The 114,634-nt window shown below is 38.3% G+C and overlaps 4 protein-coding genes across 6 annotated transcripts; 3 read left to right on the top strand and 1 right to left on the bottom strand.

Moving 5' to 3' along the window:
* Positions 1–8,924: 8,924 nt before the first annotated feature.
* Positions 8,925–24,310, bottom strand: ptpn18 (protein tyrosine phosphatase non-receptor type 18). Of its 2 annotated transcripts, XM_057357566.1 has the most exons (17): positions 24,037–24,310; positions 21,258–21,366; positions 20,693–20,769; positions 19,956–20,051; positions 19,086–19,124; positions 18,907–18,975; positions 17,512–17,574; positions 17,202–17,344; positions 16,749–16,815; positions 16,204–16,281; positions 15,924–16,001; positions 13,719–13,807; positions 11,541–11,836; positions 11,122–11,153; positions 10,212–10,245; positions 9,547–9,636; positions 8,925–9,297 (listed from the first exon to the last, which is right to left on the bottom strand). In XM_057357566.1, exons 1-17 carry the CDS (start codon positions 24,112–24,114, stop codon positions 9,224–9,226), a joined length of 1,512 nt encoding a protein of 503 aa, XP_057213549.1. In that variant the 5' UTR covers positions 24,115–24,310; the 3' UTR covers positions 8,925–9,223. The 2 variants fall into 2 exon arrangements, with proteins under 2 accessions (XP_057213549.1, XP_057213550.1); XM_057357567.1 differs by lacking the exon at positions 19,086–19,124.
* Positions 24,311–26,481: 2,171 nt separating this feature from the next.
* Positions 26,482–31,729, top strand: mon1ba (MON1 secretory trafficking family member Ba). The gene is given in 5 exon segments (XM_057357234.1): positions 26,482–26,808; positions 26,990–27,788; positions 30,191–30,252; positions 30,255–30,334; positions 31,008–31,729. Coding segments are annotated over 5 exon segments (1,299 nt in total). The 5' UTR covers positions 26,482–26,633; the 3' UTR covers positions 31,191–31,729.
* Positions 31,730–32,282: 553 nt separating this feature from the next.
* On the top strand, positions 32,283–74,606 carry gripap1 (GRIP1 associated protein 1). Of its 2 annotated transcripts, XM_057356402.1 has the most exons (28): positions 32,283–32,513; positions 33,286–33,352; positions 33,928–33,989; positions 34,476–34,502; positions 34,605–34,712; positions 35,076–35,232; positions 35,361–35,479; positions 36,438–36,486; positions 36,649–36,719; positions 37,518–37,565; positions 37,706–37,737; positions 38,468–38,515; positions 39,453–39,552; positions 39,831–39,908; positions 41,779–41,871; positions 43,047–43,181; positions 43,670–43,765; positions 44,698–44,910; positions 45,146–45,259; positions 45,490–45,567; positions 46,234–46,329; positions 47,281–47,337; positions 48,231–48,330; positions 51,313–51,446; positions 56,331–56,447; positions 57,003–57,096; positions 68,099–68,268; positions 72,523–74,606. In XM_057356402.1, exons 1-28 carry the CDS (start codon positions 32,472–32,474, stop codon positions 72,601–72,603), a joined length of 2,586 nt encoding a protein of 861 aa, XP_057212385.1. In that variant the 5' UTR covers positions 32,283–32,471; the 3' UTR covers positions 72,604–74,606. The 2 variants fall into 2 exon arrangements, with proteins under 2 accessions (XP_057212385.1, XP_057212386.1); XM_057356403.1 differs by lacking the exon at positions 41,779–41,871.
* Positions 74,607–103,426: 28,820 nt separating this feature from the next.
* LOC130567624 (potassium voltage-gated channel subfamily D member 1-like) lies at positions 103,427–106,580 on the top strand. Its single transcript, XM_057355863.1, has 2 exons — positions 103,427–103,856; positions 104,742–106,580. The coding sequence occupies exon 2, from the start codon at positions 105,462–105,464 to the stop codon at positions 106,578–106,580; it is 1,119 nt and encodes a 372-aa protein (XP_057211846.1). The 5' UTR covers positions 103,427–103,856; positions 104,742–105,461.
* Positions 106,581–114,634: the final 8,054 nt, after the last annotated feature.

Here is a 114,634-nt window from a genome sequence, read left to right as displayed (position 1 = left end):
TAGATAGTAGTAAGCCGAGCAGACGAGCAGGACGATATTAGTGAAGCAAGATCTATGACAGAACAGACAATCAGATGGAGAAGAGAAGGAGAGAGAGCTGATATTGCGTAAGATAGACGAATTGATAGAGAGAGTAGCGCATGATAGCGAAATACTCGAGATATGACAGACAGACAGGAACAGACGACATGAAGAGGAGAATAGACAGAATAGAATCGATTAGAAGACAGTTACTGTAGTAAAGTAGATGATGAGGACATTGAAGACAGAGCAGACAGAAGACAGACAGTGTCGATGAGAAGAGATAGCAGAAGATCAGATAGACGGACTAGAAGAAGATATACGATTAGCTATGGATAGATGAAGTAGTATAGATAGTAGATAGATAGATAGACTAAGATAGATGTAGATAGATAGATGATGAAGATAGAATTGATAGATAGATAGATGTAGACGACAGATAGGTAGAGTTAGATCAGAAGACCGTAATGTATGCCTGATAGTAGACGATTTAGACAGAGACGGCCAGATACTGGGGTGATAGATGATGATAGAAGACAGACTGACCAGTGAGCAGATGACGCGTTTACTGTAGACAGAATGGCGGATATGTAGACAGCCGGACAGATAGACAGACAGATAACTGTATGACAGACATGACGTATGGTAGAACAGGACAGACAGATAGCGACAATACTGTGAACAGAGACAGACAGACAGATAGACAGACAGATACTGTAGACAGACAGACAGACAGACAGACAGACAGACAGATACTGTAGACAGACAGACAGACAGATAGATACCTTTTTTTTGTTTTTAGGAACGCTTAGAAGTGTTCAATATAAACAAATCCCAAAGTTATTTTTATATTATACTCATAACAGATTATATCTGCTTTACCTCAGCCGTTTAAATTACATCTGCGATTCATTCCTGAAAAGTTTATTCAGGCTTTGAGCGTTACAAACGGATATGAACACAGAACACTAATGAATATATCCACTACAACACGTCCCGACCTGTGGTACATGAAGCAATTCCGGCCCGAGTTAGCGGAAATTTCAGTGAGTCAGACACAAAAGCAAATGATGTCAGAGAAATCTGACAAGACAGTTAAGACAAAGAGGCACATAATTAAACAGCACTGCGCATTCAGATGAGGATTCACTCGAAACACTAAACCAGAAGATCTGTTTCATTTAGGTATTATCACAGTCTCAGAAGTTTCTACTAACATTGCTTTGGAGAAACAAAAATAGAAACAAATGAGACATTTTGTTCAAACACATGAAGTGCATGGAGGGAAATGAATGTAGATTGTAGAGGTCAAATAATCTGGATTTGGGTCAATTTGATGAGATGATTGAGTTCATATCGAGATCTTCAATAATATTGACTTTTGATTGCAGACATGACAAATCTGAGCAGTTTGAGACCTTGTTGAGATCTCTTCTGAAACTCTAATGGAGGCATTTGTTACTCTTTTTCTCAAGAGAAATAACTGAGACACAGGAGACATTTCCTGTGCATTTGATCTCATTCATGTTTTGGAGAAATGTGACCCTGGACAGCAAAACCAGTCTAATGGGTCAATTTTTCGAAATTGAAATTTTCCTTTATCTAAAAGCTGAATAAATAAGCTTTCCATTGATGATAGGATAGGACAATATTAGGCTCAGATACAACTATTTAAAAAAATAAATATTACAATGTCCTTAAAATGACATTTCATGCAGTGTGTAATGTTGCTGTGTGTGAATGTAAGCAGTCTGCCAAGTTGTAAAGCTGAAAGTGAACGAATAACAACGTTATTGGCTTGGGAAAAAAGGAGTCGACTCTGAATCACGCGAACGAGTTTTCTGTCGTTCTAATTTCAGTTCCGGGTCAGATTTGCGTCACTCCGTGTAATGCCCACCTTCGTTCCATTTGCGACACTGCACGCGGTAGACCAATCACAGCAGACTAGACCATCTGACCAATCAGATCAGAGTAGGCTGACAGAAAGGAGGGGATTAGACAGATGAATCGCCGAACGAATCATTTGAGAGTCAGTCAAGAAGTAAGGTAAGAATAACTGCCTGTTATTAGAAAATGAAAGTGTTTTTACACCGTGTATGTACGTAAACTTGTTGTTGGACACTCCATAAACCAAAGTAGGACCTTAAAAATCACAAATTATTTACTCTTTAAAACTCTGAGGGTGCAAAAAATCAAAATATTGAGAAAATCGCCTTTAAATTTGTCTATCAGAGGCATTGTAGCAGGCCGTTGCTAAGAAGAATCAGGTTTGTTTTAACGCGTACCGCTGAAATGACGTTGTGGAGAGCAGATGAACCCGAAAGCGGAAATTCTACGCTTTGCATTGATACCAAACTTGAGTGGGTCATTCTCAAAGAACGGACAGCAGAGCGAATTTTGTAAGCGCGTTTCTGGTCATTTTTGTTGGCAATTTTGCGGCATCCACTCAAAAAAAGGAAAATTTTGATATATTTACAGTTAGAAATTTACAAAATATCTCCATGGAACACGACCTTAACTTAATATCCTAATGACTTCTGGCATAAAAGAAAAATCAATAATTTTGACCCATTCAATGTTTTGTTGGCTATTGCCACAAATATTCCTGTGCTACTTAAGACTGGTTTTGTGGTCCAGGGTCACAAATAATTAAGATATACTGAATTGTGATCCATTTAATATGTTCTTGCATATTCATAACACTTATTTCTGCCATGGTATTTGTTGAACTTAATTGAAGAATTCATCAGGAATCTTGAAGAACACATGTATGCGATGAGATGTCAGATGTAGCTCTGCAGTGTTGGAGTTTTATGTCAAACGTCTGTGAATCTATTCATTCATTATCTGGCTTTTATTACGGTTACTGAACTTTCACTGCTGTGCGTCAGATTCAAACTACTGGGCCGTAAATACATCCTAATCAAAACCAGACTGAACCTCTGCCCTGCCTGTTTTACAGCAAACATGTCATCTCTTTAGACCTGCGAGCCCTCTCTCTCTCTCTCCCTCTCCCTCTCTCAGTCTTGGCCCTTAAACTTTTGGAAAAATGCACCCTCCTAAAGCAGCTCTCTCTAATCTGAGTCCAAAAGAACTCATCAAAGCGTGTGGATGACCCGCTTCCCTCTCTCTTCTAAAGAGCCGGCATTACCTTACACATTCACCAGGAATGAACCGCGTACACAATGAAGAATATATCGTATATTCTGTTACATTTTATATAATAGTAATGGAACTTCATTCGACTCTGTTACCTAAAAGGGAAAAGAAATACAATTTGCTTTGCTTTTTTGTAAAGCCCATTAAGTCTCAAGTCTTAAAGGTACAGTATCAACAAACAGCCAGAACAATTCACACAAATATGAAATTTCTCTCATAGTTTACTCACAGCAGTAAATTAGGCAGTAAATTCAATAAATTCAAATACGGAAGTACGGCGATACTGTCAAATCTTATTGGTTCTTGTCTCATGATGAAACGCACATATGACTGCACAAGCACGAGACATGTGAGAGCCAATGAGATTCATCAACATTGAATCCATAGTAAACCCCATCTGTGAGTTACCATGGAAATGTGACATCCCGATCAGGCCAAAATATGAATAATTTTCTCTCGCAAATGTATTTTTTTTCACTTTAGAAGACATAAATGTGGGAGTTTATGATACCCTCATAAGAAGTGCATTTATATCATATCATATACAGCTGGATGAGAAAATGATGAGAGAATTTTTATATTCGGGTGAACTATTCCTTCATTTTAAAGGCTAAGAGAGAGGCTGAACAAATTTGGGGACGTTTGGCTCATATTGTTGTCTCTTAAATTCACTTCAATTAAATCGTCTGTTAAATAAATAAATGTAAACATAATGTAAACAAATAAAATGCACTGACCATTCCATTGTCAATAGATAGGATAGCCAAATAAATGCTTAGGAATCGTGAAAAGGGTGAAAACCAACACCATGTTGTTTGTCGTTGATGTCAAAGGTCGCGCATCCAATGAAACTCAATGATATTTTGGCGCAACACATCTGTCGGTTGGTACGCGGCAAAACACAGACAGACTGGTGCCCATTTATTCAAAAAACACACACCGTGCTCGTTGAAAGAAAACAGGTACATCAAACAGGTTCACATGCAGTGTGTAAACATAATAAATAGTTTGTATTGGTTTATGTTTATATAATAATTAATTGTACAAGTGTTGGCTTGCCATGTGCTCTCCAATTAAGCGTGGTAAGAACCACTGCACTAATCAATAAGATAAAACCGTATTCATATTCATCACAGTGGATTTGTTTTTCTTAAAACAAAAGTTGCCCGATACTGTAATTCACTGGGATAAATGGATTGGTCTCCATGGAGACGTCTGGCGGGAGTCGTAGCATAGAGGTATCGCAGCCTTCACCCAAACAGATGGGCGGTGAGACGGCGGGGAACAGATCAATATCCATGTGCTCTACTGAACACAGGCTTCTCTTGTCTGTGGGATCCAAAGCAGCCTGAGGGCCACAGACGCTCTCTCCGTGTTTCTCACACACACAACTAAAAGCCTTTGTCTTCATCAGAGATGACCATTTACTCACTGTGGACACGCTGATGAAAGGGACGCTTATGACGGGGGGTTATGAAGAGACCGGCGGTCCTCTTTAGCGGCCACTAAAGGCTTTTTAAAGTCGTGCCCTGATTAATAATCTAACTGATCACTGTGAAGTCATCTTGAAACAACAATGAAGAACCACGAACAGTGTTAAGTGACTCCCCCCTTTGTGAGAGCTGGTAAATGTACCAACTGTTCTGCTTGTGCTGTGAAGTCCTACAGTCAACGCTGAATGTGACTGCAGTGTAAAAGCTACGACAAAAATCAGATCGTGATTATAAATCTGACAACACAAGAAAAATGTGTTTTTACAGTCTGGCTTTTCTCCAGTTTTGACATGAGCACAATGACCACCAGTAGGCCACCAGTATAGATAGCAACACACCACAATAATAAAACTGCATCAAAATACCAGAAAACCCATTGTTATGTAACGCATTTGCATTTAAATGTTGCCATCTAGCTTCAAGATCTTCGAATTTACAATTACTTCATGCATTGACATTTTTACCGGTCATACCTTTACAAAGGCTCAATTCACATTTGTTTGTATAGCGCTTTTCCCAATGCACATCATTTCAAAGTAGCGTAACGTTATAATTAAAATTAAAAATTTTTTGAAATGAAGCGATCACAAACGTTCCCGTAGCGCAAGGGCTTGTGGGTAATAATAGCCTCAAAATCCGTGCACCATAGACATATCTACGTAGATGCCTCATAAGCTGCAGTTTCAATGACCCACTACATGCAAGTCATCCATCATATGGAAACAGTCAAAAGCGGTCTGAAAACACTCAAGAGTGTGTCTGCAACCGTAGTTTTAAGCATGTACGAATATAAAATGCGCTTAATAAGGCATGTTAACATGTTTTCATAAAAAAAATAATCAGCTTCATATACAAAATGCAACTAGAAGTCAGTTTGATATTATTTGAAGTCAAGTGACTGATGAAGCCAATTTGACATAACTCAAAAATTGTTTTTATACATTTTAAAACGTTTTCAAGTTTATTTTCTTACAGCGTAGGCTAGTGTAGCCTCAAACATATTGCTAAACTAATACAACACAAAGAGACAATGATGTAAGCTAACATGACATTCAAAGTTACTCACGTTGTGTTAAAGTGATCAATATAAACAAAAATAAAAATTCTGTCATTATTTACTCAACCTTTTGTCATTTCAAACCTGTGTGATTTTTTCTTCCACAGAACACAAAAGAAGATATTTTGAAATATGTTGTTAACTGGCACCCATTCCCTTTCATTGGTTTTGTGTCCACACGACAGAAGTGAATGGGGTCCAGTGCGGTTGGGTAACCAACTTTCTTCAAAATATCTTCTTTTGTGTTCTGCGGAAGAAAGAAAGTCATAAAGGTTTAAAAAGACAAAAGGGTGAGTATATGATGACAGAATTTTCATTTTTGGATGAACTATCACTCTAATGCATATAAAACGCTTGTGATTGTGAAAGTTCATCCTATAAGAATCTAAATCTAAGTGATTTTTACTAGCAAAGCCTGCGCCATGTTGTGGTATCTCGGAAAACTCATTGATTTTTACTGTGAGTGACGACAGCAACTAAAATATAAACCATTCCAAGATGGCGGACAGAGTGGTCAAATATGGCATCTATGTATACATATCAAGGGCTGAAAATGGGGCGAAACGTGGCGAGTCCAGGGAGTGGGGGATGGACATTTATCCATGACATAGCCTCTAAACGCTGTGCATATTTCGTCCATACATTTATTGTCATTTTATGCAAAAACAAAACATCCCCCAGTGAATCTTGGCCATTTCTACCACTGTACATATCTAAGCCATGCGTACGCCGGACATATTTCAAAAAATGCCCCAGCAAAACGTTCACCACAACTTTGGCACACCATTTCCAACCTATGGTCTGGTATGCACTGATCCTAACTCATCCTCAGATACTGTATAGGAGTGTGCAAATTGAGAAGCAGTCAGAAACTGTGTCTGTACTGTAGAATTACAATATTAATTCACTTAAAGCGCACCGTCACACCCATTCTGCAGCGATGATGTGGATAAGAGAGATTTTATGGAGGAGTTTGTTCACTAGTTTGCTTGTGTGGGGGCGTTCTTGGAGAGAGCGTCTATGGGTGAGATGTTGCTGTGAGATAGCTCCAGGCCTGGGTTGAAAAGCCATGGCAGAAGGTCATTAGATTCTGGTTTCACATTAGCATGTGCTGAATGGGATTACCCAGCTAGAGAAACTCAGAGGAGACCAGCACACACACACACACACAAACACACATTTACCCTACAGGCTTCAGTGCTAACAGAGCAGCCATTAGCCGAACACTAGCAAACAGTCTATCTCTCCTCTCAGACTCTTATTTATTGGTATTTTTATTTTCGATTTCTCTGGCTCTTTGTGTCTGTGTGTCCTCAAACTCAGTGTCTCACAATCACTTTCTCTTCCCTTTCTGTCACGCACGCACACACGCGCACACACACACACACACACACGCGAACACATGTTGGGTTTCCATGTTTTATGGGGACATTCCATAGACGCTATGGTTTTTCTACTGTACAAACTGTATATCATATTCCCCCTAACCCTACCCCTAACAATCACACACAACGGTCTGCTCTTTTAGATTTTCAAAAAAGTTCATTCTGTATGATTTATAAGCTCGTTTCCTCATGGGGACCAAAAAATGTCCCCACAAGGACAAGGATATTGCCATCTTTGTGGGGACATTTTGTACCCATACCGTAGGGTTTACTCTTCCCACACCCACACACACAATACACTCGAACACACACACACACACGTGGAGTTGACGCAGGGCTTGAATGTTTTGGATAATATTCACCGCATGACTAAAAATGCGGTCTCCGCTGACTGCAACACGTTCAGAGATAATCTCCCTAAGGCTTAAAAACACATTTTGATGTAATAATCATGTTAGTTCTGTTTTGGCTTCTATTATCACTTCGATGATCAAAAGCGTACTCAAAAAGTACACCGTGATTTATTTGTTAGTGCAATCCATACTTGCCCATTAACTGATATTTGCTGTTTTTAAACAAAGAGTTACAGATATAGAATATATATAGAATAAAAATGGCATAATGACGCTGTCCGAAACCTCAGATGTCCAAATTCGCTGTTTTTCAAGCAATGAAAACACTACTTTCAAATGAATAAATAAATACTGTGATGTCAAAGTTAACAAGCACTTTTGAATACTTTTTTAATAGTTAGATATTCGCAAAACCCACTGTCAAACTGACTAATAATAGATTTATGGCAAAAAATAAAAGTCACAAAATATGGAGATACGAGGTTATAAGGACAGCGGCGATATGAAAGAATAATCACAACGGCCATTCCTATAATGCATTGGTATGCATATAAAATAAATATATATTTTGCTGTTACTCCTTGGGTGTCCAAACATTTTAAAATCTTAGGTAACATAAAATATTACAATTATATATTCACATCGCTAACCGTCTTGTAACTGTCTGTGCCCCCTTCAAGCAGCGGCCAACAGGTCATCATAATTAGATCTGTCTAATGCATACAGCATTGACCAATCAGCATTCAGAAAGAGAAAATCACTTTATGTCTTCCTGCTGCCGCCACTATAAAGCAATTTTACCCAAGCATGTGATATCTGTATGATACGACGTAAACAACAGTAGAGAGCATCTCACAGCAGATCTGCATTATATTCCCGTTACCACACAGAAAGATTGATTCATCATCAAACACACATCCAGGAACACTGCCAACACACGGTGCATTTGGGAAAACACGGTTACTGCTTTGAGCACAACTTAAGATTCCATTGATTTTCATGACGGAAATAAAATCGCACACGAGTTTAGAGGGCAAGCTTTATAGTTTCATCTCTGAGATGAGAACAGATTGTCTGCGCTGAATATAAATCGCTATATAAGAACACAAGTGTTAAACACATTCTTACGGTCATTTATTCTTTATGTTGCGCTGCCTGATTTTGTTTTTCCCCTATTCTGTACTATTCATTTGTGTGAAATCTTTCTAATGAGGAAAAAATACCGAGTGCATCGTCAAAAATCAACAAGGTCAATTCATGAAGAAGCTTCATGTGATGCGGCATCAACATTTTAGCGTCTATTAATAACTTTGTTTTCATGACCTGAGTGACCAGGCCTTTTTTTAAAACGAGCCGAGATGAGAAACTCTACCTCAACACTGCCCTCTACTGACATCAAAAGCACATCACAACAATACCACACGCACTTTTGACCTAAACGGGTCATGGTGAGAAATAAGTTTCCCTTTTAAAATAAAGTTCATGTACAATAAAAACATTTATTAAAACTATGTGCTCAATCTACAACATTTACACAATGACATCTACTGAAGATGCAGGATTAAATAAGAAAAAAATACAATGGCAAAGAAATATGACGACTCTTTGAAATCGCACACTTTTTCAGCTTTAAAATATCTCGGGTACAATATTTATAAAAATATATATTAAATCAAAACTGCCCTGAAATCACTGAGGGTTACAGTCTTAAAACAACTGCATCTAATGTTGGTTTTGAACAACCCTAAACCTGTTTCATCTTTCTACGCGGCTCCATTCGGCCGGAGGGTCTCGAGGGCCTTTGGGTTTCGTGACTCGGCTGTTGAAACCTGAAACACAAGACAATGTTATAAATCACCTAACGATCACTCGCATTGGATGGATCTTGCATCAAGGTGAAAGGTTTTTGTTCCAACAGTGTCACTTTGCTGTGATGTGTCACTCGTGAGGTTTAATTGTGTTGAAATTCAACAGACACTGGACTGGCCACAATTCATCCAGAAATGCTGATTAAATGAACGCTTGGAATACTCTCTTATTTTTTCCATGGCTCTGTATCTGTATATTGTGTTACCCACCCAGACTGCCGGGTGAAAACACGTTGCTGGTCTCCTTCACGTTGGCCGTCAAATATTCATAACCGTCGTCTGTAGAGGAATGACTCTCAGCTGAGAAAAGCACAAAGTTAGAGGATAAACAACAACAAAGCTTTGTGCATGTTTGTGTGAGAGTAAAACTTCCTGTTTAATGTGTGATATCACTTCACACTCAATGGCTGGTAAGAAAAAAGCCACCGACAACTTTTGTCGGAGAAATGACATGTACACAAACATGTTACGCTGCTACCAAGGACGGATTATGATGTGGGAATAGGTTTATTCCTTGCATAATTTACATTACTGCTCGCTGTCACACCTTGGTCGTGACAGCCTCTTGACAATATTACTCAGTGTTTTTCCTCGCCTCTAGATGTCCCTCTCAACACCGCGGCAATGCATTAGGATTACTTATTTGATTGATTTGCTACAGTTAATAAATATAACAATCCCTTTATTCCACAGTATTCAGCGCTATTTTATTGAGAAAATAAAATACATAAAAAACGTACACGCATTAAATTTGCCAGAGCCCCCTGCTGGTCTAGTGGCCTGGATACGTGCCCAGTAGGCCCGTGCGTTAATCCGTCCCTGACTGCTACGTGTTTTCAGAAATGCAGTTTCTACAATAAATGAAAAAAACTTACTTGCACTTGAAGATCTTGACAGATGATTGGGTAGCTGAGGAAAATAAACAATATTTTATTCACTGTATTTACATTCTTTAATGTAATTATCGGGGTTAGACCAAGGCCATGTGCATCAGTCAATAATAATAGGATCGTGTTATTTTGTGTGTTTGTGTCTGCTAAATCTTGTTAACGTAAGTGTGATCTCAGCTACAAGCCTCATATCACAGGAAGAGGCAATGTTGTTGAGAAACGCAAACAAGACATGAACCTGACACAGTGTAGATAAAGTGCATCATATCGACCAATAAAAGCATCTATAAATGCCTATAGATCTTCAACTGCTTTCTTGTGAGCGGTGGTTATCAGATAATACCATTTTCATTTGAGATCTGTCATGATCACATAAAACAAAACCAGTGTTGGGTTACTCAGTTACTCAGAAAAAGTAATTTATTTACTACTTAATTATTAGCCTACATATTCAACCGTGTAATCAGATTACTATACAAATTACTCTCTCAAAAATGTATTTAATTACTTATTACTAATTACTTTCTACGTACAGTATATCCTATATCAACCTTGATTCGTTAAGTGAATCAAGGAAAGATTTTCATTCAAATAAACAATATAAAACTACATAAAGTATTCTTATTAACTGACCAAAGTATTACAAATGTAATATACATACATAGGATACTTTAAAGCATGCATTTTAAAGTTAGATTTTGATGTCAATTCCACTCTTGTATATATCAAACAGTATTTAGTTCAATTAAATAAGAAATAACGAATTCATTTGCAGGAAAAATAAAAGTAGTCCCTTACTTTACTTTTTTAATGGAAAAGTAATTAAATGACAGTAACTAAGTATTTAGTAACTAGTTACACCCAACACTGAACAAAACATTATAATGAGAATTACCTGTGCGTCTCTGTTCATCGACCTTAACTCCCCTAAAAAATAAATAAAAAAAGGTTTATATAGAAATGATTGAAGTTTTGAAATATAACTTGAAAAAGTACAGAAAATGACTATGAATAATTATTTTATGAAAAAAATATCTTTTATATCTACAGTTTTTACATGTACAAGGTATTTCACTTCCCTAAGAGATATGCTACTGTAATATGATCGGTAAATAACAGAAATGTTTCAAGTTACACAACCCAGAGAGCATGTGAATATAAAATCACAAAGCAGAACAAACAAACAAACGTGGGTTTTGTTTGTCCAGAATGATAACATTACAAACTTGTTTCTTCTTTTTGCATGCTTTTCGTAAAAAGTCCTTTACACCAAATACTGTATTATAAATCTAGTTGAATTAAAATAGGCTTTACCTGGCAATACCTCATAACCATCACTGTCTATCACTTTGGGTGCCGTCCCTCCTCTCTGATTGGCTGTTGCTCTGTCGTTGGCAGGTGTGGTTGGTAAAGCAGGGGATAAAGTTGCTACAGGTCTGTTTTTAGGTTTGACTGTACTATAGAGAGCGTTGTTATTGCTCTTATCTGCATTAGCATTGTCATAGTGATGAACGGTGGGCGGAAGCAGTTTGGGCTTGTTGACCACAGCGTAAGTGTTGTTCATACTGGTCTGCGGAGGATAAGACAGTCGGGGCTTGAGAGCTGGATTTCTGAAAAGATACACAGACGAATGATGTAAATACTTTTTTTGAATAAATCTCTCACTTCAGCACCGTTTGTGTTGAGAAGAGACATGACATTTCTTTTTTTCAGTGACCTAACTTACGATTTTCAAATACAGATGTTAGCCATATATAGAACCAAAACAAAGCCCTGACCATGTTTTCAACACCCCCGGCCAGCTATTTTAGTATAGCAAGTCCTATTTACTTAAATGGCAAAAGATATCTTTAAAATCGCTCATAATAAAACCCCATTGTTAATAGTTCATGCTTAGTGAAGTATATAAACAAACTAGCGGCTCACTCCACCGCTCAACCTCCCTTTTGAAGCACTACGGTGGCTGACACAGAACTAATATGTTGTCGCGTTTTTGCTTCTTTGACGGAGATAATGTATTTACGAAACGCGCTCTGCGCAAGTGTTTTTGCTAGTTTCCGCCCGACGCAGTTCTCATTTTCCCGTCCTGCGCCGCGTTGTTTAAATAGCAAATGCATTTGTACAACTGGCTCTTAAAGGGAATGAGAGATGAGACTCTGATTGGTTTACTGCACGTTACGCCCCAAAAAAACACCCATTACTCATTAAGAGAATCGGGACAACCCGTTTAGACCTTGCGCCCGGGCGCGCCGACCGTTTTCCCGTCGATAAATTAGCAAAAGATTCGGACACGCCCTGAGCGCACCTGCGCCTTGCGCTTTAAACCATGTGCTTAGATCATGAAAATAGGGCCCTCTATCTTCTGCAGAACACAAAAGAAGATATTTTGTAGAATGTTGGTAACCAAACAACAGTGGACCCCATTGACTTCCATTTTGTGGACACAAAACCACTCAGACATTTCTCAAAAAATCTTCTTTGTGTTCCACTAAAGAAAGAGCCACATACAGATTTTATGAAAGTGAACACATGAAGATAATGTTTCTTTTAGGGTGCTTTTGAAACAGTCTGCTAGCAGTTCTCAATGGTCTAGCAAATGCATACAATAGCAACATGCTAAATAGCACTCAGAACAACAAGGAAACTGCGTAGCAATGTCCTGGCAACCATCTGCAGCTCCACAGCGATGAATTTTGCATCTAATCAGATGCGGAAACCATAATATTTTCCTTGTGCGCTCATTACCGAATTAACAGTACAGAAATGACTATCTCATAACCAGATGGTCAAGAGATATCACCCTCCATGGTGTTTTATAAATCATTACGCCTCAGCGACATTCTGCAGTTTATCTAGTGGAATAAAGTGAGTTTTCTGACACCAAGAAAATGGTTTATCTTGAACATTTTGCCGGGGGTGGGTTGAATACATTAGTGAAGTGTGGGACCATATCTACAGCAATGTCTAATGACCAACTGTCACCATTTGCATTCAATGTTTCTCATGAAATATGTTATTGACCCACAGGGAACTACAATGGCATAACACGGTGATTTAAGAATGATTAAATGCTTTGTTTGCTCGGCATAATCTCGGCATTAACATTCAAATATTTTGCTCAATCATCACTACAAAAGTCACATTCATGTGTACGCAACGCATAAACAAGCAAAGGGCTGAATGCATTATCCCACAGCCAGAAATACAAATGAAGGCATTACAAACATTATGAACCACACAAACCTTTTCAAAATGACACCAATTACAAAAAGCGCAAGAATACCTCGCATTACCAATCGGATCAGATGGGGAAAGTTGAGATTGCTCCCCAAGACTACATTATGACTACGTACACCCTACACGACCATGCTCTGAGCAGAATTTTGCTTGGTTTCAATGTTAACCGAGTACGTCTGTGTTGCCAGCGTTGGTCTTAATCACAAACGGCTTCAAAAGGTCAAACGTGGTCGGAAAACACGCAAAAGGTCTCACCTTGGTTTTGGAGATACGCCGATGCTTAGCGATCCTGATTTCACAGGAGTCTTCGGGGAAAGCGCATTGATGTAGAAAGAGTCTGAAGTCTTTTGTTGAAATGATATACAATGGGAAGCAAAAAGAAAAAAGTTTAACACGTGCACAGTGTGTGAAGAAGGCAGTTAGACAGAGCGTCTGTGTTAAACTGTTAAACTGAGCGTTTTGCATAGAGGAAGCACACAGTAAGAGTGTTTCCTGCTGAAGTTCTTTTTTTCAAGCTCGGTGCTGAATGTCTTGAGGAAGTAAAACATGATGTGATGTATAAATAGTCAAAGGCAGAGTTGTTTTAATCACAGATGCCTGCAGTCAAAGCAGTGTCGCCACTCTTTAGACATCAGTCAATTTAACCACAATGACTGGAAAATCACTACCCCAGAAAATAAAACAACAACATTATGTGACATTTTGTTCCAGCAAACGTTAACTATTAAAGACCATGAATCTTTGAAAGTAACAGTTTGTGTAGTTGTTTACATATGACTTTTATAACTTCAGCGGAACACAAAAGGCAGTTCTCTTTTTATACAATTAAAGCAAATGGGGTACTTCATATGCAGAACAACAAATGGACTTTAGCATCAATCAAGCTCATTTCGATCTCAGCAGTTCATTTTTACTGTATGGAAAACACCAGCATAAACACTTTAATTACATTTCATTTGTATAAAGCTTTTCTCAATGTTTTCTCAATCGGTGTTGGGTGTAACTAGTTACTAAGTAATTAGTTACTGTAATTTAATTACTTTCCCCTTGAAAAAGTAAAGTAAGGGATTACCTTTATTTTTTCAGTAATTAAAGTTACTTCTGATGTAATTAAACTAAGTACTCTGTGTAATATATGTGTGTGCAATAGTGGAATTGACCTCAAAATTCAAAGTCTAACTTTAAAATCTGTGCTTTAATGTATGATTCTCACATTTTGTTATACATTTGCCAGTTAATAATACTACTTTGTGTAGTTTTATATTATTTATTTGAATGAATTAGTAATAAGTAATTAAATACTTTTTGGAGTGAGTAATATGTACCGTAATCTAATTACACTATTGAATATGTAATTAGTAACTAGTAATTAATTACCTTTTCAGAGTAACTTGCCCAACACTGTTCTCAATACAGGTTCTGCACAAATAGTCAAATTGACTGAATTTTTCAGTTTGATGTACAGTCGTGACATAAATTTTGTGTTTTGCAAAGTTTGCCGACTTCTTTATTCATAGATTCTTTCCCCATGTGTTTCTATGGTATACCGGATATCTTAAGTAAGGGATAATGTACAGGCAGCCGGTTGTTATCTTGTATCACACTGGAGGGGCTTATTTCGCAATAACAGCCGGCTGCTTGTACATTATCCCGCTTATTACACGGTTACTTGGCACGTGAGAAAAAACTGGACATGAAATGTGAATTTGAAATATTTGATGAGCTCATTATTATCGAATGCAGACCTTCCACGAGGAAAAGCCGTTTACTTTCGGTTTTAAGGTAAGAAACAATGTTCAAATGTCATGAACAGGCAATTTGGTTTAATCATTTGTAAATATAATGTCATCTATGTTATTAAAAGACGTTTTTGTATTTAATTTGTCAAAAAAAACCAGTCAAAATGATTTGCTGCATCCGGGTTACAGTGTGTTATTAGTTTTGAGAGGTTGTTATCTGGGAATAACGAACCTGCAAATGTCTTGACTGACCAATCAGAACCAAGCATTCCAACGAGCTGGGTAATAAGTTAGCATATCTTTAAAGGCGTTTATAGGCAAAAACATAATATATGCATGCAAAGACTCTGTATTTACAGTGTTGGGCCTTGTTTTTCATAACCTCTGTAATTCGCTCAGGCACGCTGCATATTAGCTTCTGGCCCAAATCCTGACTCATGGCGAACCTTTCTGCCTTATTAGTGCTCTGAGATGATCACAATTTGTGGGCTTCTGCTTACCCACTCACTTTTTGAGGATTGACCACAGGTTCTCTATACGGGATTGACATCTGGGGAGTTGCTTTTTTTGCCATTGTTTAAAATGCATCGGATCACTCGGCATAATAATCTATAAACAATGTGAATTGAATGTGAACACCAAAACAGCTTCAGCAGACACTTTGCAAAACACAGCATTTATATCACCAATATGTTTGGCCACGACTGTAATTACGTCTTACCTTGGTGTCTTTGTTTTGCTTGTGCATGAACTTTTGAAACATCTGAGCCACTGTATGATAGACAAATTCATATTGTTCCTGTGGAAATTCACAAAGACCAGATGTATAAACATTGAAAGAAAAATAAATGTGTGCATGCATGAGTTTTAATGAGAACACAAAAACATGGCTCGCACATGCAGACTTTTCATTATTCAAAAAATAGCTTCAATTGAACTTCAAGACCCACGACGTCGTTTAAGATCATTATTTTGGCAGTAAAAACATTTTTAGACATTACCTTGGTCTGCACGGCTGAAGGTCGTTGTCTTCTGAGCTCTAACACAAGGTCCAAGATATTAAAATGCTCCTTGATTTGCTGAGAAAAAAGACAAAAATGATCATTACTATTTCTTGTATTTTCTATTTCTCTCGACAGTAAATTTGAATATTAAACTGAGAAAATTAAGCATTTAACACCAAAATATTTCACACGACGTCTTTAAATATACATAGATAAATATGAGGTGTGTCACAATATAACAGTATTGACAAAAAATGTGACAATAACAAATATGATAATAATTCAGCACCAATATCCGGTTGACACTAATATTGCACCTATTTAACTTTAAGAACCACAATGTTACAAACACAAAATAAACAAAATAAAAGTTTAATTGAGTAGATAGCATATTCCTAAAGATATTGTGATAATATTATTGTAAATTCTGTTAGCCAAAATAATCATGTAGTGAAAATCTCACATTGTGACAGTAAATAAACATTATAATAAATATTTTAGACCAAATCCGGCCAGTCTGGGTTTGTATGTGTGTTTAATACCTCTGTAAGCAGTAGATCTTTGACATAGTCAATAGCGCAAATGACCCCCGTTCTACCACAGCCGGCGCTGCAAAAGCAAAAGAAGAGATTTCCATATCATGATATGATCAGTTCTCTCCTGAAATCTCAGTTCAAAGGGTCAACGGGGGATTATGGGCCATTTGTCGAGCAGAGCCTCTCTATAAAGAAAGGGTAATGAGTGAATTTGTGCCGAAGTCTGGAAGTTAACCGCTTCTCCAGCTCCACATCAGGTGCTGAATATTTAACATGTCTCGCTTCATCTAAATGGTGACATTAAAATGCATGGAACCGGAGCAACACAGGCCGGCACTGCTGCGCCCTACCAACGACCTGATGAATTTTCATGGACAGATGGGTCATTTGTCAGAGGCGTGGAAAAACACAGAGGCAATCGCGGAATGAGGCGCGGGTGTGTGTGTGTGTGACACAGACCTGCAGTGGACGACTACAGGGTCCGTCTGGTCGCCCTGCTTCTGGCGAGCCAGCTCCATCATTCCCAGAATGCCATCCGGCACGTCTGGAATTCCATGATCCGGCCAGGCGGTGTACTGGAAGTGAGAAACTTTGCGAGTTTCCTGTGTAGAAAAATGAATGATTTTGACCTCAGAACAATTTCTTCATCAAACTGAAACCCCTGACGCAAATTAAAAAGGGAAATGTACCACAGTGAAATAAATACAGAAGTTCCTTATTTGGAAAATTATCATATTCACTTTGAAAGCCACACACAGGAGACACTTACATCAGAATGTTGAACAACCAACGTCCGAACAATGATTTCGTCATTTGAACGGGACTCCTCGAGCTGCAGTAGAAAAATGCCAGTAATCAGTAGATGAATCAGTAGATTTCCTCTTGTGAGATATTGCAACCTGTACAAACTACACGTGCACCAAACGGCGGACGTGAAACTGACAAAAACATCCATCTTTCACAAAGCGCACAGATAACATCAAATAGAACTGTTGTGCAATGTGAACATCCTGTATGTGTCATGCACAGTGTTGTGTAAGTTACTCTGAAAAAGTAATTAATTACTAGTTACTAATTACATATTCAATAGTGTAATTAGATTACTGTACAAATTACTCTCTCCAAAAAGTGTTTAATTACTTATTACTAATTACTTTCTATATCCTATATCAACCTTGATTAGTTAAGTGATTCAAGGATAGACATGAAACGGCTCTTTTAATTCATTCAAATAAATAATATTAAACTACATAAAGTTCTCTTATTAACTGACCAAAGTATTACAATGTGAGAATTATACATTAAAGCACAGATTTTAAAGTTAGACTTTGAATTTTGATGTCAATTCCACTATTGCACACACATATATTACACACAGTATTTAGTTGAACTACATCAGAAGTAACTGTAATTAAATTACAGAAAAAATAAAAGTAATCCCTTACTTAATTTTTCATGGGTAAAATAATTTAATTACAGCAAATAATAACTTAGGAACTAGTTACACCCAACTAGGGTTGGGAATCGAAAATCAATTCCAATTTGGAATCGGAATCGAAAGGCTAGGAATCGGATCGGAATCTAAAGGAATAGGAATCGGATACTTGAGATTAAAATTTGAATTCCTCTCATCAATTCCTGTGCGCATATTTTCAGAAAAGTACATGCGTTGCATGATCTGCTGATATCTCAATAAAAGCCCTTATAAAAATTATCGATATTTTTTACTATAGTAAGCATAGTTTAGCTATAGAATTTGCATTAAAGCACAGGAATCACAAATTAACCATAGTTGCATTATAGTAACTGCAGTTTAACCATGATGTAGTTCAACTATGATAATACAAATTGTATTATTGTTTCTATGTGTAAATATACACAAAACGGTGCTCATAAATATATAAATATATTTTGCAAACAAGTCAATAAGCAGGCTAAATGACCATACAGGTTGATATCTAAATGTTTTACTTCAACTCTGGAATCGAAACTGGGAATTGATAAGAATCGAAATCGATAAGCAGAATCAGAATTGGAATCGATAAAATTGAAACGATTCCCAACCCTACACCCAACACTGGTCATGCAGCAGCGCTCTAAATGATGAATCACAAACACTGTTCATACGTAGATGTTCATAGATAGGAACACTGTAAACACTTACAGCCGAGACAGTAAAGGGGCCGAAGACGGATGTCTCTGTGGTTGATGCCCAGTAGGCCTCACATTTTTTCTAAAAAAAAAAAGCAGTGTTAAAGAACACTGAAGGTATGCATTGTGTGTTATATTTAGTGTATATAAAAACTGTTATCATCTCAGCTGTAGAAAGTTAAAGATGATTACCCTTCCCATCTCAAACTCTCTACAAGCCATGATTATGACCTGTCAGAACAACACAAACCAAAACGCAAAAAAAGGCCTTTTTTAATCCAACCATTCAACTTTATAATGTGATCTAGGTAAGGCTGGGCAAGTTAACGCGTTATTATCGTGTTAACGCATTAATTAATTAACGCTGACAGCTATTTGATCGTGCATTAATGCTATTGATGATAAAACGGAAGGAAATCAATAGCCTGCACTGCAGAATACAAAAATTTACCCGGCTAAGGTACAAAACAGCAACGATAGCGAATTGTGTTGCGTGTGCAGTGTGCGACTAATGCAGTAAACATGTTTAAACATGCGCGCCTAGAGAGTCAGAGCGCAAACTACTAAACCGAGTTCTCTTTCACGACTTCTTACTCTGAAATGGACAAATAAACACAAAATTACGTCAAAATTATAATATTAGCAAGGGTCCACGTAAAAGTAGTCTGTTTTATGAACGTAAACAGCTTGGAAACAAAACGGACACGTCACAGTACAGTATATTAGATCCGTATATCTGCATAGAGCGCTCTTAAAGGGGCAGCAGCATTATAAAGTTTTACGTTAAAATTGTTAATGCTACCTTGTAAAGGAAATACTGCACATTATTTGTTTAAAGTGTTTGCAAACCAAATCTTATTGCACTTTTGTTCATATAGCAGTACTTGTGCACTATACACTACTTTTGAATTCATTATTGAATTTTACGCTAAACAATGTGATTAATCGCGATTAATCGATGAAAAGTCATGCGATTAAAATATGTTATTGTTGCCCAGCACTAGATTTAAGCAATTCTGTGCAATTATCAAAACAATTAAATAGGCTTGTAACAACACTAACCTTAACATTGTGTTGCCAAATCATGCGCCAGAAGTCCACCACAGTGCTGCTCAGAGGACCTTGAGTAGCGATACATGTCCTGTCTCCAGACGCTCCCTAGAAAAGCACTTCATGCAATTAATATATACATACTGTATATTTTATTAGATATGGAACACATGAAAACACAGTTTTCTTTCTTCTGACTTTCTATATGTCATTAGATATGACAAATATCTAAACATTGTTTTTTACTGGTTGTCCAACATCAGCATATTTATTCATAATTTAGAACTGACTTCATACATCTGCTCAAACCACTATAACATCAGTCAGTTAAACAACATAGATAAAATGTGATAGAAAATGTATGCAGAGAATAGTTTAAGCATCACTATTAAATTTGCTTATGTGCATGCACAGATAAGCACAGTATTATACACAGGATACAACTTGCAGTGACATCACTATGAAGAGATTTTCTTTTTTTAATCTTTTTTGGGGGGGTACTTTTATGTATAGGACAGTTGAGGCAGACAGGAGTATGAGGGTCAGAGTTGGGGTGTGGGATCGGGGACATGACCCGGGTCGGACTCGAACCCTTGAGCCAACAGCTCATATGTGTCTGGCATGCTAACCACTGGACCACGGCTCAGACATTTTCTAACGTTTCAAAATGACTCATAAGAGGTATTATTATTATTAACATTTATCACTTTCCCAAATACACAGTTTAAAGTGGAAAAGCGTTGCAGTACCTTGATGAAGCTGGCGTTAATGTAATCAGACTCATATTCAGATGTGGTTGGAGTCAAACACACTCGGGTCTGATCATCTGGTGTACAAGAAAAGTGAAGACAAGTATTAAGGAATGGCACGTTTATAATTATGATTCTCTCTTCAGGGTGATTGATCGTGGTCTTTCAGTATATACACCATACACATTTCGGAGGCTCAATTATTATTAGCTAAACTATTATTTTAATGCCACTGTTAGAAAAACAAAACATGAAATATGGCAAAAACCAGTATAGTAACCATCGGTGGCATGCTCTGACAGATTTGGTTTATTATGTCAATGAATATTTCCAATGTGACAGAGAATCATGTAAAATAATTTTGATGAATTGAACCATACAGAGATCTCTGCCTACGGGTGATGCTAAAACACCAATACACTTAGTACCATAAAACACCATTAATATGTATGTATATAACTGCACTGAATTCAAATAGAAAAAATTATATTCATTGAACGTCCATTATACATTGATTCTATTTGGATAAAGGGAAACGCTAGCAACATCTTTGTGTATTACGTACAGGGCAAAATATCCCTATAGCGGTTCTTCTTCACATTTCCATTGATTCCTCCTGCCACGGTGGTCAGGCCATAGTCTTCTTTGATTGACGTGCTCTTCTTTCGCACTAACTGCAGAAGTAGAGAGAAAGCACACGTGTAACATTAAACACAAGGGTATGGTTTGTAAATACAACATCATCGCTCTCATTTTAGTGAAACATGGGTGGGTGACAGCATCTGACCACAAGGTGGTGTCCTACTGCTTGCCTCTGCATACCACCATGGCTTCCTTAGCAGAGCAGAGCAGAGCATGAAAGCAAAAATGAGGGCGGGCTCAATGCCTATAACACAAGTCTGTTGTTATGTGATGTGGTTTGTGAAACATTCAAGAACCGACCCTAATAAATGCAATGTTACGTTGCTATGACGAACACACCGAAACCACACATACAACAATGTGAAAGAAGTGTCATTGTAGGTCAAGCAACATCTTGGTCTTCAATTCTTGCATCTTCTTATAAAAAAGGCATACAGGGAGTATTAAACTGTTAAAATAGCTGAATTGGTAGAGCATTGGGTTAGCACTGCAAAGCCCATAGAGAAAACATACTGATAAAACGTACACCTTGTAATGCCGTTTGAATGAATGCATCCGGGAAATGAGTATGTGTACAGTAAATGTAAAAATGGTTGTAAACAGACTCAGTACAGAGAAGCAGGTAAAGTTTTATGACTACAGCTACTTTTACTTCCATTCTCAAAAAGCAGAACTGCTGACATGGTCTGAAGTTAATTCAGTACGATACTTGTTGGTTCTCAGTCTAACCTGCCACAGAACATCTCCAGTCACTTCTGTCTCAGTCTCTGCTGTTCTGAATACTGAGGTGAATACACAACTGACACAACCCAATGAGGAACTCACATCTGTGCGTGTCACAATTGCTTTCTCACTTACACTAATAAATGCAAAAAACACTTCTATAAGACTGAGGCCTGGCCTTAGTGTAAACCACAGCAAAAGAGCGTGCTGCTAGGTCTGAGAAGATGATTTTTATATCATTACATGTAACATAGACAGTAAGAGGTTATTTAATATATCAGCCTGTTTAGTAATAGCTTATCATCCCCAATGAGGTGTTGACCATGAAAAATACCGTGTGATCATCCCTGTGCCCAGTTTCAACGTCCCTTAAGGTCAGAATGAAACGGACGCAGCGATCGTCTTTTTTTCCGTATCGTGGTTTATACCCAAGTGAAACGACTTTTGAAATGAGAAAAAAATGTAGGGCGGGACTTGATTTCATCCACCGACAACTGATTGAATCGTTAAAAGGTGAAAGATTTGAACGCCAGTTTGCAGTCATTGCAGCCCCCCCTCCCTCGCGCTATTCCTCATTACCAGAAGTGAAGAGAGGTCGTTTCGAGAGGGGAACGAGGCTAACGTTTTTGATTAAAGATTGCAAATGCAAATAAATAAAATAATAATAATGATAAATACTTCACCACTGTGTAAAACAATTAGAATGATCATTTTTTATTTCATGCCGACTTTAAAGGGTAAGGAACCCTTAGTTGTAATCTAAATCTAATCCAGGTTGCACGCTCAATTGCATTGATACACGTCATGTAAATTAGACAACAAAACTAAAACAACAAGCCTGTGAAAACCTAGTTAAAGTCATTTTTCATGATTTACAGTTTTCTACACGTTCTGTGAAAATATAATCTTGATATCTTTAATATTGACAAAGTAAGGTCATGTCAAAGAAAAATTGCTTTTATTTTGAACATACTTGAATGTTGAGCAGAATGTTAGTAACCGACCGCCTCAGTCACTCTTCATTTTTGTTCCATGTAAGCAAAAGCGCCAACAAGATTCTTTGACATTTTTTATGTGTTAACTATTTCATACATCCATTTGAGACCAAATGATTAAAAGTTGTGCAAAAAACAGCTCACACAAGTTCGTGAAAACATTTTGCATCATGTGTTGGCACACAACACTTTGTTTGACAGTTTGTCATTTACAGTTTACACATTCAGACGTTTTAAAGTGTGGTTTAGGAGTCCAAATATAATCTAAAGTCAACTTATACTCATATCACAGCAAACTAGCAGTACTATGGAGGGACGCTATCAGATGACAACACTATGGAACTTGCATAATATATAAACAGAGCATTCACAATTACACCATAATGGTATTTCTGTCAAGATAGTGTTCAAAATCATGGTAGTACAAGTGTACTTCTTATGTAGTCACAATTACAATGATATGATGATGTTAATCATTACATCGTAAACATATATAAAAGTAGCCCACATAAAGCTTGTTATTACCCGGCTCGTTGGAATGCTTGATTCCGATTGGCCAGTCGCGACATTTGCCGGTTCGGTTACAGCTCAAAACTAATAACACACGGCAAGCCGGATGCAGCAAAAAAATTCTAATAAATATAAATATGTCTTTTAATAACAAAAATGACATTATATTTACAAATGATTAAACCAAATTGCCTGTTCGTGACATGAACGTCGTTTTTCCTTGCGGAAGGTCTGCATTCGGTAAGAAATAGCTAAGAAAATATTTCAAATTCACATTTCATGCCCAGTTTTTTTTTCATGTGGCAATAGCCGTGTAATAAGCGCTTCGCGTCGGGTCCGGATCACAATGTCTGCGATAACAACCGGCTGTCTGCCTGTACATTATCCCTTACTTAATGATCATTGTACGTTATTATAAAGCACTGCCAACACAAGCGTAATTACGGAATAAACGTCTATGGATGGATAACTCACGGCGAACTCATTGGAGATGAGCTGATCTCCTGACAGACAGCGTACCCGCTCCACAAATCTCAACAGGTGCGTCTCCATCACCAACTCTTCGCTCTCATCATCGGCATCAAGTTACAAACATAACTTACTGAACCAGTGTGAGCGTCTAAACAGGCTTTACTATAAATATACGGTGCGTCTAACTACAAAAGCAAATCTGTTTCCGTCTTTGCAAAGTTGTCCGGGCAGCACAACAGACACAGGGAAGTTTGTCCCACTGATCTCTGATCATGTTCGTCAGTCGCTCACCTCGCATCTCTACAGCATGCGTGAAGTCAATCATCATTTTAGTCACGCCCACTTGCGCATACCGCCCAATCCGATGTCGGAATGTGGCGCTGCGCTGACCGATTGTCGTCTGACATTGAAGTACCGCGAGAGAACTGCCGCTGACTCGTTCTCGCGGTACTTCGTTGTCAGACGCCAATTGGTCTGTGCAAAGTGTGCATATGCGCAGGACTACGAATGCACTTTACATTTGGCGGTTCGTGAATAGCTGCGAATTTGCCATTTACTGAGACAAACGCTCTCACCACTGTTTAGCAGCTCTACGTGGAAGAGGAAATTTGACATTGTAACTAACCACAGTTTCAGCCATATAAGAAGAGTATATTAACCACCTTAAATAGACTGCAAGCCATAATCATTATTTGATCATCTTCTTTAATAAACCTTTTTAGATAATAAAAAGAATATTTGTTAAAATAATGAAAGAAACCTTTAACTTTTGTTTAGCATTTAAATGAGCCAAATTATGTATTTCGCAAGTGATGATATAAAACGGTCACAGTCCAAAACAGTACGTGGTCAAACACGATAAATTAGGATTTCTTTTATCGGAGCAAAACCGAAAAAAGAACAGCAATGCATTAAAATGAAGACAGCAATGTGCGTTCTTTTGGATAAACAGACAGTTAAACCTGACCTGTAGTTAAGCTTGTTCTCGAATATTCACGGATTGCATTTGACCGTTCCAATATGGCGGACATTAACGTGTCCTCGGATACACAGGTGTGATATTATACAAGATACAGCAGTCTTTATTATATTTACGAATGCGTTTTTTAAAGCATTTTCAGTTTGTCATCTTCGGACGAAGGTTTAAATCATGCTTTCATTGAGAATAGCTATGGGACCAATCCTGTAGGCTCGGCTGATTCGGTGTTCAGTCGCATCAGAAAAAATAACCTCTGTGTACTCACATATAATCTATTTATCATTTTATGGTTTCGAGCATATGTTTGCATGTTACACTAGGCCCAGCGAAACAGCTTCGGTTAGTTTCGACGCCTAACACCGCAATGCTAAGAAGTTCTGTAAAGCAACGTGACAGAGTGTGAGTTCAAACGTCATTACGTCACAGCTTTGAATCGTAAAATGAAAACTGTTAAAAATGATAACATAAATAAAAGGTTTAATTTAGTTTACCATATCCACGAGTGAGCCTTCAGTTTAATGGTTGCAGAAGTCAGTAACTAAAGTTTACTAAACCATTAAATCATTTTGCACAGTGAATGCGTTTAGAAGGAAGTTATTTGTGCACATTTTTACTTCACCCTTACATTTACATTTAACGTTACATTCAGTCATTTAGTAGACGCTAAGTTCAGGGAGCAATAAAGCGATATGTCATGCAGGGGCAATAAACAAAATAAGTGCTAATACCAAGTTACTAGTTTCCACAAAAGCCAGAACAATACTTTTTTTTTCATTTGCCTGTAAAGTATTCACAGAAGAGATGGGTTTTAAGTAGTTTTTTGAATGTTGTTGGAGAAGTGATTGACCGGACTGAGTAAGGAAGAATGTTCCACCAGGAAGGAGTTTTGAAGGAGAATGAGCGGGAAAGCGATTTACTGCCCTTTTGATAAGGCAATACAAGACGCCCCTCATTTGCTGAACGCAGGGTTCTTGATGGGGTGTAGGAGGGTGTGAAGGTAAGCTGGTGCGGGTCCAGTGATGGTCCTGTAGGCAAGCATTAGTCACTTGAATCCGATACAGGCTGTTTTCAAATTACCCTTGTTTTCAAATGGGGCTATCTAATACACAAATCTAGTTATTATTGGCTTTTTTTCTGATAATCTTTCTATTTAATCATGTAAAGTCAACATGCACCCAACGTTGACAGAGTAATTTTCAAACAGTTATATTCATGTCTGCCTCATTGTAACCTCTCTGCAGTGAGCACAGCCACTGAGAAATAATGCTTTCAGTATGAAATTAACTATCATGTTTATCCTATTACACAGTTTCAACCGCTCTGTGATACCAGAGAATCATGTGATACCTCGGGATTCCAGAACGAGATGTAATGGAGAGCCACAGTGATCCTTTGTGTAACATCAATAGGATAAATGTTTGCACCCTTAAAAGAGCACCAACTCAAGTTTGGAGACATTGACAGACGGATATGAGACACTGGCAACATGCTCCTGAGTGAGAAAAGAGGAAGTTGGGAGTTTCAATCTGAACCTTCAGCCGACTTGACTTAGACAAACCCCCATGGGCAGAAAGAGGACTGTACGGAGGACCCGAGTCTGTCCGGTCGGGATGAGGATGTGATGTCAGACAGCTGGAGACAACACAGGAAGCATGTGTTTGTGCTGAGTGAGGCAGGGAAGCCCATCTACTCACGCTTTGGGAGCGAAGAGGCCCTCTCCTCCACCATTGGGGTTATGATGGCGTTGGTCTCCTTCATCCAAGCTGGAGGCAACACGATCAAGTCCATTTTTTCAGGTGAGAACCACAAACTTGATTTAGAAGTTGATAGTGTCTTGACCAAAAAGGTTCCTGCAGCACCTTGGACATAGCCATGTAGACAGAAGAAAATGGTCTAACAGAACCTGATTTAGCTCAAAAGATGTAAAGCAATGAGACATAATAGCAAGTAATCCTGAGTTGTGTCCTTCTCTTTCAGATGAGCGAACGATTGTCTTCCTCCAGAAGGGACCGTTGGTGTTTGTATCCGTATCCACCACCCGGCAATCCAAACAGCAGCTCCGGAGCGAGCTGCTCCATGTTTACCATCAAATCGTAAGCCTGCTAACCCAGGCCTGCATAAACCGCATCTTTGAACACAGCAAGAACTATGACCTTCGTCGTCTGCTCTTCGGCTCAGAGAAAGTTCTGGACAGTCTTCTCGATGTCATGGATTCTGAGCCCAGCTTCATGCTATCTGCCGTCCAGTGTCTTCCTCTAGCATCCTCCTCAAGAGATGTTCTGAGTCGCATCCTGCAAAAAGCCATCACCCCGAATTTTGTTTTCTCCATTCTTATCGCCCATAACCTGCTCGTCTCCATCGTTCAGGAGAAGATGGTCGTGGAGGATGCTAGGTTGAAACCCACAGACCTTCACCTCCTCTTCAACCTCATCAGGGCGTCTTCAACCTCTGCTTTCCAGGCTGGAGAGAAATGGACACCCGTCTGCCTGCCTCTGTTCAATCATGACTGTTACTTTTATGCCTACGTGTCGTACCTAGACCCACCGGAATTTCGCTTCTGCCTCATACTTTTGTCTACAGATAGGGAAGAATTTTATGCATTGGCAGAATGCAAGAAGAAAATTGAGGAGGCTGTCACGTCCCAGAATGCTTTGCAGTGTGTAGCAAACACTCAGTCGTACGGTGTTGACAATATCGGCGTGGCTAATCTGAGGCACTTCCTGTACAAGCCTTCTGATGTGTCAGACCACCATCGACAGCTTCCACAGTTCACATGGTAAGTGACTTAAAGGGATAGTTCACCCAAAAATGAAAATTCTGTCATCATTTACTCACCCTTGTGTAAGATAAGATAAGATAAGATAAACCTTTATTTGTCCCACTGTGGGGAAATTTCAGTGCTACAGCAGCAAAAAACAGACAAAGTGCAAATATAGAAACAATAATGATAATAGTAATAACTCTATCAAACAAATATCACACTAGCGCTAGGATTTACTGAGGGCAGCTCTGATTGTCTAACTGCAGTTGGGAGAAAAGACCTTCGGTAACGCTCCTTCAGACATTTGGGATGTAACAATCTGTTACTGAAGGAGCTTCTCAGGGATAAGACTGTTTCATAAAGTGGATGGGAGTCGTTCTTCATCAAGGATGATAGCTTAACAACCATTCTCCTTGCTCCCACCTCCTGTACTGTGTCCAGAGACATCCCCAGGACCGAGCTGGCCTTTCTGATCAATTTGTCCAATCTCTTCCTATCTGCAGTAGAAATGCTGCCACACCAGGAAACCACTCCATAAAATATAACCGAGGCCACCACAGAGTCAAAAAAGGTCTTCAATAGTACTCCCTGTACTCCAAAAGACCTCAATATCCTCAACAGGAAGAGTCTGCTCTGCCCCTTCTTATAAATTGCATCCGTATTATCTGTCCAAACTAGATATCTGTCCAGATATTTATAAGACTGCACTCTCTCAATGTCATTTCCCTGGATATAAGGTCTAAAATAAAATCTACCACCATCCAATGTCATACCTGTATAAATTACTTTGTTCTGTTTTATTCTGTATTTATTCTTTTATTTTATTCTGTAATTTTCAGTCCGGGACATCATTGACTACCATAGAAGGAAAAATTAAATGGTAGTCAAATGAGCCCCAGAACTGTTTGTTTTCCTAAATTCTTCAAAGTATCTTGATTTTTATCTTATTTTGTGTTCAACAGAACAAAAAAATACAATATTTTTTATGGAAGAAGATTCTCATTCTTCCAAATATCTTTCTCTATGTTCATTGGAACAAAGACATTTATACAGGTCACTACTAATGATGTATGTGTATTTTAATGTGTCATTTATTTATTGTATGTTGTGTTGTGGGGATGTAAGCTGTGCATTGGCGGTGTCATGATGTCCAAGACAAATTTCCCAGGAAAGGAACAATAAAGTATATTCAAATTCAAGCTGAGGGTAAGTAAATGATGACAGAATTTTCATTTTTTGGGGAACTGTCCCTTTAATGGGTCAACATTTAAGTTAACAAGAAATCAAAATGTACTCCGTTTCACATTCTTAAAATGATAGTTCACGGAAAAATTAAAATTCTGTCATCACCTACCCTCAAGTTGTTCCAAACCTGTAGACATTTCTTTGCTTGGTTGAACACAAAGAAAGATATTTGGAAGAATGTTAGCAACTGAGATTTCTGGGGCACCATTGACTACCATAGAAAGAAATTAATGTATATTTTTTGTTCTGTTGAGCACAAAAGAAGATTTTTTTGAAGAATTAAGGAAAACAAACAGTTCTGGGGCACCTTAGACAACCATTTAATTTTTTCTACTATGGCATTCAATGATGCCCCAGAAATCTCAGTTGCTCACATTTTTCTAAATATCTTTCTTTTTGTTCAACAGAACAAAAAATGTATACAGGTTTGAAACAACTTGAGGTTGAGTGAATGATGACAGAATTAAAATTTTTCCGTGAACTATCCCTTCAATACACGATTTATCAGTTTTAAACTTCATCCTTTTCTGAAATGAGTTGCAAATGACGTTGAATGCTTTCTTTGATGTCTTGGAATTAACCGAGTCGGTATATATAATCATAAACAACATTACACTAAAATGAGACAATTGAATCTTCAGTCATTTGGCTCATTCAAAGACCCTTTAGTTCTTGTTTATCTGAATCAATGATTCCTTTGCCATCAAAGACACCAGATGGGACTCTAATTCCTGACAAATGATGGCCTATTAGCCAGGATTTCCACATTCTGCGAAAGATTAAACCACACTGCCATGAATTCTGCAACAGTAAGCACTTGATTCGGCTAATCACATGCCTGGAATATTTGAAAGATGTGAGGTCACTTATATGGAAAAATACGAGCAAATCAACCCAACTAACTGATCAGATCAAAGCGATTTGATGAAGCATCGAGCCATGTGATGTATGAAAGAAGCCTGTGGTGAGCTGCAGGTCCTTTATAAGGCGACTGAAACAGCGCGGCGTTTTTATGGTTGGTTTGGTTTGCACTTATATGCTTACACGTGTGTTAGTTTCCATAAGATGTGTACCGCTGTGATATGCAAGGTGTGCATCGAGGTTGCAAGCTGCTGTTATATTCAATGATGCGAATGCAAGTAGATGATGCTTTCCTCTGACACTTTGTTCAGTCCAGAGATGGAGATGCCATACAGAAGCCATGAGGAGAGGATACATCTACTGGATCTGTATCGCAGCACAGGCGGATTCACAGTGTGTCACGGCCCATGAAACTAATTTACCATACAACAGACAGAGAAACTGTGCTGACGTGGGTGTGTGCAATACGGACTATTTTCAGTAGTTCATGATAAATAAAAATAAATTTTCTTGCAACATTTTTCTCACCATCATGTCATTTCCTCATGAAATTATTTTTTCTGCAGAATACAAAAGACATCTTGAGAGTATATCAGTGATTTTGTGTCCGTACAGTGGAAGGCAATGGGGGCCAATGTTGTTTGGTTACCAACGTTCTACACAATATCTTCTTTTGTGTTCTGCAGAAGAATGACATGAGAATGAATAAGTGATGAAAGAAATTTGGGTGAACTGTCCCTTTAAAGCATTGTGATAGGTTCAAAATGAGTACAGCTGAGAATGGCAGTCTGTCCATAACCAAGTAAATACCAAGTATGTTTGGACAAGTAAAAAAGCAATGTTCAAATGTTTAACATAAAGAATTCGATTTTGTTTCATTCTTGAAGATTTAGTCTTTGACTAACGCTGAAACAGTTAAAGATTCAGAGAATATTTGTAAACTACTTCCTGTGCTCAGATTATACACCAATATCTTTGATGTATCCTTAACTTTTCTTGAACCTGGAACACTGCTTTATACTTTCTAAAGCTATTTACACATTTCCTAATTGTATTTTTTGTATTATGTGTTACTGTTGCATTTAATTACAATAAGCGTGTTCATTCTCCTGCACATGTGTACTGTAGGTCACTAGCAGGTTCGAGCTGTATGCTTGCTTTACTCCATTGGTCACGAAGAAATCAGCTATCAGTGAAGTCACCAGACTGCTGCGATGGCTCAAGAAGGAAGAGGACCGTCTCTTTATCTGTTACCTGCCAAAATACTCCACCACCCCTCAAACAGACAGTAGCTCTCTGTCTTTATTATAGCCTCCTGAAATCATAATAAACACACAGTACATGGTCACAAACCCAGTGACAGTTTCAGTTCCATGTTGGATGGGTTTGTTTCATTATTTAAATCCTCTTTGCTTGTGTAAGAGGAATTATGAGCTGACATGCAAATTCAGTGGGTCTGTGGGAAAGTATTTGCTAATGATTAACTTGTGTCCACAATGTTGTCTAGTTTATTTTGTAAAGGGGAACCTGGTGCTACTTTTTACCCTTTGGACAAAAAAGCAATAACACGTAAAGATGTATTCATACTAAAATTTTAGTTTGGAGCATAGAACTCACAAATGATAATATATTATTGCAAAAAATGTAATCGAAATTCTTGCCACAGTAGGCTAAACCATACTGCGTGAAATGTGTTTATGGTAAAGTGAATTAGTAACTACTCATGTGACACCTAAAGTTGATGTTTAATCTAACCATACAGTAAAATGACTGCCTTGTACTGAAAAATGAAATTCAGTATAAGATGTGTTTGCTTCTTCAAGTTCCTACTAAACGCAAGAAATTATGCATGGCAGACACTTTCATCCAAAGGTCTAGTACACTAGATTGGTGATTTACAAGACCACAGTGGTGATTTGTAGCATATAGCAGGATTTAAACATACAGTTTTCAACCCATTGCCTAGTTGATACAAATCCATAAATTCTGATAACATCAGAATAATTTCTTGTAAACTGCTGCATTTTTAACTGTTTAACCACAACAATACATTACACGTATTGCCATACATCAGGTATGCTTAATATTCATAAATATTAACTAAATATATCATTTTTGAAATCCATGTCACTTTACACATGTCACCACCCTAAGTTGTTGATTTCTCAAAATAAAGCAATGAATGTATTATATCCCAATTACAAATGATACATAACTTAGCATGTAATGATTAAAACGATAATGAAATTTAAGGAGGGCATCAAAAACTATTAAGTTGCCTACTTTTACAGCCTACATATGCTTTCTAGCTAGCCAGCTTACTACAATTTATACCTCACAGCCTATATCACACGACCAAGCAATAGAAGCAGCACTGCACAGTGTCAGCGCGCCACCTGCAGGACAGGTGTACACATGAACGCGCTCCTGTCAACAAGCCGAGTCGTTGAGATGGGAAGTCAGGCAGCTGTAGCTTCAGTCATCATTTTATCATAATGACACTTCTTTTTGACACGCAGAGCTGTCCGAAAATACAGTAATACTACACGGAGAGTGTTTATTTCGTCAGTCAGTGTTTTGCCGTGGGTGAAGATGGCGCAAGCGTTATCTGAGGAGGAGTTTCATCGTATGCAGGTGCAAACAGCGTCATATACGGTTTTTATGTTACTTATCATACAGATATGAGATCGTCAATGTGTTTAAGAATGGTTCTGCTTGTAAAGGTGTGTTCGCTTAGGGGCTGTAAGATGTGGATGGTCATCTTAGTGGATAGATGCCCTGTTAGCTTTAGCCGCTAGCACGCCCAGCTAACTGTTTTCTTGACAGGAAAATGTATTTTATGGTCGTTTTGGAAGTCATTAATGAATGAATGGAATAGTTTGGTTTGCGAGACGACCGTCTTGAGAAATGACATTGAGGGGTTTTTGATGTGTAATGTAGAGACGTGTGTTAGCCTGCTAGCATGCTAATGTGTCATTAGTGACCATTAGCAGCGCTAGCTAAACGCTGTTATATTTCTTTTTTTTGGGCAACTAGGTGACCTTTTTAATCACATGTGATGAATTTTAACTAATTTTCTGTCAGTTAAATTAACATTTTTGTTTTCAGTCTTTTAAATGGGATTGTCTTGTTTTTGTACTAGCATCATCTTGTTGTTACATCCAGTTTCATCTAATGTTCAGTTCCATAGCAACCAGAAATGTTACCATTACGTAAATGAATAATTTCTAGGTTGAAAATCACTATATTAAATGAATGTATAACACGAACAGATACAGGGATTGACTTTTTTGTGATGATGTGTCATTGTCTTTTCAATTAATTTCCATTGCTTTATACATTATAATCAATATGTACAGTATAGAAGAGTGATTAGTTAAATCTTGCTTTTGACATGTTTTCTCAGGCTCAGCTCTTGGAGTTGAGAACGCAAAACTACCAGTTATCTGATGAGCTGCGGAAAAATACAGCGGGTGAGTAAAGACTGTAAACCCAAACCTTTATTTACTTATTCAAGACACTAAGATACAGACTTTATTGCTCAACAGACTGTAATTTACTTCTTTATACCCACATGTTAGATCACTTCTGTCACTTGTTTTGCCAAAGCAATTGTGCGGGGTGAAGGCTGTTGTTTACAAAACATGCCATCTGTTTATTAGCTGCTTATGTTTATTTGTCAGGTCTGCAGACGTGGTACATTAATGTAAAACATTGTGTATAGTCTGTTAGTAATGGCAGAATATTGTAATCAGGATCCTGTATCGCCTGATAAGTTTTTGTATACTTATTGGTTATATCAATTATCTCGCTTGCTACTCAGTCGCTTGCCAAAATAGGTGCATCTTAAATATTGATTTTAGTTAAAGTAATTGTATCATGAGGGAAGAAAGAACGGGTGAGTGTTGGTTTTCTGGCACAACAGTCAAGCTTGTGGTTATAATATAAAATATTTGACAACCGAATGCAATTATTGAACAAAGTACATATTTCTAATATGAAAGTTATACTGTATTTTTGTAGTTAAATGTCATATTCTGTGTTATAGAGCTCAACAGTGTTCGTCAGAAGATCTTGACCTTGGAGAAAGACTATGTCAAAGCACAGAAGGTAAAGTATGCTCAGTTTTTCCAGCTGTCCGATTTCACGAGATCAAGGCCTGGCTTTGCTGCTGGCCTCTGTTTCATTGTATGGCCTTGGGAATGTGCCGTGTGTGCGCTTTTCTCACTTTTTATTTTAATGGGCTCTGAGTAATTGACTGTGCAGTTTATTTCAGTTTGCTCTAGTTTTTCTATTTCACACTTTTACATTGATTGCTGTTACACTCGAAGCACAGAGAGTTCTGCTTTCAAGAGTTTCTGTAGCACTGCGTTAGCAACGCCAAGGTCACAGATTTGAAACCTCAATACAGACATACTTTCCATTTTGTGAAGTTCCACACTTTAACATCGCCACTGTATCTCCTCTAAAGTACAAAAACAGAGAAGTTGCATCTGTCATTGGATTTTCTGTGTCTTCTGCCTCCTAGCAGTTATTGCATGTAAATTGTGATTGATTTGATTTCTGTTGTAAATGTATTTATTTTTTTACCCCCAGGCATTGAATAAAAGCAAGAAAGCACAGGTGAGTTTTTCTGCTAAAAAAAATTTTGATTTGGGATTTCAGTGGCAAGAAGTATGGAAGGATGTATATGCCTGTTGTATATTGATATTTCTGTCTATTAAGGAGGTGGATGCCTTACTCAGTGAGAACAAGATGCTTCAGGGCAAGTTACACAGTCAGGAAGATGATTTTAGACTGCAAAACAGCACCCTTATGCAAGAGCTGTCCAAGGTGCTGAACACACACGCACACACACACACACACACACACACACGCACACACGTCTAGTTTATTATCTGCGTGGGGACAGTCCATAGGCGTAATGTTTTTTATACTGTACAAACTGTATATTTTATCCCCTAACCCAACCCCTAAACCTAAAGATCATAGAAAACTTTTTGCATTTTTAGATTTTTAAAAAATATTGTTCTGTACAATTTATAAGCTTTTTTTGCCCATGGGGACCTCAATTTTTTTTTCAAACCACAAAGGGACTTTATTTATATTAATAATATTCATCCTCTTGAATAACACCTGCAAGCGTAACCAGAAGTTAATCAGCCTTTTCTAATCGGTTACCATGTTTTGTTGTAGTTATGTTCCCAGATCGAGCAGTTAGAGTTCGAAAATCGAGGATTTAGGGAGTGTCAAGGTCTGGAAAGACCCGTCTCTAGCCCCACCTCTGCTCCAGTGGATGCTGAGCTCCTGCGGCTCCAGGCTGAAAACTCTGCCCTGCAGAAGAAATTAACAGGTACGGCAAGCTCATCCCAGTCAGGCATACAAACATACATTCAACCTGTTGTGTAATTCATTTGCAATAACGTTTGCATGAGAAGCCTGAAGAGGCATTGATATTGTATTCTGTATGTATGTATGAAGCTCTTCAAGAACGCTCGGATGTCGTCATCGAGGGAGCGGCCAACACTAACGGTGTCCAATCAGATGCCAGCGGTCACGGTGAGGACTCCGCTGTCCCAGGAAGTGATGAACCAGACCAGGTAACAGATCATGGGTTTGAGTTGTGGAACACATTCACCACATGCACATTCAAGATCTTTAGACTTAATATTTTCCGATATGATCATTTACCTGGGACATTATCCAAATGACAGCTTTGTGAAGGCTATGATAATTCTTTGCAGTAAAGTTCAAAGCAGTCTAGTCTTTGGCCATTGTGTCTTATCGTACGGTTCTGTTAGGACTGCACGTTGCATGTTTGCAATGTAAATATTTGTTTTTCAGCTTGCTGTAAAGCTGTTTCTAAACTGGCTTGTAGTTTCCTAAAGTTAAACGCTTTGATGGTAGTTGATTCAGCTCTCTTCCGTTGGAGTTCTCAGAGGTCATGTTTAATGCAGAGGCCACAGATGTTGTGTAAACTATGGGCAGACACAGCAGAAACGCCTTTTCATCCTTTTCTGTGGCAACACTCCAGGAAATATAAAGACAACGTTAGCTAACCAGTGAGCAGGTTCTTTGTTAGCATTAGCAAATGAAGAGCAACGACACGTCTGCTTTTCTGTTACAGACAACATAAAACAGTGTTAACAGGGCATTTTAATTGGAATAATGTTATGCATTTCCAAGTGAAACTGACTATCCAGATGTAAAATAGGTATATGAGACGGGTCACGATTTTATCAGGATTTGATTGGATTGTGAGAATGTAGGCTGTAACTGCCTTATAATTTTGCTCCTGTTTCATTTAAATTAATTTGAAATCTTCAGCAATAAGCCAAAGTACATTTACGAAGAGCGTAAATATTGTAAGTTGTCTTTATTGGTAATACCATGTTGAATCAAACCTTTGTAAAAAGGCAAAGTGAAGTATGCAAATGAATATAGAAGGATTATAGAAAAATCCTCTGCCCGTTTTACATTTTTGGCTGTTTTTAGGAACATTGGTTTTTAACTCACTCTAAGTCTGTTGAGGGTTTTACGTCCTCCTGTCCTCTGCAGGCTGAAGTGCAGAACGTGAAAGCAGAACAGCGAGATAATGATCGGAGCGGTGAGTACTTTCTTTGTGACAGCTTCGTTTTAAAGTTGTGACATCATCAAACTCACAGAAAAGTCATTCGAGAAGAACCACAGAAGGTTGTCCTGTGGTTCTCTGAATAGCAGCACTTGGTTGCGAGTGAAATGTGTGTAATATGTATTTGTTGACTTTCAGAGGTGGAGTTGAAGCTCCAAACAGAGATGGAGGAGAAATGCTTACTGAGAGAGCAGCTCCAAACACTGGAGGTAAAACATCAGCGTCACCCTCTAAATACCCCGTCCTGCAGGAAACACACAAAAGGACGTTTTAGAAACACCAGTGTTCAGATTGCTGATGAAAGTTTGTGTTTTTACGCTTGCTGAGGCTGTTTTGGATGTCCATTTTCACCTTGCACCAGAAAAAACCTTCACATCTATAATATATACAGCTGTGGAAAAAATTCAGAGACCATTCCAATTTTTTATTTAATCAGCATTTCTAGATGTGTCCATTTCAGTCCGGTGTCTGATGAATTTCAAGAAAATCAAACCTCAGGAGCCGATAGCCTAGTGGGCAGTGCTCTGACATATGGCGCGGTTGCGCATCGGGCGACCCGGGTTCGATCCCCGTCTCGTGGTCCTTTCCCAAACCCCACCCACTTCTCTCTCCCGCTTCGCTTCCTGTCCTCTCTAACAATAGCTGTACAATTAAAGGCGAAAATGCCAAAACAAGTTATCACAAACATTTGTAATTGTAACTTTTTCAATACATGTAGAAATATTACTCTTGTATTGCTTTAAAGTGAATATGAACTTTTTTTCAGTATTTGAGGTGGAGCATCTTTTCTGTTATTTTCACCTGTTTCTCCAGATTTACCTAGTCATAATAATAGTAAAACAAGTTTTAATATTTTACCATTTAAATATTGTTAATTCAGAATTGAATTGAATATTAGACATTTGATTATTTGGTTATGCAGTTTTTTAAGGGGCCTCAACCCAAATCTTGACATTTAAAATGTTTGTCCTGGCATTTAAAAGAAAAAATTGTATCTTCCTTTTTAGACAACTAAGCAGACAGAAATGGCAAAACTACAAGAAGAAAATGCTAAAGTAAGTCTGACGTGGCATTTTCACAAAGCATGCAAGCTTATTGTCTTGTTGTGCATGACTTAACAGTTCATAATGTTTCAATAAAAATGGCTTGATATTTATGATTGTTAATGATTCATATGTTTCTGTTTTTTTAATAGTTGACTGACAAATTGAAGAAAAAACAAGAGAGGTAAGTGCTAGTTGCCTATTAAAAATTTGGCTTTTCTTATTGTTTCAAAATCTTTGTTCAGAGAAGTTTGCAACGTGAAAAAATGACATTCTTAGTCTCATTTTTCTTTATTTCATCTTGCATTTTGTTTTGCTGAAACCTACGTAATCCTGCAGTGATGTGTTCAGAGAGACAGTGATAAAATGATTTACACACCAGCTCAGATATGGATCAAAGAATCAAATGTACAGGTAGTGCTAATGGATGATATTATATTTCAAACACATTACCTCCACAAGATAAATCACTGTCATTTCTTCCACCAACTCCATCTGATTAGAGTTAATACATTATTGGAGACGTTTTCTTTGGCTAAACCTCTCTCAGACAATCTAAACTCAACATAAAGGAACAGTTCAACCAAAAATGAAAATTCTGTCTTCATTTATTCACCCTCAAGTTGTTCTAAATAAATGTATTATTTTTTTGTTCTGATGAACACAGAGAAAGATATTTGGAAGAATTTATACAGATTTGGAATAACTCGAGGGTAATTAAATGAAGACTGAATTTTTATTTTTGTTTCAATGTCCCATATTGGGTGCCGTGGTAACTCAGGCCTGGCGACAGTCCTCGTGACACAATAAAGATTCTCAACGTCAACTCATGTTAGCTCCAGACTGCTGCATCGGGCTTCTGGTCAACACATAGCTTATTTATCACTGTCTTGTCTCTTTATGCTCTCTTTCAGTTTTCAGCGGCTACAGGTTGAAAAGGAAGCACTTTACAATGACAGCAGGTGAGAGAGAAACCAGAAGGGTTCAGCAGTGACTACCTTTATCTTTTATTTTCTCCATAGGCTTTTCAGAAATATAGTTCTAGGTCTTGAACCAAACCAGCTAGCATTTGATTTGAAGCAATAACTTGTATGAGAATGGAAAAGAACCCACGTGTAGAAGGTGTTTTCTCATAAAAAATAGTACTTTAGTAGTATTTTTTTACGGTTTCATGCTACAACATCCCATAGCTAACTACAGTTGGGTAGCTAGCTAATGTTACATAACTAGAATACTGTTACAAAAACACTACCACTGTGGAGCTTATCAAACTGTAAGTGCCCTTTCATGCTACTCTTAACAAAATCAAAGTTTTCAAAAACTCAAAAAAAAAAACTAATTTGCTATAAAAAATCTTAAAGGTCCAGTGTATGAAATTTAGCGGCATCTAGCGGCTCACTCCACCCCGTCCTTTTCAAAGCACTATGGCAACTGACACGGGACCAAGATGTCGTCACATTTATTGCTTCTTTGCCGCAGGAGATAACGCGCTCTGTAGACCAGTTCGTCCATTTAGGGCTACTTTAGAAACAACATGGAGAATTCCATGCAAGGGGGCCCTCGGTGTATATACTGTAGAAATTCTGAGGTAATAAAAACATAACGCTTCATTATGTAAGGTCTTTATACACCTCTGAAGACATATTAATGTATACTACTGTATATTGCATTTCTCCCAAAAATTACACACCAGACCTTTAAATGCTCGTCTTTTTTCTTTGGAACCCTGTTTTTTTACATTAAATCTTCACATTACAGGATTTGCACGTCACCATACCGTTTATTTCCGTTGATTTTGCACTTTTATTTTGCCAATCATTTACCTATGCCTGGAAACAGAGCTTCCAAACATTATTCATATCAAGACCTTGATGGCATGTGATGTATTTGTTTCCACAGGACTAAAATTGATGAGATCCAGCAGAGGAAAGAGGAGGAGCTGAAATCCATAAACCTTCGCGTGCAGAAACTGCAGGCAGATTTAATTGCCGCCAACCAGGTGAGATCCACCGGAGATCACCCTGCCAAATTCCATTCTATTACAGGCCATTTGTTGCAGGTATCGTTGGCCGATCGATGGACGGCCACTGAGGGAATATGATGATAAACATTTGCAAACCCCTGAGAGTGCAGTCAGTGCTCGAGGAAGGAACTCTGACTCTGGGATGTATCTGCAGAGATTAATGGGCCATAGACACTGTACTGCATCCATCACTGTCGTACTAAAAATGCATTGAATCTTCCCGGCTGACGGGCGGCTCGTGTGTGTGATTTCAGAATGTCGCTGAGCTGAAGGAACAGTTGCAGAGTAAACAGAAAGAGCATGAGATGGCCATCCACTCGCTCAAAGATCAGGTAGTCATCTTCCCCCTCCATCTCCGCTTCCTTCACTGCGTTATGTATAATCTGCAGATATTCTGTATAGAAATAAAGAATACTTTACAAATCCTTAAGCCCACCAGTGTGCTTGAACTTGTTCATAAAGTTTATCATTGCGTACTGCATATGCTATTTTAAAGAAGTAGTTTCTAGCGTTTCTAGTATTGTGTTGAGACCTATGGGGAAAATACAGAAGAGTAAAAGTTCATTTCAACTTTAGTTTGATTGTTAAATGTTTATTTCATCACAGATGGTTGTTAGCACATCTCCAGAGAATTCATCTGCAATTTCACGTCTGTCGGTTCGCTGTGTACTGACAGGCTTATGAATGAAAGCAGACGATTAATCTGCATAGCGTTAGTGCTGTAATGATAATAGGTGTAATGGATGAAATTATAATCTTTGTTTTATCGGTGTACAAATAAAGCACATAAGGCTCATGTGGGTGCTGTTAGCAGTGTAGAACATAATTACATTTTTATAGTGCTGCATGCTTATAAGATAAATAGTGAAAATTGGAACGTTCATTTAAATGTTGGATGCTTTTTTTAACTGTTGTTTTCGTTCTCTGCTAAGTGTTCTTCAGTTTTAAAGGAATAGTTTACCGGAAATAAAAAATGGTTATACATGTTAATAAAAAATGACAATATTCATTTATATATTATTAGTCCACAATTCACGTTTGTATTTTACAAGTTTATATAATATAAATATGGGTAATCCACTATAAGTCTATGAGTCTGTCCTCAATGTGAAAAGATCCTGAAATATTCTGACATTCTGCTTGTAATGATGGGGAATAAACTATGAAAGGGTAAAATATTTCTTTAATATTCAGGATGCATGCCATTTAGTTCATCAGTTTTTCTCCATATAGCAGACTCTCTCTCTCTGTCTGGCTTAAAGAGAAGTTTCTGAAGTTTATTAATACCCGGAGAGCAGCTTGTTTAATGGAGCGTTTAAAAAAAGATGGTGCTTAAGATCATGTGAATAATGAAGGATTAGTGAGGCTCAGTGCAGGTGGTTTGTGGGGCACACACGGGCCCCTGAGGGCTGGTCCTCCTTCATGAGGTCACACATGTTAATTAGGAAGCGACAGATAAGCTGTTTTGTTGACGTGGAAAAGTGCTTGACTGCATCTATAAAAACTTCTTCACTGTTTGACTTGAGTTTCTAATTCAGCCTGTTTTCTTCTGTCTTCTTTTGACTTTTTTGGGTTTGTTCTTTTGTTCCCACTAATGTACTCTTCCTGTTTTCATCATCGCTCACTTCACATTCCCACGCTGCACACCAACACGTCTGTCTTCATTCATCCCACACATGCCTGCTGCATTTCCTTCTCTTTCCACTTTCTTCAATTCTTTTTCTTTATTTACTTCATCCTTTCTTTTGTCTGTTCTTTCTTTCTTCCTTTCCGTCTTTCATTTGTTTGCTCTTTTTTCTTTTCTGTCTGTTATTTCTTTGTTTTTTTGTCGTTTCTTTCTGTCTGTTTTCGTTTTTGTCTTTTTTATTTTTTCTCTCCCTCTTTAATGTTCTTTCTCTCTCTTATTATCCTTTTGTCTGTTGTTTTGTTTGTCCTTTATTTTGTTTGATTTTTTGTTTGTTTCCTTTGTTTTTCTTTATTTCGTTCGTTTGTTCTTTCTCTTTTTTATTTTTGTTGCGTCCGTTCTTCCTTCCATTTGTCTGTTGTTTTTTCTTTTTGTTTATCTTTTCATCTTTCTTTTCTTTCTTTTTGTCATTCTTCCTGTCTGTTTCCTTATTTCTGGTCTTCTTTTCATTCTCCATCTCTCTATCCATACTCTCTCTCTTTCTCTGTCTGTTGGGCGGTGTTATGGCGGAGCTGCAGGTAGCATGTCAGAGCGCGGTCAGTCAGGAGCAGGTGGAGGGTATGCTGAGTGAGAATGATGCTCTCAGGACAAATCTGGCGGCTCTAGAACAGGTACCTTCCCCTGATATGACATCACAACCTTCATCAGCCCCTGCATCGTCATCATTCTGCGTTTACTTCTTTTTAAAGGGATACTTCACCCAAAAATGAAAATTCTGTCGTCATTTACTCACCTTCAAGTTGCTCCAAATCTGTATAAATGTCTTTGTTCTGATGAACGCAGAGAAAGATATTTGGAAGAATGCTTATAACCAAACAGATCTTGCCCCCAATTGACTCCCATAGTTGGAAAAATCACTTTATCATTTTTTTTGTTCTGATGAACACAAAAGAAGACGTGTTGAAGAATGTAGGACATCAGTTCTGGGGCACTTTTGACTACAGTTGTATTTTTTCCCACTATGGTAGTCCTGGGGGGCAAAATCTGTCTGGTTATAAGCGTTCTTCCAAATATCACCTCTGTGTTCATCAAAACAAAGAAATGTATACAGATTTGGAACAACTCGAAGGTGAGTAAATGATGACAGAATTTTCATTTTTGGGTGAAGTATCCCTTCAACATTATATTTCCACTACCCAGATACAGCTCTGGCATTTTAATGCTTCGTCCGTCTCTCATTAGCAGTCCCAACTGTAATCCCTTAATATAACAATTTTAATGTATTCAAATAGTTATAATAAACATTTAAATTTGTGCTCTGCATTCAATACAAAATAGAAGCTCATTGTGGAAACACTCCATGGCCATATAGTGTTTATTTCGCAAGAGAAGACGAACTTCTGCAGTGTGTCGACTACAAAATCAGCTGTAAGCAGCACTTTAAAACTTACGTAGTTTTGTTAAAACATGTTCACTTTTAATATATTCCTCCCTACATGTGTTCTTTAGCAAGCCTGGAAATTGTGTATAGGCAAACATACATGCATGCATACACTTTATATTAATGTTGGATGAAAGGTTATATTTAGCTTGAAAGCACTCATGGGTGCATTTATTTTGATATTTAATTCTGCTTTGTGCTGAATTGCACAGCCATGCTTAACCTATACACTGGGGATTTTGGCATACTCAGTTTGTGTACTGATTTCCACATACTGCAAAGTAGAGAAGTAGGCATATTAGGACAGATGGGTTATTTGTCATCGGTTCACATTTTCTCACTCATCCAGTAAGACTGAGTTCAGTGTTGTGAGTGTTTAACTTTTATACCTGTCTTGTTTCTCAGATCCAAACTGCGAAGACTCAGGAACTGAATTTGCTGAGAGAGCAAAACATGGCACTTAACAGCGAGCTTCAGCAGAGACGCACTGAGCAGGAGAGCTTCCTGGCACAAAGAGATGATCTGAACTCGCAGCTACAGGTCAACATTCAGTTTTACTTACAAACAGTTCTGACACTGTTCTTTATATCCACACAGCCTTGTTTATGTCCACAAATCTCATTTTATTAAGTTAGTGTGCATTAAGTTTTAAATCATATTATATGATACTATACATACGGTTAACCCTCTTTTTTCAACATAGAAAAGCTGAATTACTTTAGCCGTTCCTCCAAATGTTTATTTCAGACAAGTTTTCTAAGTTATCTGTAGTAGCTTTCCATTTAAAAGGTCTGGCTCAGACTTCCGATACCCTTGATTCGACTGTCTCCTCTCATTTATCAGAAAGAAACATTAAGTAAAGTAGCGTAAAACAGACGTGATGTTGGCTGGATAAGCGCGAGTCACTTTAATGTGTTGCTGTGTATGTTGCAGTATAAGTAACTTCTTTTAACGGCTGTGTGTTATAACCGTATAATGTTGATTTATTTGTTTATGGATTTATGGATGTTTTTCTCTCCACTGATTAGGAGTCAAACCGAGCAAACAGTCGACTCCTAGAGCAACTCACTGAAGTGGGACTAGATAAAGACAAATTACAGCAGGAGTTAGAAGAAGCCAGAAAGGTGATGATCTCACACACACAAGTTTGTTTTGGTATTTTTGTGGGGACTTGCCATAGACCTCTATTGTTTTTAGATGGACCTAATGGGGTTTTCTAAATTTTCTAAACTAAATCTAACCCTTTTTTGGGGTGGGGTTAGTAAATGTACATCATTTACTATGTTTATTAATCAGTTTTCCTTATGGGAACCACTGACTTCAAAATAGTATTTTGCTGATATATGTATAGCCAACACACACCCTTCTGATCCTTTCTAAATTCAAACAGCAGAAGGTCAAATTATTTTAACATTGACGTTTTTAGCTCTCACCATCTTTGTCTTTATTTAAGCTCCTGCTGTGAGTCGATCAGTTCATATTCTGATCTTTTGACCATCATAATGTCTCTATTAATACAAAAGACACAATCCGATTTACACTTAAATGAGTTCTGGAAGATCCACCTGTTTTTTTTTATATCAAAGGACTCATATCTTATACTTTTACATCATTTTATTTCTTTTCCTGAAGTCAGTTAAGGTCATTCGCACAAAAAGTAGTCCATTTAGTTTGACACCTTTTCTCTGATCCTTAGAATTAAACTTGACATTTTCGTTTTTTTAATGTACATAAAAGACCTCTGTTATGATTGACAGGTTTAATGTATTTTGAGTCTTTTTTTAAACAATTTCTGGGTTACTTTTTGTTCTGCCAAAAAGAAAGCATTTTTCATAAAGAACACGCAAAATGCCTTTTGAGGCATTGTGACATCATTTTCTTGACAGTTTAACACATCACCCCTAAATTCACAATATCGTAATGCAAAAACACGAAAATGATCCTGTACCGTCATGTCAGAATGGCTGAAGCTTTGAAATCGCCAATTTTCATTTGAAATGAATCCGAACCACACTGATGATTAGTCAGAGACACGTGTATTTCCTTGTTTTTCCAGACTGCAGATAAGCGTAAGGTCATGTTGGATGAACTGGCCATCGAGACGGCTCAGGAGAAGTCTCGACACAAAGAGGAGCTCAGCGATGTGCGTCTCCAGCACGAGAAGGAGGTGCTGAGCATCAGGGGGCGCTACGAGAAGGAGCTCCGCGGCCTCCACGAGGACAAGAACCGGACGGAAGAAGAGCTCCGCTCACAGCTGCGAGATGAGAGGGTGAGGAATGCAACCGCATTTTTGCTAACTGAGAGATTCATTGAAATCATTTTCTTTTAAACTCAACCTATTCTTCAGAAGCAGCAATTGAAATGTTGTTGGTTCGAACCCCTCAGGATTGATCTTTAAACTACGGCATCACAAGGCACTCAACCTCAACTTACTCCAGAGTTATTGACACTGTAATGGGCACTTCAGAAAATAAAAAGCTTCTAAACGTCTTGCTTCTTCTCAGGCACGTAACAAAGAGCTGGAGGGCCTTCAGCCGTACGTGGAGGAGCTAAAAGCTCAGGTTCAGTCGATGGAGGGAACGAAGGGCTGGTTTGAACGCAGACTGAAGGAAACGGAGGTACAGTGTGTGTGTTATACTGCAGAGGTGTGAGGATTGAAACTGTTGTTTACATCAAAGTTTCAATCTGACCACTTGATGTCAGTGTTGTTTTTTGGGTCTCACTGAACTTCAAAAGTTTGAATGATTAAACTAAACTAAACTAAACTTATGTTTGCGTTTATAAGAAATGTCTAGCATATCATTCGTATTCCAAAAGTGACAGTTTATGTGGTTGTGTGTCCGAGCAGGAGACCATGGAGAAGAAAGTTCTGGAGCACGCAGAGGAGATTCAGAGACTGCAGAGAGAACACACAGTTCAGCTGGAGGTACACAAAACCGCACAACAGGTGTATGAGTGTATGACAGCACGCTATTTGTATTTCAGCAGATATTTATCTTCAACAGATCTTAAGGGCCGGAGTTTATGATGCATGTGTTGTTGCCACACATATTTATAGTCTTGCACTCTCACACCAGAGGGCTGTAATGGATCCGTGCTCGACATAAAACTAATGCGCATTCAAGACAGCATTAAAGTACATAAAGTATGTCCACGTGAATCTGGGGTCAGAGACGTGGCTCTGCGGGTAGCGCATGTACTCCAGGATGTTGCTCGCGGTTATGTGTGGGCGACACAAATTCGATTTCTGCTCGGGTCAGGTCCTGATCTCACCCCATGCTTTCTTCTCCATATTCTGTGCTGTCAAATACAGGCAAAAATCCATAAAAATAATAAACAGTGTTCAGTGGGCGATCACGAAAGGCAGGATTTTAACACAGACTTGGTTACGAAGGAAAAGTTATTTTGGGATCAGTTATTACATTTTGAAGTCATCAAAAGCTAGTTTATAGCGAGTAAATATGGTTCCTTTTTGATTTTATGTCGTCTTCAACCCTCCAGGGTTTTAGTATTGTAGTATACACATCAGTTATGTCGCATTTATGTGCCGAAAGCAAACAGTGAAGAACGTGATTTCACCTCCTCCATTCAGGCTAAAGCTGCAGAGGTGGATGCAGTCAAACAGCAAGTGACGGAGATGGAGAAGGAAAGAGAAGATCTCAAGAACACAATCAGCAAATTGAAACAGGTGTGTGAGTAGAAAAGTATCCTCTCTCTGCCGGTTTCCTCGTAGCTCTGCTGGAGCGTCTGCTGCTCAGTGTGATGAGAAAGCATGTGTTTTAAGATGCTAAATAAAGCAGCGCTCAAATGGAGGATGTTATGGGGGTGTGATTGTTGGAGCTCACTAGTAATTTCAGATGTGACTCATGAACAATGCATGACTCAACAGTGGGATGGATTGTTCTGTTTGCGTGTGTCTGAACTCATTGCTCATTGGGCAAGTAATATTTTTTAGAGCAACAAAGAATTTCATTTCAAGCACCCATAAGGGTTTTAGTATATCTGACCTTTTGTGTGATGTTACTGGTCTGATTCATGTATGAATTCCGTATTCATGTATGAAACCTAGCATGAACAGCTGTTGATTTAACGGTTTTCTAAAGAAAGTAAATGAAACTTAATTTTTCTTAAAAAGTAACTTCTTTTTATTAAAATACTTTCTCATATACCACATTTAAGATGCATTGTTCTGGTAACAGGTACTTAAAAGATCTTATGTATTTTGGACTTAAATAATATGACAATGTTCTGTTGCTACGATTACCAATCTGAAACAAAAAATATAGACCACTTTGCAGTTTGCAAGATGTAAACATTGGTCCAGTAGCACTTCCCGTTTAGTTTTATTTATTTTTTATTAGTTTTTTTTATCTTATATATATAATAAAATCTTACATTTTAAATCAGTAATGTATGTTCTGTTGATTGTATTTTGTTCAAACGTTTGTGTAGTGTTAAAGAACTGAAACAGGAAGTTCTTCTGGACCAGCGTTGAACCAGCATTGTTTACAGTACGTCATCCAAAGAGGTCTATACAGAATAAAACAGAAATTTGTCCATAAAATACAAACTTTGAACTGAACAAAACCTTGAGACATTTAAAAGCGTAAAGTTGCAGTAACATCTGTGTGTTTTCCAGGAAATGAAAGACGTAGTGGATGGACAGAGAATCCTGGAGAAAAAAGGCAGTTCGGCGGTAAGGCCCCGCAAACTCTTAACAGCTAGGAAAAATAGATGAGTCAGGACTTTCCCTCTCTCCATTTCCCAGAAAGTGAATTAAAATAGTCCAAGGCGATAGGCAGCATACTGTACCTCTTTGGCCTACAGACCTGAAACGAGACCTCCCATCCGCTTTCATCAACGCTCTGTCCTGTACCATCATCACTGTCAATCTGCTTTGACACTTAATCGATAGTGTGTGTGCGGCTGTTTCCAGCTACAGAAGCTCGATAAATAACGATTTATTGATGGCAAGTTTATTTTTTGTTTGTTTTGGCAACATTTATTAGTCGGGGTTATAAATGCTGTCTTCAAGTCCTCTTGGGAAGTTCATAATTCGGACTTAATCCTTATGTAAAGTGATTTTTGTGGAAAGCTGTTTTCACGGGTGAATAAGTAAAATAACCCTTTACAACCTACGCGTTCAGACAACCCACCACCTAGTCGGTTTTAAAAGTGTGTAGTCTGCACATCAAAGAAGCACATTGCTTGGGAACTTATGTAATGCGTACCTTAAATGCACTGTGAGATGCTAAAAGCACCTGCCAATTGCTTCAAAGGGACATTTCCCACACAAAAACCAGAGGGAAGAGGAAATGTATTTTTGCCACACAAGTCTTATCATCTGGTTAAATGAGTCATATTTACTGGAAGGCTTTTGGGGCTGTTTTTCATCTGCTGTACACAAAATGCCTGCAAAACAAATTGTACAGTCAACTTTCAACTACGCAAGTACGTCTTGAATTGAGCGTGATCTAAATTTCCTTATGATCACACGTGAATATGATCATTCCAACGTGACATTGGCTAACAAGGGATGTTTTTTTCCATAAAATCAATATATCTAGGAATCCCTCTTGTGTTTCGCAGCTTAAGGACTTGAAAAGGCAACTTCATTTGGAGAGAAAGCGAGCAGATAAACTTCAGGAGCGCCTGCAGGAGATTCTAACCAACACTAAGACCCGCACAGGTAAACTTCTCTTCTGCCCTGTTTGCTTATCACACTTGAGAATTAGTATTAGAAGAAACGTGTCTGTTTTAAAGCGGTAGATCCCCGCTTTTAGTTACTGTTACATCACACGTGGACAACGTGAAACATTTAAAGCAGACATGTAAAAACGCAGAGCTACGCATAGACATGGAAGCAGATAAATTCGGTAACGTTCTTTGACGTGAGACAAAATCTGATAAGTTGAAGCTTTTTATAAAACTCCAGGTCAGAAATGCTAAGTTGTGAATGCTTTGTCGAATACCTCAAACCTGATGTGAACTCAACGTAAGACTTCACTTTCTAGTGTCCAGGTATTTATGTTCAACATTGACTCAAAAACAGACACGTAATGTCCTCTCTTAAAAAGAAGTTCTGTGGTACATTTGGTCATTTGCCCCTTCAAATCGGTAACTCCTGTGGGGGCGAACCCAACACACAAGAGCCAAAGGCAGGGGCCTTAAATATTTCATGGAGCCCCCCTCTATAAAAAGTGCTACGGATCCGTGTATACGTGCATTTGCTCTCTGTAGATTGTTGGCCGTGCCAGGGCACTCCCCTTCTGAGCCATTTATAATTCAAACGACTCTAAATGTTTAATGGTTGCTTTACAGAAAGTTTAGAATCAGACATTTTAAAGTAGGAGCTTTATCTTTGTCAAGGGGCCAGAAGGATTTGAAGTCCAAACGTACACAAACACACACATACCGTCTGTCTGAACAAGACCAGCACCATGTGTTTGAGATGAGAGTAGTCCATTGGTTCAAACACGAAGATGAGACGAAAGACGATTTAGCAGAACGCATTTAGATTTTATTCATGGCTTCTATTTATTTCCCTTTCTTTTCAAAAGATCTGTTCCAAAATCTGCTGTCTACTCTCTATTCAGCATCCTGCTTGGACTTTAGTCTCTTATTGGGATAGATCACCCAAAAATGCCAATTATCTCATCATTTACTTTCTCTCTTGTCATTTCAAACCTGTATGACTTTCTTACTTCTGCAAAACACAAAAGAAGATATTTTGAGGAATGTTGGTAACCAAACTACATCAGAATCAGAATCAGAAGAGCTTTATTGCCAAGTGTGCTTGCACACACAAGGAATTTTCTTTGTACATAGGCCCCCATTGACTTTCATTGTGTGAACACAAAACCAGAGACATTTCTCAAAATATCTTCCAAAATGTTCAAATACAGGTTTTTGAATGACATGAAGATGAACTTCTGCCTATATGTTTACATGTATTTTGTTTTTAAACATAAAAATGGGTGTGATCTAACTTTGTTTCAGTCATTTCCCTTTTAGATTGTCTGTCCATCAATGCACTGTTTTAATAGTGATGTTATTCTAAGTAGTCTGTGTTAGAATGCTTTGCTGTAGTGCAGGGGTCTTCAACTACTTTTCCAAAAGTATAAACCTTATCCTCATTTCTTCTGTTATTTATTGCATTTTGTTCATTTTATACGTTACTTATAGGTCATATATTAAAACATGCACACAAATATTGCATCCGGTATTTGTGCTTTTTCATGATATTTAATTAAGAGGGATATTGTCTTTTTAATTTGATTTTATATTCCTTGTAGCCTTAAAATAAACGTAAAAAAGCGTAAAAATAAAATTGCTGTTGATTTATTCACCACCATTCCATCCAAGATGTGGGTGGCATTGTTTTTTGTTAAGAAGATAGCCTATTTATGACGATATTTGGTTGAATAAATGAAAATCATCAATGAAAGTCAAAAACGCTACTACGATCAGCACAACAGTTATCACTGCCCCTTGACGTTAAACTGGCGTATTATAAAGCTGATCAATTGATCTGTGCAAAAATTCGCATTTTCGGGTGAATTCCAATCGCATTCATGTAGTCCACGCAATTAGAAGGGCAGATCCTTTAGTGCGAGTTCTGGAGGGAGATGAACAGCTGGTTTTCATAAATTTGGCCGTTTAAATCATACAAAATGAATGCAGTAATAAAAACAACACAGTTTTTCCCTTATCTGAGGTTACTTTTAAGGGCAAAAGACGCGTTTTGGAACACGACCTATCGCGACTGCCTGACTTGCCGATTATAACGTTGTAAATAATTACGTTTCTTGGACTGACCGATCAAATCGCTTTATAAGACGTCAATCGTTATTAGCCGCGGGAAATACTTTCGTAATGAATGTAGCAGCGTTTGGGACTTTCTTAAAGTCTCTACTTATTTGAAATGTTAAGGCGGGCCAGGTAAAGATGATTGGCGGGCCGCCAGTTGACTAGCCCTGCTGTAGTGTGTAGTGTAGACTTGTTATGTATTTGTTGTAGACTGCAAATGTAGTTGCACTGTTATCTGGTTTTAATGGATTGTGTGCATTAGAAATATCCAAGGTGTAAATTGTATTATTAGGCTGTTTTCGCTTTAGACTCGAGTCTGTTTCAGTTCAGTTCAAGCGATTAGCAAATGGAATGAAAGCTATGCAGCCACATTCACAAAAGCAAACCTATTGACCAATAATTTCCCTACGAGTAAAAAACATGAAGCAAACTACACTTTCTATTTTAGGGACCTTCTCTCTGTTATCTAGATACAGTTGGAGTTTAGAGCAGTTTGGACCAGCTTTAAAAGTAAAAACAGCTTTTTAAACTTTTACTTCACTTACTTAAATTTAACTTTACGCTTTACGTCTCTAAAGAACTTGATTTAAGCAACAGAACATACAGAGTGATAACCAACACCACATGGAATCAACAAGCTCAGCAGAACCTGCGTGTGTTCGTATTTGTTATGAAGATGATTCATTTTGAAAATGCTTTCAGTTACCAATAAGAGTGCAGTACTTTTTGTCACGTTTCTCTCCAACCCGCAGAGTTGCACCATGTTTCCAACAAAAATCATCATAGGAGAGGCAGAGAGTGTCTGAAGAAAACCCACTGGCACATCTCATCTGTTAAAATCTTCCTGTCTGTTTGTACACAGGTCTGGAGGAGCTGGTGTTGTCAGAAATCAGTTCCCCGAGCCGTACGCAGCAGACCGGTGACAGCAGCAGTATTTCCTCCTTCAGCTACAGGGAGATCATGAAAGAAGGAGCGTCGGCACCCAGCACCAATAAGGTAGAGCCGCCGCTGGGATCTCGTGACCCGTACGCTTTTCCTTATCTCCCAGGGCTCCCACTGCTTTTCTGTTAGTAAACTTTCAAACAGTGTAAATTCCAGAAATACAGTGTGCCTGTGAATAAACAGGGGAGCGAAAAATGTTTGTCGTGACATGCTGGGAGTAACTTGAGGCACATGAGTGTGGTCTAGGGCATTTTTATTGTAAAACAAAACTAATGATTTGTCCTTTGAGATGAGAACATTTTGCTCATTTCTGGTGCGTGCCATAATGCCTCACTTTTGCATTTGGCCATACTTAAGCCTGGCTCAGACTACAGGAGTTTTAAAATCCTGACAGATTTTAAATTCTGGTTGCAGCACACACATAAGGAGAATCTTGACAGATTCTCTTATTTAAAATCTTAAACCTGGCTCAGACTACAGGAGTTTTAAAATCCTGACAGATTTCAAATTCTGGTTGCAGCACACACATAAGGAGAATCTTGACAGATTCTCTTATTTAAAATCTTAAACCTGGCTCAGACTACAGGAGTTTTAAAATCTGGAAAGATTAAAAATCTGGTTGCAGCACACACATAAAAACAATTTTGACAGATTATTTTATTTAAATTCTTAAACAAGCTCAGACTCATCAGTGTACAACTAAATATATACTACACATATTTTACATATCCATAGGATATGCAGTTTTGTAAAAGGAGCTAATAGTAACCGTTTTAATGGGTTTACTATTTTTAGATGTTGACATCACATCTACATTTGAATCTCTTTTTCAAGCACTACAAAAATAGGTTTGCCCTTTGTAAACTTGCATTTATGAATGTGAAATGTCCAGATAAGAAAACGTTGGGGGGTAAAGTTGTGTTTATAAATAAGACTAAAGGTAGCAAGTGCAAAAATAAACATTTAGAAAGTTTGATTGGAAGTTTTTTTATTTCATAATTGCACATCAAAAGACATTCTAAGACATCCAAACTACAGGATAATATTAAGATTATCATACCAGAGGACGCCTCTTACGTCATCTCACCGGGAAACAGAAGTAAACAAAGGGACATCGCAAAGTTAATTTCACGTGATCTCACCTGGCAACGGTTGTGTAACGTCTTTGTCGCTCTCTGAATGATTCTCTGTCTGTCTGTCCAAAGCCGCGGGAATGTATTTTGAGCAGGGGGTGCTATAATGCTTTTTGCTAGGGCTGAAGTTATGACTGTGGTTTGGGCTAGCCGCTTAAGTTTAATGTTAATAAATAACGGAAGAAAAAAAATAGTCGCTGCCGAGAATAAAGAGGAATGCCAATGTGATTATAAGATACAGCATAAAAACAAACGGTCGACATTTTTAAAGGTCTGTCAGTCACCTCCGTCACCTTGCAGATGTACCTCTCATTGGCTGTTGCGAAAGTACCAACGTCATCACCCCGATTTAAAATCCTAAATATCAAACATGTTTGATATGATCGGGGCGGCCCCGATTTCTCTCGGAGCAGATCGGGAGGTGTAAGATTCGATCTGTGAACGCCTCACATTACGTGATAATCTGGGCCGAATCTCGGACCCGATCGAGGTTCTGGACCCGATTTTTTCAAAGATTCTCGGGAGGGGAAATCGGGGTAAATTCTGGCCGAGAATCCTGTAATCTGAGCCAGGCTTTAGACGTCCTGAATGTTATATTATGCTAACCATATAAATCATCCTGCGTTGTTTGTGCGAGATGCTTCACTGCCTCTTGACTCTTCAGCAAAATGAAACGTTTAACAAGTTAATTTTGTGCAATTTGTTATTTAAAATGAAGAAAAACAAACTAAAAAAAGGGCTTTTAATGATGATCCCAGACCCTCAAGGTAGAGCGAGTAGTCAATAATACAGCCACAGAAAAAATCAAGGGGCTATTCCAAATTTTAATTTCATCAGCATTTCTAGATGCATTGCGGCCATTCCAGTCCAGTGTCTGTTGAATTTTAACACAATCAAACCTTTTGGAGTGACATGATGGGCCCTATCATAAACTTGGCGCAATGCAGCACCACACAAGTGACGCAAGTGCAGACGCAAGTGTTTTTTGCTTGTTTCAGCCCGACGCAATTTTCATTTTCACGTCCTGCGCCACTTTGTTTAAATAGCAAATGCATTTGCGCCCAATTGTGCGGCCTCATTAAGAGAACCGGGATAACCCTTTTAGACCAAGCGCCTGTCGCAATGTCCATTTTTCCCGTCCTTAAACTAGCAAAAGTGGATTCGGACGCGCCCTAAGTGCACTTGCGCCCAGTGGCGGAGCTAGAGTTTTATATATGGGGAGGCCAGGGGGTGGCCAAGGCTACTTCAGGGGGTCCACATACCATGACAGAAAATGTGTGTGTAACCCTGACCTGGCATCAAATTATTAAAAAAATCCCAGGATTGCTGATAAGTGATAATTTACTTCTAAATGTATGTAGATGAAATGAATAATAAAATATAAATAATGAAAATGTTGAAAACATAGCTTAACTTGATAACTTCAATTTAAACAGAAACAAAGCAGCACCAGAGGTGTCTTTAAACTGATGTGGATCAGAGCAGCATATATCTGATAAAACATAAACTCATTCCATAGGACTGCAAGATTAAAACAAAATCATTGATGCTGATTATTGCCCTTGATGTTGTCATCTTGATTATTACTTTCAGATATTAGGATACATGAACACTTGTCACACGCTACAAAACAAGCCGAGAAGCGTTTATGAATTATTGTATTGCTGTTTTATTGCTTTTTTGATTCTTTAAGGAACATAAAAAGCAGTTATTCAAATGGGAAATATGTAGAAAACAAACAAAGAACATCCAACATCACTAAAACACTCAATGGCTTCAGGTAATACAGTAAAGAGTCTGACTAATGAATCTCTTTCTTACATCGTATCTGTACGCGGTTAATGATAAACTTTTTGAGTGTGATGCTCTTCAGCACAGCTCTTCTTCAACGATGAATCATTTAAACGCTTCTGATTGGTCAGAATATTCATACCCTGAACTTGATTGGCTGTAATGCTCAAAGCTGTAGCAGAGCAAAGAAGCTGTCATCCACATTCGTTCATTTTCACCTAAAGCTTATTTAGATTGCGACTGTCATAGCTAGTTTTTTATTATGCATGGACTATTTTTCCTCTTTTGTCTTGAACTTGGAGAGCAGATTTGTTCACCTTGTTGTCAAGCCTCTGTTAATTTCCGACCCTGATGTAAACAATGTATGTTATGTTGGGAACCGATTTACTATCTGTTAATGGAGCCTAACATAAACTTACACAATGAAAAGTTGTTTAGGAATCCTAAAGCCAAGGCTAAAGAGGGAAACTTATTTCTTCCTTCTAAAGTTTGTATGAAGTACACCTGCTTAGAATGTTAAAAGAAGTAGAGGATCTCTCCCAACACTGTTTATATTTATCTAAGGTTAGAAAACGCTGGGAAAACTTTACATTTACGCAAGATTTAAAAGTGTAACGTTAGAAAGTAGGTAGATAACACTATAATGGTATGGTTCAACAAAAAAACGTACCTGGATGGGTCGGACTTGAAATGGTTAGCAAGCAAGCGGGTACTTTTGAATATTCCATTTGTTTAGCAAATTGCAGCGGTCCATTTGCTTCTTTTCTCTCTTTCGTCAGTCTTTAAAAAGAAATCTCAGATTTCGCGCTGTACAACCCATCGCACAACTTTTTTCCGTTCTCAACTAGACTCGAATTTCTTGAATTTCTTGAATTTTGCTTGAATTTCGTGTGCGGTGACGTCACTTGCAAGCATGGGTCCTGAACGTCAAAATAAAAGCGTTGTTCAATGAGAGGTGAAATCAGATCAATCAACATAAGTAGCGAATCAAATTCTGGGGTGGCACCCAGGGTGGCCAATTGGATGTCAGGGGTGTTCAGTGCCACCTTGGTCCCCCCTCTGGCTCCGCCACTGCTTGCGCCCTGCATTTTAGACCATGCGCTTGGATCGTTAAAATAGGGCCCAATGTCATCCAACAGCAATGTTTTTAACTTTGATAAGAATCAAGGTTATCACATAAGTTTTTCTAAATACATTTACAAATACTGTATTACTGCTGTATTGCTTAAAAGTCAATATGAACTTTAGTAGAAATATTGTTAGTTCACAGAATGAAACAAAAATGATTTTATGTTAACACATACCTGTAAATAGTACAGATTTTGAAATGTTTTTTTTTTTCTTTTTCGCGGCTGTATATTCAAAATATTCAGTTTATTTATGATTTGTTTGCTTCAATAATGTGATTCCTTGGAATTATCTGCATTTGGATGATTTTCTCTGCAAATATTACTATATGCTGCTAATTGTGATTCATAATCAGCGTATCATGTGCATAATTAGATGACTTTTTATAAGCAGTTGACAACCATAGTAAAAATCGAATAGACTTTAAGATGCATTTATCAAAAGCACAGCATTGTCAAAGCTCCTGATTTCAGCCATCAATTTAAAACCTAATGGAGCCAGACAGAGTGACTTGAAAGATGTATTTAACTGTCATCATCCTTCAGTAGGAGAAGCTCATTTATAAATGGACAGCGAGTCTCAAGGGACCGAGAGCAAGCACACACAGGACGTTTGAGAGGTGACCTTCTGCTTGGATGTTTTCCAGATCCTTGAAATGGTCTGAAACGAACAAACCTAGGAATAGAAATGGTTCCTGTGACTTTTAAGGGACGTCGGTATTAAGTGGCACCCCGAGACAGTGTTTCAGAGATCAACCTCTGGTTTGGTAGTTTAATGTGAACTTAGGGGCTTCTAATAAACATTTCAAACATTTGGGCTTTTTCTCCAAGCTTAAACATCAGAGAACATCACTAAACATCAACATTTGCTTTCCCTCTTTCCGCAGTCTAATACCAGCAGTCCTCAATCTCAACGACCTGCTGATCTTTCAGACGACGAGGTCAGCGAGCTCTTCCAGAGACTCGCGGAGGTCCAGCAGGAGAAATGGATGCTGGAGGAGAAGGTATGACTTTTAGGTTAACCAATGTCTTGTGTTGCTAAGAAAAAAGTCGACTGTCGTAGAGCAGAGAAGGTTTCAGTCTGTATACTGCAGCAGTGTTCGGGCAGATCTGCCGTGTGCTCCGTGGGGGGCTGTAAGTGCAGAATTGTGTCTTTGAATCATGAAATATGCATGCCGATATTGACGTTTTCACATTTTAATCGATCTGCCTCGTTCAGTAACTATTGGGATGGAATTGTGTTGTTAGAGCTTCGACAAGTTATATCACTTCTGCTTTGAAGGAGATGTCCAAACATGTCAATGTCAGTCTGCGTGTTACGTCATAAATGATCTGTTATGTCATAAGTCAGTATGCAAAATAGCTTTATTTTATATCTATAGTATCGCACACACGTTTCATTGCTATGGTTATAATTATGAGAGATTAATAATTCATGTAATGAATAAAATAACCAGATTTGAACCGGCGATCAATGTTGAGATTGCTGGAAGTGATCATTTCACAGGTTTGTGTCGCTGTGACGTGCAGCAGATCTTATCTGTGTTTTCTGCGTTCAGGTGAAGCACTTGGAGGTCAGCTGTGCCTCAATGGCCGATGACATCTGCAAAAAGAGCGCCATCATCGAGACGTACGTCATGGACAGCCGGAGAGGTAAGCGTCTCTCTCTCTTCATCTCCGCTGTTGTTTTTGTCTTTGAGTATGCTTGTTTTCTGAACGCAAACAACGTAATGGTTTAGCGATGATATCTGCATCTATTCCTGCTTTTACTCAAAAGAAAGCTGACAGCCGCATAATCGCTTTGGTCCTTATGTCCCCTTTGAAGAGCCCTACATTTTAATTTCGTGTTGGAAAACTCTTAATGTTAGATTTTAAATATATCAAATAAACAAATGTTGCTTTTTGGTATATTAACGAGATTTGCTCTGCTTGCTGAATATTTTATGTGAACTGTAATGTAAAATTGCAACTAATGTAACTTAATTTCTGCAGCTGAAATTTTAAATACGTTTGTGTTTGTGATTATGCAGAGAACTTGCATAAATACTAATTTTAATCGGGTTTTTTTTGTGTGTTTCTATTTTAGCATGTGAACTCGTGTCTTTGCACAATCTCATATAATGTCCCTATAAATGTTTAATTGCTCCTATTTATAATGCTGCTATTTTGGTGCCACTGTTCTCAGGTGCACTTGAAAAGCACTTTGCTGTAGAAAAAAACAAGAGCTAATAAACTTGTGAATGTTACATGATCTTCTCCAGTTGTAACAAGGTTTGTTGATGGGGGATTTATAGTCTCAACCTCAGACGGCACATGCATGGACCACCCACAGTCCGTTCACTATTCTCCTGATGCATATTGCATGTGAAACTGGAAAAACATTTTCCATACAGTAAGCTCTTATCTGATTGGCTGATTTAAGGCACAAGGGTTTGTGTTGCGTTTACGGTCTCTACATATTCTCTGCTGTTTTACGGTGTTTTGAAGTGCCGTGGCATCAAGTAATTTCAGTTGCTGGGCAGAGGTTTTGCAGATGAAGGTCTGACTTTGTGAGGTTAGGGGTTGGGACTGCAGTGAGTTATGTTTTATATGAAGCTCTGTGTTTCCTCTATATCTCAGTCACATTTGCTCTTCTCTCTGTTACAGTGGGTGTTATTACTGTAATAAAAATGAGTGACGGATCAATCTATCTGCCAAGGGCGATTAATGGGCTGATATTTGGCCATTTTGAAACGATTAGATTTGACTCTCATCCACTTGACTTATTAACAGAGTGACCTCTGTTTTCTGTTCGTTTTTGTTAACAGAATTCATTTTACCACACCTTTGTTGATGCATAATGGTTAAATCTTGATGTATAACAGTGCATATAGTTATACTTGTGTGTGTCTTTCCTCATACATGACCATTGTAAGTTCATTGTAAACGCAAAGTCATTTTATATATGGTGCTTTTTGCAATACAGAGTGCGTCCTAAAAGCCTTATGGTAAGATATATACTGTGTGTAATTTTCAAAGGACAGCGCAGATTGAAATAACTTTTGTGATAGTAAATGCTAAATTAAATTGAGCGGATTCCCAGCTAACAGACATATGTTTTAAGTACGTTTTGCTAACATGCTTATGAAGTTTTGAAAATTGTATTTCTTAATGCTTTTGAATGTTTTGCTAACAATATAAGAATGAATGATAATAAGAATATTATAGATTCGTGACAACTAGACCTGACAATGAGTGTGTTTGCATGCACAAAATAAATGGATATTTATCAAAAATCAGCTTAAAAAGAAACCTGTTTTCACCTGTTTACATGCATAGTAATAAACCGGCTATGCATAAAACCACGTTTACATGGAAGTTTGAGACTTGCCGGGTTTCTTGCGTGCAGTGACATCACCGTCGATAGTCTGTTTTGTAATTAAAAATGCAGCGTGAAAACGGTCAGAAGCTGTATTTTTATATCTCTTCTCAAGTCCGTAGTACCTGCATATGCAACAATAGTTCTTCATTTTGACGTTTCAACATCAACTGCAGGATTCGAGAGCGAACTTTTATGCGTTATTTTACTATAACTTCCGTTTGGGACTTTTACTATAGCGTTGTCAGACATGCGCACATAAACAAAACTGAGAGAAAACCGGAGTAATGGGCAAAAAACTACCTCTGCCGAGCAGGTTTTGCTTACGCCGTTTATGAGCTTTCCCAGATAAAAGAAAACCGTTTTATGCATTTACATGATTTACACGTTATCAGCTTATTAAGCATAATCGGAGTAAGACTGTGCATGTAAACGCACTCACTGAGAAAGAACAAACACAGGGTATATATGAGTCCAAGGGAATGAGAATCAGGTGCGGGTGTAATCAAAGATGATGTGAACTGGTGCAAGGGATCATGGGGAGTGTAGTTCGTGGAATCAAAAGTCCGGTGAGAGGGAACGGGAATAGCCGGGAGAAGGCGCTGATGCGGGCGGCGTGGCTGGCAGTGGTGGAGTTGTTACAAGACCATTCCAAATTTTCATTTTAAATCCGCATTTAGATGTATTGTGGTCATTCCAATGCCGAGTCTGTTGAATTTCAACAAAATAAATTTTCAAATAGAAACAATGTTTATTTTACATTTTGAAGAAATATTGTTCGTAGTTCACAGAATAAAACAAAAGTGATCATTTTACCTAAACACATACCTATAGACGCCTTTACTGTTAGTAAACATTGTGACGCGTATTTGTGGGCGGAGCTTAGCTGGAGGCATTTCTAATGCTAGGTAGCACATTTTGTTTGCTTGCTTTTTGACAATGACTAGAAAAATCAGATTAAGTTTTAACATTCAAGGTCACTCACTGTCTAGGACCGCGATTGTTTTTGAAACATTTAACTTAAACGCCATGAACCTGACCGACCTTGCTCACTCAATGGATCCAGGGACGAACTGAAAGGATTACCTCCAGTTAAATGGCCTGACATCTACACCTATTACACCTACCAGACAGAGAAACCAAGCGTGTAGTAAAGATAACCTGAGAGCGTATAAATCTAAAGATGCCTGCGTGTAGTACTAATGGTGGCAAACGTTAGCAAATGCATTTACTTGAACACAAACCTGATACATAACATGAGCATTCTCACTGTTCCCTCTCCCTTTATACTAATGCACTTGTGACAACTAAAGAAAAAGAGATGACAAACAGTTTCCTTTGTTTAGTTTCTGGCCGATAGTTACTAGTTGTATAACTAACAAAGTTAGCAAGCATGAGTTCAAAAGCTAACCCTAACTTGCGTGAAAAATAACATTGTTCCCCAGTTTCTGATTTGGGCATACGTGAGATATTTTTAGACACATACCCAAATCATAATCCACACCAACAAAAGACAGTAGCTTTTTAATCTTAAGTGTTATGAAGTGAAACGCGAGCATTTTTGATGATCGTTTCGGTTCAGTCCGCTAGTTTTATTGTGTTTAATTACAGCTGTCGTCCGTGTTTTTGTTTGGCAGTGGCAGCAGGTACAGTATGTGTTAAAATATCAAATTGGAGACTGTATTCTGTCGATTGTAAGCGTGACGTCGGCGAGAAAGGGGTCTATAATTAGTACATTTTAAAATCATAAAAACGGTCTCTGAAATGGTCTCTTAAATTTTTCCGCAGTTGTATATTGCTCAGAACTACAGAGAAACTTGAACTCATTTTTCAGTTTCAGTAAAATTTGCATTTCGGGTGGACAAGCATACTGACACATCATGACCTGTTTTTAGAGTTCGAAACAGTTTTTGACAGCTTGGTTTGCTTGTGTGCATGAAAACATTCAGCCTAATAATACTGGTGTGGTGGTGCTTGTCTCGCAGACATTGGTTCGGTCTGAGGCATGAGATCTCTGCACCCAAATTTACAGTTTTTTAAAAACATTTCACCCTAGTAGGAAAATAGCCGTAGTGCTCTCATGTGTCACAAACAGAAATCCCCACCTTAACTCACCTACAGAAACTCTAGTTCTATGTGAAAGTTTGTTTCAAAACTTGTGCAAAGTTGTTTAGATCTTTTAAAGTTGTATATATGGCATTTTTTGTCAATTTTAAATTGGTGCCTGGCAATGGTAGTGTTGAACAAGAGGTATACCCATTTGGTACATAACCCAACATTTATTGTTTTTACCTTGAAGTCCACTTACATTAAATGATTCTATAGTTCTTTATTTGTTCAATTTTCCAGTCTCTCTGACTCGGGCAATTTTTGCTAGCAATGATTAACACTGTCATTTGCATTTAAATGACATCTTTTCTGTTTATTTATTTCCTAACATCTGAGTACTGGCACAGTTCATAGTGTTGTTCGACAGGGCCACTCGAGATTCAGAATACAAATAGGCGTTAATATGTCAATGTGGGCAATCATAGTAAATGTTTCTGTTGGTAATAATTACGAAGATTTCTGAATGAGAGGTTTTTGCTGCTTCGTTTCTGTAAATTTTGTAAACTAGTCTGCCTTGATAAGGATCCTCGAGTCCATCTTTTTAGGACAAGGAATGGGCAAGTTGTGTTGGTGAGAAAAATATGTCTTATAGATCCAGTGTATTCAATTTAGCGGCATCTAGCGGTGAGGTTGTGAATTGCAACCAACGGCTCACTCCAACCCTCCCTTTCGAAGCACTACTGTGGCTGACACAGAACGAAGATGTCGTCATGTTTTCGCTTCTAGGTTGATGGAGATAACGTATTTATGAAACATTTGTCCATTTAGGACTACTGTAGAAACAACATGGTGTATGTAGATAGAAATAGCTCATTCTAAGATAATAACAACATAAGGCTGCTTGTGCATCGTCACAGTCATCAGCATACATGCAGATTAGAGCGACAAAACATTAAAGGTGTCCAGCTTCGGTCATAGAAACAAAACAAGAAAAAATGAAGACCTGAAGCCGGCGGAGCAGTTCTCTCATCTCATGTAAGTTCTCCTCCTCCGTCTTGACATGCCGCCTCACGCATGAGCAAATCTTTATTACTGTAAATACACAAAGTGACCGTACACTGTTTACACCGCACGCGAGCGGCACGGCGCAGTGTACTTGGGTTAAGTGTATGATCCAAACATCAACAACACTATGTTCGTTCAGATATAAAGTCACACCCTGGCATAATTTCCAACATTACTGGTTGTATTGCAGCTATTTGTAAGGAAACTTCTGTGTGAGGTACAGCAGATGCTTTTTCTTAAAAGTTTACGTTGATAGCAGACATTCTGAAACATAATTTGGGACGGTAGTTTGTCTCGATTGTCGTTGCTATAAAGGAAACTTTAGTAAAAAGCAGGCACTCATGGTTATCATTTCAAACGCTACTCTTGTGTTTCCCTGAGAACAGTGACGACAGCGGTAATGTTGCATCATCTTGTCCGTCCCCCACCTCCCATGTGGTCTCCTGTTTTAATTTCATGACTGACTGATTTAACATTTACTTGCAGACTAGTTTCCATTAAGGCTGGTGTCGTTGTAAATATTGTGCTATAAAAGTTTAAGATCTCTGTTCCTTTGGGGTGTTAAGAGAGCTCATAAAACTGTTTTGTTTTTTCTCTATGTTCACCCCGGAAATTATTTACCCTTATGCTTCGTCTAACCTGTATGCTGCTGTTTTTCCTTGCAAGGACATTTTATGACAGTCAGAAACGAACCAGTGAAATAATGCCTCTGTTTCTTATAACATCTAATGCATAATATTAATATTAATGATAAAGTATTTAAAATATAAACATGAAAATATGTGTGTTCCATGGTAAAAATGACAGCATACAGAATGAAAGTAAATAATGACATTTATTTATTCAAACATTTGTTTTATTTTTAGTTTATTTACTGTATTTACTGTTACCTTTTCCTGTCGGTCTTACATGTCATTTAATAAAGAAGGTGAGTGAAAGCGGGATGTTTGCACAGGGAAGCTTTCCCAACAACCCCAGAAAAATCTTTTCAGCAGATCATCCCTGACTGTGAAAGAATTTGTACGAGCACATAACCCAATTTTATTGTTTATCCGAAGCTATCTGAAACGTTGCGATCTTTAATGTAGCCCATCAGTCTCATGTTTAACGGCCGGAAGACTTTTCCAATAGCGATAGACACCGTCCTGCAGTACACCAGTTGGAGATAGACCTGGGGAGATGTAAAAATGTGGAGGAAGAGGTGAAAACTCAGTAGAAAAGTGAAGAAAGCATTGCAGAAGGTAGCAATGCTAGATGAGAGCTGACATTAGCAGGATGTAAATGATTCAGAATGCCGACATGCCTCAGTGAGCCCAACGCTCATCCTCAATAATGCAGCAGAAAGACTGAGCACCTCTTGTCTCCTCCGTCCTCTCCCCTCCCCTCTGCTTTATCCTCACCCCGCCTCGCTTCCCCCGTAAATTCATGCCAGTGATATAACAGATGAAACAGTGCAACGTTTTATCGAAGATGAAGCCTTTTGTGTCGGGAACGGTTTCCGTTGTCACCGGGAACGGTGAGGAAATGAAAGTCAGGAAAGGTTTCACCGGCCGTAAGAGAAAAGCCATATGTACATGCCTCCAGATGGAGAATTGTTGAATTCAGATGCAGTTTTGCTCTTTCATAGCTCAGGAGATTCGATGGAGTTCCCAGTTAATAACTTAAGAAGAAATAAAAACGGAAACCGAGACATTAGAAATGTAGATTGTAGAGGGAAAGTAATCTGAATTTGATGAGAAATGTTTGAGTTCAGATTGAGATCTTCAATAATATCGACTTTTGATTGCAGACTTGACAAATCTAAGCTCAGCTTGTGACATTGTTGAGATCTCTTCTGAAACTTCTGAAATGTCTCTTCTGAGACATTTGTGAGTTTCTGACTGTTTTTCTCAAGAGAAATATCAGGACACCAAACCAAAAGTTTCCATTGGCTCTCTATTTAATCTCATTGATGTCTAAGAGAGATAACTGCGACATTAAAGTCCCCGTGAACCGGAAGTTGCGATCGTTTTTACTTCCGTATTCTGGCACATTTCCGAGTGAAAAGGAATTTCAAAGGAGAAAATTAGTGGCCGTGGCTTGCGTTTTTCACTGCGAATTGATTGGATGTGTAAAAACAGCCGCTGCATTTTGAAATGAAACTGGCAGCAGACTCACAGTTGAAGGGGAGGAGTTAACGGATGCTCCGCCCAAGCCGTCTAATTGACGTCATTTGAGATGGATAGTCATTTCAGGGCGGAAGTGCATTTTCAGATTTTAACTGAAGATTGTGAGGGTAACCCGCATTGATAAGCTCTATTTACTATAAACGCTGCAATATTTCATGGAAAAATAAGAATTGTCATTTTTTATCACTGGGACTTTAAAGAGATCTGTGCTCTTTGATAGAAACGCTTTTGCAATATTTCATAAACAATACATGTAACCGATTGATATTTTTCTATCTCTAGTGGTGTTTGGTACATGTAAGACAAATCCAGAAAAAGTGAGCCGCTATGCAGCGGTACGTGATTACGTATGAACGGGCATCTGAAGAGCCTCACCCGTGATGCATGACAGCTGCGGGACCAACCGTCTCTCAGCGTGACCGAGCGTTGAGAGTAGTACGACGTGGAATCATGTGTGGACAGTCTTCACTCCGGCTGAGTGTTCCTCACTGCTGAAAAAGTCAGCCGGGGAGAGACGCTCGGGCACTGCCGCAGTCTGGAAACCCTCGTACCCTGTTAGGCCTCTACTGATGCGTGAAGTGAGCTAACCTTTCAGTGTACTCCAACCCGTCCTGCATCATTTAACGGAGAAACTATCCTTATCCTCTGCCCTATAGCTCCAGAACCCACTGAGATGATGGGAAAGCATGCCAGGCGAGAATTATTATTATTTCCTCTGTAAGCAGGTTCGCCCCTGTTTAGAGAGAATTACACCGCTGGGAGTGTGTGCTAATGGGCGTAAGCTAACAACAGGCCTTTCATCCGTTGAGATCCCTAGAAAGATGTGCAAAAAAGAACAGTCATTTGGGAAATAGAAGTGTAGGGTAAATGTCAGTCCTGTAAATGGGAAAGGCAACAGAAATGAATCTTGTTGTGGAGATGAAATCCAATACGCTTGTTTGCCCCCGGCAATGGGTTTGGTTGTTGTCATCTTTCCTGTGTAAAGGCTTAGGGTCTGATTCGAGACTGCCAAGAAGATTCACAATGAGGCTTTCGAAGTTGTCCGTTGGTCTTGTTCTCTGGGTCTCTGCAGACTTCTAGTTTAGTCACATGGTGCATGCAAGGAAAGTCTTTTTTTGCCGTTATCTTTAACCTTGCGTTGGTCTGAAGGGGACACCCGTCAAGGACAAACGCTGCTTGACATCTCTGTCTTTATCGTTGTCCTCTCATTCACTATCTGCCTCTTTCCTCTGTTAAGCTCCAGGTCGTTTTTCGTGGATGTGACCTCAACGCCGGTCTGTCGTAACCCAGCCGAGCGTGTGATCAGGGCTCCCTCGAGTCGTGAGTTAGGAACATCTGCTGCATGTCTTCAGCGCCTCCCTCCCCATCTCCATTGACTTTCTCTCGGTGGCTTCTCTCCCGCTGGTCCTACGGCGGATCTCCGATGCATGAGCGCCTGGCACCGTTCCACAACTTTGAAAGACATTTTCCAGCCATTAGAGCCCTCTTCTGCTTTGTGGATTTATCCGCGCGTCTCTGTCCAGGGCTAACACGCACTCCCTGCAAATTAGAAATAATGCTGTTGAAATAGCGGTTGCAGACACGTGCGCTGTTTTCCATTCGCAATGTCATTAGCATGAACGGTGATGTAGCCGGCGAAGGATTCGTTCGCCAGAGAGCTAGATGCATTAACAGTTCTTCCTGATGGGAGGTGGTGAAATGCGGAGATGCATTCTGAGATTTCTGATGTTAATAGAATTCTAATGAAACAATGCATTGGGCTATTTAACTGTTAGGTTTAAGCAGGTTGCTTTGAATTTTAAGGCTGATATTTTTTCACATTACCTATTTGCACGTTATAAATTGATTTGTGTAAATTGAAAAACAGCAACAAAAAGTTGGTAAGGGAAACACTACTAAATGTTTAGGGTCACTTACTCCTTAAACTTAAAGCTACAATACATCACTTTTATGCTTAAAAACAGTTATTATAGGCAAGTACATCAAAATATGTATTGTTGGGTACGATTTCATGGGAAATTTCAGTTTGACATCATTTGACTTCACTCCACTTTAAGATATGTTACTTGCAGTTTTATGTCGTAAACAGAGATGGCGATAGAGAGGCAAAAGTTGGAAATTATGTTGAAAACACAATTATGAAAACAGTATTAGAGTTCCCATTCAAGCTAGTCTCATTTTTCTTCATTATTTGGTTCAGTTCTTTCGTTTCAAAAATGATGAAATAATGAAAGAAGTTATAATGTGTTGGTCTCATTTTCGTCAAAACCTTTCGTTTATTCTGGAACACAAAATAATATTTTGAGAAATGTTTCGGTGGTTTTGTGGTCATACAATGGAAGTCAATGAGATCCAGTGTTGTTTGGTTAATACCAACATTCTTCAAAATATCTTCTTTTGTGCTCTGCAGAAGAGGTTTAGGATGACACAAGGGTGAGCGAACTATCACTTTAAATCCAAAGGTTTTTAAGATTTTTACCTAAACTGATGTTGCAAAGCAGGGAATTTTCATCAGGCATTGTCTTCATTTTATAGTTCTGTGGTAAAATGACAAGATTATTTATCTCATAGTCCAGATAAAGAGCAAAGAGTGCATTTGGTACCTCGTGCTGTTTACTGTCAGGCTTTAGGGCCGAGGCAAATGTCATTCATGGCCTTTAACGCTTGAAGCCATGCATTCAAAGGTTAAACAGACCTCAGGGGGGTGAGGTTAACATCTCCATTAGCATCCATGCGTCACGTTGTACTTCATTCTTTGCCTTCGAGCAACGGGACCGGCTCGCAGTGACCGTCAATTCTCTAGTCTTTGATACGAGTGATGCTCTTCTGTTAGCCAGACGTGAGTCCACTCTTACGCCAATCTAATAAGGTTAAAGAGGCGTGAGATTGCTAGCACTTAGCTTGATATACTGTGATGTAATAATGCTTTAAGCTCTTCTGCTAACCGTGACATGGTGTGTCATGAGAACAGCATTTGATGTTTTAAAAATACGACTAAATTTATTTATGTTTACAAGAATATTCAACAGGTGAAATAATCTTAGACTTGGATTGAGGAGGGATTTGAGTCATATTTGGCAACCGAATAGCACAGCAACTTGTTTTATGTCCAGTAAACAAGCGTAATAGCAAACACCATTAATGCAACAAAAAAAAAGTAAAGCTATATAGTTACATCTTAAATAAAACAAATCTAATAAGATTTTATTTGATGCGTCCTAGAGACCGCCACAGGAAGTAGTACATTTCCCCGTAATCGGATTTCAGGTGTAAGAAGTTACTTGACAGCACCATTTAGGAAGGCAGCGCTCGGCCGACCTTGACTGTCTCCGCTCACCCAGATGAAGTGAAAACCGAGAAAGAAGCAGTCCGATCGAACTTATTGCTTTTGCCCTTGACACGCAGAGACCGGCCGGCTCGATTCTCTGCTCTCCCTCAGAGGAAAAACTCCACTAAAGTATCTGACAGTTCAACAGGAAGCTGACCAACACTTGGGTAACCGACCTGTAAGAAAAAGCATTAGGTTGCTGATGTCCTTCCATTCACTCTTTCCTCTCTGCCCTCTTTTATTTATCTATTAAACAACATGTTTCATTTTTTAACAAGCCACCTCGTTCAGTTTCAACCTCTTCATACGGGGTTGTGTGTTGCTGTGAACCCTGTCAGCAGACCTCGCCATCACCGTCACGCCTCGATGGGGTTTGTGTTACGGTTCAGGGTTTGAATTCGTTCACGGCAGATGCCATTCTTCTTATTAACGCAGTAAAGTCAAGTGACGTTTATTAACCAATTCTGAGATGTGAACGCCTTGCCGTCAAACCCGAGGGTGATCGCACTCCAGTCGCCCGTAAGGGTTGCTGTGTGTACTGTATGAGGCGAGAGTCTTCAGACGCTAATGGCCTCCTGATAGGGATCATCTTTATTCATGAACGCTGAGGCATTACCGGAGAAAACACGGTTAAAAAGCACAAGCTGCCGTAAAAGAATGTTTACTGTCTTTCTCACTCTCTCGCAGATGTGTCAGGTGGAGTTGGAGTGGCTCATGGTGCTCAGGGAGAGCGTGGAGGTTTGAGCTCCGTGTTGAGGGACCTGGTGAAACCCGGAGACGAGAACCTGCGTGAGATGAACAAAAAACTGCAGAACATGCTGGAAGAGCAACTGACCAAGAACATGCATCTCCAGAAGGTAAAAGCAATTGATGTGGGGTCAACAAACCTACCTGATTGAAAACCATCGGTCAGTTCAGGTCGGCATAGCTTGCGCTTTTAAAAATTCAACAGGGCTGTGCAGAATCCTGCATAACTTTTGCAGCACTGCATTACTTTTGTTCTTCTTTGTATTCATTTTTCATTGTCCCTAATTTTCGGCAGTTCATGCGGCGTGAAGCTTTTAATGTACAAAATCTATTCAACCTTTGTCCTGTAGGTCATTTCATCCATTTTCAGGTCTGAAATCTTTGTCTTTTGTGTTTTATAGGCATCATATTTCAAATGTAGGATTCAAGTTTGATAAACTGTTTTAATGAAATGATTGTATAATCAGCACTCAACTAACCAGAGTTGTTAAAGGTGCAGTAGGCGGTTTCTGAGAAACTTTGATGTTGGTTGAAATCGAACACAAAATGAAACCTCACCCTCAAAATAACTAACGCTTGCTCATTCTCTCTCTCCTGTTTTGATCGTATACGCCCCCTATTTATGATTGGCTTACGAGAATGTTTTTGATGTTTGAATCAGTCCAGTCCACTTTATTTTTATAACACACACAGAGAACAGAACTGTAATGCTAAAGCTTCAAAATACAGGCGATAATACTACATTTACATTTACGCATTTGGCAGACGCTTTTATCCAAAGCGACTTACGTTGTATTATACTATACATTTGTTTTATGTATTATGTAAGTATGTGCAATCCCTGGGATTGGACCCATGACCTTGGATGACCGAGTGAATGTAGACAGTCACTAGCTTTGCGTTTGAATGAATCGGCCATTTTAGTTTCACATTTAATTAAGCCTAACATTTAATTTTTCCAAACATGACTGTATAGATGAAATCTATTGCACATTGAATTAGCTTCACCATAAAATAAAAAAATGTGTTTACTTCAGTATTTATTATAGTAAACTGTTGTAGGATTCCCAGACACTACTGGGTTTTTGAGTAAACATTAAAGTATATTACAGTTACTTAGTATCCAGTTACTATAGTTAATACTACTAAAATTTTATATAATATTTTTTCATGTGGTTTGCTTCATGCCATTTGTATGATTGGTCTTTAGTTTTTGTATATAGACCACTTCACAAGAAATAAAGAATGGTCCAGAAGCTTTAACGGTTTCATTGTATTTTTTTATGTTACATATAGAAATACATCTTTAAGATATTTCTGTATTTTGTTCAAATGTTTGTGTAGTGTTAAAAACTGAAACAGGAAGTTCTTTTGGACCAGCGTTAAACCAGCGTTGTTTACGTTTTTTCGAAGTGGTCTATAGCTAGTTATTAATTCTCATTAAAAATGAATTCTCTGTTTTTATTTGGATCTATGACATTTTGGTTCTTTTATATGTTTAAAATATATATTACCACAACATTGCAAAGTTTCGTGATACTGCTTGAAATCTGGATACTTCAGCTGATGTCGTGTCGTCAGATATGTTTGCATTGCAGCTTCACAGAAAGTACATTTTACACCAGAGCAAACAGAATAGACATAAGGAGAAATGCCAAACTGGGTTTCATGATTGCCTGCATCCTTGACCAGAAACTCATTTCAAAAAGTAAAGTTTGCACAGAGAAGAAATAGCAGGTTGGTGTAGAGCGATGACTCATTCAGGTGAGCAGAAGTGAGCTGACCATAAAAGCTGCTTTCATCCACCTGCTGGAAGAAGAATCTCACCGGCCGTGTGATGGGCAGAGCGTGCCATCGCATGTGTGTGTGTGTAGGTGGCTCGCTGTCATGCGGTCCTGAGAGCTCTTATTCATCGGTAGCCAGGGGGTGGGCGTGTTTTAACGGTAAAGCGTTCCCGCGAGCAGGAATAGAAAGCGCGCGTCAGGCGGTCTGCGGGGGGGGGGGATGGGTGGGGTTGCAGGTTTGATGGGATTACACCATCAGACAGATTGACTAATGACAATTAACCTCTCACACCCCTCTTGATATTTTCAGTACAGCGGTAATGGCAGGCTTGTTGCCGCGGTGATGATTCTCTCTCACCTCACAGTCTGTCGTTTGTTTATCGAATTGAAAGAAATAAATGGTTGATTTGCACTCGGATGTGGGAAGTTATGTTTGTATGGAATGAAGCACATGTTTTTGCACGCTAGTGTGATCATGTTGTGTGTACATGAATAAAATGTTTAGTGAGGGGGCGTCGGAGCTGATGAAGACTGTCTGGATTTTGGCGGAGTGTTGGTTGTTGCCCAGGCGGAGTTGTAGGTTACAAAAGCACCCTGCCGTAACCTTGGCAAAGGCCAACCATGCAAACGAAGACCAATATGAAATGACCAAGTTTGCGATGAAAAAGTTGCGTTGCAGCGAACTTTCCAGATTCCTATCTAGAAACATCACACACACTTCTCAAGGGTCAAGCCTGGTCATTCAAAAGGAGTGGATTGTAAAAATCATGAATGTCTGCAGTTTGTATGTTTATAAAACTGCGAAACGCACACACATCTCACATCAGAGTTTTATTCTAATGCGCCAGGTTGCTTGGCAACTGTGCAGTTTAGAGTTAAACGAATCTACTATATTAAGAAGAATTATTTGTGATTATTATTAAAGGTAATTATTATGGAACACTGGTATCTTGTCATATTGCGTTCTCCTTCCTTTTTATATAAGCAAACGCATTGTTTGCGTTTTAGCCTGTCATGTTGAAAGCTTTGGATCTTCTTCGTGCTTTAAATGACATGCAAATGAAACGGAATATAACGGTTTGCACATCGGTGTGTGGATGACGTTTGATGTACAGCAATAATCCCGCGGGCAGCAGTGACGATGTCTTTATCTTGTTAACGGCAGATTAAACCTTCATTTTTCCTGTAGACAAGATGAGATGAATGTGCCGCTGCCTAAACGCTGATGAATTCAAGCTGCGGTAACTGAAGATTGCAGTGTTGACAAACCTCATTTCTGTTGCGTCTGTAGGAGTGGAGGTTGCGGGTGACCCGAGGTTGCGGGTGACCCGAGGGCCCGGGCCGGTGTCAAACATATGTGAAGGAGAATATAAAGGCATCTCTCTCTCTTTTAGATGAATCCCTTCATTTCATCAAAGCCCAAATCCAAGCGTATTTCAAGTTTCTTGAGTAGTGAAATAAGAAATCAAGGTGTAATTAAATCTTTACCGTGAGAGGTAAAGATTCTGCCAGAGAAGCTATACGTAAAACCAGAGGAAAATGGCCGCCGTGTGCTGTGGTGGGCTTTAGACGCCTCTCTCTAATCCCGCTTTACCAGCAAGAAACCATCTCATGAATATTTACTGCCTGTTGGGGCAGTCAGCCCTGAAACAAACAGCCCGGTTAATATTTGATGGCTTTTTTTGCTTCAGAGCGAGCACATGCTGTCTCTGCGTGTGTGCGTGGACATGTGCGTGAAATCGCAGTTAAACTCGAGCCTTGACCGCCTTCATGAGACCGTTTATGTTGAATATACGAGAACATATTTTGATTAGCATTTTGACTCGTCTCTTGGTTTGTCAAAACTCATTTCATTTTACTCTACTTTTGTTTGTTGGTCATTCCTGTTTTACATTTTTATTTCCTTTCTATTACAGATTGAACGGGCATAAAGTCAATAAACGTAAACGCAGTAATTTATAGTAAGCAGTAAAAACATTTACAACGCAAGCAACATTGCACATAAACATTTCAAATATGCAACAATGTGTTTGTTTGGACAGCACAACCGGATCTCTTAAGCATTACACGTGTTAGATCGAGGTGTGATCGAATCACTTACAGGACCCTCCGAGGCTCTGCAAAATATATCAGCTGATGTTATTTATGGTACTTTTGTTTTGCATGTGATAAAATTTCAAATAGAAGACAAAATACGGATGAGGGTATAAAATGGAACACACAGGTCATCTCACGTCTCTAAAACTTTACCCATTAGGATCAGTAATGGACATCCACCTAGATGATAATCCCACTTTTTAAAAAAGCTCAAATATCAAACTTGCTTCACTTAAGAATTCATGTAAGTGATTTGCAGATGTATGCTCATATTTCTGCTTTTAGCCCCGGCTGCTTGCCTTCTAGCTTGTGCGTTTAATGTATTTACTGTAAACGCCTGCTCTTGTGTACACACTGAGAACTATGTGGAAATAGTTTTCTGTAATGAACAGCATGAAACATTAGCATTGCACCTGTTTGTTCCTTTCAGAGTTAAAAACAGAACTCGTTTTTTCCCTGAACTCTCGGTTTGTCGTCTTGCAGGATCTGGAGGTTTTGTCTCAGGAGATCTTTCATCTGAGTAAAGACGGCACCCCTGGGGAAAGCTCCAAAGCCACGGGTTAAACCGGACGCCGTCCGTCCGTCCCATGATTCAGTAGCCTCCTGTCTCTCACTCTTTCTCATCTCTTCACGGTTACCCGGAGGAAGAACGCCCATCTTTCACAAGACTTGACCTCCAGAATCTCAGATGCCAGGAGCACCGAGGCTCCGAACAGATCGTGTTCATCTGAGATTTACATACTACTGAATGTAATGTAACACTTTATATGTTTGTTTGTGACTGGAAAGAACTGGTGACACGGGGGGGTGCGGTGCCGTCCCCGGCTGCTTGATACGTGTGATTGGACAGGGGCGTGGCCTCGTGGTCCGGACGGACCTCTCCACTAATATCCCCATTGCGGAGATTGTCTAATGTGTAACGGTTCAGCGTGCGCTTTCTGCCGTCACTGTAATGCCTGTTTTGTCTATTTGTTTTTGCTGAAGAAGCTTATTTTGTGATGTTGAATGTGTGTGTGTGTGGGGCAAAGAACAGATCCGATCATCCAAATTGTATTTATTCATGCCAGAAAATCCAGCATAGCGTGTGTATCTTTGCCGCGGCGCGTGACGTTTCTTTGACATGTTTTGTGGGCTTCGTTATATCAATACAGTACATTCAGAAAGTTTTCTGAATGAATTAGTTTTGTGGTGGCTCTCGAAAAGTTCCCGTGAAGCAAAACGGCTCCCTGAACTTCCCTCATCGAGCAGCTATATCTGCTCATTCAATCTGACATCTCCGCGTCCATCTTACAACCGTCATCGCTGCTGAGGAAGTCAGCCCGCTCGACCCAAGTGAGAAAACAGTACGCCTGTATGCATGGCGCCCCTGTCGTTTTGGGAATGTCATCATTCCGTTTTTACGTTTTCAGCTATGTAAGCATTTTAAATTCTGACACAGAATGATACCGGTGTTTTATTTTGAGATCGTCGCATCATTTAATGAAAGGGACGCTACAGTCCAAATGCAACCGTGCACGGAGATTATTAAAAACATTTGAAGAACGTCTCGCGTGACTGCTTGCACTGAAGTCAAGCACTTTTGTGGCTCGACTTTTCGAATCGTCAACCAGCGCACAATGGACCTCGGTCAGCGTAGCCACTACAGTACATTCAATTTGATGTAAATGAAGCTAAAGTTGAATAAGGATGGACGTCTTGTTACCTTGGTGTTGATCTTAAGCATCACAAGATATTAAATAAATATGAATAAAATGAACATTAAAAACAACGGATGGAGTTGAGCAAAGATCTGAAATGAACCATTGAACGGGCTAAATCTGTCTTTCACACACTTGTTTTATTTATATCAAATGAAATAAGCTGTCTACCCTCAGTTAGGTTTTCTGATATTTTAGATGCGATGAATAATGACCAAACAGCTATGAGAAGTGATTGTTAGTTTAGTCGGTTAGTATAGTTGCTGATATTTCTTACATGCAGTAGATGCCACGTCCACCTCATCAACGCTTCTGTATTCATTTAGAGAAATCCATGTAATCGTTTTGAGGTTTTATGATTCGTGAGATGCAAGCAGATCTCATTGTGTTTATTTCAGACCCGTGTTAAGTTAATGCAATGCTTTAAACTTTAAGGCAACGGTTAATGGGATTGTGAACCTATGTGTGTAATATGCTTCCAAAGGAAATCCTGACTGAATGTTTTTCTTTAGTTTTCCCGTCGATCGCACACCTCACATGATTTCTGTCATTCACAGGTGGGAAAACTGTGTTGTTTTATTATCGCTGTTGAGGAAACTGACATTCCATTATCCCGCTCACACGGGATGAAGGATGTTTGCCTTAGCTCAGATTATTTCTTTTTTGCCTTCCTAGTCTTTAATAATAATATCTGCCAAATTGAGCTTTTCTTTAATCAGGATCATCACTAATAAAAATAAACGATAATATTAATCCCAGATCAACCACTACCTGCTCTAGAATTCATATTTATTTCTGTGCATTTGTCATGTTGGGTAATGAGACTTTCCTAACTTGCAGTGATAATAAAGAATGGCTGGAAAACCTTCATTTGTGTGCCTGTTTTTTTCGTTCAGATATTTTTATTTGTATTCTTTAAGCATTGTGGATTTGATTTATTTAATGAAGAACTTTAGGTGAGTAGTGCTGAATTAAAAATGCAGTTACTTCCGATTATTACTTCAACATTCTTTCTAATTCAAGAATCCTCATTTTTTTAGAGTTGTTTTGAGTTATTTAATAGGAGTGGATTGCGACCCCCTTCTCAAGCTTCAAAGGATGCAAAAGCATTCATTCCACACGACCCGTGCCGTATATTTCAAGTATCCTGAAGGCATACAAATGGGAAAAAAGAGAGTCTTGAAATTGACATTTTGATTTCCTAGATCAAAAAAGAAAGCCATCAGGGGTTTAGTAAATAATGACGACTTTCATTGGATGAACTGACCCTTTTATACACGTTACGGTGGTCAGTGCACATAACCAAAAAAATATTGTCTTCCCCTTGCAGTGAAGTGTAAAGGCCATTGCACATCGAGTCCAAAAATTGGAAACGTTACTAAGCTTCAGAGGTTGTCTGCACATGTGTGCGCTTTTGATGAGCGTCAAGTGGGTGTGGAAGCACATATTATGTATAATATATTATCATATTACAGTATTACTATGATTACATTTCCAGTCACACCCATTGCGGTTGAGCATTCACAACTGATTTTATGCTAATTTTATGATTTGCAACCATTTAAAATAAAATAATCTTTAAATATAACAATGTGAGCTGTTAGATTGAAGGCTTTATTTGTTTACACTGAAAGTGAATAATGTACATACTTTTAAGGGTAGGGTTGGGAATCGAAATTCGATTCCAATTCTGGAATCGGATCCATAAGAAAGGAATCGGTCACATAATTTTCACGTCATCTGTCAAGACCTGAGTCACCTGACCTGACATAGCCATATGCGAGGACCTTCCGCTCGAATACTAAAAGTCAGTTCACACGATGGACCGTGGAAGGCGCACTAAAGTGTGGCCGCATTTTGCGAATTAACAAAAAGACAAAGCTAAGTGTAATTATTGTGACAAACTATTATGTTGCAAGACGGTTGTCACCAGCAATATGGCAAAGCATCTGCGGTTGATTCATCGTATCGAATTACAAGAATGAACCGTGTTTGATGCGTTGTGCATCCCGAGCAGTGGCGGAGCCAGAGGGGTGCCAGGGTGGCACTGAACACCCCTGACATCCAATTGGCCACCCTGGGTGCCACCCCAAAATTTGATTCGCTACTTATGTTGATTGACATCTGATTTCACCTTTCGTTGAACAACGCTTTTATTTTGACGTTCGGGGCCCATGCTTGCACGTGATGTCACCGCATACGAAATTCAAGTGTGTCTAGTTGAGAATGAGAATGGAAAAAAGTTGTGCGATGGGTTTTACAGCGCGAAATCTGAGATTTCTTTTTAAAGACTGACGAAAGAGATAAAAGAAGCAAATGGACCGCTGCAATTTGCTAAACAAATGGAATATTCAAAAGTACCCACTTGCTTGCTAGCCATTTCAAGTCCGACCCATCCAGGTACTTTTTTTTGTTGAATCATACCATTATAGTGTTATCTACCTACTTTCTAATGTTACACTTTTAAATCTTGCGTAAATGTAAAGTTTTCCCAGCGTTTTCTAACCTTAGATAAATATAAACAGTGTTGGGAGAGATCCTCTATTTCTTTTAACATTCTAAGCAAGTGTACTTCATACAAACTTTAGAAGGAAGAAATAAGTTTCCCTCTTTAGCCTTGGCTTTAGGATTCCTAAACAACTTTTCATTGTGTAAGTTTATGTTAGGCTCCATTAACAGATAGTATATCGGTTCCCAACATAACATACATTGTTTACATCAGGGTCGGAAATTAACAGAGGCTTGACAACAAGGTGAACAAATCTGCTCTCCAAGTTCAAGACAAAAGAGGAAAAATAGTCCATGCATAATAAAAAACTAGCTATGACAGTCGCAATCTAAATAAGTTTTAGGTGAAAATGAACGAATGTGGATGACAGCTTCTTTGCTCTGCTACAGCTTTGAGCATTACAGCCAATCAAGTTCAGGGTATGAATATTCTGACCAATCAGAAGCGTTTAAATGATTCATCGTTGAAGAAGAGCTGTGCTGAAGTGCGTCACACTCAAAAAGTTTATCATTAACCGCGTACAGATACGATGTAAGAAAGAGATTCATTAGTCAGACTCTTTACTGTATTACCTGAAGCCATTGAGTGTTTTAGTGATGTTGGATGTTCTTTGTTTGTTTTCTACATATTTCCCGTTTGAATAACTGCTTTTTATGTTCCTTAGAGAATCAAAAAAGCAATAAAACAGCAATACAATAATTCATAAACGCTTCTCGGCTTGTTTTGTAGCATGTAAAGCGTGTGACAAGTGTTCATGTATCCTAATATCTGAAAGTAATAATGAAGATGACAACATCAAGGGCAATAATCAGCATCAATGATTTTGTTTTAATCTTGCAGTCCTATGGAATGAGTTTATGTTTTATCAGATATACTGCATGCTGCTCTGATCCACATCAGTTTAAAGACATCTCTGGTGCTGCTTTGTTTCTGTTTAAATTAAACAAGTTATCAGGTTTAAGCAGGTTTTCATTATTTATATTTTATTGTTTATTTCAAATACATACATTTAGAAGTAAATTATCACTTATCAGCAATCCTAGTATTTATTTTTTTATAATTTGATGCCAGGTCAGGGTTAAACACACATTTTCTGTCATGGTCTGTGGATCCCCTGAAGTAGCCTTGGCCACCCCCTGGCCACCCCATATATAAAACTCTAGCTCCGCCACTGATCCCGAGTGCCCACACTTCATTAGCCGCCGATGACACTAGTGCGTGGACAACGCCAGAGCCATGTGCACATCAATGTTATGTCATTTTTTTGCGCTATAAAATCATCCTACCTGTTCATTTTATAGTGCTACAGGAATCTAATAGTGTATTTCCGTTGTTAAGTCATTCTGCATATTTATTTCATACTGGTAGTACAATATGATAGGGTATTGCGCAGTAAATGAATCCTATGCTGATAGGGAAATCTGACTGGGTATTTACGCTGTACACTTATTTTATGTGTTTATTTTAAGATGGTAGGACTATCTGACAGGGTATTTTGCATTGTAAAACAGGTGTCCTACCTGTTTATTTTGTCGATGTGTTTTAGATTATATTAAGTTTTGCCCTGCGGTAGGAAAATCTGACAGGGTAGGACAATTCGACAGAACACCGGCACATGATGCTACTCGTGAGACCCCCTTCTCCCGCGCTTCGAAAGGAAGGCTCACACAGGACACTTTTTTGTGTGTTCAGCTGTAACTAATGGCACAAAATAAATATTTTTGACTTTTATTTCTTTTTCACCGCTTTGGAATCGAAACTAAGAATCGTTAGGAATCGGAATCGATAAGCAGAATCGAATTTGGAATCGGAATCGATAAATTTGAAACGATGCCCAACCCTAGTCATTGGTCTTTCAAGATAGGCCTTTTACCTCATTTAACATTTGTAAAGCCATGACTTTTTAGCAAACAAAGTCAAAAGAAAAAAAGAAAAGAAAATGTATGTGTATTTGAAAGCTACATGACATACTGGACGTGTGTCTGGGCCTAACATTTTAATCCTCTACCTCTGTCACAGCAGACCTTCAGCCTCTACTGCAAATGAATTATCATACATAGTGTACAGTAGTGTACTGAAAAGCATTACACAAGTTTTTTTCCAAAATTAAGACAACTGTAGCAGTTTCTACAATTAAAAGTCTCCATTAATATGACTACATCAGCAACTGCTGCAAATAAAGCTGAATGCAAAGTCAGTTTTTTTTTTAAAGTATTTTTTTTTAAGGAACATACAGAGAAGGAACAAAAAAGAGGTTTAATACTACCTACAAAATTGTATTTATTTACCTGACAGGATTGCAAGAGTTGTTTCCGGTGGCAGGTGTTGGTGTAACTTTGGTCAGCACGTGACATCCGCAAATTTTACGACAGTTATATGTGGGCTGCTGTAGCATTTACAAAAAATAGCGACTTTCAAGTAGTCCAGAAGTTTTAGGAGCTCATTGGTTAGCGTTATGAGTCCCGTGATGCCACGAGAGTCTCGAGAGAGACGAGAGTAGGCGGCTGCAGTAAGTGGAGGAGTGAAAACAGCGCAGGCAAGACGGTCACTTCCCAAATCGCGCTGTCGAGTCGACCGGAAATATCAGCAATGGAATAGTTCGCGTTCACGTTTTTTATCGCATTTTTCTTGGGCCAACTGAGTTTAAAATGAGTTTAAAAGTGAGAAATGTTCTAAATCGTATATTAGACAAACTCTCAACCATGTCAAGGCTGTACGAAAGAATTTAGATATGTTCTTTGACAAACGAATGCTTAAATTTAGAACCTCCTATTTCAAGTTTCCACTTTATCCCCCCCCTAAAAAATACATTTCAAAATTGTATGTGATATTTATCCTTCTGGGGAGTTCCTATATTGTGTACATTTTGTAACTCATTTCCAGAAAACACAGACCCTATTTTTCAGAGCATATTTAAAGGAGGTCAAACTTTTTTTAATATTAATAACTTACTTTTGTTAGCTAAGAATTTAATTCCCAAATGTATTTTTTTAATTGTTTGTAGTATTTAAGAATTATTTGGGACAATATTTAAAAATGGTGTCAAAAGCAAATAATAAAAAGCTGGAATTTTGTTAGACTTATTCGATAATATAAATTATATTTCTTGTTTTGAATTTATTAATATGGATGGATTGAAATTGTCAATTTTTTCTTCCTTTTTTGTCTTTATTGTTGTTTGGTTTGTTGTATGATCTTTTATTATTATTTCCTGTCTTAGCCCCTCTTAAAATGGATGTTTTTGAATGTAAACTGTATACCATCTTGTTTTGTAATGTTTTTGTTATACTTTAATAAAAAAGCGCTTTTTATCGCAGATGAAATCTATGCAATTGAATTGCCACTGCTTTTACATCAAGGTGGTTATGAGGACTATATATTTCACATATTGTGTTTTTTCCACATATAAATCTCAAAACCTACTTCAGTTAATGGACTTATTAATGGAACACTTAAGAAAAAAGATATCAGCTGACATTCTCGCCCAATGAGCATTTAAGCTGTGTCGTCAGCAAGTTGTTTCCCATCGTGCTTTTCATCAGCGCAGTCGGTGGAGAGCAACTGCGCCCGACTGAAGAATCCGATACAGCCGCTGGCTATCGCGAGAGTTTTTTGACACACGTCAGCATGACATCAGAGCAAGGCGGATTTAACTTGGACACATTTCTATGGAGCGATTTTAGTCTCATTAATTATTCCGCGTTTATGATTGGTTGAATGGTAAGGTTGAATCTGATTGGCTAAAGAGTACGGCAACCCACGTGGGAGGGGTTGCGCTGCCAGGAGAGTCTCAAAAAACACACACACACACACACACACACACACACACACACACACACACACACACACACACACACATCCAAGGCGATTCACGAGTGACAATTTGCACATTCACACACGATAAACGTGTACATTTTAAACTTTCGAAATATTTGTGCACAGTTGTATGTTTGCGAAACGTACTTTATGAGAAAACTGTTTTGTTTTACGCACGTGAATTGCTTTTTGTAAATGTATATTTATACTTTGTGCACGTAAATTAGGTTTTATTCATGTGAAACTGTTTACGCATGTGTGTATCTTGTTTTACGCGTGAATAATTAATGAGACTAAAATCGCTCCATACATTTCTTACTGGCATGCATCTCGCGCTGATCACCGGTGATCGGTTCTGCGCAGAATTTGGCCATCTCAAACGAGCCTAATGTCCGCTGCTCTCACGACGCACGAATCGTTTTATTGATTCACTTTATTTAAGCGATTCACTGAATCGTCTCTACTCGGACGCATTTACGGCTTTTTGTGTGGTGATCTACAAAAGAATTAGGCTTTGTATATCTAAAATATGAATGCAATAATAATGATAATAATAATAATTTGTATTTTATTGGTATTTATTTACAGTAAACGTCATTATATTCAGTAGAGTAGGTTTCTCTTTGTCACGACTACTATTACTGTATGTATCTTCCTCAACACTGGTATGCAAACATGTTTTTCTGAACAGTGTCACCACTGTTTCTACATCCCGTGAGTCTCATGGGACGCCTCAGAAATGGTCCAAAATTGCATTAACTAAAGCGAATGATTCGCTTAATAGGACTATATGTTATAATCCCACTATTTCAGCACAGTTGAATTGCCCAATAGGACATTTCTCACGCCTCATGCATGACAGGGGGAGCAGTCAAGAATATGAATAGAGGAAAGGAGGTCTGAGGTTTCACTGGGTTCGTCGGGTATGGCATCCTCTGTGTTTGGGGGATGAATGATTATAGAAATACATAGCATACTTACCTTTCCTTGCTATTATCAGAGAGACATCTCATGAGTTGTGTGTCCCACTTTCATCACATCCATAGGTGAAAGATGCCTTTTGGTGAGGTGCTGCTGATAATGCCCTTTGTATGGTTCCCATCAATATTACACATCGTCAGTTGTGCACCTCAGCGTCATTGAGTGTTTCGTCCCTTTATCACAAGATTCTTTCAAATGCTTCATTAATGGCCTATTCCCAAGGTATAGTCAACTCAACAATGAGGACTGTCCTACTGGAGCTGGACCACAGAACCATGTCTGGCCGCAGGTTGATCGCTCCGATTTTCAAGGGGAAAGTAAGTCTGTGGTTTAAATCATCTCGCATTTCCCAATCCCTGGCTATACTCAGCAGACCTGAATCCCTCCCAAATAAAGGGTTGCCTTTTTAGCGAGTTAGCTTGGGCGTTTTGGGGGATGGCATTTGCTGCCACTCTCTTGGACTCTGCAGCCAAGCACTTTAGTACTTGATTGTGGCGCCATGTGTATCTCCCCTGCGTCAAGCTGGATTCAATGGATTCAATGCATGTTAACTGCACTGTTTTACTGTGCCTTCAACTCACACACTGGGTCATATTAATAAATGATTATTTGATAGTTCATTTTTACAGAAGTTATTCCGTTAAAATATTAATGAGATCCGCAACAAACCTTTTACGGTATGATAATAAACAAAACATGACAGAAACAAGCACATATATCACATAATATGAATGATTAAAGAAGAGAAAAACATTTTTTTTATTGCGATACTGCACTTTGCGTATAGCAATAGCCAACCATTGTGGTAATGTCTTTCCCTATACAAACCACAAGATTATGGGGCGGGGTTAAAAATGAAAACTTTTCAGTATTGACAGGTACAAAACATTATATAGATTTGCATTTATATATGTGGATTAACTTTTTTATATAGATTTAGCTGTTTATGAGATCTACACCAATCAATATCAACATGTTAGTAAAGTGAAGGGATTGAGCTAAACTCTTTGGGAAGCAAATACTATGGTCCATTTCCGTCTGCCCGGTTTCCATATTCAGTTGACTATTTATAATATATTTGTGTGACAGTGAGAGCACTGGTGCAGTTTATTAGAGTCACTATTGATAAATAAAAAGTGAAAGCTCACAACCTATAGAAAGGTTGCCAAACTCAAAGTTAAAAGCCGTGGATATGGGATCAGGAGTGGATTCACGATGGCATTTGACAGCATGCTTAAAATTCAGGGCACAGTCTTCCAAATGTCTGGAAAGACAACCAGCACAACACTAGTTCCATTTATTCCACATCTGCAGCGCTGTTCGACCCTCAACCGATAAAAGACTCAATGCCTCCAAGCTAAAGATGAGTAAAACCAAAGCAGGAAAGACAGTAAGCTTGGTACAGCATAGCAAATAAAAGGCACGTTTGTTGGTCTGAAGTGAAACAGGAATCATTTTATTATTCTAGTTTATTATTCTGTAGGTTTCTCGGTCTGAGGTGGTGCTACACACTAAATAGATCAGCCTATAATCCACAGTAAAAGATTGTTTACAGGTGAAAAGGCTCTGATGCCTTCATCTGGTTGTCTGTCTGCGTGCGTGTGCAGCAGATGGTGGAAAGAATAAAAATGGCATTCGTTTGAGGGGAGAAAGAATTAATTTAGGATTTTGGTTTAGACTGAAAAAACCCATCTCAGAAACACTGGAAAAACAGCATTTGTTTCTGTAATGAAATCTTCTATACTTACTAAATGTCATTATCCACTTTCATCAGCTGGTATATTAAAAAACTCAACGCCACACACAACTAGGATTTATTATACCACATGCAGAAATGTCTCTAATATATACTGTACAACAAGTCAGAATTGGTAATGATCCCCGTGCTAATGCAAATCTCTAAGGACCCCGAAAGAAGTCAGAGTTTGGCCAGCCTGTTGTTTTATTGCATCTGCTATAAATGTTGCCACAAGAACAATAAGGATAAGTCGTGAATAAAAGTTTAATCTGAGCTGCAATGCTGCCGTAGACTTTCTCCCCCCTCCAAAACAATCTAATTGATGGATGTGTGTAGTCCACACTTTTATGCAGATAAAAGCACCACCCCTGCTGCTGATGTTATTACAGGCAGTGTTATCGTGTGCCGGGAATGAGCGATGAGAAGTGCTGAAGACTCTCAGAGCATGGAGAAGACATAAACTTTCCCCTGGATGTCACATTTTCACCTCCCCGGAGAGACACTTCATTTGAGGACCGGCTCTCTAGCCGAAGAAGATTGGCACAATGGTGTGGGGAGAGTTAGCAAACCGAGATAACATCATTACATCATTTACGATAGCAGCCGCTGTTCCACCAAAACACCACAGTTAAAGGTGTTGATGTTTGACATGTTGCTTATTTTATAGTTCTGCATTAATGTGCAACAGTAAATAAACCATTTTTGCATGGTTAAAAGTTTTAAAAAAGTGTCAATACTGTCTACTTGAGCATCTAGATTGGCTTTGCTTTGGTGTGATCCACCAATTCAAATCTGTCTGAAAGTTTTGTGGTTCTTTCAGCTTTATTTTCTGTGAAATGCTGAATCTTACTTCGCCAGCTAGAGATATTCTCAGGTATTATTCTTAGGAGATATTCTTATTCATAGTTTATTGACCCTGGAACAATATTTCTCTAGAAAAAAATCCTATCCTCGCCCTAAACCCTATAAAATCAGAGGGAAACGAACAGGTGTGTAGAAGCGCTTTGCTAAATTTAAGATTAACTGTAAACATATGCCTCAAATCTGATTGGTTGATGGGAATGTTGTCCCAAGACCCTCCCTCCCTTGGCAAAATCAAGAAAGCCGCAATAATACACAGCAGAAAAAAATCATAAAGATGCGAAAGCATCTTACACTAAAAGAAAATCCTAAATATAAATAAAGTAACAAAAACTGTGCTATTTAGAAGAAATTGGTTGCCGTGGAATCTCATGACGATGATCTCATTGATGATAATTACATTTATGCATTTGGCACACTTTTATCCAAAGCGAATTACATTGCATTGTATTATACATTAGTTTCTGACTATATGAAACCCCCTGGGATCAAACCATGACCTTGGCGTTGCTAGCGCCATGCTTTAACCACTGAGCCACAGGAAAGCTAATGTTCAAATTAATGTAAATAAATATAATTTACAGAAGTAACGTATAGACGGTATACATTCACAAACAATATGAGTGCCTGTAGATATTTCTGATGACAAGCTAAACAAAAACGAGATGAACCGTTTTATGGCTAAATAATCCTGCGATAAACCTGCGATACCGCTAGATGTCAATGTTCCATACGGTTTCTTTAAATACGACAAAACTACAGGACCCATTCAACAAATTGTTTGTTTAATAAAATTAACGCACTATAATTTATTTAATACAATTACTATACAATAAAATAATAATATACATTATTATTATCATAAATTAAATAACATTTATGAAAAAAAGTTATATTATTAGAAACTAGCCAAACACAGACCGGATGTTCAGACGCGTGCTGCTGATGAAGCGGTCTATAGAAAAGCACAAAAAAATTCACTTTTAAAGCCACTTTCCTCAAATTAAACACTGTCTTTGTTAGATTTATGGATTATTCAAAAGCTTGGAAGCCATACAAGTTTTATCCATTTCAACTTTCTTAGCCGTTGAATATGATGTTTGGACTTGGTTCTTAACATATTCTGGAGGAAACCAATTGGTGAAGTGGTAAACATAGTGTCTGTATCCTTCCTTTAATATAAGTCTAAACTTTTACCAACCAGAGTTGACTAAAGTGCTGTACAAAGAAAAAATAGTTACAATAGAGATAAAAGATAATACAGTAAATGACGATTGATAAAAAGATGACGTTTGAAACACAAATATAACATATGACAAGCTATAAGGTAAAAGAGTACAGGGCACAATGGTCAAGACATTATAAAAGCCAGAGAGAAAATGTACAAGAAGATCTTCCATGAGAAGAGGATAGTGATATTTTTATGGAACGTTCAGCAGATAACCTCCCAGCCTAATAACATTTGACATCAATATTTCCGTAATGGCAAAGCGACTATAAGTGCTCTGAGTGCAACTCCACGAGATAATTCCCAAGAAAAAAAGCCGGAGAGAAGTAATTAAAACAGTAGCCTACAACTTGGAAAAGTAATCCTCCATAAACTCCAGTTCAATTCCATCGCCTAAATTCGCACATTATGTTCAGAGCACAACAACAACACTGATGCTCTCCACATTTATTCTTAGTACACAGTCTACACGGCTAAAGCATGCCTACACAGTTGCCATGGTTCAGATCTTTACCAAAGAACAAGCGTAATTTCTTCTCCAGTGATTCAGACCTTTTTATAATGACGTACATTAGCAGACTTGACTCTAAATCGCTCAGTTTTCCCATCAGTTTCTCTTAGTAAAGAACGTTTCCCCAACGCAAGACCGGGATTGAAAGTTGACTCATCAACTTGATTAGATTTCAATCACGCCACCCTCTCTCCCCCATTCCAGGACACGCAGAACGAAAGGGAGGAAACCCTGCTGAGTAGAGTATCGGCGGAGAGATAGGGAGGGCGAGAGAGTTAGCTAAAGAGAAAGGAAAGAAACAGGACACATTATTTATTCATGATGTCTCTATAATGATTCCTATTACCAGATAGATTGCCTACTTTTAATGGCCACTCTCGTTTACCCCCCTCTATATTTCTGATCCATCATTTTTATGCACTACAGCAAAACGTCAATGCGGCAACAGCAGACACCAGTAGAGCTCGAGGATGTGTGTGGTGCTGTTTGGAGCTTGCTATCATATAGCCCCACTGTTTTGAATATCAGCATTAAGTCTTGTTCATATTGCAGCAAAGAGGAACGTACACGCTCTTAAACAAAAGTTGAGTTGGTTAACCCATGATTGGGTCAAATATGGTCAAATCTTGAAAATGGAGGGTTCTTTTCAACTCAGCGTTGGGTCAAACAGGGACAAACCCAGACGCTGTCTTAAATTAACCCAGAAAATGTTTATTTTTAACCCAACAACTCAGCATTGGTTACATTACATTGGATTCGTCTCTTTTTGACCCAACACTGGATTGAAAATAACCTAGTTTTTCTAGTTTTTTGTAATCGATTGGCTAAAATGAAATAGATACTTCACGCCAAAATACATGTAATGTCATTCAAGACGTGCACTTGACTCCTTCTCTTCTGTGTAACACAAAAACGATATTGTGAAAAATGTCTCATGGGTTTTGTGTTCATACAATGGAAGTCAATGGGGGCCAGTGTTGTTTGGTTGCCAACGTTCTTCGAAATATCTTCTTTTGTGTTCTGCTGAAAGAAAGTCATACAGGTTTGGAATGGCATGAGGGGGAATAAATGATTAAATCATTTTGGGGGAAACTCCTTTTAACCTATGTTGGGTTGTTTTATCCCATTGGTCAAATATAGACAAAAACAACTGTTGGGTTAACACAACCCAGCATTTTTTTTAATCATACAGATGCAAACTATTTCATTTATTTGTGCCTCAAACTAAACTCATAAATACGAGATTCAATAAACTTTTGCAAATACTAGCAAATAAAACATCTCATTCATTAAAAAATGTTCAAAGGCTTTTTCGTTTTAATATGATCTGCCAAAGTTTGCGGGGTTTAAAGATATTTAAATACTGTTTGAGCTAAAAGTTTAGAAACACCTTTTTTTTTTTTTAATAAAACTGAAAGGCTTGTTTCACAGACGAGGCTTAAGGCTAGTCCCAGACTTAAGTAAATGTTTGAGCAGTCTCAACTTAAAATAACGTGTCCTACCAGATCTTAAAATATGCCATTGTTTTGTCTAAAGGTGCACACAAGTAACGTTTCTTTCTAAAGGACTTTTATAAAAGTGACTTAAATATCCCAATCCAACTAAGGCAAAGTCCTCGTCTGCTAAACAGTTGCTTAATATTCATTTCTTTTCTAAAAGAAAAACTACATTTGAAAAAAAAATCTAAAGAATTAAAAAAGTTCCTCACAGGGCTAAAAGTAATACAGCCTAATAGAATGGTTCTGACAAGATGAACAATTTTTTTAATAAATTTGTAATTTATTATTGATAAAAGCTTCTATGAAATTACCCTTATTAAACAAAATAAAATGGAAAAACAGCTTCCAATGTGTCTCTATTAGAACTAAGCGTCTGCATTATCTGATTTATAATGTGTGTTTTAGTTTCACTAGAATGCTTGGTCTGACATCATCCAAGACAAGAACTTCCATTATTTTATTAAATCAGTCCAGTGTACTTTAAAACAAGGAGAAATCTCCAGCAAAAAAGTCACTTTGAGGAATGAGCTCTCCAGGCTATTAGTGCATGGGCAATAGATAAAACCAGGCGCTCATATCCATCAGATGAAGCACTCTGAGGTCTTCTTCTTCACTGGCCCCGGAGACGACAAAGCTAATTTAACTCCATGACACCAGACAGTAAGGAAGTCTCAGGGCCAATTACTTGATCCTTTCTGACAACTGTTTACCAAACGCCCCTGTTATTTACGGAGCCCTCTTTTTCAAAAACTACAGACGTGATGGCGATTTTTCAAACGGGTCGCAGACACTCGTAGTTTAATGTGTTTTGTAGAGCTCCTTCAATCATCACAGACAACCAGGACGGAAAACCGCCACACACATTCATACGGCGGCTGGAAAATGGGTCAAGCGTTCTAGTGGATCACGTATCAGCTACTTTGATCGTATAAACGGCTTAGTAACACGAGAGGAGTTTCTGGTAAAGCCGTGATTTGTTTTGGAATAATGTCTATTATATGAATGTCAGTGGGGCTCGAGCATCCGATTGCACATCAATAGTGTGATACTTCTTCATTTCCTGCGACTTCACCCTGATGTGTTAATAGTGCCGTGGCGTACTGCGACTTTCAAACGTTTTGCAGTGTTTGACGTTCGGCTTTCTCAGGAGAGCTCAAAAGGGCGGCCCAGGTGCAGATCTGGTCGTGAAATCAATATCGGCAGCCTTTCCATGACCCCTCCACAGCTCAGATCCCGTATCTGTTCATTATCATGTTTGACTGTGGCATTTTAACCTTTCTTAAGCCTCAAGTAGATGATAGATAATGAATGAAGCCACAGGCAGAATGTGCCGCCGCGGCCGGTGTTGTGCCGAGAAATGCACCCCTGCCAGATTAGGATTGGGGATGGGTTAGAATTTGCCAATCGGACAGCCGTGTTATTGAAGGGGGCGCATAATCTGGCAGGGGTGCATTTCTTGGCACGACACCGGAACGCAATTTAATCTGCCAGTGCCGCAGCCAGACGGGTGTAGAGTTCATGCCCAATCTGGTCGCAGGCATCTTTACTGTTGCAAGAGTCAGACGTGAAGAGAGCTGAAAGAGACAGAATGAGAGAATGGGGAAGTGTGTCCATTTCTAGTAAATTTATTTGAATAAATAGAAATGTATTTAGATACGTAACTCAAAAAGTGATACATTTATGATTTGCTTAAAGGGACAGTTCATCCAAAAAGAATCATATACAGTATAATAATAATAATATTTGTTTACCTTCGTGTCATCCAAAACCGGCATGCAAACTCTTTGTTCAGCAGAACACAACAGAAGATATTTCGAGAAATGTGGTTTTGTGTCTGTACAATGGAAGTCAATGGGGGCCAATGATGTTTGGTTGCCAACATTCTTCAAAATATCTTCTTTTGTCTTCAGCAAAAAAAGAAAGTCATACAGGTTTGAAATGCAAAAAGGACGAGTAAATGGTAAAAACAATCATTTTTAGGTGAACTTTCCCTAATTGTAATACCCTAAAACCTGTTCTGAAAATGTTAACCCATGTCTATGAAGAATTTTAAATAATATTACTTTTTAAAGTCATATTCATCACAATATTCAAACTCTGAATATAACAGAACCTGAGAATATGATGCTTGAAGTTGGTTTGGCTGGGCAGCACAGGGCCAAATGAGGAGTATAAATGAGGAGTTCTGGGCATTGCGGTGCTTCGTGGTGGAGAATTTAATGGACTGTCACCATCAATAGAATCCCTGCGCAGTGCATCATGGGACACGGCTTTACAAGCGCCCTCTGGTTAATGGTTTGGACAGGGCGAAGGGCCCATATGAAGGGGAGGAGTGAACAGGGCACTTCTGTGTTGTAAAATTGACCGTCGGGTTGAATTAGTCATCTGCTGAGAGCCGTAAAACAGTTGTCATTAGGTTCTAAACATTGTCATTCATGGTTAAGTCACGGTCTGAATTTAACCCCAGTGAAAGTCCCACCTGAGAGTGTATACGGTTCCAAGCGAAGGCTCGCGTGACGGTCGGCCTCACGTACAAACAGATCATCTATGGCTGAAATTCCATCCCGGGAAGAGAAATAAGAACAACCACATCTACAAGAAAACTTACTGCTGGCAGCTCAGATGCAGGAGAACATCATGAACATGGAGGATTAGGAGAGAACGACACCTCCAGAAGCGTGTGGGTTTGCGCTTGAGAGATTAACACAAGACGGATTCAGTTTTCATTTTGGATTATGAGTGTGAAGGGAGCGCTTTGTTTGAGAAGCTGAAAATCCAAACAACACTCAGAGAGGTTTTGATCCTTAACAAAAAAATGACTCGTATGAAAGAAATATATGAAATTACATTTAAAAATTATAATTAACTTAACAGAAATTAGAAATATATTTAACTTGACATCCAAAATAAATTATGCTTTACTATAAAAACAAGAGAAAGTAAAGAGAAACTGGTCTGCGTGAAGAAAATAGAGCTAATGTTTGGTGTATAGCAAAGACAATGAAGTAAATTGTATCCCAGACACAATTATTAGTGTAAATGAGCAAAAAGTATTTTATTTATATTTGTTTACCTATTTATTGCACTTTTAATCATTGCAATTTTGCATATTTATAATGAATTTATGTTAGAAAGTTTTGAGCATTACTGTGTGTATATATATATATATATATATATGTGATTATATATATACTGTTTATAAAACGGTCAGTTCTGGTCCTTGATTCTGATTGGCTGAGCGGAGTTCTAAGCCGTCATAAAATACCCCAGTAACCCACTGCTTCTTGGGGCTTATTGCTTTAATATACAATAATAACTTGACATTCCAGTTTATGTTATTCCCCAATTAATGAAAAATTCATATTGAGGATGAAATGACATTTCTTAACATTTTTGTGATTTAACACAATTATTCAAATTTAGTGAATTAAATAAATATATATCACATTTAAATATGTAAGATTAATGATGAACACCATAGCTTAAATGGCCAATAAAAGGATTCAATTATTGTTTTTTCATGCCAGTGAAGAGCATCATTTGATCTCATCTGGAGTGGCACGTCAGGATCAGTTGGCCATTTCAGGACAGACTTCTTGATTTCTTCCTAAATTACGCTCAGATAAACTGCTCTCTCTCTCTCCTTCACAGTCTCTTCATCCGACATCTTTCCTGCAGTCTATCACGCTACGCTGCAATGACACAGTGCATGTTCCTTCCGGAAGATTCTCTTACACATCAACGTTCCGATGAGAAGAATCAATACATCCTTTTACAGTTCTTTACACCTGCGGGAAGTACATACAAAGAGAAAGGAGAGAAGAAAAGTGACCATGACAAACAACCTTTGCTGTAATGATTTACATTCTGAGCTACATTTAAAAATATTTGATCCCATAATTAAAATTCTGTCAATATTTTCTCGGTTTTATGGCATTTAAAAATGTTTTATTTCTTTCTTCTATGGAACAGAAGAGAGAAAAATGTTTTTGGTTTTCACAACTCTCAATGACAGTGAATGGGGACTGGAGCTGTCGAGCTCCAAAAATGACATAAAAGCAACGATGTTAAAATTTCATATGACATCTCTAGCAAACATGGTTCAGCAGTGCTAGGAGAGAAAAATAATCAACAGTAGATAATGAACGGAGGACAGATTTCTGGTCGGCTGGGAGCCGAGTAACGTTGTGTTGTGTGGTTTAATACTTTACTGGCAGCGGAGAGATGAAGACGCCGACGGGCCCTCGTACAGATGTCCCATGTTGTTAGCTTTCTTTGCAACTCTGAGAGAAGATGCTTTTTATAGAGGCAGTAAAAAGGAACCGAGAAACTGGTTAATTTTTAAACCTGGTGACTCAAGTCTCCAATCTCCCAGTCCTCTTTTCTCCTCTGCCTCTATCTTCGCAGGTCCCGTCTACGGAGAGAGGCGAGACTTTGAATCAGTCCGTTTAAAATAGTATCACGTCATGTGTTCAGGGAAGTTTCATAATTTAAACATACTGTGTAACAAGCGATCTCTTTGCTACGGTTCACTCAGAATGAAAAACTCTATTGTCTTTATGAAACCTATGTGTTTCATAAAGAAATTTATGAAAATTCACATTTCCATACGCAGAGACAAAAAGACCACATCTGTCTGACTACAAAAAGCTTTTGAGTCAACTTGTGACAACTAGCCCCCGTGTCCTGTAACTATTAATTTGTGGATATTTCTGCATGTGTACAGTAATTCACTGTATAAAATTCAGCCTTTTTAATCTATTTACTAAAGCAAAATGAATAAAATTGCAACTGCAAGCCATTAGAAAAGAAACATTACACAGTTGTATGACAATATAATACAGAATGAATAATGACCATTGTGAAGAGAATGTCAGAAGGACGCACAAATGTTTTGCTGAACCAAGTGACATTCTGTCACATCCGGACGCCTGGCGTGATACATTTACCACCAACAACTCCTGACAGATTTGTCCACACATTTCGGGGTAATACTCGCTGCAGTGGATCTTGGCTGGCACAACCGGAACTCTTATATTTTTGAGCTTTGGGTATGAAAGTCAGGCTTGATTCCACTCGGATTCCTCTCACATTCAACATTTCTCATCTGTTGACAAGAAATAATTGAGCTATATTTTGATGTGACAGTCTGAGGAAGAGCAGATGATAGCTTCCGTTTTTCTCCGTCAACCTATTGATATTGTCTGTTTTGTCATTTCATGTGGAGATGAAAAAAAATATTGGTACATTTCTAAAGCTCATTTTTTCAAGTCAAGGACCCCTTGAAGGACAGAAAGGAGGCCCAATAAACCAAGTGAAAAAGTGCTCCGTTTTAATCTACTAATATTGTACTTAATATACAGAAAAAATGTTTTTAGTGCTTCTAAAGATAAATCCAAGAAGATCTAAGTGTAGTCTACTCATAGAATTAGAAAGAACTGTACTTTTAGTATATTAAAGGGACAGTTCACCCGAAAATGAAAATTCGTTCATTAATTACTTCCCACAAGTTGTTTCAAACCTGTATACGTGTATTTGTTCTGTTTAACACAAAGAAAGATTTTTGGAAGAATGTTAGCAACTGACATTTCTGGAACATCATTGACTACCATAGTAGGAAAAATGTAAAAGGTGCCCCAGAACTGTTTGCTTCACTAAATTCTTCAAAATATCTTCTTTTGTGTTCAACAGAACAAAGACATTAATACAAGTTTGGAACAACTTGAGGGTGAGTAAACGATGACAGAATTAACATTTTTAGGTGAAGTATCCCTTTAAGCACAAAATGAATGTGTGACAATAGAGCTCTGTGAGTAAAGGTGTGTTTAAATAAAGTACTTTTTACCAGTTACCAAAGTACATTATATATGAATGGGTTTACATAATTTATGATGTTTGCCTTTACAAAGACATTAAAATATTCAAGTATAAAATAATCAAAGTAATACTGTTAAAATACTGCATAACATTTTCATTTTCAGTGTGGAAACTTTGTACTCTTCAATCCAAAAAAAGTTGAATATTTATTATGAATTCCTTATTGCAGTTTTGTTATTGATCTTATTTGACATCATATGTAAATTCATACAAACTTACATTCAGGTCTGCCTCCATTCCACTTTTCATAATCTAAATCAAAGCCCTGCTCTAAATTTCATCGTTGTATATTCAATTTACCTTATAGGAAATGTGCCGCATCAGACCACAAGACCCTACAACGGACAGTGAGGACAGCTGAGAAGATCACCAGGGTCTCGCTTCCCTCTATCATGGACATATACACACAAGTACAACAACATGCTACACGGATATACAATACAGACCTGTTAACTCGTTACTTAGCACGTTTAACAGTAGCAGATTTAAAATATTATGAATTAACATCACCAACAAGCTTTTAAAGTCACCATAAAACGGAAGTTGCGATTGACTTCTTTTCCGTATGGTGACGTGTATCCGAGTGAAACGGCTTCTGGAATTAGGAAAAAAATGTAGGGCGGGGCTTTGTTTTGCCTTTCCCTTTTTGATTGGTTTGTTGTAAGTTGGGCGGAGGAGAGGGCTAAACATGCCTGGCTATTGGACGGTCAGTATAGTCCTTCCTCTTTTTTGTTGCTGACATCATGTGGTGAAGAGGGTGTTTTTGAGAGGAGGGGAAGAGCTTAACGTAAAGTAAATCATTTATAATAATCACTGCAACACTGTGTAAAACACTTTAATGACTTCAACGAGTGGACCTGCAATGAGAGAGAGGGAGACCAAAGGGAAATTAGAAGCGGTTTCTTGATGGTCTATTGAAGGCCGCTATCTAACTCGAACACAGGGACATTGTCTACAGCAGCAGTGTAATTATGAAAATTTAACACCAGGCACCTCGGCACGCTGCGTTTAATTAAAAACAGATTTCAAAGGTTGCCGAGTGTCGCTTCAATTAGCCTTCACATCTGAATTCGTCGATTTCTTTCACCGGCTCAACTCAATTGAAAGTTGGGTTCACTTTAAGACGCTTTGATTCCCAGCGGTGCAATAAAAAGAAGAAAAAATACTGTACATAATGCACACAGATAAAAAGCCTATTTTGAGACACTTATCTTTGATCAACATGACACCATTAACCTAATATTTGCTTTCTTGCGTAATTATTCTTTAAAACTAGATAAAGGCAAATGTTCATTATACATTGTAAATGATACAAAATCACTATACATTTCATTGTATAATCATATACATCAAACACAAACGTTTTTCCAAGTTGCATATGTTTGTGTGTGTGTATACTATTAGACCGAATTGCCTTGCTTGAGAGATATTCAGGTTTTTATTTGCAAGAAAGCAGAGGACCTTCATCTGACTGGACGTTCTGTTTCCTCATCGCAAGAGCTGTTGGTATTAAATGGCCAAACGCTCTCTTACACCCCAGCATCCATCTAGGCACCTGGGATCCGCAGTGGTTCGCAATATTTACGTAATCCGCTCACCTGGCCCCTGTGTTTGCTGTCCGCATTCAATATTACATAGAGCTCACCTCTGTTAATCTTTAATGGTCTGCCCTACTTCAGGCCCACTATGGGTTTTTCTATGTATCTGTCGAGGATATCAACACTGTGTCCCAAACCAGGGTCACCATCCAGGGTCGTATTATCGGAGAGTTTAAATACATCACCGAGCAATCCAACACCACAGACCTTTTCCAGAGGACGAAGGCAACTGGATCTCTTTGCTTTCTAATGATGGAAATGTGCTGGCAAAATAATTTGAGTACATAGGAGGAGAACTCTTTTTGGAACTATAAAACGCACAGATCAATATTATATGCAAATATAGGAACAAAATTCCTGAAAGGTATGAGATTGTTGAAAGTCACTTCGGTTTGATATTATTTGGGGCTTTTGTTCTAGAAAATGTTTAAGTTTTCTGCTCTAAATTTGCAGAATTTTCACACCACCCCTGAGTGAAGCCACATTTCACACTTTTGAACCTGGGAAATAGAAAATTGCATTGATAAAGAAAACCCCCCAAAACAGGGATTCAGATACAGAAAAAAAAACTAGGGCTGTCAAACGATTAATCGCATCCAGAATAAAAGTCTGTGTTTACATAATGTATGTCTGTGTATACTGTGCATATTAATTTTGTATTTATAAACACATGCACACAAACATGTATATATTAAGAAAATGTTCACCTGTATTTATTTATATTTGCCAATAATTTAAATTATATGTAAATGGTTATTAATGTTAATATTTTGTTTTTTCTTAAATAAATGCTGTTTTTATTAATACAAAATTAATATGCACAGTACACAGACATACATTATGTAAACACAGACTTTTATTCTGGATGCGATTAATCGCGATTAATCGTTTGACAGCCCTAAAACCAAAGGTTAAACCCCACGGAATAAAACATGGACATTATGTCAGGGTTTTTTTGTCAGATTTTCTGCAATGAACTTCCCATAAGCATCACAGGAGCATCAAACATTCTCATTTTCTGATTTTCATCACATCCAATCTGTACAATTTCCCTGTCAATGCGAGGGTTCACGGATAAAATACTGCGGCACAAGACAAAAGCATACAGCAGTTACAACACCCATTTCGATCAGATTGGAGGCTTCTAACGCTTTGAATTTACGGCCGTGTGGACACCTGACTCTCTATCGCTGAAAAGAATAACCAGAAGCAGAGATATTTATGTGAAAGCAACTCCAATCAATGGAGTTGGCAAATCCCTAGTAACCTGTACACCGATAAAGCACTTGAAAACACACATCTAAATGTAGATTGATATGAGCATTAAAACCTCAGCGGAGCGCTTTAACCGTGACGTAAAGTGATGAGAGGCGAGAGGCCAACAAATCCTAAAGGTGTGTTGAGTGTGGATCAATGTTTTTAATCATGTCAATGAAAGTGTTCAAGAGCACACCCTCGTCATAAAAAGCCAGCAACTTCAAGTAATGTCTGAATATCTCCTCATGGCGAAATGATTGTCACTCGCTTTTCTGTCCTGAATAACTACTTTGTTTATTATGGACACAAAGACTGCATATTTTGTCATTAAATAAAAACTACATTAGACGGTTTCATAGGGCGCATGCACCTGGCGCGAAGTTAACTTCCGGTCTTGTGTTTGCTTATCGGTCTGGCTTGTGGTTAATTGGTCAATTTATATTATATTTCATTAGTTTTCGTTTTAGAAAATAAACTTAAAATATTAGAAATCATCTTCAGGGACATAATTGCGGATTTGTAGCAAAAATAGTAGTTGTCTTTAGGCTGTTTAGGATTTTTTTTAACTAGGTAAATTATAAGAACTATAGATAAATTCTACCTAATAACAGTTTTGAAAAGTATTTGACTAAATTGCAATACAAATAATCCTAATTTATTTTAAAGTAGTAATTTTTATATTTCATCCCAATTTATTTTGAGGGTGGTATTTTTTATATTTTATCCCAATTTATTTTAAAGTAGTCATTTTATATATTAATCCAAATTTATTTTAAAGTAGTCATTTTTATATTTTAATCAAAATTTATTTTAAAGTAGTCATTTTTATATTTTAATCCCAATTTATTTTAAAGTAGTCATTTTTATATTTTAATCCCAATTTATTTTAAAGTAGTCATTTTATATTTTATCCCAATTTATTTTAAAGTAGTCATTTTTATTCCTACTATGGAAAGTCAATGGGGGCATATTTTGAAGTGAACTACTCCTTTAAATAATCCCATTGTTACAGGAAATATTTAACAATACCTAATGCACTACTTAACTATTTTACACTGTGACGATTTAGTATAAATTCATATAATGTGAAAAACAAAAACGTAAAAGAGCATGAAGATCCACCCAAACTAAATACAACCATAACTGAGGTAAAAGCTGACCGTATGAAAACGTACAAATAAAATCGTACGAATTTATACCACAAAATCAGTAAATTGTAAAATAGATACAAACTGCCATAAAGTTTGGAGTCAGTAAATCTAATTCACAATTCATTTCCCATTGTCATTTCAAAGTAGGTAGAATTGTGTATATTGACATGACCTTTCTAGTTACATGAAACTCAATGAAGAGGATTAAAGTTGCTCAATTCTGGAGTGCTGATTGAGGATTAAGGTCACGCTCACACGCAAACATGACAGTATTATTCTAACAGCCTGACTTCAACAGCTGCTCAATGATACGTGTCATTTGTTTACACGGCTCTTCCAAGCATCACTGAGAGTGCAGTGTTTGGCAAGGACCTGAAACAAAATTATACTCCAGTAATGTGAGGAATCTTCCAGTGAAACAGAATATCTAACAGGAAAAATGAAATGTAAGACAGGACTTGATTAAATCATTGGGTACTTGATCATGAACAGTGTTCGTTCAATTCCAGAAAAACTAACCCTGGAACATAACCTGCTGCGGAGCAGGTTATCTTCAGAGAGTGAGTTGCTATGGTTACTTCATACCCAGAAAGTTACCTCTGTTTTTGGAACCGAAATTTTAGGTTATCAGCTAACCTACCCTTAAACTTACCCGGGTATGTCACATAACCAGCTTTCTGGTGTTGTATAGTTCAATATATCTCTGACTGAAACACACAGTGATGATTTATTCACTATTCATCTCGTGCCTGCATTCTCAACTTAACTTTATTGATATAGCGCTTTTTACAATTTTCATTGTTACAAAGCAGCTGTACATGAGACATATTGACTATAAGCAAAACAATTAAAGTTATACCTGTAAAAACAAGAAAAAGGTGAAAACAATGAAGACAGACATACCCACATACAAAACACTCCACACACACAATATGCACATTGCATCAGTTGTTGTTGGAAGTGTTCCTGGTTCCGGTTGATCTAACTAATGCAGCCTAAACCCTCAGAGGATTTATATTATGGAAGTGTAGTGTATGCAAGATTAAAAGGTGCGTCTTTAGTCTAGATTTAAACTGACAGAGTGTGTCTGCCTCCCGGACAGTGCAGGGAAGACTATTCCANAAGTTTAGGCGCTAGATAGGAAAAGGATCTACCACCTGCACTTGATTTTGAAATTCTAGGTATTACCAACTGACAGGACGCCTGAGAGCGTAATGCACGTGAAGGACTGTAATACAAAAGGAGTTCATTCAAGTACTGAGGAGCTAAACCATGTAAGGCTTTATAGGTAATAAGCAAGATTTTAAAGTTAACGCGATGCTTTATAGGTAACCAGTGCAAGGTTGACAGAACCGGGCTAATATGTTCATACTTTTTTGTACGTGTAAGAACTCACTGCAAAAAATGACTTTCTTACTTAGTCTTTTTTTCTTGTTTTCCGTAAAAATGTCTAAATTCTTGAATCAAGATGCATTTCTTGATGAGCAAAATCTTGTTTTTAGTAAAAAAATATGAATTTGAGTGAATGTGCTTAAAATAATGACAAAAAAAGAGTATTCAAGATTATTTTTCTTACCCATTGGCAGATTTTTTTGCTTGTTTTAAGCACAAATTCACTGAAATTTCATATTTTTTGACTAAAAACAAGACTTATTTTCTTAGGTCATTTTGCTCATCAAGAAAATGCATCTTGATTCAAGAATTTGTAGACATTTTTACTGGAAAACAAGAAAAAAAGACTAAGTAAGAAAGTCATTTTTTGCAGTGCTCGAGCTGCAGCGTTTTGGACCAGTTGGAGTTTTTGTAATAAGCCTGCAGGGCAACCACCTAACAGTGCATTACAGTAATCTAGTCTTGATGTCATGAAAGCATGAATAAACTTTTCTGCATCTGACAGTGACAGCATATGACGTAGTTTAGATATATTCTTAAAATGGAAAAACGCATTTTTACAGGTATTGGAGACATGGCTCTGATGACAGATTACTATCGAATAGAAAGCCAAGATTCTTAGCTGACGACGAGGGTTTTATGGAACATCCATCAATAGTTAAGCAGTATTCTTGGTTGTTACGTATGGCGGTTTTCGGTCCAATAAGTAACACTTCTGGGCAATTCCAACGTTATGGATGTGACATTTTGCGTTATGGACGTGACATAAAAATGCTCAGAGAATGAATTTGTTACGAATATATTGAACCATCTGTTTATATTTTACTGAACCCTTGTTGACAGAGTCTAAACATCAAAAAATGTCAGTCTATGAAAAAAATTTCCATTTAAAAAAGGGAAATAAACATGCGTTATGGATGTGACAAAAAAGGAACATCCGTCAATAGTTAAACAGTATTCTTGGTTGTTACTTATAGCAGTTTTCGGTCCAATAAGTAACACTTCCGTTTTGTCCGAGTTCAGTAATAAAAAGTTGTTACTCATCCAGTTTTTTATATCGCCTATGCATTCCATTATTTGATGGAACTGCTGTGTTTCATGAGGCTTTGAGGAAATATAAAGTTGAGTATCATCAGCATAACAGTGAAAGCTAACTCCGTGTCGCTTTATTATATCTCCTAGAGGTAGCGCGAATAATTCGAAGAGCAGAGGCCCTAAGACTGAGCCCTGTGGTACACCGTACTGGACTTGCGATTTGCGTGACACCTCATTGTTTATTGCTACAAATTGAAAACGGTCGGATAAATAAGATTTAAACCATTTCAAAGCTATTCCCTTAATGCTGACATAATTTTCGAGTCTATGTAGGAGTGTGCTGTGGTCAACGGTGTCGAATGCAGCACTAAGGTCTAGCAGCACCAATAACCAATAGCAGATCATTTGTAACTCTGATCAAAGCAGTCTCTGTACTGTGACATGCTCTAAATCCAGACTGGAAATCTTCATTGATGTCATTCCTTTGGAGGAAGGAGCATAATTGAGTTGAAACTACTTTTTCCAGAACTTTAGATATGAAAGGTAGATTCGATACAGGCCTGTAGTTCCCTAGTTCTCTAGGGTCGAGTTGGGGTTTTTTGACAAGAGGCCTTATAACAGCCACCTTATATGCTTTAGGCACATGTCCTAATGTCAGAGATGAGTTAATAATACCAAGAAGAGGATCTGTAATTTCTGGGAGCATCTCTTTGAGTAGATTTGTAGGTATAGGGTATAGCATGCATGTTGTTGATTTAGATGATCTAATGATTTTAGACAGTTCATCGTGATCTACGGTAGAAAATAATTGCAATTTCTCCTTAAGGGTGCTGTAGTTAGTTTGTTCAGTGGGTTTCACTTCTGGTTGCATTGTTATAATTTTTTCTCTAATATCTTGGATTTTATTTGTGAAGTAGTTCATAAATTCATCACTGTTATGCTGATATCCAGAATCTGAAGTCGCTGATGATTTATTTTTTGTTAATTTAGCCACGTTGTTAAATAAAAACCTAGGGTTGTGCTGGTTTTCTTCTATTAGTGATGAAAAGTAGGCCGATCTAGAAGTTTTTAGGGCTTTCCTATATTTTCGAATACTATCCTTCCATGCTGTACGAAATACCTCTAATTTAGTTTTCTTAAAGTTGCGCTCCATTTTTCGGGCCGCTTTCTTTAGAGCCTGAGTGTGTTCATTATACCACAGTGTTGGGCTGCCATTTTTAATCTTCTTTAAAAGCAGAGGAGCAACTGTGTCTATAGCGTTACCGAGAAGGTGGAGTTAAAATTTTCAATGGTAATGTCAAGATCTTCAACGTTATTTCTCATGCTAGAGATTTGAGACAATTCAGGCAGATTATCGAGAAACGCATCTTTGGTAGTTATTGTTCTACCATATTTGTAACAAGGAGTTTTATTTGCAGCCATAGGCCAGTGAAGCAAACATAATACCAGATAATGATCCGAAATGTCTTCACTCTGCTGAAGGATTTTAACGTTGTCCACATTTATACCGTAATACAGTATTAAATCTAAAGTACAAAGTATGATTACGAAGGTGAGTGGGTCCTGACACATGTTGACTAATGCCCATGGAGTTAAGAGTGTCTTTGAAAGCCATCTGTATCGTTATGTACATGGATGTTAAAGTCACCAACGACAAGGACTAAGGCCAGTACTAGTTCTGATAAGAACACACCAAATTCTAAAATCTGTGTGGTGCCCTGAAGGATATATACAATAGCTAGAATAAATTTAAAAAATGTTTTATCCTTAGTATTAGGTGTTGAAACATGAAGTACCATGACTTCAAAAGAATTGTATTTAGAGTTAGACTTCTGGGAAATGCTAAAAGAGTTATTGTAAAGTGCTGCGACACCTCCCCCTCTGCCTTTTAGCCGAGGCTCATGTTTATAATAATAATCTTGGGGGACAGATTCATTTAAAATAATATAATCATCTGGTTTTAGCCATGTTTCTGTCAAACAGAGCATGTCTATTTTATGATCTGTTATCATATCGTTAACAAAAAGTGCTTTATTACAGAGAGATTTAATATTTAGCAATCCGAGTTGTAACAGTTGATTATCTGTATTTTGTTCATGTTTAATTTGTTTAACGTTTATTAAATTACTTTCAAGACTTCCTTCTGGACATCTCTTCTTGGATGAAAGAGCATCACCTACAACTCAACCTCTCCAAGACAGAACTCCTGGTTATATCGACCCACCCATCAATTGAACACCACTGAACTTACCATTCAGCTCGAATCCTCAACTATAACAACCACCAAGTCTACAAGGAACCTGGGGGTGATGTTTGTCGACCAGATGAAATTCACCTCCCACATCGCAGCAACCTCTCGAACTTGCAGGTATGTGCAACAGCATCAGGAAAATCAGGCCGTTCCTGTCGGAGCATGCCTCTCAGCTGCAAGTCCAAGCTCTGGTCAAATCAAGACTGGACTACTTCAATTCTCTACTGGCCGGCCATCCAACCAATGCAGTCAAGCCCTTGCAAATGATCCAGAATGCAGCTGCATGTCTAGGTTTCAATCAGCCTAAAAGAACCCATGTAACACCCCTCCTGATTTCACTTCATGAATCTACCTTATTGACCACTATTAGGTTGAATGCATGAAATGTGACACACAATAACATACAGTGTTGTTTCCTTTTTTAAACTGAATTTATCTCTGTCATGGCTGGCCTATTTTTACTCCGGTTTCCTTGTAGATTGTAATTGTAACTCAGCCATTGACTTTTGGAGCAGGCAGTAAATTCTGCTATCATTTTGGCTTACTGTACTCTGTTTCACTGTGCTGGAGATCCTCATGTCAACATTCTGTTTATTCGAACCTCAACCAAAACACGATAATCGATCGTTACACTCTGAAAACACCCAAAGTTCAATTCTACTAAAAAGTCTATCAATGGGAATTACAGAGGCCACTGTTTCTTCCATGAAGTAAGATTTGGAGCTACCCAAAAAATATTTCATTTTCAACAAGTGATATTAAAGTTTATTCTAAAGGATTGACATGGCAAACGAGACTGTAAATTTGGAAAACATTATACATCAAATTTAAGCAATTTATTCATTTTACACATTATAAGAATTATTAAATTATCATTAAAGCTGCCTTTGCAAGTTTGCATGTTAAGATATTTTAACTAAACTGACAACTCCGTCTTACACGTCTTGTTAATTCCTGTCCCTGATGTGACCCCTCCCTAAGAAACTCAATGCCTGCTCTATAATTGAAGCGAGACAATGTTTGTGTGCGTGTGTGTGTACAGTATACACGACGAGTGTGTTATTTCATCAAATGGTTAATTCCACAGGGTAAACACGACAGATATAAATACAGCAGTAATCAAATCTCTCTATTTTAGGTGGAACTCAACAAGCCTTTTGGGACCCGGACCCCCAGTTGCCGGCATGTGTCTGATACATCCGGAGTAAAGGTCCTAGACAGCAGTGGAAAGTGCAGTCGTTATAAATGCTAAATGAATGATTGTCAGTCTGCTGAATTCAGCCTTTGTCCACATGAATAATTCAATGTGTAGGATAAAGTACAGCTTGCGAATGTAAACTAGTGCTAGAACCGATACAGTTTGTTCAATGGCCGCTGTTGATGAGGAATGGAGATTTGATTTCAGCAGTTCATCTCATTGTCGTTTTGGTAATACACATTTATTTAAAAAAAATTAAAAATTAAAAAGTAGATTTTTCATTATGATTTGGTCATTGATGGGTCTAGATGGAATCTGCAGATGTTTTTTGGCATTTCATGCTTAGATTTAGGTTTTGGGGGTATATTATACCAGAAAAACACACAAGCAGCAGGGAACGCATGAAAGCTATAAAAATCTAAAGATATTTCATTGGGGATTTTGTATTTGGCCAATCATCAGCCAGACCGATTAATATCAATCTATTTACTAATATAAACTTCACTTTGTCTCCCAGAGCAGGCCATCATCTTCGTCAATGTGCTGCATCCATCTTCTGTGCCACATCCATCATCCCTTCAACAGTTCTGGGGAGTTACCTCCGCTAATTTACGTCACAGGCTGCCTTTGGTAAGAGTAACACCCCAACACGTTCAAACACGATTGAGCGACACTGTAATAAAAATTACATTCATCATGTGCTGCTCCCACTGTCGAGAGAGGTGGAGCAACTTGAAACGGTTTGTTGAAAGAGGAGAGGATGCAGTGCATGTGTGAATGCGGTAAGATGCAACAAAGAGCGTGAATAGATTCAGTGTTACATTATTTTCAGGTTGACTGAAACCTGAGCCCTGATCTCTTTCTCTTTGACCCATTGTAGGATGGATGCATTTGCAAGAGATATTAAGCTTTAAATGGATGTGTATAAGTGTAGAGAGAGAGAGAGAGAGAGCGAGGTAGAGAGAGTGAGTAGGTAGAGCAAGCAAATGAGTGAGCACGGAAGAGAGAGAGGCAGCGCACGAATGCAACAGAGTAGCGGAGGAGAGAGAGAGGGAGAGAGAGAGAGAGAGAGAGAGGCAAGCGCTAGGCATTACGGTCGCATGCGATATGCCTGGACTGCTGCAGAGCGGCTGCTGGTTCCTTCCTTTTTTGTTCTTTCATCTGCTTTCGTTCACGTTGGATTCTTCATCTTCTCTTCTATCTCAGCCCTGCTCAGAGGTAACCAACATTTTTAAATATAGATCATCACTCTTGAGGCAAAGCCGCATGTCCTCGTAACTTCGTAATGGAGTGCTTTGGCACTTTTTTGTCATTTTATTTAGAGATGGCACTCATTTTGAGAGGTACTTAAGGGACGTGGACTTGAAGAAAAGCGAGAAGGGTGCCTTTATGCTTGTGTTCGTCTTGTGTTGAAAAAAAACAAATAAGTTGCATGATGTGTTTTGGAGTAAAGCTGCATTTGTGGAAAACGAAACCTTGTGTATTTAAACGCAATTTGCTGTTGATTTTCTATGGGTGCGTTCTTGCGTGTGGTGCAGGAGGTGTAGAGTAATGCGTTATTGATTTTTGATTGTGGGAGCATGTTGTTCTGGACATGCATTATGTTGGGACTGGGTTGGGTCACCTGTCCTCTGCTAGAACCTTTATGATGTGTCTCACTAGAAAGTTTTTTTAGCTGTTTTTGAGTTCTTATTGGAAGGTTGTTTAGATATTTGGATGCAACAGGGAGTTGCTGGTTAAGAACTAGGTAAACACTTTATCTATTGACTATTTGTTTCTTATTGATTGTGTCTTATTGATCACATAAAAGCAAATCAACAATCTAAAAAGCAATGTAATTTATTATTTCGGTGTTAAATACATATAACGCATTTCTCTGTGCAAGAATATGTTAAACAATTTATAGCATTTTTGTTAATTTTATATGAATGAATAGTACATTTCTCACAAAGTTGAAGGCACAAATTATTTTTGCTCATAAGAAATATCACGAAAGTGACTTTAAAGCTTTAAAAGTGGGGCAAAAACCTTTACTATTACTACCCTTGTCTCTCTCGGACATCAGAACTGCGCTTCATCCAGGATGTTGTTGTCTTGTTTCAGGACAGGTGCATGAAGGAACGTCCATGCAAGGAAACAAGGCTTCTATGATTCTGAGATCTCTGTGCAAAAACCTTCTCTGCCTCTTATGAAATCGAGCAGTTACCTAAAGCTCAAGGAGGGAGAGAAAGAAAGAGAAGGAGCAATCTTATAATCCAACCAGAAATGCGGCACAAAAACAACGAAGCACAAATGCAACAGAAAGAATAAACACACCAGAGGAGAAATAGCCTCTTGCTCTTGCTAACTTCAGAAAGAATCATCCCAGACTAATAAAAATTTAAAAGAGCACAGCGCCGCAACAAATCAGTATTCTCTGTCCGAGCGTGCAAGCGATGGCTAAGAGAGTTAACCCTTTACATGGCTGAACTGTTTCATGCAACAACCACATCCTGCAGATACAATCCACAGCAGCGAGTCGTGAATTTGTCAATTTTCATGGTTAATTTCAGGATCATTTTTGATAAATGGACAGGAGTTTTACTTGAGATATTGACCATGAAAACATTCACCTCTTTCCATTTACCTCACAGGATTTCCTCCTAGCATAATAAATGGACAGACAAGCTGACTTATTTAAACTAACTAATTCGGCCGCTGAGACCCTCAGCTCGGATGTGGAAATACCTTTACGTTCTTCTTATGCAAAACTGCTCAGGGCCGCCAGGCATTTTCCATATTGGTATATTTAAGTATATTTAAGGTTAAGCAACCAACATAAAGATGGCCGCCGGAGTGGCAACATGGCTGCCCTTTGCCAGGGCGGCTGCAGTTGGCTGGCTTCCTCTAGCCACGAAAATCATGCCCAAACCACCTGTGGAAAAAAAGAGCCGCAACGACGAGATTCTTTTCGTAAATGTGAGCGGTCTTCGTTTTCAGACGTGGAAAAACACGCTGGACCGCTATCCCGACACACTGCTCGGAAGCTCGGAAAAGGAATTTTTCTTCAACGAGGACACTCAGGAATATTTCTTCGACAGGGACCCAGAGATGTTTCGCCACATTTTGAACTTCTACCGTACGGGCAAGTTGCATTACCCTCGACAAGAGTGCATTCAGGCCTTCGACGAGGAGCTGGCTTTTTACGGCATTGTGCCGGACATTATCGGAGACTGCTGCATGGAAGAGTACCGGGACCGAAAGAAGGAAAACCAGGAACGTCTGGCAGAGGACACGGAGGCCGAGAATGCGACGGACGCCCCGCTCCCGCCAGACAGCACTCGCCGAGAGCGTTTGTGGCGCGCCTTTGAGAACCCTCACACGAGCACCATGGCTCTGGTTTTCTACTACGTCACAGGTTTCTTCATCGCAGTGTCGGTCATAGCGAACGTGGTGGAGACGGTTCCCTGCAGGCCCATCAAAGGCAGCAAGAAAGAGTTGCCGTGCGGCGAAAAGTACTCACTGGCGTTCTTCTGCATGGACACGGCGTGCGTGCTCATCTTCACCTTCGAGTACCTGATGAGGCTTTTCGCCGCACCCAGCCGCTGCAAGTTCATGCGCTCGGTCATGAGCGTCATCGATGTCGTCGCCATCATGCCCTATTATATCGGCCTGGTTATGCCTGAAAACGAGGACGTGAGCGGAGCGTTCGTGACGCTGAGGGTCTTCCGCGTCTTCCGAATCTTCAAATTCTCACGTCACTCTCAGGGTTTGAGGATCTTGGGTTACACTTTGAAGAGCTGTGCTTCCGAGCTGGGCTTCCTCCTGTTTTCTCTCACCATGGCCATCATCATATTTGCAACCGTCATGTTCTATGCTGAGAAAGGCACCAAGGGAACCAACTTCACTAGCATCCCAGCCTCCTTCTGGTACACCATTGTAACCATGACAACGCTTGGGTAAGTCCATTCCTTTTATATCTGCAGCTTGATGCTTTAAATATGCAGCAGCAATGACTTCTGTACACTGAGGTGTTTTCTGTGCCTGGCGAGCATTTATTTGAATTGTAAAGAAGCCGGGAAGTTAGTTTTTCCCTTTTGAAGAGTTTTTCTTCATTATTTGAGGTCTTATTGACACCGTAATCAGTGCCTGCAGTACAGCTCGAGTGAATGTTTGCCTTCATTTTCAGAATCCGCAAAATATTTGTCATAAAACAAGAGGAATGACAAAATTGTCTTTTTTTGTTTTGTGTTGCCTTGATTAAGCTGTTTCACGTAAAGGTAACACATATTTCACAAAATTATAACTGAACAAAAGTTTACATTTCCTTGGTTTTTATTGTGGTGTGTAGCTTCCTTGATGAATGACTGTTTTATGTATTGTGATAGTTTGTGCTGCTTTGTCCCTTAGTGGTGAGGTTGCCAAGTATTTATGAAATATCCTTCGTTTACTGCATATTATGTTTCTTTCCATACGATGCTGAGAACCAAGTTTGAACATTTACAATAATTGAGGGACTTACATACAACTATTATAAATGGTGCAAACATTTATTGATGCTCAATGCAATATTAAATCTATTGAAAACCACTGAGATAAAAACTTTTCACAGGAAATCTGCCACACATTTTGGATCACGTGAATTGTAGAATGTGCACCCGACTGTGATGTTTTCTGATAGAAATCTGAGATTTTTTCCAGTCATATTCCTACATCTTTTTAAAGCACTTTACAGTATTTGCTCAGTGTGTTGTTCTGCTTTGTTCACCCAAAAAGAAACATTTATTTACCATTAAGTCATTCCAAACCTGTATATGACTTTTTCATCTGTGTAACACAAACAAAGTCATTTTGTGTCCAGTTAAAGTCAGCGGGAGCCAGTATTGTTTGGTTACCAACATCCTTCAAAATATCTTCTTTTGTGTTCTACAGAAAAAAGAAAATCATACAGGTTTGGAATGACACAAGGGTGAGTAAACGATGAAATAATTGTCATTTCTTTTATATCATGTCAATGGCAAACTTTAGAGAAGCAGATATGATGTGAGTCCTCTGCCCACTGATACAGTGACGTCTCTCAGATTGCTGAATGGAGAGTGGGACACTGTCACTACGCTTGAGAGGAGGAGGAGGATAGATGAAGCTTAGTCATCTTTTGTGTGTGTGTTTCCTGGTAACTTTACAGCCAGATATGATGCTATTTGTTGAGTTGTTGTTGGGTAGATGAAAACCCACACAGATGTATGTGGCGAAATGAGGATCATTCAGTATTGTGAACTACAGAGGACTAGGCCATTCCAATATTATTTTGGTGGTATGTTCGCACATTTGCTTACAGTACACAACCAGAGTGCACTGTGTGATATCCCACAATGCAATGTGCATGAATTAACCTTTTATTTTCACAAATGAGATGGCAGAAGTACTGAAATAACATTTTATTTTGACTTGTTATTTGGTAAGCATGAAATGGAGTGAGGTCAACAGTGTAGCGTAGTACTCTTTGAAATCTCTGTCTTTGCAAACTGTATACGTTTCAAATGCTATTTAGAAGGTGGCAGGCAGAGTACATTACACACTGTGCATGTGCCAGTACTCCATTCCAAACATAACCAGACTCATTCATAGATTTAATGTAAACAAATGTAATTGTTTCTTGCATCCAACCCTTGCGCCATCTGTGCCACATCTTATGTCCGGATATATAAATATGATGCTGCACCTGTACGATGTACTTCTCACCAGCGGCTGAAGGGTGATAATGTGATTCACATTAGTGTTAATGACCACAATCTGCTTTTAAACGGAATCATATATTTTTATGCATTATGTAAACGTATCAGTATAGTAACATAATAGTCATAATATTTCAGTTTGACCTGCAAACAGCAGGAGAGGAGTATTAGTATTCTAGTGCTCCTCAGCAATACATCATTCTGCCCGTGTGAGAAGCGCTCATGCGTAACACACAGACTCTCACGTGTACACACACTGGACATATACACTCACCTAAAGGATTATTAGGAACACCATACTAATACGGTGTTTGACCCCCTTTCGCCTTCAGAACTGCCTTAATTCTACGTGGCATTGATTCAACAAGGTGCTGAAAGCATTCTTTAGAAATGTTGGCCCATATTGATAGGATAGCATCTTGCAGTTGATGGAGATTTGTGGGATGCACATCCAGGGCACGAAGCTCCCGTTCCACCACATCCCAAAGATGTTCTATCGGGTTGAGATCTGGTGACTGTGGGGGCCATTCTAGTACAGTGAACTCATTGTCATGTTCAAGAAACCAATTTGAAATGATTCGAGCTTTGTGACATGGTGCATTATCCTGCTGGAAGTAGCCATTAGAGGATGGGTACATGGTGGTATGGCTATGTCAGGTCAGGTGACTCAGGTCTTGACAGATGACGTGAAAATTATGTGACCGATTCCTTTCTTATGGATCCGATTCCAGAATTGGAATCGAATTTCGATTCCCAACCCTACCAATGACAAACTATAATTTGGAGAAAGGCCTTTCAATACCGTAGAGGAGGCTGAGGATCAGAAAAAAGCATTATTAAGAAATACACAGATAGTATGAAAACACTTAAACGACTTTTGATGTAATTTATTATGTATCTGAATTAAAGTGATAAAGGGACATTAAATCTGTAAACCACAACTACACTTATCCTGGGAATCAGGCCTGGCATCGAACGTGCAACCTTTGGGCTATAAATCTCTCTAACCATTACACCACAACTGCCCTGAGATGCATCAAATATTAGTTATTGGGGAAGAGTAAGGAGATCCAAATGCTTATTGTTCTTAAGTTACAAGAATTGTAAGGTGTGTATACTATTTATGCATCTAATTATATTTGGAGATTTAATAATAGGCCTAAACCTAATTAAAAGTATGTACATTATTCACTTTCAGTGTAAACAAATAAAGCCTTCAATCTAACAGCTCACATTGTTATATTTAAAGATTATTAGAAAATGCATCTTGATTCAAGAATTTGTAGACATTTTTACTGGAAAACAAGAAAAAAAGACTAAGTAAGAAAGTCATTTTTTGCAGTGCTCGAGCTGCCGCGTTTTGGACCAGTTGGAGTTTTTGTAATAAGCCTGCAGGGCAACCACCTAACAGTGCATTACAGTAATCTAGTCTTGATGTCATGAAAGCATGAATGAACTTTTCTGCATCTGACAGTGACAGCATATGACGTAGTTTAGATATATTCTTAAAATGGAAAAACGCATTTTTACAGGTGTTGGTGACATGGCTCTGATGACAGATTACTATCGAATAGAACGCCAAGATTCTTAGCTGACGACGAGGGTTTTATGGAACATCCATCAATAGTTAAGCAGTATTCTTGGTTGTTACGTATGGCGGTTTTCGGTCCAATAAGTAACACTTCTGGGCAATTCCAACGTTATGGATGTGACATTTTGCGTTATGGACGTGACATAAAAATGCTCAGAGAATGAATTTGTTACGAATATATTGAACCATCTGTTTATATTTTACTGAACCCTTGTTGACAGAGTCTAAACATCAAAAAATGTCAGTCTATGAAAAAAATTTCCATTTAAAAAAGGGAAATAAACATGCGTTATGGATGTGACAAAAAAGGACGCGGTTTTTGGGAGACGATAAACTTTGTAGGATTTCTATAAAATAAAATGCACAATCCTGAAGCAATAATACCCAATGAATGGAGAAGGGATGCCTCTTTATAGAACATAAAATAGTTACTTTATATTAATTTTCATGTGTCCATTTATGAGGAATATGTTGCGTTATGGATGTGACGATCCTGAAAATGGCACTTACCTGACTATGAAAAATCATGTGCTTTACAAATTTGAAGAGAGATCTCACATGGGTATTTAGAACCACCAAATGTTAAAATCTGTGCTATTACCATAGTGAAAACCGCTGGTAAAAACTTTATTTTTTCACGGTAAGGTTGACATTTTCACGGAATTGCCCTTCTGTTTTGTCCGAGTTTAGTAATAAAAAGTTGTTACTCATCCAGTTTTTTATATCACCTATGCATTCCATTATTTGATGGAACTGCTGTGTTTCATGAGGCTTTGAGGAAATATAAAGTTGAGTATCATCAGCATAACAGTGAAAGCTAACTCCGTGTCGCTTTATTATATCTCCTAGAGGTAGCGCGAATAATTCGAAGAGCAGAGGCCCTAAGACTGAGCCCTGTGGTACACCGTACTGGACTTGCGATTTGCGTGACACCTCATTGTTTATTGCTACAAATTGAAAACGGTCAGATAAATAAGATTTAAACCATTTCAAAGCTATTCCCTTAATGCTGACATAATTTTCGAGTCTATGTAGGAGTGTGCTGTGGTCAACGGTGTCGAATGCAGCACTAAGGTCTAGCAGCACCAATAACCAATAGCAGATCATTTGTAACTCTGATCAAAGCAGTCTCTGTACTGTGACATGCTCTAAATCCAGACTGGAATTCTTCATTGATGTCATTCCTTTGGAGGAAGGAGCATAATTGAGTTGAAACTACTTTTTCCAGAACTTTAGATATGAAAGGTAGATTCGATACAGGCCTGTAGTTCCCTAGTTCTCTAGGGTCGAGTTGGGGTTTTTTGACAAGAGGCCTTATAACAGCCACCTTATATGCTTTAGGCACATGTCCTAATGTCAGAGATGAGTTAATAATACCAAGAAGAGGATCTGTAATTTCTGGGAGCATCTCTTTGAGTAGATTTGTAGGTATAGGGTATAGCATGCATGTTGTTGATTTAGATGATCTAATGATTTTAGACAGTTCATCGTGATCTACGGTAGAAAATAATTGCAATTTCTCCTTAAGGGTGCTGTAGTTAGTTTGTTCAGTGGGTTTCACTTCTGGTTGCATTGTTATAATTTTTTCTCTAATATCTTGGATTTTATTTGTGAAGTAGTTCATAAATTCATCACTGTTATGCTGATATCCAGAATCTGAAGTCGCTGATGATTTATTTTTTGTTAATTTAGCCACGTTGTTAAATAAAAACCTAGGGTTGTGCTGGTTTTCTTCTATTAGTGATGAAAAGTAGGCCGATCTAGAAGTTTTTAGGGCTTTCCTATATTTTCGAATACTATCCTTCCATGCTGTACGAAATACCTCTATTTTAGTTTTCTTAAAGTTGCGCTCCATTTTTCGGGCCGCTTTCTTTAGAGCCTGAGTGTGTTCATTATACCACGGTGTGGGGCTGCCATTTTTAATCTTCTTTAAATGCAGAGGAGCAACTGTGTCTATAGCGTTACCGAGAAGGTGGAGTTAAAATTTTCAATGGTAATGTCAAGATCTTCAACGTTATTTCTCATGCTAGAGATTTGAGACAATTCAGGCAGATTATCGAGAAACGCATCTTTGGTAGTTATTGTTCTACCATATTTGTAACAAGGAGTTTTATTTGCAGCCATAGGCCAGTGAAGCAAACATAATACCAGATAATGATCCGAAATGTCTTCACTCTGCTGAAGGATTTTAACGTTGTCCACATTTATACCGTAATACAGTATTAAATCTAAAGTACAAAGTATGATTACGAAGGTGAGTGGGTCCTGACACATGTTGACTAATGCCCATGGAGTTAAGAGTGTCTTTGAAAGCCATCTGTATCGTTATGTACATGGATGTTAAAGTCACCAACGACAAGGACTCTATCTGCGGCCAGTACTAGTTCTGATAAGAACCCACCAAATTCTTTAATAAAATCTGTGTGGTGCCCTGGAGGCCTATATACAATAGCTAGAATTAATTTTAAAAATGTTTTATCCTTAGTATTAGGTGTTGAAACATGAAGTACCATGACTTCAAAAGAATTGTATTTAGAGTTAGACTTCTGGGAAATGCTAAAAGAGTTATTGTAAAGTTCTGCGACACCTCCCCCTCTGCCTTTTAGCCGAGGCTCATGTTTATAATAATAATCTTGGGGGACAGATTCATTTAAAATAATATAATCATCTGGTTTTAGCCATGTTTCTGTCAAACAGAGCATGTCTATTTTATGATCTGTTATCATATCGTTAACAAAAAGTGCTTTATTACAGAGAGATTTAATATTTAGCAATCCGAGTTGTAACAGTTGATTATCTGTATTTTGTTCATGTTTAATTTGTTTAACGTTTATTAAATTACTTTCAAGACTTCCTTCTGGACATCTCTTCTTGGATGAAAGAGCATCACCTACAACTCAACCTCTCCAAGACAGAACTCCTGGTTATATCGACCCACCCATCAATTGAACACCACTGAACTTACCATTCAGCTCGAATCCTCAACTATAACAACCACCAAGTCTACAAGGAACCTGGGGGTGATGTTTGTCGACCAGTTGAAATTCACCTCCCACATCGCAGCAACCTCTCGAACTTGCAGGTATGTGCTACAGCATCAGGAAAATCAGGCCGTTCCTGTCGGAGCATGCCTCTCAGCTGCAAGTCCAAGCTCTGGTCATATCAAGACTGGACTACTTCAATTCTCTACTGGCCGGCCATCCAACCAATGCAGTCAAGCCCTTGCAAATGATCCAGAATGCAGCTGCATGTCTAGGTTTCAATCAGCCTAAAAGAACCCATGTAACACCCCTCCTGATTTCACTTCATGAATCTTCCTTATTGACCACTATTAGGTTGATTGCATGAAATGTGACACACAATAACATACAGTGTTGTTTCCTTTTTTAAACTGAATTTATCTCTGTCATGGCTGGCCTATTTTTACTCCGGTTTCCTTGTAGATTGTAATTGTAACTCAGCCATTGACTTTTGGAGCAGGCAGTAAATTCTGCTATCATTTTGGCTTACTGTACTCTGTTTCACTGTGCTGGAGATCCTCATGTCAACATTCTGTTTATTCGAACCTCAACCAAAACACGATATTCGATCGTTACACTCTGAAAACACCCAAAGTTCAATTCTACTAAAAAGTCTATCAATGGGAATTACAGAGGCCACTGTTTCTTCCATGAAGTAAGATTTGGAGCTACCCAAAAAATTTTTCATTTTCAACAAGTGATATTAAAGTTTATTCTAAAGGATTGACATGGCAAACGAGACTGTAAATTTGGAAAACATTATACATCAAATTTAAGCAATTTATTCATTTTACACATTATAAGAATTATTAAATTATCATTAAAGCTGCCTTTGCAAGTTTGCATGTTAAGATATTTTAACTAAACTGACAACTCCGTCTTACACGTCTTGTTAATTCCTGTCCCTGATGTGACCCCTCCCTAAGAAACTCAATGCCTGCTCTATAATTGAAGCGAGACAATGTTTGTGTGCGTGTGTGTGTACAGTATACACGACGAGTGTGTTATTTCATCAAATGGTTAATTCCACAGGGTAAACACGACAGATATAAATACAGCAGTAATCAAATCTCTCTATTTTAGGTGGAACTCAACAAGCCTTTTGGGACCCGGACCCCCAGTTGCCGGCATGTGTCTGATACATCCGGAGTAAAGGTCCTAGACAGCAGTGGAAAGTGCAGTCGTTATAAATGCTAAATGAATGATTGTCAGTCTGCTGAATTCAGCCTTTGTCCACATGAATAATTCAATGTGTAGGATAAAGTACAGCTTGCGAATGTAAACTAGTGCTAGAACCGATACAGTTTGTTCAATGGCCGCTGTTGATGAGGAATGGAGATTTGATTTCAGCAGTTCATCTCATTGTCGTTTTGGTAATACACATTTATTTAAAAAAAATTAAAAATTAAAAAGTAGATTTTTCATTATGTTTTGGTCATTGATGGGTCTAGATGGAATCTGCAGATGTTTTTTGGCATTTCATGCTTAGATTTAGGTTTTGGGGGTATATTATACCAGAAAAACACACAAGCTGCAGGGAACGCATGAAAGCTATAAAAATCTAAAGATATTTCATTGGGGATTTTGTATTTGGCCAATCATCAGCCAGACCGATTAATATCAATCTATTTACTAATATAAACTTCACTTTGTCTCCCAGAGCAGGCCATC

This window comes from Triplophysa rosa, linkage group LG17 (assembly GCF_024868665.1).
Source record: "Triplophysa rosa linkage group LG17, Trosa_1v2, whole genome shotgun sequence".
NCBI lineage: Eukaryota > Metazoa > Chordata > Actinopteri > Cypriniformes > Nemacheilidae > Triplophysa > Triplophysa rosa.
The sequence above is the reverse complement of the archived record's forward strand: the minus strand, read 5'-3'. Positions and strand labels throughout refer to the sequence as shown.

Excerpts from the sequence above, each read along its gene's own strand:
- ptpn18 (XM_057357566.1), bottom strand. The coding sequence starts at position 24,114 with ATGGAGACGCACCTGTTGAGATTTGTGGAGCGGGTACGCTGTCTGTCA. Across the intron at positions 19,125-19,955 it reads TTTGGCAACACAATGTTAAG|GTCATAATCATGGCTTGTAG; the intron begins GTTAGTGTTGTT and ends TTGTTCTGACAG. Across the intron at positions 17,575-18,906 it reads GCCCCTTTACTGTCTCGGCT|CTCGAGGAGTCCCGTTCAAA; the intron begins GTAAGTGTTTAC and ends TTTCTACTGCAG.
- gripap1 (XM_057356402.1), top strand. The coding sequence starts at position 32,472 with ATGGCGCAAGCGTTATCTGAGGAGGAGTTTCATCGTATGCAG. Across the intron at positions 33,353-33,927 it reads GCTGCGGAAAAATACAGCGG|AGCTCAACAGTGTTCGTCAG; the intron begins GTGAGTAAAGAC and ends TCTGTGTTATAG. Across the intron at positions 45,260-45,489 it reads GCAGACTGAAGGAAACGGAG|GAGACCATGGAGAAGAAAGT; the intron begins GTACAGTGTGTG and ends GTGTCCGAGCAG.
- LOC130567624 (XM_057355863.1), top strand. The coding sequence starts at position 105,462 with ATGGCCGCCGGAGTGGCAACATGGCTGCCCTTTGCCAGGGCGGCTGCA.